The sequence below is a fragment of the Chaetodon trifascialis genome, chromosome 12, assembly GCF_039877785.1.
Source record: "Chaetodon trifascialis isolate fChaTrf1 chromosome 12, fChaTrf1.hap1, whole genome shotgun sequence".
Lineage (NCBI taxonomy): Eukaryota > Metazoa > Chordata > Actinopteri > Chaetodontiformes > Chaetodontidae > Chaetodon > Chaetodon trifascialis.
Window position 1 is genome coordinate 8,386,943 of NC_092067.1, and position 144,179 is coordinate 8,531,121.

General features: G+C 42.2%; 5 protein-coding genes across 5 annotated transcripts; 2 read left to right on the top strand and 3 right to left on the bottom strand.

Annotated features, from left to right (window-relative positions):
- Window positions 1-5,120: 5,120 nt before the first annotated feature.
- Window positions 5,121-18,650, bottom strand: cwc22 (CWC22 spliceosome associated protein homolog). The gene is made up of 20 exons (XM_070976253.1): window positions 18,548-18,650; window positions 17,319-17,375; window positions 16,981-17,207; window positions 15,862-16,241; window positions 14,896-15,150; window positions 14,420-14,548; window positions 14,061-14,229; window positions 13,880-13,933; window positions 13,629-13,764; window positions 13,300-13,506; window positions 13,146-13,208; window positions 12,962-13,057; window positions 12,650-12,731; window positions 12,173-12,233; window positions 8,924-9,001; window positions 8,490-8,642; window positions 8,206-8,333; window positions 7,562-7,663; window positions 6,715-6,911; window positions 5,121-5,878 (listed from the first exon to the last, which is right to left on the bottom strand). The coding sequence occupies exons 2-20, from the start codon at window positions 17,371-17,373 to the stop codon at window positions 5,364-5,366; spliced, it is 3,087 nt and encodes a 1,028-aa protein (XP_070832354.1). The 5' UTR covers window positions 17,374-17,375; window positions 18,548-18,650; the 3' UTR covers window positions 5,121-5,363.
- Window positions 18,651-20,225: 1,575 nt separating this feature from the next.
- Window positions 20,226-61,130, bottom strand: itprid2 (ITPR interacting domain containing 2). Its single transcript, XM_070975790.1, has 22 exons — window positions 61,015-61,130; window positions 54,584-54,712; window positions 53,890-54,054; window positions 52,470-52,512; window positions 50,415-50,467; window positions 50,036-50,089; window positions 43,685-43,724; window positions 43,478-43,573; window positions 41,264-41,411; window positions 40,085-40,145; window positions 33,865-33,972; window positions 32,546-32,906; window positions 31,750-31,969; window positions 31,340-31,391; window positions 29,395-29,477; window positions 25,665-27,527; window positions 25,393-25,452; window positions 24,997-25,121; window positions 24,791-24,905; window positions 24,616-24,681; window positions 24,130-24,510; window positions 20,226-23,754 (listed from the first exon to the last, which is right to left on the bottom strand). The coding sequence occupies exons 2-22, from the start codon at window positions 54,624-54,626 to the stop codon at window positions 23,647-23,649; spliced, it is 4,245 nt and encodes a 1,414-aa protein (XP_070831891.1). The 5' UTR covers window positions 54,627-54,712; window positions 61,015-61,130; the 3' UTR covers window positions 20,226-23,646.
- Window positions 61,131-66,080: 4,950 nt separating this feature from the next.
- neurod1 (neuronal differentiation 1) lies at window positions 66,081-71,360 on the top strand. The gene is made up of 4 exons (XM_070976387.1): window positions 66,081-66,276; window positions 67,966-68,229; window positions 69,549-69,778; window positions 70,205-71,360. The coding sequence occupies exons 2-4, from the start codon at window positions 67,982-67,984 to the stop codon at window positions 70,762-70,764; spliced, it is 1,038 nt and encodes a 345-aa protein (XP_070832488.1). The 5' UTR covers window positions 66,081-66,276; window positions 67,966-67,981; the 3' UTR covers window positions 70,765-71,360.
- Window positions 71,361-76,686: 5,326 nt separating this feature from the next.
- On the top strand, window positions 76,687-109,011 carry cerkl (CERK like autophagy regulator). The gene is made up of 14 exons (XM_070975793.1): window positions 76,687-77,078; window positions 78,598-78,707; window positions 86,517-86,747; window positions 94,048-94,179; window positions 95,160-95,223; window positions 98,821-98,951; window positions 99,092-99,166; window positions 102,660-102,837; window positions 103,059-103,124; window positions 103,875-103,906; window positions 103,995-104,103; window positions 104,245-104,341; window positions 106,303-106,499; window positions 108,005-109,011. The coding sequence occupies exons 1-14, from the start codon at window positions 76,927-76,929 to the stop codon at window positions 108,081-108,083; spliced, it is 1,653 nt and encodes a 550-aa protein (XP_070831894.1). The 5' UTR covers window positions 76,687-76,926; the 3' UTR covers window positions 108,084-109,011.
- Window positions 109,012-110,552: 1,541 nt separating this feature from the next.
- Window positions 110,553-131,382, bottom strand: itga4 (integrin alpha 4). The gene is made up of 29 exons (XM_070975955.1): window positions 131,064-131,382; window positions 129,895-130,089; window positions 128,794-128,912; window positions 127,733-127,833; window positions 127,098-127,230; window positions 125,947-126,014; window positions 125,427-125,559; window positions 122,757-122,842; window positions 122,546-122,608; window positions 122,314-122,454; window positions 121,978-122,086; window positions 120,267-120,361; window positions 120,028-120,118; window positions 119,879-119,924; window positions 119,433-119,587; window positions 118,615-118,769; window positions 118,297-118,449; window positions 117,591-117,667; window positions 116,648-116,789; window positions 115,876-115,977; window positions 114,895-114,971; window positions 114,674-114,763; window positions 114,305-114,392; window positions 113,133-113,240; window positions 112,601-112,726; window positions 112,278-112,403; window positions 111,512-111,610; window positions 111,217-111,336; window positions 110,553-110,827 (listed from the first exon to the last, which is right to left on the bottom strand). The coding sequence occupies exons 2-29, from the start codon at window positions 130,074-130,076 to the stop codon at window positions 110,717-110,719; spliced, it is 3,096 nt and encodes a 1,031-aa protein (XP_070832056.1). The 5' UTR covers window positions 130,077-130,089; window positions 131,064-131,382; the 3' UTR covers window positions 110,553-110,716.
- Window positions 131,383-144,179: the final 12,797 nt, after the last annotated feature.

Here is a 144,179-nt window from a genome sequence, read left to right on the forward strand (position 1 = left end):
CTGGACCCCAGTGCTCATAGCAAAAGCCTCATTGAAAAAAATATAGTTTCAGGTTCAATTCTGATTGTTGTTCAAAGTCACAAAGTTAAAATCTGGAAAAAACTGTTGGAAATTCTTCAACACCCCTAGACTGCAAATAAATAAGTAAAACTGTTTTAATTCTTAAACAAGTGGAGCTCCAGAAACAGAAATCATTGAAATAGTTCACTCTCTGATCTAGTCACAGGGTTAGTCGGTAAACTACCATTATTGGCACTCAGTCACAACAGCTTCTTTGTATTTTCTCTGGGCGTTTACTTCCCCCTGGCATTTTGTTTTCAAGTTTGTACATCATTTACTTCGATAGTTACTGAAGAGGGAAAAGAGCTCTTTAAACCATTCCTCTTTAGTGGAGCAGTGAATAAAAGTGGATTGTGCAACACAGCTAATAAGCCACAACAGCCTCCTCCATTTTGGACTATCTCTTCTCCAGCAAGGTCAGCACTGTCTAGATGGCTTGTTATTGGCCAAAAGTGTGAATTTGCATGTCAGAGTTCATTAGTGTTGAACTTAAAAAAATTACACTGACTTATGAACTCACTGATCGCAGCGATTCCTCTGAATTGAACCAGATTTCACTGTTTAAAATGCTGATGAGGCCAGGCATTAATAATCAGACTGAGTGATGAGCGCACACAGCTGAGCTGCGACTTCAAACAGAATCTGAACAGAGACTCAATAAACCATCTGAACTTTGACCTTTTGAACAGTGGAGAAGAAAGTTTTCAGCTCAGTCGATCTAAATCACCAATTGCTGACGATTCAATGAATGCTGTCCACCATCTGAGACAAGAATGTTTCCTGTTCCTCTTGACAAAGGATGTGCAGTTCAATCCAGAGATTATTCAACAGCCACAGTAAATCCAGCTCTCTGATTGGCTGGCAGGTGTTTGTTAAAATCAGTGACACCTCAAACAGAAGTAATTGTAGTTCGGGTCAATAATATAATGACCTTTCTATAATATATAAGCTCCATAATTAATACAGCACTCACATGCCTGTGCAGACAGTCAGGCGTCTGCAGGTATCACCTCCACCAATCAGCAGCTGGAGCAGTAACTTCTACGTAGCCTAAGTGGTGAAACCTGGTGCCAAAAAGTCTGAACGTAATCAACATTTTGATCAACATCTCTGTCTTCTCTGCAGTGACTAAATTAAACTGAAACCTTAAAAGTGAGGGGGACAAAACAGGACTTTAAAGAGTGAGGGGACACGTCCCCCAACCACAGTGTAATCACACCCCTGTGTATGAGAACCCCTCCGAGCGTAATGTCACTTTACTCACACATTCTTCAGTTCCAGAGTTCAGGAAGGCAAGCAGACGGACGGACGGACGGACGGACAGACAGACAGACAGACAGACAGACAGACAGACAGACAGACAGACAGACAGACAGACAGACAGACAGACAGGTAACATGATGCCACAGAGCTGAGACATTCCACACTCCTGCTCTGAAAGAGACTCTTCTGCCTGTCTGTCTCCCCCTGAAGCTCGGAAATGTTGTTGGCTTCCCAACCAACCCAAAGCATGATGGGAGACTCCTGGAGCTGAGCTAACTCTCTCAAAGACCACGTTTAGTTTTATTAACGTCTACCAGGCTGAACATGGTGGTTACTTACACTCAGCAACTCAACCCACAACAAGACCACAGCCAAAAAACTACAGTCCCAAATGTGTGTTAATCCACCACTAAAACAGCCTCCAATAAGTGCTCTGTTTCCTCCTGAGGAGGAATGTGAGGATGTGAGGAATATGAGGTCAACACTGAGTGAAATGTCCAATCCAAAGACTCAAATGAAAGATATCTTGCATCATTTCCCCAAAATCCAGCCTGACATGTTTGACATCTTTGGAAACTTTGGGATGTACAGTTGAATTTAAAAGATGAAGACAGTGGAGTCCATCTCTCCTCTCCTCAGTGATCCTCCACAGCTCTCGCTCTTTACTCTGTGTGTTCCTTTCTCACCTCTACCCCCCCCACCCCACCGCTTCTCTCTCTCCACAGAGGGCCTTGCTGTGGTTACCCAGAGTTCCTTGCAGCTCCCAGGTCCCAGTGGATCTGTTCCTCTATTTGCTGCCGCAGCAAACCACTCCAGTTCTTCTACTCCTCAGGACATCCAGCCAATCACAATCAGCACTGCAACGACCCACTTACACACACACGCATGCGAGCGCTCACACACGCACAGAGGCATCTCCCCCTCTCACCTTGAATATCACATCAAGGTTGCACAAGGATACGGCAGTGTGTGTGTGTGTGTGTGTGTGTGTGTGTGTGTGCACGAGAGAGAGAGAAAGAAAAAGAAAGAGAGAGAGAGTGCTGGGATGTGGGAGACAGTAGACAACAGTAGAAAAACACACACAAATGATAAAAAGCAGACAGATTTCATAAGTGATAGATGAAACTTTAGGAGCCACTTGCTGATTGGTTGATTGGTGTATCGATCCAAAATCCTTCTTCTCAAAGGAACAGTTGGACATTTTGGGGAAAAAATGTGTGTGAAGATTGATACTGCTCTCCTCTCTGTTCATCAAATATGAAGATAAAGCCAAGAGACTTCAGCTTAAGCTTAGCAAAAAGACTGGAAACAAGGGGAAACAGCTCGCCTGGCTCTGTCCAATGGTGAAAACCAGCACGTCTTAAACTCACTAATGAACATGGTTCACTTCATTTGTTTATTCTGTGCTAACCATGAGGTTGCAAAGCAACCAGCAGAGACTCTCTATGCCGAGCCAAGAAATAGTCCTGCACAAATGCTCTTGTATGATAAAATTATTATGTATGGATTAAACAAGCGTGACAAATTTTTATTCATTAGTGAACTATAGAGGTGCTGGTTGGCATTTTTAGTTATTTATTTATATATTTATATATTTGGCGTTTGATCCTCCACTCTGCAACCAAATAAAGCCCAGATTCAGCCCTGACATCTGAAGGTTGTCTGACCTAAAATGACCAAATCAGTGCTTACTGTAAGTCACTGTGCAGCAGCATGTTTCACCTCATTGGCTCATACCCTTGGTAAATGGTTTCCGGTGGGTTTCTGAGAAGGGAGATGAATCTTCTTCTTCTGGACTGAAGCATCCCCGAGGAGACCGAGATGCTCAGTCGAGAGGAAGAAGAAGGTCATTCTTAATCAAACAAAAGGCTCAGTAGCAGCTGCAGGTAGTAGTTGGGGAGCATAATTAGTGACAGCAAGAGGTGATAATGTGTCCCAAAAATAAAGATCATAAGAAGAATAAATCTATTCTTCATGCTTGTTAAAATTTATGCACATCTCCATTACAAAAAAAGATCAGCTTTACAGGGAAAAAAAGCACGTAACACAACAGCTGAGAGAGCCAGAGGTCTGTCAGCCTCCACACAGGTGGATGTTTCCTGCTCGTGGTGGAGAGAGGCAGGTGTGTCTCACAGCTTACCTGCCAGGTGGCTCCTCCTCCTCCTCAGTGTGAAGTGCCCTCAACAGCTGAGTGTGTGTGTGTGTGTGTGTGTGTGTGTGTGTGTGTGTGTGTGTGTGTGTGTGTGTGTGTGTGAGAGAGAGAGAGAGAGAGAGAGAGAGAAAGAGACACAGCTGGCTGTGTGGGGAAAGCTGGCAGGTGTACGATGGGTTAACACTGTGGTTCCTGTTGGAGAAATGAGTCAATGAAGTGCAGACATCAGCAGATTGTGAGCGGACACCACCAGATGAGACTGTTTACTGTCAACATAAATACTGCTTCTAACAAGTTTAAAGGAGTGAAAAGTGAAACTGACATGTTCACATCCTGTTCATACCTGTGTTACCCAGAGGTCCTGCTGGTCTTCACCTGTGGACCGTTGGTGCTATTGGTTTTAGGGCTGTCCTTCCCGTTGTCCCCTGATGAAGTGGGTTTTGAGACGGTTTGTTGGCCTTTGAAGTCACACCTGCTTTAACACAACAGACTGCTCTGCTGTTGGAGCTTGTTGAGAAATAGGTGTGTGTGTTTGTGTAGCAACAACAGAGCTGGTTAGTCATCTGGTACTGTTATCATCTGGGTTTTTTTAACAGCTGTGGATCCAAATGTTTTCCTCTTGCAGAAGCAGATTTTTTTTTGGAAATATGCTTATTTGCTTTTTTAAGTGACAAGATTGACTTTTGTGCATGAACAGTAAATATGAACCTGGAGCCAACAGTTAGCTTAGCAAAGCATACAGACTGGAAACATTTCACCAGCTCTGTCCAAAAAAATAGCATCGATCAAGCAAATGAGATCTGGCGTTCTAACTTGTCAGTGTTAATCTGTGAGTTTTAGAGGTGCTGGGAGGTGGATGGCTGCCGTTGGACAGTTCGACATCATCAGTCTGCTAGAGTGTTAAGGGTATCTACTGTGGTGATTCTGGGTGTTTATGAAGGGGTTGGTGCAGAGGGCAAAGCTGAAGACACAGCCCTCTGAATCAAACCTTTGTCTTCAAGCCAAAAACTGCGTGTGCCACTATAGGTGGAGTCACAGCAGCCAGTACTCCCATTATTCGTGCATTGGAGTGACAGCAGCTGAGATGAAGTGACTGAGACTGGGGGGGGGGGGGTAATTTTCACAGTAGCTGCACCTCACATCAGTAATAATTAAGGTCAAAGTCATTATTACATGTTTTTAAGCAAACTGGCTTCCTGTAACTAAAATCTGACTCCAAACAGACAACAAAGAGTCCAGAAAACCCCCATAAAACCACAAATCGCTCCTTTTGCTCTTTTTGTAAAAACGTAAAATGAATAAATGAGAAGTTAATTCACAATGTTTAAAAAGCTGACAGCCTGAGCCTGCGACAGAGCCAGGCTAACAGTTTCCTGTCTTTATGCTAAGCTAACTGGTTACTGGCTCCAGTTCATACTTGTACAGATGATAGCGGTTAACAATCTAACTAGCTCCCAACAAGGAAGTGAAACAGCTACGCTTTCCAAAAGGACAAACTATTTCTTTAAGTGTTTGAAAATGACACGCTCTTGTTTTTCCGGAGAGGATGGTCGCTGGCTGACGGCAGCTTCCTGTGACTGCTTAGCCTAATAAAACTGTGTGTGATTGGTTTGGAGTTGGAAACAGTTGAAACAGAAACAGATTTAAAAAAAAAACATCTGAAACAACTTTAATGTTTTTGTGGGGTTTTTCATATCATCAACATCAAAAATCAAGAATAGAAAACATGGACAGATGGGGGGGGGGTGCAAATCCAAAACACCAGAGAGTGACAGAGTGACAGGATGAGGAAAGAAGAGAGGGATGACTGAAGGAAAAGATGGAGACTTCACTTGTCTGTCAGTCATCAGTCCATCACTGCTGCTTAGGGATGGAGGGATGAGGAGGTTTATCGTCTCCTCCTGTCCTCTCTCTCTCTGTTCCTGTCTCTGTTCTCTTTATTCCTCTCTCTATCCCTCTGCTTCTCTCGCTCTCTCTCCCTCTCTCTCTTCTCCTCGTTCTCTCTCTCTCTCGCTCTCTCTCTTTCCCTCCCTCTGTCTCGCTCTCTCTCCCTCTCTCCATCTCTTTGTTTGTCCTGAACGTCCACTTTTCGTCTCCTCTCCTCCTCCTGCAGCTCCTTTTCTTCTGATCTTTCGTCTCGTCTGCTCCGGCGGGCGCCCTCACGTGCACGCTCGCGCTCCACGGCCACACGTGCGTGCTCACGCTCCTCCGCCTCACGTGCACGGCCTTTCCTGTCCTTCCTTGCTTGCCTCTCGTCGCCGCTGTCCTCATCCTCGTCGTCCTTCTTGCGTCTGGCTCGCTTCTTGTCTGAGGGTTTGTCCTTCTTCTTCTGGTCTTTCTCCTTCTTCTTCTTCTTACTCTGTTCTTTTCTCTTCTTCTTCTTCTTGTGTTTGGTGTCTGAGTCTGAAGAAGAAGGAAAAATAAACTGAAGTCCAACTAAAATTCACACTTCTAGTCCAGCCTGTGGCTCTTGTGTAGCAGACTGCTGTCTCTCTATGACAGAACGGTGACATTATTCATGTCAATACGGTTTCAAATTAAGTGTTTTTATTGACGGTATGGAAACAAGTTCTTCCGCTGTGTAGACTGAGAACTGTATTCCAGCAAATGAGTGTAATGTTGGGGTGCAGCCAATTGTCGTGGGCCTCTGTCTTTAAAGCTCTGAACACATGCCAGAAATCTGGGTGCCATTTTTGACTGCATTCAAATTTCACCAACAAATCACTTCTGTCATTAGCAGTAGCTTTTTCCCCATTCAGTTTATACTGTACCAAGAATAAAGCCTTTCCTTTATTTTGGAGATCTTTACATGCTTTGACATCTTGACCACTGCAGTTCTCCTCGTGGGATTCAGTCAGACAGTCTTTTCTAGTTTGCCTGAACTCGCCGGTTCATAATGCATCATGACCAGAAGATGGACCTCTAACACTGTCCTCCATTCACAAATATAGAATTGATCTGAACAGTTTACCCCCCCACTGTCAGAATGAAAGACCACTTAATTGTTCATATAACAATGAACTGTTTAAATTCCGCCTGTTACAGTTATTCATCTATTCATTTTTGGCTTTGAAAACATATAAAATGGAATTTTCTCCCCTTTGGTTCCCGATTATTCCTCAAAGTAGAACACAGGACATGGTTTACAGATCAGATATGTAAGATGTAAAAGAAATTGAAACAAAACAATGTTATTTACTGTCAGCTGGGACTTTAAATAAAGAAAAATATGGATGTACCTGAGCTGCTGCTGCTGCTAGAGGAGGAGTCAGAGTCTGAGGAGTCTGAATCTGACTCGCTGGAGGAGTCCGAGGAGGAGGAGTCAGATGAGGAAGAAGAAGATGAAGAGGATGAGGAGGAATCAGAAGATTCCACTTCCTGGTTCTGTGTCATGATCATCTTGGGAGCGTTCTTCAAATGTTCCCTCAGCTCGTCCCTGAGAGAGAGAATTATGAGAGACGGTGAAATTAAGGAAATTCGGATGAAAGTTTTACATCAACATCATGATCATGTGCATGAATTCACAAACCGCTTTAGGCTCACCTTTATGTTCCTTTTGCAAAATCTCATTTATTTTATTTTTGTACTTATTGAATTAACACTGGGACTCGAGTTGATTCAAATCACAATGAGTTAGAATGTGTTGGTCCCTGTTACAGAGGGTACGGTCTTCTGTTCAAAGACGACAATCAAGTTACCAAGAAACACAGCAATGTTATCAAAACACCCAACACAACATTCACATAACGAGACTCTTCGGCTTATTCCAAAGCTAAACCTCGTGATACGTTGAACTTCAGACATTCTTTCTGTAAATTTCATTTAGGGCTGTATTTCATGATCACATTGGCCAAAGTATGACAGATTAATAGGAGATATTGAGTGTCCAAACTACTGTAGCTAGCAGTAACAACAGTGTTCACAAGAGCTGCAACAGGAAATCCACTGTCGCAAAAATCCTCTCTAAGGCCTTTTATTAGAGGATTTTTGGAGGAAACTAAATTCAATTCTTTTCCAGACCTGCAGATACTCTGTTCTAACACTGTACATGCAGTATGTGTATATATGCTTCCATGTGTCCCTTACGTCAATCCTCCCAGTCCGATAGAGGTGAAGAAGTTGATGGCGAAGCGAGTGTTTCTGGGATTATCACGAGGAAACAGACCTTCAAAGAAAGGCTGCAGAGTCCTGAAAAACAGACAGACAGACAGACAGACAGACAGACAGACAGACAGACAGACAGACAGACACACAGACACACAGACAGACACACACACACACACACACACACACACACACACACACACACACACACACACACACACACACACACACACACACACACACACACACACAGTTAGCTGCTTGTGTGTTTCTTCTGTGTCTGTGTCTTCATGTTGTGGCTCTTTAAATGTTAACGATGATGTGGCTGTTTGTCAACGTTGTCATTAAAGTAAGTTTACACCTCCAACCAGTGTGAGGACGGACAGCTGAAAACAGGAGCCAATCACACATTTTCTTAATGAATTCTTAAACTTCTTTCATCGATGTTCATGTTAAATCCATGTTGTTCATTTTTACTACTTGTGGCCAACAAAATATGCAACTCTTTGTTAAAACTCTTGATATTCTTTAGTACATTACAGTGCGAAAGACTCATTTATCTTTGAAGATAGACACTAAACTTCAGCAACAAGTGTGTTTGTGAGTGGGTGTGTGTGTGTTCGTACTGGTCTTTGAGCCTCTGGTTGAGTCTGGGGAGGCCCATGTATGCACAGAGCTCCTGGAAAAGGATCTTCACAAAGATCCTGCTGGACGACGTTGTCGTCTCTTCACTCATTCTGATCGACTCCAACACCTGACATTCAAAGACACAGCACACGGGGAGGAAGGCACTATGAGGAAACTCATCTAGAATGAACAAATAGCTTCATGTGTGTTAAATCTGAACTCTTTCAGGCTGGAATGGACTTAATGGCTCCATGTGTGTCAGTGTGTGTGCGTCCATCCTTACACTCCAGGGCACAGAGTCTGTGTAGAGCAGGTGCGCGAACAGTCGAGCCACGTTCCTCAGTTTGTTGGTCTCCAGTCGGTGAATTGTTTCGTACTGCTCCGAAAAAATCCCCTCAAAGCTCTCCATGTACTCCTTCTTCAGCAGACAGAACCTCTAAACACACACGCGCACACACACACACACACACACACACACACACACACACACACACACACACACACACACACACACACACACACACACACACACACACACACACACACACACACACACACACACACACACAAAGTAAGCCTCCTTAATTCAATACAATATGCTCACAAGTACGGTAATACCAACAGATGTTTGTTTGTTTGTGTTTATGTTTGTGTGTGTGTGTGTGTGTGTGTGTGTGCGTGTGTGTGTGTGTGTGTGTGTGTGTGTGTGTGTCTCACCCCGGCCAGCAGCCCAAAGAACTTCTCGTAGGTTCTCTGCTGAGCGCAGCAGTCCAGGATCATGTTACACAGCTCCTTCTGCTCACACAAACATACAACATGTGATTAAAAGAAGGAACACCTTTCTACAAACATGTCACACAAAGTTCCCATTCTGTGGATCATCTGACAGGGTGTTCTCCAAAAGCTCAGTGTTAAAGCAGACTGATGAATTAAATACGTGAATTATGTGCATTTGACGGCAGCAGCGAGGTGTAAAATCGCAGTGGTGAGTGACCACGAAGTGGTGCCAAGGTGAGGCTCGGCGTCTGAGGGAACACATATGTTTTGACCGTGTGTGTGACGTGTAGAGAGCAGCTGTGATGACCACCGACGCTGTCTGTTCAGGGACTTTTAATGTAAAATAACTGATGCTTCTGTTGCATTCAGTCTCCTCTTGGACTTCTCGACTAACATGAATCTCTTCTTGTTAAAATGCCTTGTTTTCTTTTCAGTTATCTCCTGTTTTTTATTGCCTAAGCATGTTGTTGTTGTTGTTGTTTTCAAGGTTTACATTAATTTAATAATATTTTTTTTCCATTCTTAACAAATTCAAGTACAAAGCAAGTCTGAGTGTGTCATTTACAACATCTCCACTTGATTTTTAGCCATGCTGACACTGTGGCTCTAGGAATGGGAACGTTGCTCAGTCTGTCTACAGAAAGTAGATGCAAAGAATCTTCTCACACGGTGCTTCTGCTCTCATTCTTCAGCAGGATGATGGGAAATGTGCGGAAACATTCCAGAGCTGATGACATTCCAGGTCAGTCCAGAAGACCCCAGCTGTCTTTCCTTCTGATCACTTAAAATGAGATGCTTTCAGACTTCTTGATTCGCTGAAAATGTTTTGTTTTCTTTAAAAAACATCTCAGTCCTCAGAGCGCGTATGAGGCAGGCCGTGAGAAGAGTCAGCCTAAGGACAAACATCTTTGTGTGTGTGTGTGTGTGTGTGTGTGTGTGTGTGTGTGTGTGTGTGTGTGAGTGTGTGTGTGTGAGTTCCAGCTGTTGTGTTGAGTGATTCAGTCCTGATGCTGATGAAAGTCTGCCTGACAAGGTCATCGGCTCTGACCTCTCACACACAGACGCAGATGATTTCAGTATACCTATACTTTTACACACCGCCGTCCACTGCAGCTGTTTCCTCTCACTTCCTCTGTGGCTTCAGATTCAGCACCACGAATCGCAAAAAAAACCCCTTTGTCCTCTGCGTGATGATGTCATGGTATGTGATAAGCTACGTCTCCCAAAACACCCCGACACAAACGACAATTTGTTCACCAGTTTGTTTTCAGTCAACTAAAACTAAGACTGTGAAAGTTGGCAATCTCCAGTTCAATCCCAGCTGAGATCAGTTTTGTCCAATCTGCCCAAACCCCGAAGACACACAATAACCAATATGGAAGCTGGAACAGTGAATGTTCTGTTCTGTCAATCATTTCAGTATCACAATAAGAACATACACGCAGAGATCAACTCAGATGAACCTCACATCATCTCACACATCCATTGTGAGGAAGCTGGTCCTGGATGCCAGCAGCGCTCGGGCTAATGTTAGCAGCCCTGTGGTGCTTTTTGCAGGATTTGGATCCTCAGATAGAAATGAGACGCTGCTTTTGTCCATCTCTGTCTTCTGTGAAGAGGTGTCGAGGAGCCACACGTCATCGGTGTGAAGGTCAAACACACACACACTCACAAAGATACATACAAGAACAACACACACCGAGCCGATTGTCCTCTGACACATGCTGTTACTCACAGTGCTTTCCATCTCTCACACACACACACACACACACGCACACACAGCTGACCAGCAACTGTGAACATCTGAAAGCAACTTAACTGTTACACATCCTGGCCTCAGGACTCACACGCATGCACGCACACACACAAAGATATTAACAAGCAACAGACACGCCGGCAGCGGATCTACACTGATGTGGGAATTATGGTTCCACACCATCCACACTGACACAACCAAACATCTCCTTTTCATGAACGTCTTTATCAGCGCCACCTTCTGGCTGGCTGTGTGCAATAAATCCTCACATTCCAGAAGCTGGAACCAGTTTGGCATTTTTGCTTAATAAATGATTCAAGGATTGTCAGAATTGCTGCCGGCTGAGCTGTCCAGCTCCCATTACTCCAACACTTCTAGTTAAAAATGACCGTACATATCGGCATTATGCAAAGCATTAATGGCAAATAAAAATTCAGCAAATTATATAAAAGAAAAATGGAAATCAGACCTCAGCACAGACATTACAGATCAACAATGGCAAGAGATGTGGAAAACACATCAAACATCCACCAGCTCACAGACATGGGGGGAGTTGTTTTGGAAAAATCTGATACGATTCTTTATCACGCCTAAAATCAAGAAAAAATATTCAAATACCAAGTACACGTGTTGGAGAGAATATGGTGAATTAGAAGCAGACCATGGTCATATTTTTTGGAAATGTAATAAAATAGCAAGGTTTTGGGGAATAGTACACGATGTCCTGCAGAAGATACTGGGTTATAATATCCCCATGAACTGTATGACTCTATACATGTGTAACCTTGATGAAGGACGTATACACATTGGAGACAGATATTTGGTAAAAATATTATTGATAGCGAGTAAGAAAGCTATAACTAGAAACTGGTGTAAGGTAGACCCACCCAACCAGGATCAATGGATGGCAATTGTGGAGGAAATCTGTATAATGGAGAAGATGACATTTCGTATGGTGCGGTGCAGGGAGAACAAAAATGGTAAAAATGGACTATATACAAGAACTCAATCAACGATAGACACGAGGATCTGGAAAAAAAGGACTGAAATATTCAAGAATGTGACTCCCCTGTTGTCTATGTTTTGTTCTGTTTTTTTTTTTTAGATAATTGTTTTTTTGTGTCAGTGTTGTTCTTTCACTGTTTGTTAAATGAAAACAACAATAAAAACTAAAGTGAAAAAAAACAACAACAATGACCGTACACGGTGCATCCGTTTGTTCTGTTCGTCCTTACGTCAGAGGCACTGGTTTTTTCAGATTTAGGAAGGAAGGACCACAGTCCACTCAAGTTTTCATATTTATCTTCATTCATGTGTGTTTGTCTATTTTACATTTTGTGTGTGTGTGTGTGTGTGTGTGTGTGTGTGTGTGTGTGTGTGTGTGTGTGTGTGTGTGTGTGTGTGTGTGTGTGTGTGTGTGTGTGTGGACTCACCGTCTGGCTGTCAGGAAAGTCCATCTTGATCAGTTTATGAGCGCACTCCTCAAAGTCCAAACTACAGAAACAATCAATATGTCAATCAATAAGTGTACATCAGTGAGCTTGTGTGAAACTGTGTGTGTGTGTGTGTGTGTGTGTGTGTGTTACTGTTTGTGTCTGTATGTGTGTCATTTTTTCCAATCTGTTTCACTGTTTCATCCATTTCTCCAAAACCTGTGAACTGTGCTTCAATGAAACCATGTAAACTAGGCTGCACATGCATGCATGCACACACACACACGCACGCACGCGCACAGACGCATACAGAGCTTTAAAGACAGCTTTAAATATTAGTCCAAGTCCATCAAATATAGACAGGGCCGTAAATAACTGCCAACACCCTGAGAGACAACTGAATCACCGACTGTGTGAGACTTTTCAAGTGTGTGTGTGTGTTACCACCTGTGTGTGTATGTGTGTGCCTGTGTGTACCTGGATTGTATAGCGAGGTAGATGGTTCTTCTGAAAGCAACCAGGTTGACTTCAGTCTGATCAAAGATAGTGACCTTCTCATCTGAGAGAAAGACAGACAGAGGACATGTTTAAGGTCATCGAGGACTCTGTTTGGCTGTCGTGTATGATGTTAAAATCCAGTTCATACCAGAATATTGAAATAATGATCAATCTGAGATCAGAAAATTGAACAGTATACATAATCAGTGGTGCGTCCTTTCACTCTGCAGCGTGAGTTTTCTTTTTTGGATTTTCTTTAGAAAAATGACCTGAATAAACTTGATGCCTCACCTGTTCCCTCCTCCTCGTTCTCATCTTCATCGTCATCATCTTCCTCACTGCCATCTCCCTCCTCCCCTGAGTCGCTGCTGCCCTCGTCCAGGATATCTGTGAGGAGGTGACAGCAGATTGGTTAAACTGTAGAAAGTACGAGCTGATTGGACAGGCTGTGTGCGATGTTTGTGCACATCCTCACCTCTTTTAATGGTTTTGTATTTCTCCTCATTCTCCAGGAAGTCTGGGTCCAGCTTAAACACATCTGAGCAAACACACAAAAACACACGTTAGGGCTACATGTACATACTTATTTATGAGTTTTGTGAGAAAGTAGAGCCCCCCCTGTGGCTTACTGAGGATGTCCTCAGGGTTGTATTCGTCGTCCAGTGGTAGCATGTGGGTGAACTGGTCTTCCTCATCCACCAGGTCCAGGCCTTCTGGGATCACTGGATGATCTTTGAAACCGTCCTTCCTGATGGCAAACATCACCTCGATCATATACTGAACCCTCTTATCAATGGCCGACTCATGGAGGACGTTCCTGAGGCGCTCAAATATGGCTGAAGAGAGAGATGGGGAGAACTTATAGGCACTTGATGAATTATACTGATATCTTGAAATCTGTTTAGTTTAACAGAACATTCGCAGGTGAACAGAGTTTACAGTCGTAGCAACAGTGTACCGTTGATTCCTCGTGGGGACACCTCGGTCAGTTTGAGTCCACACTCCTTCAGGAAGGAGATGGCCACCTCCACGCTGTCGTCAGTCGGACGCTCCAGCAGCAGAGTGAGCATCTCCAGACACAAAACCTCGTGGGCCTGAGGGCGAGGGACATCGGAGAAGACAGAGAGAGAGACATAAACACACTTCATTAGAGCTGAATGTCACCACTCACATTCTCCATTGCAATTTAAGTCAGACAGCAGGACCTACCACATTCTGGTTGATGAGGTGTGCCACAAACTTTGAGGCTGTCAGGCACTGTTGCTGGAAGACAAAACACACTGGTTTCAGTACATCACTAACACTAATACTATACTGCCAATTTTTATGACAGGAAGTGTCAATTTCTGTTGATCCCCTCATCAACAGCTACAGATGAAGAGACGGGTACCTTGAGGTTACGGCGGTAGCTCCTCCTGAAGGTCAGGATGAGGCGCTTGAGGATCAGCTCTCCAATCTGAGGGAACTTTGAGTTGATGATAGCGACGACAGCGGCGTAAACATGAGTAAAGATGGGAGATGCTCCCTGAGCCTGTAGCACCGAGCGAGCCAGCAGACCCCTGACAGACAGATAAGGAGACAGTCACAGGGCAAGTCAGGGAGACGGCAAGGCAACGGCGCAAAGCCTCCAGACACTATCTAGTGTTTTTGTGATATGATTTTTAGTAGGTTTGCTGTCAAATTTGCTGTTTGAAGATTCTCATACTTGAATATTGAGTAAAGCTGTTTGTTGTGTGTGTAGGTGTTCACCTCCCCCTGACGATGTTCTCCTGCAGCAGCTCCTGGATGATGTTGATGATGTTTGACACGTTGACTTTGTTGATCAGACCATTTATGGACTTCTTCAGAGCCTCCCAGCTCATCCTCTGATAGGCCAGGCTGCACAGGGCAACGGTAAAAACACACGGGTTTAATGGAGTCGTTTAAACAAAGTTTCAATATCGCAGTAACACGTCTCAGGTCTCGAGTTGATTCCAACTGCAAGTTCAATTAAAACTGCTGCTCCAGGTTACATTACTGTTGTGTTTCATACAGCCAGGTACAGGGACTGTTAGTGGTGCATTCAAATGTTGGTAACATTTAATGATCATATTCACTGTTTGATTTTGACATGTTTGCTTCGTGTTAGTTGTTCAGGTTTTAATTTAGTTCATCACAGTCAATGCTCGACTCTAAAAATAAAAGGTTCCTGTCTGATCTTAGCACCAGTAATGAAACAAGCTTACCTGCTCTTGTCACTGATTTGCTGCTGCATCATGCGTAGCTTGGCGGGGGGGATGTAAGCTCCTCCAGTCCTCGTCAGGATCGGGTCGAGCTCCTCCTTCTTCTTCTTGACCGGCGGCTCTTCAGCCACCGCTGGCTCCCTGTCTGTTGGAGGGGAGGCCGAGCGGCCCCGCCTCCTGTGGTCCGACTCGGCATCCCGATTGGTCCATCGATCAAATCGCCCACCTCTGTCGTCACGGTGATCGTCATAGCGATCCCTGGGCAGAGCAGAGGGTGAGGCAAAAAAAAAAACTTTAAAAACTAAAATTATGTTTTTCACGAGGGATAATTTATTTGAACAACAGTACTTTGTTGTTAAAATGTGCCATTGTTTGGCTGAGTCAAGTTAGGCTGGTCTGGTGTGGCTTTAAATTTTTTTTTTGAAATTTTAAAAGGTGGTTTTAACTGTTGGAGTATGTTTATGTCTACTAATTCAGAACAATGACACATTAAAGAGACACTGCTTTTAAACAGGTGTAAAAAGAGATGATGGGTGAACGTACTTAGTTTTTTAGTAAACATGTACTTGGTAACGGGCATAATGAGCAATACTGTATCTACTTAAATTAAATCAATGTTAGTAATGTAGCAGAGGCAGTATTGGTTGATATCTGGGGGGGGGCAGTTATTTTAACTTTCTAAGTGTTTTTGTCCTGTGTCATGCTTAAAAACTTTATTTCTATATTGTTCATCTATGCTGTTTACCTATCTATCTATCTATCTATGTAAATAAATATGAATAGTCTCATATATATATTACATATTTATTTAGCAAATACTTGAAGGAGTATCTTATGTGTTTGGTGGTTTATGACCTGCTTTTAAAAGGTATTTAACATAATGGGTGCCAACTTTAAAAATAATAAAATAAAAAAAATTCTGTTAGCAAAATTATTACAAGCAAATCAAAAGATGTGTGTGTTTGTTACCGAGTATAGCGTCCTCTGTTGTAGCGCTCCCGGTCTCTTTCTCTGGACCTGGATCTGTCTCGTCCTCTGGACCTGGATCTGTCTCGTCCTCTGGACCTGTAACCGTCTCCCTCTCTGGACCCGGACCTGTCTCGCCCTCTGGATCTTGATCTGTCTCTCTCTCTGGACCTGGATCTCTCTCTCTCTCTGGACCTGGATCTGTCTCTCTCTCTGGACCTGGATCTGTCTCTCTCTCTGGACCTGGATCTGTCTCTTTCTCTGGACTTGGATCTATCTCGCTCTCTGGACCTGGATCCGTCTCGCTCCCTGGACCTGGATCCGTCTCGCTCCCTGGACCTGGATCCATCTCGCTCCCTGGAACTGGACTTGGACCTTGATCTCTGGACAAAATATAAATGAAGCGAGTCAGCAGTGTTTCCTTCAGTCTTCACATGTTAAAAGATCTGGACCGTCCCTGGATGCAGGACATGATCCTCAGAAAAAACTGGACCAGCAGAAAAACATGCTGGCATTTTAAAAGTCTGAGTTTAGCTAAATAAGAGCTGCGCTGGTTCAACACAGAGTCAGTCTGATTAGTTTCTACGTTAAGTAAAAGCCTCGAGTTCATATCTAAGACGGCAGTAATGGACACATAGTTCTTTTCTATTTGTGATTCTGTCCCTCAACAAGCTACAATACGTCTTTATTCAGTTGTGTTGTCACTGGTCACCGGTCTGTGTCATGAAGCAGGTCAGCTAACTTTAACCCTTGTCAAAGTTTGCAAGGCCAGCTATTCAGAATAGAAATAACTGAATACTGTAAAACATGTTCTTTTCTGCCTGCACAATTCAACACAACCTCAACATCAGCCAGTCTAAAGGGAACAGTTTGACATTTTGGGAAATAAATTTTACCTGATACAACTTACTTTCTTACAGAAGGTGAGATGTTAAGTGGCAGAAAATGAATGCGTGGATTCTGAGAAGCACTTTATGCAACACTGGTGTTTCTCTGATGTAACTGAATCATCAATTAATCAACATAGGGGGATCAGCAGCAATGTCCAGCCCAACAGTCAGCAGTCATCAATGTATGTAAACATATGGAATGCCAGCAACATCCACATTTGTCCTTGCTTACTTTGATCTGAGCCACGCTGCTCCTAATCTTCCTCAGTGCCCCATGGTGTTCATCCTCATCATCACTGCTGCTGCTGCTACTGTCTGAGCTGCTGGAGGCAGGGCTCCTGGAGGGAGGAGTGCCTGCAGGACCGGCCTGAAGGGACGGCCTCTCTTTGGGGCTCCTCTCAGCCGAGCCAGCCTGTTGGGGCCTCTCTGCTGCTGGGCTAGAGCCGTCTTCAGAAGGTCCTGAAGACAGAGACAAAGAAGTGATGAGTATCAAAACTACAGCTACTACAACTACGACATCTACTCGTACTGACACCACAACAGCATACAGTGACAGCAGGTTTTACTCACCGCTGTGCTCTCTTGGTGCAGGACTGGGACTTTGACTTCTGTCTCGAGAGTCCATACCTGAGAAACAGAAAATCACATTCATGAGTATAACGACAAAGAATTGCTTCAGCCTTCACAGATCAACTCATCCATAACGAAAAGAATAAAGATTCTACTGATGAATAAAAAGGTCTTTTTATCAGCAATATTCCATATTTTTCTTTTTAACATCTAATTCCACAAGGCCGAAACTAAAATTGCGTTTGTCAGTTAACACTTTCTGACTTTCCTATTCTCTTCTGTCTCCCACAAACCCACCGATTCCTACTGAAGATATACATTTTTAAAAAATGGCTCACAAATTCATTTCATTCATTTCGTTGCATTCTAAAAGTGTGTCAATTCCTAAAACAGATAGACACTGCCAAATTATTTTCTGCACAGATTTAATACTCATTTGGCGATCTTGAGAGTATGTTTTCATCTTCATCTTGGAAGAAGTTTTAAGATTTGCTGCTCTGACAACAATCAGAAACGCATCATCAGAACGATCAAATTAAGCCAAATCAGTTCAGCACAGGACACTGACTGTTGAAAGGACGGCTCCAAATAACAATTTTTTTCATTATCATATCAACTACATATTGTTTATTTATTTAATCACCTGGTCTACACTGAGCACTGAAAATGGGAAATGTCCATAACAATTTCCAAAAACCGAATAGAACAAACGATTATCAAAACAAAAGTGTGTTTTCTGCATATTAACTTAACTATGCTGTCTCAATGATTGATATTTCCAAACCAGAGCAGACAGAAAGGAAATCACATACGCCGCTGAAAACGGTTTAAACAAGCTGTTATTTATCACTTTTAAATAATTAAGACATGTACTTATCTAGCATACAGGAATAGTTAACACTATGTGAGGTGGCCACATCTTCGACTGAACATCGCAAAATAAGTAAGTATGAGTAATTAAAGGTTATTTTAGGCAGGTTAATACAAAAACTATCTTATATCAACTGCAACTACAAATGTATCCCCAACGAACGTTTCAGTTTTATCGCCATGCGTGTGTGGATGAGCTAAAGTTAGCTCGTATGCTAATCCTATTTTGGCTCCAGCTAGTTAGCTAAGCTACTACCTATTTGCTATTCTGTCGCCAAGACCTCCAGAGTCTTTCTTTTCAGCCTCTGAATACAAAATCCGTCTTCTTGCTTTGTTTTTGAGTTTTAATATGCTCCTACCGTTCTGGTTTCCGACCTCTCGTCCCTCCGTTCAATCAGTGTCGCTTTTCCAACGGAAAACTTCCTCCAATGAACAAAAACACTTCCAGGTCAAAACAAGAATAGCTTCCTGGTTTCACAATAAAACTTTCCAGGCTTGAACGGGCTGGTTTTCGTATCGCCCCCCTGTGGTGATAAAAATTACATCCCCCGAAGCATGTGCCAAAAAAAAACACAAAATGCTTTAAGAAAATGTATGATTGCTCAATGCATCCATTTTGTAGTTTGAACATTTGAAATAGTTAAATACTGTGGAAGCCACAGTTGAAGTACAGCATGCACTACATATGTATTAAGATTAAGATTTCACTTTATTAGTCACCGCACACACATGCTGCTTAGCTGCATGTCATCCCCTCTCCTTTCCTTCTCTTTCCTGTTAGCATTACATAACAGAGCAGAAATACCACTAAATAAATAAATAAAATAAAAAAGCTAATCCTTTATTGGTGGAAATTTGGGCGTTACAGCTGCACAAGGACAGAATAAGTACAGATAAATAGGGAAACTTAAAGAGAATAAATAATTAAGTGTACATAAAATAAAGATAAAATAAAATAGAAAGTATTCAAGAGCAGTTAAACTAGCAATTACATACTGAAAAATGTTGAAGCTTCAGGTAAAGTACTTGAAACATCAGTTGAAATTAAAATGCAAAAGCTGCACAGCTTATCCACTGCACAGCGTCATCTCCAGGCAGAGGAACAGCATCAGTGACAGGCTGCTGTCACTGTCCTGCTCCATTGACAGACTGAGGAAGTTGTTCCTTCCCCACGCCATGCAGCTCTTTAACTCCACTCAGGGGGGGAAACGTTAAACATTAATGTCAATATTCCTCAATGTTCCGAATGGAATCTGTACAACACTCTGTTCAACATGCACCTTAACTTGCATTCTGTTTGCACTGGACATATAAACTCTGGACATCTCATTAAACCCATTTAAACACCTGACATTAAAACTTGCTTTCTGTTGCATTGGACATTTTTACTTTTAGTTCTGTTTGCACTGGACATCTATACTTTTAAATTCTGTTGGATTGGACATGTGGACATTTTTTACATTTTTTACCTTTAAGATTTAATTCTTTGCTTGCTGTGCTTTTAGATTATTTATTGCATGCCATTTACTTAAAATTTGTGGAATAGGCTTGAACTTGTGAATTTCCCTTGGGGCTATCTATCTATCTATCTATCTATCTATCTATCTATCTATCTATCTATCTATCTATCTATCTATCTATCTATCTATCTATCTATCTATCTATCTATCTATCGCTAACTACAAAGCTATATACGGTAAGTGCACCCTATTCACTATTTAAAAATGTCCATCTGAAAGGTAGAGGAGTACAACTATAATATAGCATTAAGTTTAAGTACTCATGTAAAGTAGAAGCACTTCAAAACTGTGATTAAGTACAACACTTGAGTAAATGTTCTTTATTGCTTTGTACCAGTGGCAACTATTTTTATCCTTGTGTGTATGTCTAAGACTAGAAACAGGTGATCCACAAAATACACACACACACACACACACACACACACACACACACACACACACACACACACACACACACACACACACACACACACACACACACACACACACACAGTATTAGAAGTGAGGAAGCACTTACTTGTACTGAAAATAAATACATCTTTATTATTTTTATCTCTATAGTGATCCCTCCCCTGCATCACAAGACATCAATAAAAAATACACATCATCATTAACACACGTCAACAGAAATTAATAAACACCAACAGTCAGACAGTGATGTGTAATTAGAAGTGTGTAAAGGATTCTGTGTAAAGGATTCTTGATCAATAAAAAAAAGGCACGTAGAGCCTCAGAGCACACAGTGAGTGTTAGTCCAAAACTCAGTCTGGGATCAGTGAGCTTGAAAAAAAAAAACAAGGTTTTGTAAAAACACAGTTAATAAATGGATAAGAGAATCGAAGGCCAAAGGTCCAGTTAATAATGAGCGATGATTTAGAGCATTCACATTATTGAATGTTCACGTTTCATTAATAAGTGGACCTTTGAGCTGAGAATCGCTTCACCATATTGTTCCCAAAGATCACAAAGTCAACACATTTTCTTCCAAAAGTTCACCTTTCAGCAGACAGTTACAGTTCTAACGTGAGTCTGTGTGGACATTTTCAGAATCATTGCTCCATGAAGATGGATTAAAGACTTAAAAGAGGTATTTAGGAGAGTGTTTGTGTTTTGTGTATTGACATGCCTATTTCCCAATTACACTCAGCTATGATGTGCTATGAGTGCTTGTTTCACCTCAGCTTCTCCCACGTTTAGGATTTTTTGTCATCAATAACTGGTGGTAACCTGTGAGGGACCACACAGACACTACACACAGGTGAATGCTAAAGAGAACAGAAGCTCAGCAAGTGGTCATTAGTATTTAAAAGTTCGGTGATCAATCTGTTCGGATCAGATTACGTGTCAAGAGGAAGAAAGTTTCTCTAAATAAAACCATCAGGCTGCAGATGAATTTGCATCAGTCACTTTGTGCTGAAGTGGTGAAAGATGACTGATCACATCTGAAATGTTCGCAGTGATTTACTGATTTATTAACAATAATCTCAGTAATCAGTATGTATGTTCATATTATTGCACACAGACTTGTCATCAGACATTGTGAAGCTAACATGCTAATGCAGGTAACATGCTAATGCAGCTAGGGTTTGTGCTACACTGTCCTCTCTCCCATCATGGCTAACCTCCTCCCTCTGACCACATCGTTATCAACATCATCATCACTGTCACGTGGCAACTTACTGAAACCTGCTGCTGCAGAGTGACCTTTGACCTCTGAGCCTGACCTCCTCATGATATCACATACTAACCTCATCACCTGCTCAGTAACAACCAGCACACACACAAAGCAAAACCTGTGAGGGTTAAAGGCACAATCCCATGTTTTCATTCAGGTCGTTTAACCTATCTGAGAGGCACCAAGGGGAAACTGCTAGCCGAGCTCCATCAAGACAGAAAACATCCCACCTTACAACTCCAGAGCTGTCAGATTTAAATGTCTCACATCTTATTGAGTAGGTTTAGAAATGGGTGTCCTGAAAGAGGACATTTTGGTTTTAACCATTAGCACTGGAACTACTTGTTGACCAACAAGTTCTGGGGGCTTTATCTGCATGCAGCATCTCAGAGGCCCTGTCCTATAGTCATACTTACAGTTCAGTTCACCCAGGGTTTCTGATATATTTGCTGAAGCCTCCAGAGCTCTGATTCATTGAGAACTAAACTGCTCATCAGCTAAGACATTTAAAAGCTCCTGTGTGAATGAACCTCTGGTAGACCAGGGCCTTTAGCTATAAAACTTAATTCAATCTTATTTTAAAAAGATGAAAAAGCTAATTGTGACCGAAATGTGTTTGCATGGGGTCATGCCTGTCATCCATGATGCAGCTGTCTGGTGAACTGACCAGCAGGGGGCAACATCACACAAGAGAAAACAGAAACTGACAGATTCAACAGTGAAGCAGGCCAGAGGAATATTCTACACAATGACAATGATGATGATGATGATGAGGATGAGGATGAAGAAATGCTGAGAGCTGTAGGATTACGATCCCTTATTTGTATCAAAAACCCTCAAAGGCTTCTTCGATCCTTTTCCATTAAGGTGCATGTGAAATGTGCATGGAATGAGTAACTTCAGGCAGTAAAAGCTCAGTTTGACCCTCTGCAGACTCTTATTGAAGACTAAGGAATGTAACCCCTTCATAAAAGGCACGAGAGCATGGATTAAAACATTGTTGAGGCATTTACAGTATTGTTAAGAGAAGCTGGTCCTCCGTGTGTTGCTCTTACAACATGTTAAAGGCTAAATACAGCCATGTTACACTTCTCTCTAGTGCTCTCTCTATGCAGAGTTTTGGTTATATCCGTCAATGTTTTGAGATATCGATCTATGAGATTTCTGCCTCCATCCCAATGCCATGAAAGATGAAAGAACTTCAGCTGTGGTGTATTTACATTATGTCATTTACTGTTCACTCTCTTACAAGCGTATCAGAGCTTGACTAAGTAACTGCTAATGCTAACACAACATTTCCTACTGCTGCTGATTCACACTGAAAGCTTTCACCTGGTCAAACACCAGGCGTTTACTGAGAAGCAGTCACAGGAAACACAATGAATTTGTTAATTATGTCCGCGCCGACTGCCGTAGCTCATCAAAAATGTGTCTACAAATGAAGGCATGGTTATTTTTGACATCTGTCATTGCTGTGAGCAGCACAAATCCAATTCACCTCAGCTGTATTGGCATGTGGGCAGAAATCTCACAGACAAAACTTGCAACTAAAAACCAGCAAGAAGAGAGGAAATATGAAAAAAAAAAAATTTTCCTCATTTGGTTTTAATTTGTTAAGAGTTTCTACTGATTGTTTCCATTTTACATTTAACCCCCATGAGTTAATGAATTCTTCACAACAGTGTCCTAAATACATTTATCCACAGTTTGTTTTAAGTTAGAAGTTACTGAATATTTATTATTACTGTTATCATCATAACACGACTTCTGCTACTGTCCTGACCGGATCACGAGTATTAGTGGTACTGGTAAAGTACTGTTAGGCGTACTAGATGTAGTACTAGTAGTATTAGTGGTAGTGGTAGTAGTTTTAGGGCTGGCTTTGTTAGGAAAAGGAAACAGCAGATGTGAGGCAGAGACAACACATCATCACTGATAGTTCACAGAGACAGGCTGTTCCACACTGGTGTTCCCAGCATGCATCACACCAGCGAAATAGAACCAACCAGACAACGTCCTCATCACGCACTGCATCCTGTCTGAGGCTCCGCCCTCCACCTGAGCGTGCTCGTTAACAGCAGTGCGGCCCTCAGGTGTGGAGGGCGAGGGTCATCACGTGTGGGTGACGTGTACATTTCATCATCAGTGTTACAGACATACAGTGTTACTCAGCTATACAGTGTTGCAGACAGACAGTGTTGCTGCTCAGGCCGTGGTTACAAAGGATGAAGGTGAAAGGGGCGGTGCTCTGTTGTTGCCCCGGCTACAGGTGTTGTTGCCTTCTGGGCAGCGGCGATTGCCGTGGCGACATGGTAGCCAGTAGCTCGTTGAAGATCTCGCGTCGGATCTCCTGCGCCACACTCTCCCGAATCTGGAAAATAACAGAGATGGAACTGGTTTAGTGGTTCCTGATAGACAGCTGAACAGCTGCTAACTTTTTCTTCACTGTCTGTATGACCAGCAATGTAAAATGAGTTGATTTTGTCTAAAAGCTACAGCTAAACATATTTGTGGATGATCATATTTTTTCACGAGATAAAAAAACTTCGAAGAGCAAAAACTAGGACAAAATATTGTGAAAAATAGGCAGTGTTTTCTCATTCGCTGTATTGTGTTTCGTCTGTGCACATAGTTTATATTAAACATTTACATGATGACAGTAAGTAAGCAGTGTAACAATCGACTTTAATAAGTAACATACCAGTAAATTTATTGCTGCTTAAATTTAGTGCTGACAGCCTGTTACCTCTCTGATGAGCTGCTGCAGGTTCTCCACTCTGATTCCTCCTGCTCCTCCCTCCACCTCTGGTATTTCTCCTCCTCCTCCTCCACCCCTCGCTCCTTCTCCTCCTCCACCCCTTGCTCCTTCTCTGTCCCTCTCTCCCTCCTCCTCCTGCTCCCCCTCTTCCTCAGTGTATGTATTGGGTCGAGGAGGGGGGGCAGGGGTTATGTTAATTGATGCCCGGTACACGCCTTGTCTCTGCTCACGATCCCCATGATCTCCATGATCTCCACCTTCTCCTCGGACTGGACTGGAGGATCGGGAGGAGGGGTTGGTGGCGGTCGCGTGACCGCTATAGCTGATCTCTGATTGGAGGATGAGCTGCTCTCTGAGGAGGTCTGACACCTGGACAGACACAGGGATAGAAAAGGCTGTACATTAAGACAACGTTGAGTATTATTAGCTTTGTATAACAAATGTGGGTGAGTGTTTATGTGTGCGTGTGCTGACCGGCTCCATGGCCCTCAGTGCAGAGGCAGTGGACAGACTGTCAATACTGCTGTCCCTATGGAGACCCTGAGCAAGAGAGGACAGGACTGAAAGCATTACTAGACATTCACATCATGTCTGTTTAACATGAAATAACATATCACATGTTTTCTCACAAGAAGTTGTGTGTATATACCCTGTACTGTGTGTGATGTGTCAGCCCCATTAGTCTGTCTTCTAGCTGTTGTTCCAGCTGCTGCAGCTCCTCTCTGACTGCTGACCTTAGAACCTGAAGATGCTCCATCTCCATCCTGCACACACACACACACAAGGTTTGTTTTGTATCATAGTATCACATATCATAACTGTGAAACATGATATCTGTTTGCTGTTATGAGTCACCTGTCAGCAGGGCTCAGGTGTTTGTAGACCAGAGCCTGCTGTCGGATGATTGACAGCTCCAGGTCCATCATCTGACTGCGGAACAAGTTTAAACTTCGCCTCTTCTGCTGAAGTTCTGCCAAAGACTGAAAATAAACAGAGAGCAAGAGAAATGGATGGATGGAAACAGGTACAATACATCACACTGCAAACTAACAGTTTGTAAATATTAGGTTATGCGAAGATGGTATGACAATTTTTATATGACTCTGTATACACAACACAGGCTTCACTGTCTCTCCTCAGCAATGACCCTGTCAGTCAACATATCTTTCTTCATTGTGTCATTGAAGTCCAGTAAAAGCTATACATGGAAGCTGAAGTAGGAAACTGAAGGAGTGATAGGGATGACAGTACCTGGTGGCTGGGCAGAGCTGCTCTGTGCTCAATGAACATGTCCGGAGTGTTGGCTTGGTTCTAGATGGAGAGGAAAGAGATGTCAGGAGAGGAACTGGAAGACAACAAGCTGCCAAAATATATATTTCTTCAACACTAGAACTAAAGTGACACAGCTTAAGATATATATGGAAATTTGACTGAAGACAACTCATGAGACTAGATATCAAGAGAATGAGAGAAAAGTGCTTAAGTAACAAGAACTTAAGAGACTGGGACTGAAGAGGGCTAACCTGGCTCAAACTCTGAACCGTTCCTCTGATGTCATGCAGAACTTTCCTCAGTTGCATCTCAGTAGTAGACGGAACAGGAGGAGTGTGCCCCCGGTGGAGGCCCTGACCTGGGCTGAAGGTTGAGGACAGGCCTGGGAGGAAGCCTGGAGCAGGAGGAGTGAGCCCCGGGTGGAGGTTGTGCTCTGGAGCCAACGGCTGACACTGGGTGACGGGGTGGGGGAATGCAGGTGAATGAAGGTGTGGGTTCATGTTGTACCCATGGAAACCGAGGTAGGGTGAGGCAAACTGTGGGCCGTGAGGAGTGGCATGGAAAGGTGACTGATGACTATCTAGATGATTGTAGCTCTGGTAGTGCATTAATGGAGCTCCCGGATGCAGGTTTCCCAGACTGGCAGCGGAAGCTGAAGGCTGATGTAAATTGAAGGGGCTGCCGTGCTGGGGGACTGTGGCAGTTGTAGGTTGGTGGAGACTGGTTAGACTAGAATGGTGAATCAAGGAGGGATTGTGTTGAAGAAGGTTAGGAAGACTGTTGTAAGGATGGAGAGGGGAGGGACACTGCAGAGGAGGATTGATAGTGTAAGGGTATGGGCTAGGGTTACGACTGGGACTAGGACTGGGGCTTGGGTTTAAGTACTGAGCTGTGTGGTTAGGATTAGGGTTTGGATAAGGGAACATCATCTGCCCTGGATGCCAACTTTGCTGGTTTTGGTTGGCACTCATGTTTTGTTGGAACTGACCAAGTCGCTGCTGACTGGAGGAGAGATCAGGAACACTCTGGGTGCTCCAAGAGTGGGCATGACCTCCTGGTGACCAATCAGGAGGAGGGCTAGAGCTCTGCAGGGAATATGACGACCGCATCAGGTATCGTGGGATGGGTTTAGGTTGGATGGGAGTTTCTGTGGGAAGCATTGGTTTGTTGTGAGAGTCAGACAAGGAGGCAGGGTTTATGATCAGAGTAGACAGACAGTTGGTTTGTCCTTCCTCCTCATCCTTCTCCTCCTCCTCCTCCTCCTCCTCCTCCTCCTCCTCTTCCTTGTCCCCTCCAGCCTCCTGGGTGTATTTGAAGGAGAACCTGGGCTGGGTGCAGGAAGACTGGCCTCGTCCAAACTGGATTCTGACAGAGGACACGACCTTGGAGGGCAAGAGGAGCGAGGTGGGCAGTGAGGAGGACCTTTGCAGAGGGACACCTCGTCGTCCCCGTCCTCGTCCTCTCCCTGGGATTTGGGGAGTATTGCCAGACTGGGGATCAGCCAATTTGCATTCCCTGGTCAGTTGATTATGTTTGGCTCGTTTCAGAGCACTGAGAACTGGAGAAGATGGAGCAGAGGGGCAAAGTGAACCAGAATCACCCAACAATTCATGCTGTTCTTGGGCCCCATCCTCAGCATCCACTCCCCCGGTTGGTGGTTTTGTGACTGCGGGGGTTTTGGTCTGGTTCTGAGTGTGCTGTGGTTCTTGATTCGAAGCAGACTGATTCTGGGTGTGTTCTAACTCTGGTTGTGGTTCTTGTTCTGCAGCAGACACACTCTGGGTAATCTCTGGTTCTGGTTCTGGATCAGTCCGGTCCCCACTCTCAACTCGCCCCTCATCCTGGGTCATATCCTGCATTCCCGCTGGTCTGTTCAAGGGGAGTTGGTGGGCTGTGTACTGAGGAATGTGCTCTGAGCTCCCATCATGCTCGACATCTCCCCTGGAACTATTCCTCCCATCAGCCCCTGCAGCACCATCAGGTCCCGTCTCTTTCTCTGTGCCATCTGGCAGAGTGAAAGCTGGTTGATCCAATGCGAGGGGCGTGGCCACATCTTGTGAAGGGTGCGATGTCACAGTGGTCTCACTGTCGCAGCTGTCACTACTATCCTGCACCTAATTACAATGAATCAACAATTAATTACCAATGCTAGAGCACATACTCGGATCCTTATATCAAGTAAAAGTACCAATAAAACAACAGATATCCTGCATTCAAACTCCCACTTAAAGCATATAATATATTATCTGCAAAATGCATTTAAAGTATCAAAGTAAATGCCCTAATTTTGTACAAAAAGGGTCCACGTGATTGATTTAAGTAGACAGTTACTTATGTATCAATATGTGAGTGGCATTTTAGTGCTGTAGGTAGTCGAGGTGGAGCTGGTTTTAACTACTTTATATTCAGTTTGGAGATTAATCCAGTGGTTCCCCACCTGAGGGTCCAAGACCAACCAACAGGTCAGTGGATTTTTGTAAATATCTGCTGATTCTGAATTTGATGCAGCAGTACGTTCCAAACAAGTTGGGACAGGAGCAACTAAAGACTGGGAAAGTTGTGGAATGCTCCAAAAACACCTGTTTGGAACATTCCACAGGTAAACAGGTTGATTGGTAACAGGTGAGAGTAACATGATTGGGTAAGAAAAAGGGCATTCTGGAAAGTCAGGGAGGAGGAAAGTCAGGAAAGTCAGTCAGCGTTCACAAGCAAGGATGGAAAGAGGTTCACCAATTTGTGAACACATGACTGTATAAAGGATGTTACTACATGGACTTGGGAATATTTCATAAAACTGTTGTGTGTAAACATGTTGTATGGTGCTATTTATGCTTTACACAGCAACTTGGAATCAAGGTTGTATGTCAAACCATTATTTCAATTAGTGCTGTCAGGCGATTGAAAAAATTAATCTAATTAATTACAGGATTTGTAATTAATGAATCTAATTAATCACATTTTAATCTCATATCTGCTAAAGGTCCCCAAATAAAGAACTTGAATTCTAGGACATTACAATTCACTGACATAAATGATAATTCAGGCTGGAGCTGCTACGGTGATAGGAAAATTCTTTTTTACACAAGGTACAAATCACTGCGTTCTTGTTAATAGTCCCGTCTTTGTTCTTTTTAGAAATAAACTTGCCGTTCAAAGGTCCAAGTAGGCTTGCCTCACTCTCCGGTGTCGCATCCACGTCTGCTGTCACCCTGCGTTTGACTAGTGGCGCAGGTAGGATGCGACCTGCCACTGCAGCCTATGGGTCACTCAGAGGGCCAAATTTAAAATGCTTGCGCATTGACTTGCCACTCATGATTAATTGCGTTAATTTTTATAGCGCGTTAATTTGCAGCGTAATTAATTAATCTAATTAACGCGTTAAACTGACAGCCCTAATTTCGATGTAAACATCTGAGAAGTTTACTGCTCACAAGATATACCACGGGCCCCAATCCTTTTTTGCAGGAAGTGAAAACCAAAAAGGTTAGGAACCAGTGCCCTAATCTTGAACAATGCATTGTATTTCATAAACTTCTAAAATGGATTTATTCAAAACGGAGGTGATTTAAACTCAGGTCCTTTTCACATAAGAGTAAAAATAGACCCCACCAGATGTTACATACATCACTGTTTGTGTTTTGATTCTTAATCGCTGAATCTGATGTGTATCTGAAAGCCTTCATTAGTCAAACCATTCTTTTTGTAGAGATATGGGAGTCTGCAGCAGCTAACGTGGATCTCAATGTTTTGGTTTTTTTTCAAAGAGATAAATGTTTTACATTGCCTTACAAGGTTTCACTACACACCATGCAGTCTTTTTCCAGTTCACATGTGATTAATCTGCCAGGATGTTTTCCCTCCTGGTGAAATAAGGCTCTGACTGGAATCATATGAGTCAGTTCAAACAACTTAAAGGTCAAAGTTGGTGATCTTAAATGAGATACAGGAGGAAATGACATCAAAGAAAACACACAAACAGACCTTGAGGTAGCTGCTGGAGTCGGCGGAGGGCTCCTCAGCAAAACCACTGCTGTCTGACTGCTGACTGACTGTCCTCAACAGGTCTGATAGGAACACAGATATTATGATTATTGCAGTACCCCGTCTGTCCAGCTAGTGGCAGAGTACAACCATTTATACAGAGCATTATGCAGAAGCATGTAGAAACAGGACGGTCTGTCCTCACTGAGTGAACAGAGACACAAGCAGAGACAGGCTTGCATATATGCAGAAATGCTGCTGTAGTTGCAATTCCCATGTTAGAGAAGTCTTGAAAAAAATCTATTCCAGAATTACATTTAATTCAGAATGTTGCAGCCAGGACTTAATACTTAATGAGTGAAATAGAAAAAAAAAAAACCCAAAAAAAACACACACTCACTGCACCAGGCCCCCGCATCTTTTCCTGTGTGTTCAGACTGAATGCAAAGTGATGTGGTGTGTATGCAGACAAAGTCAATGGCATGATCACATGCATATATGTATTTTCCTCCCATGAATTACATGACATGGTGCCAAACAGCACTTTGTCTTTGTATCTGTAATCCTGGAAGTAAAGGATGTAGAAAAGAAAGTACAAGAAAGATCTTCTCCTCCACAGATATTCATCCACTGCAGTAAACGGAAAAAAATGTAGCCTCTCATGTGCATAAAGTTTTCAACTTTTCCACTGTTTCAACTTCATGCAAATCAAGTTTTTCACATCGCTGGTCAGCTCGCATCCCACAGAAAATGAAGGGAGGCGACGTTCATCCCACACCGCACTCAGTGGGTCTTTGCCTTCACAGTTTCTTTTAAGGTCCCTTTATTGTTTATAAAGCCTTACATAACCTAGCACAGTCACATATAAGCAACGGCCTTTCACTTTATGCTCCGACAAGAACTCTCAGACGCTCCAGTGCCTTTCTTTTAGAAGTTCCTGATGTCTCCTACAAGAAATTTGGTGAGGCGACTGTGGAATATCCTCCCTCTGGACCATGGAAAAGTAAACTCCCTTGGTATTGTTGAAAAAAAATTCATTTTTTAATGTGTCTTTTAAATTGGGATTATCATATCTTTTGGTTCTTGTTGTTGTTTAGTTCAGCTATTTACTTGTTGGTTTTATTGCTGTTGTTTTCATGATTCACTGAACAACAATATAAGTTTAACACATAACATGAATGTTTACTTGTCATGGAAAAATTATATTTTCTGAGATTTTATACATGAAACAATGAATGGATTACCAAAGAAGAGAACTGTCTATTGATAATTAAGATAATCACTGGTCTGGGCCACCACTGAGATGTAACTCAGAATTTTTTTTTATCCATCACAGTGAATGAATGAAATCAATACCGCTTTATCATTATTATTAACTAAATTCATGAAGTCATGGTGAAGGTTATAGCTGGTTCCCAGGGCATTACAAAGGATAGGCTGACAATCACTGAAGGTAGCTAGCAAACATTATCTTAATAACCTTAGTTAGCCACAGTGTGAGGTTATGAAAACATTAACATTAAAACTCAAATTAGCTTCCGTCTCATCAGGCATAACAAGCAGCGTGAAAAAGCAGGGTTAACCCAACCCTCCCTCTACAAGGCTATGGGTGTAATGCTGTCACCAACTGTCGTTTGGACTCATGGAGTATACATTTAAAAGTCTGGGTCTGTAACCGCAGCGTCTCGAGCAGCAGGGGCTCTCTGGTTCTACAGAGCGATGTCTCTCAGTCAACACAGACGTAAACGATGCTCATTTCAAAATGTAAATAAAAATAAGGAAGGAAATGCATTCATCACATCTGATAAATCTCAAGGACTCACACAATGTATTTTAGTGTAGAATGTAAACATAACTTTTCTTTGTTTACAAGACAACTCCACAGGCCCTTTGAATAGAAGTCATTACGGTCAGAAGTTGAAGTCAGAGGTTAAGTTGGACTCACCGATGGCTCTAGAAGTTCTGTTTGGCAGAGCCTCATCTTCATTACTCTGAATCTGAATGACAAACAACAGATCGAATTTTAAGACAAAGAAGGCACAAAAAAACAATTCTCCTGCTGTATATATGTTGTGAGTTAATAAATGATAACCATAAAGATTAATCAAGGCCACAATTTTCAACTTTCTGGTTTCAATAAAGGCATATTGAACTAGCCTCTGCCAAGATGATCCACCCTGCAGAACATCACAAGCTCCTGATCCAGTCAGAAATGACTAGAAAGGCCACTGTGACCCAGGAGAACATTAAGCTTCCTCTGTGTGGGAGGAGGGTGGAGAACCCGGTGTTGGAAGAGTCCTGACATCAGCAAATACAAGAAGAAAAAACCCAAGAGAATCCAGGAGAAAGCCATACCTCCTCCATGTCAAAAGAGTCTGCGTTTTCGGTGCGAAGCTGGGCCAGCTGGAGCGGGGCCAGGGTGGGAGGGGCTTTCTCTGGGGTTGAGGTCAGGTTCTCCTTCTCCTCATCTTTGACCACCTGAGTTTCCGCACTTGTCCTCTGATTGGCTGACTGAATGTCAGCCGTCAGCTGGAGCTCTCCATTGGAGGTTGGTCTGGTGCTGCTCTGTTCAGGGCTGGTAGGAGATGAGATGTCATGATGCAGTCATTTCCCATTCACTTCTATTTGGATGTTTTACGCCACTGAATTTCTCTAACAGCTTGCAAGTAACTAGTTACTTCACAAGTTAAGATTTTATTAGGTTCACACATAAAATACAATGTACTGTTGAAAATGTAACCAGTGGTTTCAACCCTTAAACAGAGTCTATTTCTGAGGCCCAAAGGGAACAACTTCACCAGCTTGTCATGAAAAAGACTCACTGAAAAGTTCCATCCAAAAAAGAACACAAATGTGTACATCGGAGTACCTAACTGTATATTAAATGGTTAAAACTAGCTTGGTGTTAGCCAACTACACACTGATGCATCAGTGCTAAGGATGTAATGATTAATAATAATACAGTACATTCTATCAGAGGTGCCAGTTTTCTACAGAATAACAACCTTTACTTGATATCTAAAGAACATTTTGCTGATGATACTTTTGACTTTTAAGTTGGATTTTCAATGAAGGACTTGTACTTGTATTACTTTCACACTGCATGCTGGCTTAATTATTAGCCAGCTTGCATTAGCTACTGTAACTGTACCTGTCATCTGTTTCTCCATCCCCATTGGTTTCCTCAGTCACCGTTGCCAGGGAACAGCTGTCTTTTTTGCGGTTGTGTTTCTGGTTGACTGCCTCCGCCTGGTGGTCAGGGTCAAGAGTGCAGCCATCCTGTTCTGCACCGGTGTGTGCGTGACCGTTGGTGTTTGTGTGATCAGAGGGGGTGTGTCCATTCAGTTGCGTGTGTTGGTTGGGCGTGTGTGCTTCAGGTGACTCAGAGGCGGCCGCATGCAGGTTGTGTCTGCTGATGGTTTTCTTAAGGAGCTTGGCGACGTTCAGAGCTGAGTTGCTCTTCTTCAGCACAGGAGAAGGCTCACCTCCCCCTCCTTCTCCCGCTTCTCCCCCTGAGAGAGACGTAGGACAGGAACAGATCAGAATGAAACACACTCAGGCAATCAGTGAAATGTAGGGCCGATCTACTGTGAACATTAACTGAGAAACTAATTTTCTGTCCATGGCGAACACAAAATGCTGTTCCATCATCAATTAAAGCTGAGATGTGATGTGGAAACCTGAGGCCCCCAGTGCACAAACACAGAAAAGTGACTTTTCAGTGAAAAATAACTACATATTCACAAATGAGGGAGAAGGAGGTGATGTGATTTGAAGGATTTTGACAAGATAATTGAACAATTCTGTGGAAAAACTATTGACACAAATTATTGTTCAAGTAAAGTATTTTTATATACATCTTAAAACATGCCTGGAGGTATCTATAAAGTCTCTGTCGGACAAAGCTTAAATGTGCAAAGTTTTCTTCAAAACTGAGGCAAAGTAAATGCCTTTACAAACCAGGGACACAATGAAAAAACCACATGTATTTGGCAAATGCTCACACGCCATCCATCATATCTAAACTATTCAGCACTATTTGGCAACGATGCAAATTTGTGACAGTTGTTCAATAAAATGTTCATGCCAGCTCATTCTTCAGAAAAAACAACAGATTCAACACCACTCAAAAAAAAAGAATTACGTTATTTTTGGGGATTGTAATGACAACTTTCTTGTCATGAGTAAAAAAAAATATAATAATAATACACACACACACACACACACACACACACACACACATATATATTTTATATATTTCAATTATATAAAATAATTACTGATCATCTATTTCTTCAACTATTCAACTCTTGGAAGGTCATCATTTGCCTGTATATATGCCAAGGTTTTATTTTGCTATGTATCAGTCAGCATACAAACCAGTGAAAGGCCCATCACTCTCTGGTTCTCTTAAAATCTAAATTACAGAAAAGCTGTCCTTCAGTGGATTTGGTGTGGTTGCATGGTTACCTTGGTCCCTGGAGCTGATGCGTTGGACAGGCTGTCCAGAAACCTGACTGTAGAGCTGGAAGAACTCATTAGCAACTGTTGTCAAGACCTCGATCTGTCGGAAACGACCTGAGAGAGACGGAAACAAGACAAAGTCAGTGGTCAGCAACAGAAAGGTCCAACAGATAAAAATAATGTCAATACAAAGAAGCAGCCAGAAATCAGAAGGCGCTCTGTCACACCCACAGCTGTAACAGACCAATCAGCATCATCGTTTGAGTCAACTCTCGTGAGGCAAAACCTCCGTCCGGATGGAAGCAAATGAAATTTCCTGTGAATGTATAACATTGAGAGCACTGTTCCTTTAAGTAAATAGTTTTTAACATGAACACATCAACATGTAGCAGCGAGGCAGCGCTCCTCCTGCCTGAGCCAGTTCAAATATCCTTTTCCTGGTCTCTGAGTTTGTTTTTCAAGCACTCCCCCCAAAAAACATCCCTCTTACGAGGTCATCCAGCCTCATCTTCAGCCTTTTGAAAATGAAATCTTATTTTTCTTCAAAACAGAACAAACTCCACCCGTGAAGCTCCAGTGCAGTTTGTCTTATTTAAAGAAGCTTCAAGAAGCGGCATGAGCGACTTCAAAAAGGACCCTCTGCATAATGTATAATGCACTATAAGGATTGTGATAGTATATTTTTTGACTCACTCAGTTCATTGTGTCCTCAAAACCGTCCACAAAAGAATGAAGAAAAAGTCATACAATGTTTTACCTGTCAAAATGAGCACTATAATCATATTATCCATCCCACTGGCAGATTTCAGGCTCAATCCCGTTGCTCCCCCAAATGCCTTAAACCCTGAACCCTCACGGACTTACAGTCCAAAAGAGCTGTGACACTGTAAAACATAAACAAATCCAATGTAATGATTTCCAAACACACTGTGTTTAGTGCCAGCAGTTTTACAAAGTGATCCTGAGTCCATGTATTAATCTTCTTTATCAAATCATGTGTTCACAAAGTGGTGAACTTTGCTCCATCCTTGCTTGTGAAAGACCGAGCCTTTCCAGGATGCACCTTTCAAACTCGTCATGATACTATCACCTGTTACCAATCAACCTGTTTACCTGTGGAATGTTCCAAACAGGTGTTTTTGGAGCATTCCACAACTTTCCCAGTCTTTAGTTGCTCCTGTCCCAACTTGTTTATAATGTGTTGCTGCATCAAATTCAGAAAAAGAAGATATTTACAGAAATCCACTGACCTGTTGGTTGGTCTTGGACCCTCAGGTGGGGAACCACTGGACAAAATCTCCAAACTGAATATAAAGTAGTTAAAACCAGCTCCACCTCGACTACCTACAGCACTAAAATGCCACTCACATATTGATACATAAGTAACTGTGTACTTATATCAATCACGTGGACCCTTTTTGTACAAAATTAGGGCATTTACTTTGATACTTTAAATGCATTTTGCAGATAATATATTATATGCTTTGCCGGAAGTGGGAGTTTGAATGCAATGAAATGTTGTGAGGGAGCTGATTTGACAATGGGACGGCCCTGAGCCCATGCACACTGAGTGGGAGGGCACCTCAGAGTCTCTGAGTCTGTGATTGTTGGACCTTAACTTTTTTTTTACTAAAATAAGAGTTAGGCATTCTAAAACAATGAGCAGAAAAGACTGATTAGCAAAAAGCTTTGTGTTGGGAGTGAACACAGATGTAAGAGCCACTCCTCCATCTTCCTTCTCCTTCTTCTTTCTTCATCTTCTGTGGCTTATCGACTTATGTAAGTCGAGCTGTCAGTCTCATCTCTAACAGGATGATGACTTGCATACATGCCTTCCTTCCGTACTCGTCCCTCCACCCCTCCATCTCTCCATCCCTTGCTCTCTAAATACTTGTCAGTCTGTTATGAAACACTGACTTCTGTCTTTTGTCCGTTGTTCTGTGAAAACCACACAACTCATTCTGATGTCATTACCTGAAATACAGCCTGCTCTCTCACCCCTGACCCCATCCTGACCTCTAACTCCTAAAGAACAGACTGGTGGTTGTCAAATTTCATTGGTTCCATTCGGTTACATCACTGTTACCATGTAAAAATCTCCTAGCTTCAATTTGGGTGATTTTCAACCTTATTAAATCTTAGATGAAAGACCAAAGTGTCTTCTCTGGATGGAAGAAAAGTACTGTGATTACTGTTGCAGTGAATTTATCCTTGCTGTTGCACTCCAGTGAATTTTTGTAAACACTGACAGATGCCATTAAGCATGAACATTAGGCTACAGAGAAGGCCAATTTGCAGTCGGAGCAGCAGCAACTGTGACGCACAGCCCACTGAGGCAATTGAGGTACTTGAAAACACCTCATTGCTACAAGTTGTGTCAAAAATCAGTCGTTCTCCCGTGTAGCTCATATCATTATCTTTGTTGTCTGTCATAAAAAAATGCCTAGAAAGTCACCTTGAAATCTGATATTAAAAAAAAAAGACCCTCCCTACAGCTGCAGAACTTGCCTGAGAGTCATCACGTTTTCTTCAGTATGAACATTTAGATTTGATTAGATTAGATTCAACTTTATTGTCATTGTCAGAGTGCAGCACATAGACAACGAAATGCAGTTTAACATCTAACCAGAAGTGCAAATAGTCAAAATATTCAAAAAATAAATACATACAGGTAGTGCAACTGGCATGAGGTATAAGCAGTATGAGGTAAGTGCAAGCAGTGCAGGTGATTAGTATGAGACTATAAAACATGTGCAACAAGTAAGGCATTTAGTAAAAGTTGTCTGTGAATCCATGGGAAAATTTCAGACAGGAGCTGAATAACAGCATACTTTCCATTGTGCCAATTCAAGATGTTGCCCACAGCGTAACTAATCTATGCCAACTATGTAGCTTCTGAGCTTCTTTTAGCTTTTTAGCTGTATGGCTCATTAACCTTGTTTCCAGCAGCAGGCAGCTCTGATGAACCTGCTGTACACTACATGCTCAGTATCAAACAGCAGACAGACAAAGCTGGAGCCTAGCTGGTGCAGAAAGTAGACCATTTAGCAGCTAAGGAGCCAGATATTTGTCTCAGGAGGTGGTGGAGACCAAACTGGAGGTAGTGAATGTTAAGATTCTCCAGACAGACATAAAGACAACTCCAAAGGGATGATTATGTTTCTCTATGTCTATTGGATGTGCAAGTAAGCAGCTATTTGCTAAAATGATCTGCTGTGAAAAAGTGGCCAAAAAAAAAAAAACTACACAAAAAAGTCATGAATATATCTTTAAAAGAAGCTGCAAATGTTCTGAAAGAAGCTACAAATGAATAAGAAAACCTTCAAATTAAAAGCATATGATAACCAAATGAATGTGTCCAAGCTACAGACCAGTCAGTCATACAGCTCAGTTATTTCAGTCACATCTGGACATGAATACAGAACATGAACCTCGTATTTCAGCAGCCGCCTATGATGATAGTAATATTGTGTGGGTCTGTTTCCTGCTGACTGCTGACTCTGCACTAATGCTCATTCTGAGGATCCTAAAACAGGAAGTGAGGAATAAGAGAAAATGACACGTCCTCCCTCTTTTTTCTCTCTTCTTCCCAAGAGATTCTTTCTGATGGTGAGAACAGAGCTTACATAACAAACAACAACACACACACACACGTGTCTGGGATCCAGGGAACCGATGGAACAGTATGAGAATGTTCTGGAAAAGAAGAAAGCTTCCAGGAACCACAGACAGACCAGAGACTGTTAAAGGAGCAGTTCACTTAAATAAACGGATTCCGTTATCGTCCGTGCCACCGCAGCTTCTCATAAAGTTAGTTAACATCTAGTTTTACACCAAATATTTACTCCACCAGGTTCTACAGCTCAAGTGCTGAGCCTCAGACACTGTATTATTGTCAGTATGCTTCAAAAGAAGTACTTGACAGTTTGCCAAACAGCATCTCAAAGCCCATCCCCAACACTTCCATCCATCCATTTTCTATACCGCCTATTCCTTTCGGGGTTGTGGGGGGAGGCTGGAGCCTATCCCAGCTGTCAGTGGGCGAGAGGCGGGGTACACCCTGGACCGGTCGCCAGTCGATCGCAGGGCAACACACAAGACAAACAACCATTCACACTCACACTTAAGGGCAATTTTATGTTTTTGGTCTGTGGGAGGAAGCCGGAGTGCCCGGAGAGAACCCACGCATGCACGGGAAGAACATGCAAACTTCACACACTCACTTCCCCGCCCAGGGATCGAACCGGCAACCTTCTTGCTGTGAGGCACGAGCACTACCTGCTGCGCCAACGTGCCGCTCCCCAACACTTTTTAGAGGTAACTCCTACACCTCCTGCAATTCCTAACTTTCCGAAACAGACAATCCAACATTAATACTGTTCGTCAATAATGTTTATTGTTTACATGTATTTATCATCTGCAACCTGCAAATATTTCTTCTGGTATATAATTTATAGCACTGGTTCGCTATTATTCAACCAAGTGCAACACTGTGAATTATCTCTGGGAGAGACTTGAGTAAGGACTTCTCATCCCTCTCTATGACCAACCCTGCCGTCAAGGCTGGCCGTTCTGAGCATCTATTAACACTGCTGCCGTCAAGTGTGGTTGAATGCGACCCAATTCCTTTTGAGCATACTGGCACCTTTAGTAATATACACTGTAAATTAGTAACAAAGCTGCACCCAATTAGAGAGTTCTGTGAGGTCAGAAGCTAACCTAACAAGCCACTGTCAAAGAAAACCAAACAATGCAGGTGAAACCCAGTGCAGTTTAAAGGTGCTTCAAACCCGACCCGTTTAGTTCAACTGTCAATCACACTGCATGCAAAAACTAAACTAAACTACTTTTAAATCCATCAGCTGACCGTCAGCTCAGGAGGCAATCTTATAATAAGCTATCTGTAAAACTGATAAAAGTGACACATGATCAATCAGACATCGATCAGTCAAAAGCAGCTAAAACTGTGGCGTGTCCTTAACTCATGTGTACTCGTTCACTGTCATCATGAGGGTTTTTTTCTGCCAGTCAAGACGCACAAATCAGTTTCTTCCCCAACAATGTAAAAATCATCTGGTTTGCGAAGAATGCAAACAGTCGTACTAATTTAATAACCTGCGTCACTGTACGTGACTATTTACTAACAATGGACGGACTGCTTAAGGTCTGGATGACTTGGAAAGCATACTGGCAGAAAAATAAATCTGCTGCACTGAACAACATAAAAAAACAGAGCAAAAGAGCAGAGATACAAATTCTAATGAAACTCTATTCATTCCACGTTGAAGTGCAAATGTTTATACCGCTCGGCTAAACAAAACAGTTTCCTTTACCTCAAACAAACTGGGGCCACAGATGAGATTGAGGTGTAAAATTAAACACTGCAAGTTCCATAGCTGAAGAACATCCAGCTATGGAGGGATTCATCTCGTCACACGCAGAGGATCTTTGGCTAAGCTTTTTTACAGCACCAAGACCATCAAGCTGTCAAGAAGAAGAGTATCAGCTGTATGTGTGTGTGTGTGTGTGTGTGTGTGTGTGTGTGTGTGTGTGTGTGTGTGTGTGTGTGTGTGTGTGTGTGGTGTGTGTGTGTGTGTGTGTTTCATTAGGGGGCCTGTACCTTCATGCAAGCACGAGTTTGAAAACAAAAAGAGGCCACGATGTTAGCAGAACAGGTCTGTGTGTGTGTGTGTGTGTGTGTGCGTGTGTGCGTGTGTGTGTGTGTGCGCATGTGTGTGTGTGTGTGTGTGTGTGTGTATGTGTGTGTGCGTGCGTGCGTGTGTGTCTGTGTGTGTGTGTGTGTGTGTGTGTGTGTGTGTGTGCGCATGTGTGTGTGTGCGTGTGTGTGTGTGTGTGTGTGTGTGTGTGTGTGTGTGTGTGTGCGCGCGTGTGTGTGTGTGTGTGTGTCTGGGACAAACAGATCTTTGTCCTTGCTGGCGGCGTTGTCCAGGCAGTTGGCAGAGCAGCTAAAAGATCTGACGGACCCCACAAAACACCACAATAATACTGGGAACTGGGAGTCTTTCAGCTTCACTTCCTCTGTCTACAGTTTCAGGACGTGAACCTCTGAGCTTCTCATTGCTAACTATGGTTAACCCTCCATCTGCAGTACTGAGGTGTTCGGGTAGTGTTGCGGTTCTTTAACTGACTACTCTACACACTGGTGAGGATGTAGAGAGAAGTAGAACAGATGCAAAAGCGCTGTAGACAGTATGGAGCAACGTACTAGTCAGGGCGTAGTTGGGGTTCTCTAGTTCCAAGCGCTGCAGCTGAGCTCCCAGGTAGACCTGCAGGTGAACCACAGGAAGTGATGTCATTACAAAATGGCATAATGCTATAAGACAGTTATCAGGCTCCAAGAAAGCTATCTGGTGTATTACAATATGAGTCACAATTTTAGTGGGAACAGTGATTTTTGCATTTCATTGTCACTGAAAAAAATCTACAAATGATGATGTGATCTCTGCTGATTTTTTAAGCATGTTCCCTTACACCTGGAGAAAATGACTAGCAGGCTGAAGCATTTCGGTAGCGCGACAAGGCCTCATTTACGTAGCAGCACATTTTACCTTTATCAAAGAATTGCAGGCCCTGCAATTGGGATGTTGCATTTGCACATAATGTTAATAATATTCTGATTAATTGATCAGCCTCAGGTTAAAATCGCAGGCAGACTTTTAAAGGGAGTTTGGTGTTTAGCCATTCTAACGGTAGTCCACAACTCTGGTCCAAAATGAAAACAACTCAACCCCTACAAAATGGATTGCCATGAAACTTTGTTGAGACATTCATGATCCTGAGAAGATTCATCCTAATGAATTTCATGATCCCCTGACTTTTCCTGTGCCATGTGAAGGGTCAAAGCTTTTACTTATCAAGTGATGGATTGGCACAAAACATTCATGGTTCATGGAGGATTAATCCTCATGACTTTGCTGGTCCCCTGAATTTTCCTCTACCACCACCACAAGGTTCACATTTGGTGAAATTTGGTTAAAACATCAAAGTCCTCCTCCAGCTGAATTGTAATGTCTCCCCTGACTTTTCATCCACTGGTTCATCAGCCTGAACTGCACTTTGTGTTTAATGCTAATAAGCAAATGTTAGCATGCTAACATCATGCTAAACTATGACATGGTAAATACCTGCTAAATATGCAGACCGTCATGTGGAATGGTGCACCACACTTCTTTAGTGATCAGCTAGCACACACTGGTTTTTGTCACTGGTATATGATGCATTGCTTACACTGTAGGTTGCTACTGTTTGCAGTTTCATGTGTAAAGTCGGTTCACTTGTTTTCAGTTATCTGTATTTGACTTGTATTGTGCTTTTCTGTTGACAGAGGCCACACTAGTTTTCATTAAGAATATGTTTGCCGTGTCCACACTGCCATCATCAGTACCTTGATGTCGATGCCTCGGGCTGAAGAGGAGTTGTTGATGAACCTGGAGGGTACCCTCGAGGCTAAGTCCGGTTCCTCACGACCAAAACCGAGATTTAAGAGGATTTCCTCCGGGTCTTCCTCGTATAGGTCCAGCAGCTCTGACACACTGTGGACATACACACAGGCAGTCAGCCACTCAGTTAGTGAGTCAGTCAGCCGGTCAGTCAGTTAGTTGGTGAGTTAGTCTGCTGGTTAGTTTAGTCAGTCTAACCACAGGGTATGCAGGATCTCCTCTGGGTGCTTCTCTGACTGCTCCAACACCTCTGAAACACTATGAAGACACAGAGAGCCAGTTAGTACTCCTCACATTCAGCTTGAATTTAGTGGGTTAATGAGGTAGTTAGTTACTTATCAACTTAGTCAGGCAATTAGTTAGTGTGATGGTTCTGTCCATCCCCAGCTCCTCAACAGCTCCACCTAGAGGAGGTAGGGACCAGAAGAAAACTGACCAGCAGCAGGGGATCAGCCCACCAAGGATGTTGCCCAAAAGACCAAATTAGAGTTCAATTGGAAGCAGTTTTTCAAAAAACCTGCAGCCATTGTTGGTTAGTTTGCCTAACTCACTGGCCATTAAAAGATGCCATCCCAGATGCCATCCCAGTGTGAATCCACCGTCCTCCCTCCATGCAAAAATCTATTCAAAACTTCTGAAGATTATAGGAAGCATGAGGGATCTTTTAATTGGCATTAAGATGAGGAAGAATGATGACAGCAATCAGTGTTTCAATACATCACTGCTCTGTCAGCTTTTCACCATGAATTGACTTTTTTTTGTTGACACTCCCAGAAACCTGATCAATCCTTCAATCTGCTGCACAATTTGTCATACTGAACGAATCCCAAAAGTCTCTTAAACCCTGCATCAACAGCAGGATAGACTATCCCTGATGCACCACCCACAGCCCATTAGGAACTATTCAACACACCATCCACCTCCAGCTGGAGCATTGCACAAACCCTGGCACCATTAACTCCACTCCCTGCTCCGACCTCATAACCTTGCCCCACTCACCCACCATCACCACCAATAAATCAGCCTTTCAAACAACCAATATCCACCACAGACAATTAGTTCAACAGTAAATCCTCCAAACACACATCTCCTCATGCACTGAAGACAATAAGCCATTTATTTACTTTGGTTACTTTAGTTTGTTGACTACACCTGCTTCAATGATGGTGCTCTGTAAAAGTTTCAACCCAAAATTGACAGAGCGGTGACACTGTGGGCTGTTATTATTCAAACCAGTCAAATTTCACTGAGAGGAGCTCTGAGAAAAACCTGGTTCACGTCTACAAAAAAAAAACTTCACTTAGCTACAGAGAGAAAACAAAATCCTTTGGCTAGGCACTAACCACGATGGCTCAAACCAACTGTCTTCTTCTATCTTTAAATACTATTTATAGATTATTAATAATTGAATCTACAAATCTGACTTTGTCTTATATTGGTGGTTCCCAATGTTACTTTTGACTTTTTACATGAGGCAATGTCTGCCCATGACGATATTCTTACTATTGCAGTCACTGTTACCTTGGTGACAAATTATTGTGATGCCTTAACAATAAGAAATGTTGTGTTTGCATTAAAAGTAAATTAATGCAGCTCTGATATGTCGCAGAGTGAACAGTTAACAGTTAGGCTGACATCAATGAGATTAAATTACAAACAGTAACTCTTGATTACATGTGTTGTTTCCTGTCAATCACTAGTGCATATCAAGACAATTTAAAAAGCATGCCAATGGTGGACTCCGCCACAAAAAATAAAAACCTCTATATAGAGAATGTAAAAACCAAAATAATATCAAAAACGTGTTTTGACTACATTTTAGGGATTATAGCTAAAGTAACGATCATTTTTTATTTGACTGGGTTATTAAGAAATTCAGAAAAAACAATTGCAAGTTCATGTAGCTGAATTGTTAGTTTTACTTTCTTTCTTTCTTTGATCATCAGATTTAAATTTGGGACTCCTTGGTTAGGAACCATGGCTTTACACGCGCCTCAAACCCTTCTGTCTGTTTGACTTCTCTTAGCGTCATTTAATTGCTTTGAAATGAAGTTTAATAACAGCCCTCTGTGCCTCCTCTCCTCTCTACCTGAGACCACTGCGGTACTTCCTGCAGAAACCTCCATGAGTCTGACTGAAGACTGGCGAGGTGAACTGACCTGGACACTGTGCTGCTCTTCCCTGATCCTGTGGAGTTCATACTTCTTCCTCCTTCTTTATACCGACTCCTCTTCTGATCTGCCGCAAGACCAAAACTATACCCATACAATGACACAAATACGCAGACACATTAACACAGGGCAGAGACAAAAGCAACTGAGCTATCAACCAGCTGAATGTTGACAATAAAATAAAAGTGAACTCACCGGGATTCAGGTTTATTGTTACTGGACTGAAGGTGGTTGGCTGGAGAGAAAAAACAAGGAACCTCAGATTATTTATATATCAATTTAAAAAAAAAAACAAAAAAAAAAAACATTTTATTGACCAGACTGAGGGAAAGCAGCATATTAGCCTGCAACAGTGAAAAATGCAGATCACAATTTCCCCCAGAGCTCAAGCGACCTTTATCAAAGAACGTCCCGATAATCACCTTGAACTGACTGCTCATTAATAAAGTGATTGTCCAGTCATATGTTAGCAACTTAGGCTAACATGCAGTAAGTGGCTCTGTCCTGCTCTTTATGATTCTGGGAAGTTGAAACTCGTGCTACCAGATATAGATCTGCGTTTGCCAAAAACACGCTGTTTCTTTATTTACACGTCTTTGAGATATATTGTCGACTGGCTTTAACATGTCATGAGTCAGCTGGAAACACTAAAAAGTCAGAAAACAGTGTTTTCAACCAACTCACAGGGTTAATGTTAGCTTCATCAGCCATGTTGCTTTGGCAGATAAAAACTCAGAGCGACAAATGTCATTTCAGTGAGTATAATGGACATTCATCAGTTAAAAAGGCTGCTTCTGTTTCCCTCTGTCTGAAATCAAAGAGAAACTGCTTCAAACATTTCTAAGAAGTTTGAGTGTTAAATCTGCAGGTTAACTTCCATTGTGTCAGAGAACTGACAGTCATCAGCAGCAGGAGGTGTGACTGTTCTTCCGCTCAGAATAACCTGTTAGGACCTGCCGTCCTGCCGCTGTCAGTCCAAGTGCCTCTCTCTCTCTGTTCCACTTCATTTCAGATCAATTTCTTCTTCTTTCTTTGAGTCTACAGTGTTTTCTTGTCTGATGGAAACCAGGATTAAGGAGCCAAACAAGCCAACTCGCCTCCTTCGACTAATTCACTAACTCACTTCCATCCTATTCACCCTGAATCCTTTAATCAACTAATTCACTTGCACCTAATTCACACATTAACACTTTAATCCCCTCCCATCCTGTCCAGATAGCATTTGACATCATTACAGCCCATTAGGATCTGTTCATACATGACATCTCCCAAGTCCTCTGCATCACTAAGGGCATAAGCTACTTCTGACAAATGTCTTTCTCAGCATGATTAAAGCGCTCACTGTCAGGACATAATGTGAGGTGAGATTTAGGCTGATGAAAAGAAGCAGACAGCCACTTTACTAAAGAGGCTGTTTAGGTTTTCAACCAATTCGAATGGAGAGAGGCTGCAAGTACTGAAAGGATGTGGTATGTCCTGATAAAATGTGACACAAAAAGGCAATAGGAATGTATAGAAGCTCAAATACAGGCCATCACAGGCAGGCTGAATCCTGATGACACAAACAGAGGAGAAGCTGTCATGTTTTAAGTGACACTCCAAATCCCTGATGAAAGAAGCAGCTCTGTATATACAATAGTGGATACTTGTGCATCGCTGGCCAGAGGGCAACAGGGTGAACAGGCTGTTGCTGTGGTGGGTACTGACTTTTAGGCCCCGTTTGCACGACAACGCTCGTGGGTGAAAACGTCAAAATATTATATCGGATGTGCCTTTCGTTTATACGGCGACAGCGTTTTTTGGGCTTAAAAACGCAAAAAAGTGAAACCCCCCTCCAGAGTGGAAATCTTAAAAACGCTCCACCGTTGCGTTCCCGTCTAAAGGGTAAAAATGCAAAAGCGTGCTCTGATCTGCCAGAGAACGTCCCTTACATTTTCTGGATCTGCTCACGTACATGTGTCCATCACTCGTCTAAACGCCACTTTTGCGTTTTCTGTTCAGATCATTTCTGTGTAAACGTAGCCTTAGTATCCTTTGGGCTCTGTGCAGGTACCTCACCTCACCAGGATAACTGATGCCCAATAGATGAGTACTGATGTTCTGTGGGGTCTTAATTACCCGAGCTGCAGCGCTCTCCTGTGCTGGACTGTGCCATCCCATGTCAGTTTGTAATGTTTCCAGGCAGGATGCTTTTTATTGCTCCTCTGTAAAAGTTAAAAAGAACTTGGCACAGGAATTTGGCCTTCTCAAGTTTCCTTAAGAAATAGTCGTTTCATGACTTCATGCTTATTTCAAATGCTTTGTTTTGTACCTATTGCTACTGTGATTTTTACTGTTTCTCTTGCTATTCTTTAGACTGCGGATATGATGATGCTTGAGGTTTTTCTTGGCTATAAATAGCTTCTCTAGGGAATGGTTCACTTTAATTTTGGATCCAGTTCCCATTTGACAAAATACTCGAATAAGTTGTAAAGAATTTTCCTATCAAACCATTTATTGCAGATTCTCTCGAGTCAATTTAAGAATTTGCCAGTTCAATTTTAGTTCATATCAACATTTAAATCTGATCAACTTCATATTTGTGAATGGGAAGTTTCAATATTTGGCACAAGTAGTTGAAGTACAGTAGGCTACAATGGTTAAGTAAATGGGTCAGATACATTTAATGAGCATTTCATATATCAATGAAATGCTGTTGTCGTATTTTCTTTGATGTCTGCCAACAAACCAGCACCTCACAAGAATAGGTGTGTGTTTGTCCTTCAGCTTTTTAGTTAAGAATTTGTTTCTCCACCAGCTTTTGCATACTGATGTCTAAATGCCGAATAGTTTCCAGAGGTTTGGTGTGAAGCACGACAAAGCTTTAACAGTGATTGTACTTGCCGGTACATGAGAGAAAAATGCTGAAATCGTGAGGACTGAACAAACTTTTCCAGAGAAGAACTTGAGTCAGGCGTTAGTACGACATGAAGTGGCTGAACAGCTCAACCAGGTTTGGGTAATAAAGCTAAAGGACACATTTTTACTGAGAGATAACATTAACTTGTGAATTGCTGATGCTAAAATGATAATTAATTCATCTTTTCAGCACTGGGTTGGAGCTACCTATTGGAACTAAACTCTATTAGAGACCTGAACCCGTGAACCCGATGTCTGATCAAATCTACACAACCTCCGACCTCTCAGGATCAACTCATTAGCATCTATTCAGTCATAGATTCCACAGCTGACTCTCAGCCCACACATGCACACACAAACACGCACATCACTCACACACACACATACACACACACCGAGCATTCCTAGATGTCAGTGTTCAGTGCTTAAACATAAAGTCATTATGGTCTATTGTTCACTCAGTAACACATATGTACACCCTCACTGTCACAGCCATTACTGATGTATTCACAGCAGATCAGAGGTACGATGAATGTACACACACAGGCACGCGCACACACACACATACACGCACACACACTCAACGGACAGTCAGTCATGCATGCGGTGTTTCCACACCTCTGTGACTGTTGGCTTTTTCCCCATGAAAAAACAGGACTGAGGAATGAAGATGGAGCGATGTATTACTATTACACACTGCACATAAGCTCTGTTGATTCTACACTGTTAAGCTTGTTAGACATGTCTCCTTCAATTACAAACGTGATCGAGCTGCATTCTCATTATATTAAAGGGACTTTTGTACAAAACACATAGCGCTGAACAACTAATTACAGTTTATAAATTACTTATGCTGCAATTTTTGCATGAAGTAAAATCTGCAAGCCAGTCCAGGTAGGCACATTCACCCCCAACCCTACAGCTGAGACCAAGCACACACATGAAACACACACTTAAACGTTGTTATGTGTATAAGGTGACGCTGGTTGTTAAATAGCAACATTTGTTTGATTTTCAAAAATATTCAACATCATTACTGATTCTTAATCATCAATACACCTTACCTGGAATCATAAGAAGTACAAAATTACTCACGGGCTCTAGCCAGTCACACTAGAGTCCATCGCACACGCAGAGCTGCCGTTCAAGATTCAACTCCTTCGACAGCCTACATCCAAAGTCTCACGTTTTACCTTCAAGACTCGAGTTTTAGTGTCTTTTATGATCTTCTGTGATGTAAAAACTTCAACATTGCACACAATCCAAGAAAGTAGGTGTTCAGGATTCACTCCTGGTCACAGTTCAGTCATAAAATCCTAACCAGAGCTGTCATAAGGAGGTTGGAACTATGGCAAACAAGCTGCATGACTGTGACGAGGTTAAAGACTGTGGAACGACAACATCTTAACTACATGAGCTGTCACTGTGTCCCTTGCGAGCAGTGTGCATGTTAGGTAACAAATGTGGTTCTGACTGCTGTGATAACAGGATGCAGAATTACTGTGAGACAATGAAAAACAGTCACACCTTCATCTTTTGAGCACTCGATTGTCCTGTTTAGGATGCTGAGACCTGGGACTCTACTTTAGATAATCAGTGACTGAACAGCTGTGTGCAACAGATGAATTTAGATGTCTATCTGAAGTCTTAGTGATATCTAAGCCGTAGTCAAAGTCTATCTTTGTCAAACTGGTCCCTCTTCTTGAAAACATGAGGCAAATTTTTAGACCACATTAACGGGTTGTGACTATGAACTTTATGTCACTCAACATGTGTACTCAGTGCTCCTGTCTGATAAGACTCCCTCTGTCAATGTAGGCAGTGATAAAATATATTTACCCACTGGATACTGTTAGCACTGGGTTATGCGTTTAACAGGCTTTTGCTCATCTGTGCCTTAACACTATGTATTAATATATCATTTACTTATTGAGATATATGGGTCATTTGCCTAGTATTATGTAATAATCCTAGAGCACTGCAGAGCTCCTCTCCTGAGTAAGTGCAGACAGTGCAGGTGACAATGACGCTGAAATAAAACAGAGAAACTGTAGCTGATTTCACAAGTAATCAGCACTGGAGCTGAAAGCTTTGAGGACGTGAGCAGACATGAGGCTGCAGACACAGAGCATGCATTGCGCCAGTCTGCCCTCCGTTTCAGTCACACTGTTCTGTTTCCCTCTCAGTTAGGTTAGCAGTTGATGATTCAGCTGACAACATAAGACTCAGGGATTTCTCGACTCCAGTTTCAAGTTCACAATCACTGTTAATAACATGTCTAAACCATGAGGCACACCACCTGATGCCTATCTGCAGTCTGCCCACACATTAGTGCTCTCATCAACAACAACCTGTTAACCTTCTGAACTGAAAACTGCTGTCATCACTCCCACCCCCCAAAATATGGGAGTGGATTCTGAATACCTCAACAACTTCAACCTGCCCCCGCTGGAACAAATTCTTGAAACGCACAATCTCCAAGCAGCTCAGTAACCACCTCTCCACTCACCACCTGTTACAGCCCTTTCAGTCAGGCTTCAAAACTTGACACAGTACAGAAACAGCACTTTTCTGGTTACCCAACGACCTGCTGATGCAAGATGATCATGGAGCCATCAGCATTTTGATCCTCCTGGACTTAAGTACAGTCTTCAACACGGTCAGCCATTAAATTCTACTCAACTGCATGGGAAAATTCTTGGGTATATCAGGAAGTGCACTGATGTGGTTTAGATCCTACCTGACGTATCATTCTCAATCTGTCATCATAGGACAGTCAATCCTACCGAGTGCCTGTTCACAAGGTCCTGTTTAAGGTAGGACTTTTATTCTCACTTTACATGCTGCGTCTAGGACACATCGTTAGAAAATATGGGCAAGGATTTTACTGCTATACAGAGGACACACAAATTTAAATATCAACCAAACCCGATATGACTGACCCTCCCTGACTCAGGCTGCACAACTTCTTAAAACTCAGCTTTTCAAAAATTACTCTGATTACCTCAGATATAAATAAAGCAAGCAACTTAAATCTTTCCGCTGACAACACTCTAGCATCTCATTCCTCTCTCGTCATGTTTGACAGCAAGGTCCCATTTGTATCACATATCAATCACATCACTAAAACCTGAGCGAAAGTTAGAACTTCAATATGTTCAAACTGTGCTGCCCTTATCCTCACATGCACCTCCCCATATCAACATATAACTCATATTTTCTGCCATTTATGCTGAATTCAGGTTCACTCCTGCATTGAGTAGAAAACTGTCACATTAACCTGGCTGTTCATGGCTCTACGCCCCATTATCTCTGTGAACTCATTCAAACACACACATCCTTCTGCCACTTCGCTCTAATAGCCTCTTCTTCTCCACCAGCCTCACTTTGACCTTAAAGTCATGGGCTGCAGAGCCATGTCTTCAAAAGTGCTTTACAAATACAATAATCATCCGTGCCCTAATAATATCCCCCTTCTCATCTGACTGAGCAAGATGGAGAACAAGAGCATTTACCAAAATGTCAAAGTGTTCCTTTAGTTGGTGGCATCAGTTAAAATACAGAATTAGCAGACCACGAGGGGAAACTGTTAACAATGAGCAGAAACCTGCAATCGTGTTTGTATTGTGAGTTTTTCTCTGTACTGACCTTCTGCTCCAAGTGAAAGGTCATCTTCAAAGCTGCAGCCGTTCCTCAGCGCTCCTGTTCTCACACACACACACACACACACACACACACACACACACACACACACACACACACACACACACACACACACACACACACACACACACACACAGTTGCAGTCAGTAATATATCCATAGTTGTAGAGGGTAAGAGAAATTTCTCTACTAATTCTGACATATAACTGCTCACATTAACCAAAACCAGATTAAAAAACAAGTTGTGTTGACTGGTTTGAAGTATTTAGTCAAAAACAACCAAACAGTGGTGGTGTCAGCGTCCAAACAGGTTGGGATCCTTCCAATGTAATATATAATCGACACACACCGAAAATGTCCATTACCTCTGTTGTTGGGAGAAACACTCTGATCATCCAGAGAAGCTCCAAGAGGAGTCCTATAAAGACATATAGACAGAGAGAGTTATATATCAGCCGTGCCATATGACACCCGTAGCACACACCAGATGCACCACACAGAAGAAGTCAAGGATACACAGTCGGCAGGATGTGTCTTCTGTGTCTTCCGGTAGCCATGTCTGGTCTTAGATCAAAAAAATTCAATGCTGGTGAGTTTAGCTTTTAATGCTTATCTACTGTTACCGCTACATCTGGCTATCTTAAAGGTACAGCCCTTACCAGAACAGACTTGTTAACGGCAAACCAGGCAACACCATCTACTGTAGGCCATCTACTGTCTCATGCGAACACCTGGATAATATAAGCCATTACATATATGGATATAACTATCCAAAGACAACACCGAGTCAGGCTAAATCCTGGATGTGCAATGCTCATTAGCCCACGCTAAGTACTGACCAGGCCACACGGACTATCAAAACCTGTTAGGCTGAGGCTAACTATACTAGACCAACTGCCTATCTGACAAAGGCAAAGTATCCCAGGTTATCTACTGAACAGGATATGGCCAAAGATACCTGGCTGAGTCCTCATCAGGCTTAAGCTAACTATCCCATACTAATTATCTGTCAGACTCAACTGTCTCCATCTAACTGCCAGTCAGGCTGAGGCTAACTATCCCAATTTTAGGTGCTGGTCAGGTGAAGGATAACTGTGCCAGACTGACTGCCTGTCAGACTATGGCTAACTATCTCAACATTAAAAGTATCTGCCTGTCATCTGAGGGCCAACCATCCCAGCGCTTACTGTAACTGCATGTCAAGTGAAGGCGAAGTAACGCAGGCTAACTATCCCGAAACGAACTGTCCACCACGCAAAGTGCCTGTCAGGTGAAGGCTAACTATCCCAAGCTAACTTCTGGTTAGTCCTGGCTACTTATTGATATCCTAGTTGTTCTACTGACCAGACTAGTTGTCACCAAGCTAACTAGCTGACAGATCAGACTAGTTGACGGCAGCAGTAAGGCAGCGGGTCTGAGCTGCTGTCTGCAGCCGGACGCTTGAAACACTGAGCTGTTACACAACCTGTGGCTCTTATCAATGGGACAAACTTCATGCCACCATTCAACAAACACACACACACACACACACACACAAGTGCACACACACCGTTGTATAACAGTGTGCAGCAGCAGTGTTTGCTGTTCCTCCCACTTTCCACCAGCAGCCATGTTGGCCTCAGGCCCCTGCCTTGTAGCTGTTGTTATAGTAACCAGTGAGCCTGATTCTGTTGGTCATGTTACTACAGTGATGTTACGTTACAGAAGACACGTGATAGTGCCACAGTCAGAGGGTTGTGAGTGACGGCAGCCAATACTGTGTATGTGTGATAACAGTGTTGACTCAGCAGAAGGAACCCCTCCTCTGTTTACTCTCCTTTATTTTTTCTGCCTTTCTTTCCGTCTTCTGTCAGCTTCTTCCTGCATCTTTCTTTTTGTCCCTCGCCTGATCAGGTCAGCATACCCTATCTCTGGGCGTTGTTCCGCTCCCTTTGTGTGTGCAAGTTCTGTGTGCTGTGCGTCTAGGTGTTGGCTGTGTGTCCGTTCTACATTGTCAGCTGATAACACAGCTGCTAAATACACAGACCTCCAGACACATCAATAAACAAGAAAAACAGTTAGCCAGTCCGTCACTAAACCAGTCAGAGGGGATTTAAAAGACTACTAAGTCTGTTTACTGTACTTTGCTGCTGATCATCTTCTACTCATCCATCAAGTTTGTGATTGATGTTTCTCCTTCTCAGCAGTCAGTGGTTTCAGTTCATTGCTCAGAAAATCAACTTGCAGCAACTTGTAACTGGCTGCTGAGAAATAATTAATCACAGCCAGCATTCGGTTCGCTTCATCTTAAAGTATTATCAAGTGCAGATTGATCTTGAAAGCCAGCGCTGCACATATGACATGTAGCAAACACAGAAGAACAGGACATTAAAAAACATTGGTGAGGTGTCAGGTGGTCAGGCGGTGAATGGATACTGTACCTGCATTCAATCAGCCAGCTGGTTATCTTGTTAGGAACTTGCCCTGACAGAGAGACAGATGAGCACATTAAAGCAATAAGCCAGCAGATGTCGTGTGGAACAGTGGTTACGACACGCTATAAAAGCATTAATACGGTGCTGGACATCAGGATATAACATCTCAGCTGATCATAGCTATGGTGACAGCAGGTTGCAGTTCCACCACCGTTTACATCTCAAGGAGCGACATTTTCATCATATGCGGATGTTTTCGTTATCATTCAATCTGTTAATTATTTTGTAATTTAGCTATTTCAGTGGAGAATGCCCATCAAAATTTCCCAGAGCCCGAGGTGACGTCTGCAAATTTCTTGTTTTGTCTTAAAACAGGAAGGCAGCAAATCCTCTCATTTGAGAAGCTGGAACAGCAAAGTCCAAGAATCCAAACATTGTTTCTAATTAAAGGAAGCCAATATGGCGTGAGAGGACCATGCACATTTAAACAATACTAAGATTCAACAGCCATGCTCGTAATTCTGTGAGGACGGACTGAAGCACAGTTGTACTTTGAACTAAATGCTAACGTCAGCATGCTAACATGCCAACAATGACAATTTTTAGTTAGCACTCGACATAAAGTACAACTGAGGCTGTTGAAAATGTTATTTGTTTCACAGATATTTGGTCAGAAATCAAAGTCTTGGACAAATTCTAATTTTGATGATACTGCTGGATGGAAAGTTACTGCAATTCATCTGGTGGGGGACATGAATATCTGAACCACATGTCAACCTGAAAGTGGCGCTACAGGAAAAGAAAAGAGCATTCATACTCTAAGCGCTAAGTTAATGAGCAAATCTACAACTGTGTGATCAGAACAACGTGATGGATTAATACAGTATTGTAGATGTCTGTCTGCTGTAACTTCTTATGCCCCATAGGCTGCGAACTGTAAAAAGGGTGGTGATCAACCGTAGCTTCACCATACAACTTTTCACCCTGTAGAAAATCTTGTGTTGTTCCGTATTCTACTATTCTATTTTATTGTCGAGTAATTGTTAAGTATTACCACAGTATATGAATCAATGTTGAGATATTAAGTTACGTACATATGCCGTGATATAGCACTTTATCCGAACTGCCCACCTAGACCTGGCCTGCACATGTCCCCTCTTCAGCCATAATATCTTGTTACAGATCAAAAGAACTGCTGGAGAGAAGTTGTGGTTTTTCCCATTCACTTCAATACAGTCAGAGTTTACTGAGAGCAAGTTCTAGTGGACATTATAGGAACTGAAGCTCGACACTTGTCAGCATTAGAGCTGGGTTTTTGAGGCCATACAATACCAATATTTGAGATTTGTAAATGCAGTACAATACAGTTAACATATCAGATCCCCAGTCACACTGCTGCTTTGGTGAGAGATGAGCTCAGTCCAACCTGATTCTTCTGAGGGTTTCTGTCCTTCCTTGTCCCTCTGGTTCTGTTGGGGCCCCTGGGGGTCACAGTGGACCGGTTCTGGTTCTTGCCAGATAGAGTCCCTGCTCTGGGCCCAAGCCCGACGCCGCAGACAGGCTACGTTGCAGTCTGACTGCACTCTGTGACCTGTGGATCAATCAAGCAAAAAATCTGACGGCCTGACGTCTATGAAGTCATCGATCAGGTTTGACAGGTATTGAGTCTGACAAACAGAAACTACAACTGACCAAATATAAAACACACACAGCGGGTGAGTCAAGTAGAGCGATCACACACATCAGTCTTCACCTTGTATATCTAGGCCACCTCGCTGTTCTTTACAACTACCAGCTTGATAAGAGTAAATAAAGACAGGACTGACAGCCCAGCATCTATAACAGCAAGCCAAAAGCAGTGGTTCACAGCATGTTTTGATATGCGCCCACACCCTGATCAGATGACCTCAAGCACCCTTTCACCTACACCACCCGCCAACTTCCACATGTATTCATTTCAACTGATTTTAAAGTAGATGTCAAGCAACACCACAAACATATGCAACTGTTTCTTCAAACAAGTGAATTGTTCATTTTTGATCAGTTTCGTCAAGTCTGAGTTTGCAGTTTATTCATCACTTTAAGCAAACCATTCCAACTGTTTAAGTAAGACGACTCACCTGGAGCAGTGCGGGTGTCCATTCCCAGAGCTCCACTCTCCATATCTGCCTGTCTGTGTGTCCGTTTGGGGTCAGTCAGTCAGACGGAGACCAACAACTCTACAGCAACATCAGCAACAGGTAACACACCTACAGAGAGGCAGTGAGGGGGGGGTCAGCGTACATCAATAAACATTTATTTTAGCTTTTTATTAATTTTGTATCTTCTTACTTCATTCGGCTTTACATTTAATTGTATTTATTTCTTCTACTTCAACACTTACTTTAGTAGTTTAAACTTTCAGCTGTCATTCATTGTTGTTTTTATCATTAGCTGTTTTGTTTGCAAGCACTGTTTTACATGTTAACACCGCTGCAAATGACAACACCTCCTCGGTGGTACCTCGGGGTAAAAGAATGGCTGTTACAACAGACATGCAAAGCAATACAATGCGAGTAGTATGCACAGCGTGCTACATTATTAGGCCATCTTGAATCATGCAAAGCAGAAGCATACAATACACAATCATAAAAACCTGCACAGAAGCTACATAAATTACTCTTGGACAATAAAATATCAACAGAACAAGTGCAGGTGCAAGAGGACAGACCGGCGAGGACAAGAGCTTCTTATTAACCGCTTCTTTAAGTGAGCTCCAAATGAATAGTGTGGTCCCATCCTGGAGGGACGAAACCGACCAAAGATGTGTTGTGGTGAGGTGAGATGTTAAGAGGTGGCCTTTGTTGACCAAGCTACCCACACTGAGACCAGCTGAGAACACACACACACACACACACACACACACACACACACACACACACACACACACACACACACACACACACACACACACACACACACACACACACGCACGCACAGCAGCCAAACACAAAATTCAAGTGCTGAGCTCTGTTCAAGGACAAACAGTAAGGAGACATGGACGCTGTGAAAACACTTGTGTAAAGTGACTATGTGCATTTCCTGCAGTCCTTTACTCGACTGTTTTGACTCTATGTGACTTCATAGAGCCATCTGGGCTCAATTTAATAGGTCTGTACTGGCTAAATTGAACCTTTTCTGCACTCTGCTATGTTTTGTTCACCTCATCCTGCCGGTGTTGCAGCACGGCTCCTCTTTACCACAGCACACAGCTCTACAGTGCTGCAGTTCACTGTACCTGCCCTCACACACCTGGATTGGCTACATGAACAGATTCAACAAGGTCCTAAAAAATGTCTGATCAAACCTCTCTCTCTCTCATTAGCAAAGCCGTACAAGATTCTCATTTTAAGATGGTGCCGACTGCTTCCACCAGTAAGTGACTTCCTAAAAAGTAAACCTGGCTGTTGTTGGATTTGTGTGTCAACAGAGTGATACGCCTTCTCTCTTTAAACAATAAGCTGATCCTGTCACGCCAATCTAATTGTTCAGAACCACCAGCTTCAGTGTTTGGATTAAGTAGCTCCTGATAAATGAGGTGTGCCAGGTTTAGTTATGTCAGTGTGTCAGACACAAGTCTAATCAACATGTCATATCCTCTACTGCTGATGCATTTGTTTATTTTTACTATTTATTGTGAGCATACTTGGCACAAACACTTATTTTGGGATGAATCAAGTTCTATCTCATCTCATTTTCAGGTTGTAGCTTATCAGAGTATCACAACAGTCTCAGTATGAGCAGATATCAATATTAAAGGTGTTGGATCGAAGACAAAAAAACCTTGTTCACAATATCCAACAACTGCTTTTAACTCCATCAATTCACTCCACATCTGGAGTTACAAAAGAATCACAGATTACAACTTTGATAATGATTTTTTTCTGACAAAACATGTAAAATAATGAGACAATGCCATCGGTTAAACTGCCTAACAGTAATATGAGTGATTTAAATTTGCTCAATCTTGACCAACTGGAACATTTAACTGCTTCTTACACATTTAAGCAACAGCAACAATAATCAATGTGTTTACTACATAGAATAATATAAGACTCATAATACTGATAATACACCCAGCATGAGGGTGGACGCCATCCCCCTTGTTAACCTGCCATCCTCCCTCTCCACCTCCTCATAGCAGAGAGGGTGGGGAGGTTGTTTAGATGAAAATGGTACTCGAGTCTGCCCGACTCATGGATCCTTGTTGTCCAAGGGTTGTGCAAGTTAGAATAAAAGACCCCGACCACGGCTCTGAAACACCAGTAGCCTAGCTGTGCCGTGTATTGATAAACCCATGGTGCTGTCCGTGGTGCTGAAGAGGCAGACGGATTTAGAATTGTGCGTCCGTCCCTTCTGTCAGTCTTGTCTGGGATATGCAATATTTTCTCAACTATATCCAATAAATGCTCCTTTCTAAAGTTTACTGTCGCCTATATACTCTGTAACATCACTGTCAGGATCAAAGTGTCAACGTGCAGTCGCAGAAGAGTGGGAGGAACATGGAGACACACTGCTGTATTGTTGTATTCCTATGATATTACTATGATATCACCATGATCCCTCTGTACAGCTGAAGATAGACCCCCAGACCCAGCCTGGGAGGTGTGTGTGTGTTGGTATGGAGGCCACCGCTCCCTCTTAAAAATGTGCAAACCACCAACTGAATACATCTGAACTTTTATTAAAGAAGGAGACTGAGTGCAGGAAATGTGCTCGCTAGAGGAGAACTTCAGATGCAACTAATGATCATTTTCATTATCAACTGTGTCAATTAATCATTTACTTTTACTTATGTTGCACGAGAGAAGTTGGGACTTTGTTGCTGGGCCTCTTGGTTAACCTGGTTTGATGGACAGCCACAACACAAATGTAATAATAGGTCATTTGGTTACAGCAGGCATGTCCAAACTATTCCACAAAGGGCCGTGTGGCTGCAGGTTTTTCCTCCAACCAATCAAGAGTATGCAGCCTGACCAATCGGCTGTCTGCAGACTGAGATCAGCTGATGAAATGAGTCAAGTCTGGTGTGCTGCTGCTTGGTTGGAAAGAAAACCTTCAGCCACTCAGCCCTTTGTGCAATAGTTTGGACATGCCTGGGTTACAGGGTTGCAAACAACAGCTCAGTGAACTAAAACCCAAGATTGCAATATGAAAATGAGATCAGCAAAGCTATAAGTGACAATGACTTGACAAAAGCAGAAAAACCAAAGCATGGAGGTAAATATAGAACAATCCATGACTGGAGCCACTGACCGGAGAGAAGGATGGAGGGAAAAAAAGAGGAGCACAGAGGCAAATCCAAATGAGAACGTGTGAAACAGGAAACAAGTGTTTAGAATGAATAACAGAACGGCTTCCTGTCCGAGAGAAGGACGGAGAGAGAGACAGGGGTTGAGGGAGGGATCGGTGTATTTTTAGATGTCTCTTGTAAATGCAAAACAAACAGGAATGTCAGAGAACAACAACACGCACAATATGCAGAGCGCACCCTCACAGTCATCAGCGCCACTGACGAGCCGTGGCTTCACCCTCATCACAGTCCTCTGGAGGCGGCCCTCACCACCACCTTTCTCTCTTCCTGTCTTTAAGTATCAAACGCTCAGCTCCTGTGGCCTTGAAGCAGTCTAGAATAAGAGCAGCGCTGCTCTTTGCAAAGCAGCTCTGTTTAGTTTGGATTGAACAGTGACATGTTCTCACAGCGGTCTCGAACCTTGTGTTCTTTAGTACTCAGTGAAATGTGTCTGCGGCACAGTCTCCCCCTGCCAAGCACTGAAAGTTGATGTGTAATGTCTAGCCAGACACAGAAGTTCATATAAGGCTTTTCTGATGACACCTTACTATTGTTCTCAGCATATGACCATCTGAGCTTCCTCTAGAGACACACAGAGATATTTATCTTTGCAGTTGCGACACAGATGACAACTAAAACTGAAGTCAAAAGTAAAGAAGTTTGTCCTCGATAGTCAGAAATGGAGAACTGGGATCTTCAAGACAGTGGAGTAAATGGATTTAAATATGAGGCCTACGACTAAATAACGCAGACTGATCAGAAGAATCAATCCGATGTTAAACTGATGGCTGAAGTGATGATTTAATACGGACAGTCACGTGAGTTTCTGGCAGTTCTTCTCCTTCCTAAAGTCATCATAACGAGCAGGTGGGTTGCAAATTCCACCAACTACTCTTCTGCACTAAGAATGTCAAATATGGCTACTTTTTCCTCAAATTCCTCAAAATCCTATTTTCGACAGCTCCTGATATCAAGGAAAATCAGGATATCAAGAAAATTTTGACCAGCACCAAGGTGTGAGCATCTTCCTGTTTCTGCCCATCAGAACTCTGGAGGTCTGAAAGTCTAAATTTAAGGATAATAATAATACACAGTCTAATATGACACATATAGAATTATTATTATCTCGTTCATGGTGACTTCTCTCTTGCAAAAGTGTTTGTATTTGTGCAGCAAAAACCAAGAGATTATTGATCGTTTTCCTTCCTGTGTTTCTATGAATACTACTATATTTAAGCAGGCATAAATCTACGTTACACAACCTAGCAACTAAGTATAAAAACCGTGCTTTTCTCTGCTCTTCATCATCGTAAACTGAACGTCTTTGAGTGAAGGTGACCCACTGACTGGCCGTACAAATATACAGCCTGTCTCTGGGATAACCCGTCGACTCTGACAGAAACCAGACCCTGAGGTCATGACTGTGTGAGTGAAAATCACATTTACAGTCTGTTTCCTGCACACGGCAAACACCTGAACCTTCATGTCAGTGACAGCGGTCGCTGCAAACAGTTAACCAGCAGTGTGACGGGGCCTGTTTACATCCCTGTGGCAGCAAACTGGAACATGGCACACTGAAACTAATTTGGAGGTATTTGCACTTATGTAGTCAAGAGTTTCCATTTGACGTTTGCTTGTATCAGATTCACGATCTATGTCTCTGAATTGCCATAAGGCTGCCTGTCCTGTTCGGTCTGGGGGTTAAATTTCATTCATAAAAACATTATCAAAGAGAGCAAGGAAGAAGTTGAGGTCCTGCTGCTAAAAAAAGAGAACAACCCTGGCGGCGTCAGTCCGAGAGCTGACACGTTTAAATGACTAATCGATGGGTCAATTGACAGGAAACTCTATTTTCAGAATCTGTTAATTGTTTCTGTCACTTCTCAAGCAAAAGCTTCCAGCTTCCTCAAATGTGAAGGTTTGGATGTCACATATGACAGTGAAGGGAATATATATATATACACACGAGCAGGGTGTGTGTGTGTGTGTGTGTGTGTGTGTGTGTGTGTGTGTGTGTGTGTGTGTGTATTCATTTGGAGAACTACTTTCTACATTTCACGGACTAAACAATTCATTTCTTCGTCAAGAAAATCATGGAAATAACCATTAGCTGCAGCCCCAGTTGCATTAGAGGATCAAAAGCTGTTCTAAAATATTCATAAAATGCCACATTTAGCACATTCATTACTAATTACAGCAAGAAAAGCCTGTGGTTGTCTGCATTAAGCTAGAAGCTGCAGTTAGTGGTCACTTTGTGGATTCAGTTTTTACATTAAAAACATAAAAAATATGATGCCTGAAAGCTCCCAACATGACGTGAAGTAGTTAGAATTCATTTTAAGCTTCTACGACATTAAACGATCATTGTATCGTGACAATCATCTGGAAATGATCTACAGATTAATGGATATCAGCTGCAGCCACCAGCAGGACACAGTATTACGAGCAGGGTGAAGTGAGCCTGAACTGCACAATCTAGAAAGCATCCAGATAATACCCAGACTCTAAAACCACATTACACTCCATCGCAAGTAGAAGTGCTGCGTTCAAAAGAACAAAATGTACTTGAAGCAGTCATTATGCAGAATAACCACTGTGGCTGCTGTGAGCCTGTTCACTGATGCATTAACATGGAAGCAGTTCTCGTTTTAACCACTTCATCCGCTGCTGGCCGGTCTCATCTGTGAGCTGCAGTGGAGCTGAAGTGAAACGCAGCAGACCAGTACTACAGTACTACAAAAGTGTACTTCAGTGCAGTAACTGAGTCACCAGCTTCACTGTTTCTACCACAGCTGCTGTTTCCTCCCAAATATTTCTGTCAAGAACCAAAGCGTGTTTGTCAACACACACACACACACACACACACACACACACACACACACACACACACACACACACACACACACACACACTGAATCTGTCACTTTAAATATCTGCTGGATGAACATCATTCAGCCACTCTTCCTGATTCCTGTTAAAAATCGTCCACCATTATTTTTTGGGAGGGTTGTCACTAAACTTTCCTTTTCTTTTCTACACGAGACTAACTTGTTTGTCCTGTTCCTGCTGTCTCACACGGAGGACAGCGCTGACAGCAGCCGTAGTAAAAACTCTGCGTGTCCTCAGAACTTCTAACAGCAGCAGTACTGCAGTACCATCGCCTTCGGCGGGGTACTGAGCAGTACTCTCAGCAGTACAAACGAGCGCTCTCAAACTCACCGTCATGTCGCTCCGCTGCTCGTGTCTCTGCTACCAAACTGTCAAACTTGGCCAAACTTTTCTGAAAACACTCCAACATTCCTGCTTCCGCTTCCTGAAACCAGCAGCATGGAGGCGGAGGAGGACGAGGAGGAGGAGGAGGAAGAGGAGGAGGCGGGGGGAGGCGTGTCCGCAGCAGGCTGCAGCGGAGAAACAGCGACCCCTGCTGGGCTGCTTCAGTACATGCAGCTCATTCAGGAATGAAGCCAGTGGTGGAAATACGCAGACCCTTCATTTAGTAAAAGTAGAAATATCAGAGTTAAAAGTATTACATGTATAACAAGGATAAGTCCTGCGTTCAAAATGTTATCTAATGTTTTTAAAGTAGTTCAAATCAAAGCACTCATCATGCTTCCTTCAGAGTGTTAATAATACACTGTTAGTGGATATTATTACTCATTATCGTCATTTGTCAAAGTGTAACCATTTTTAGGTACTTTAAAGAGTACTGTTTGGTTAAAAAATAAAGCACTGATCTTAGCCTGTCAGATAGATGCGGTGGACTAAAAAGTTTAATATTTCCGATGAAATGCAGTTGAGTAGAAGCATAAATCAAGATTAACTGTATCCGGCCTTCAATATGATTCAATATATCATTTAATGCAATAGGACAGCTTACATTAGACTTTCCCACTACAGGTATGTTGACAATTTTAGTGGTGAAAAGTAACACAAAAGTAAAGTACATTCACTCAAGTACTGTCCTAAAGTCAATACAAAAATTATTAGTCAGCAGCGGAATTTTGCGAAAGAAAGAAAGAAAGAAAGAAAGAAAGAAAGAAAGAAAGAAAGAAAGAAAGAAAGAAAGAAAGAAAGAAAGAAAGTGGTGTGACCGCTGCTTTTACCTGCAGTACCTACCTATAACCACTAGATAGAAACCAAACACTGTTAAACTGATGATCGTCTTTAAGGCGATTCACTGCTGCTGTTGGATCTACTGATAATCTGTTGAATTGCAGGTGATACAAGATTTGCCAGAGGCATTGTTCAAACTGTAGGAAGGTCTAAGTTTTTAAAATTTGGATGATTCATTTTTTGACGGTTTTTAAAAGTTTGCTCTAATTAGTCATGCTAGTTAACAGGAAAACAGAATCACCTGTATAGAAAACATTTTCTTTCTTTATCTCTATTTCAAGTAACTCCAGAGAGTTGATCAAATTAGACAATATGGATTGACTCTGCTTTTAAGCCACACATTGATCACATTATAAAGTAAAGATCATTTCAGTATTGGTGTTCAGAATCATTCCACAAATCACTTCATATTTAATGTCAGACCTGGACTCGCTTCTCAAACTATTTTACCAAAACACTGACAATGTTTATCAAAATACCTCTGAAACCTGTCGTCTTCCCCTCAGTGTCGCTTATAATAGGCTCTGCAGATTTGTATTAGGCTGTCCTATTTTCACTGGTATCACATATCTTAATCTTGATTAAAACAATTTGTCTGTTATATTAATTAATTATTATTTTTCTTTTGACAGTGACAGCATGTAGAAGCAGTATATAAACATGGTAGAAAATACACTATAATGTAGATGCAAGCACACCAAAGTGGATGCTGGCGTATAAATAGATAATGAATGACTCGCTTACAACTACATTATATTTATATCACATTTATCAAATGTTGATATATTGCTTATAAATGATGAATAGGGGATTAAAGTGTTACCAATAAATTTCTAAAACTTTAATAACTGAATGATTTAACTTTAAATGATGAGACATTTATCGCAATTACAAGACAATGGTTTTCCAAAGTGTTCCTGAGTCCATGTTCACGAAGTGATGAACCTCTCTCCATCCTTGCTTGTGAACGACTGAACTTTTCCAGGATGCCCCTTTCATACCCAATCATGTTACTCTCACCTGTTACCAACCAACCTGTTTACCTGTGGAATGTTCCAAACAGGTGTTTTTAAAGCATTCCACAACTTTCCCAGTCTTTAGTTGCTCCATCAAATTCAGAATAAACAGATATTTCTAAAAATAAATGAAGTTAATAGGTCAAACTTTAAATATATTGTTTTTGGACAGTTTTCAATTGAGTATATGTCAAAAAGGATTAGAAAGTTATCACGTTCTTTTATTTCAGTTATACACAGCGTCCCAACTATTTTGGTTCTACTAATGTGTGTGTGTGTGTGTGTGTGTGTGTGTGTGTGTGTGTGTGTGTGTGTGTGTGTGTGTGTGTGTGTGCGTGCACGCGTTTGTGTGTGTGAGTGAGTGGAGAAGATCAGATCACCCTATTCATACAAAGAAAGAGGTTACCAATGAAAACTCAACGCGCGCGCGCACACACAGACATACACACAGACACAGACACACACACACACACACACACACACACACACACACACACACACACACACACACACCTGCAGTATAGAATGACAGTTCTTATTCAACAGTGATTTGCTGCACTGTTTGTTCACTTTGCTTTAAATAACAAAAGAGCATTTTATTTCTCCCCTGATTTCTTGTCACTTCACTGCTCAAATTCTGCATTTTCAAGTTCTTCCTCATCCTTATCTTTCTCTGGTAAATGTCTATAAAATTATATAATTTCTGGATGGTTTAATCCATTGAAATTGTAAACATGTGGTTCATTCTGAGCCACTTACAGCGTTGGTTGAAACTTGACTAAGGCATGACCCATCATATGAAACCAAGAAATCTGTGGCCTGTTTTAGCATCTCTTATTATCTTTTATTCTTGAAATTGTAAAGTACTTGAACCTCAGAGATAAATCTGACTTGAAACTGGTTATATATTCATAAATCCTTAACTGGACTGTGGAGAGTCAGAAAAGCCTGTGTTAAACATTAGCTGTCAGCGGGTCCACGCTGATGGACAGATGCACAGGTCCTCTGAAGTTGCCCGGTAACCTCCTAGCAACTGGTCCAACATCTCCATGGCAACCTCTTCCCTGGAGAAAAACCTGGTCCAAAGTCCACTCCTTATTTCCTATTGGTCAGAGCTGATGCAGCCAGTCTGAGACGGATGATGTGGACCGCTGAGATAAACCACCAAACCAGAGTCTACTGACTTGTTAAACTTGTGGCTAACAGGCTACATGCTAACAACTAAATATACTGAGGTTATGTCTGTCTGGCCACACTTGAAGACTTGAAATCAAGACCAAAATGGCCGCACGACCCCCTCCACCCCGCCACCTGAAAGGTGTGGGTGGATGTGGCTTCCAAAGCTGCTCACCAACCCATCATTAAGCACTCCTCGTGGAGTATACTGGTGCTTGTTTTGCTGTGGTATCTCGCGTGGGCATAAACAAACCTTTGAGAGTCTGCAACCATTCTAGTTGCTCTTTGAGGCCAAACACAGTGGTGGTTGAGCTATATGCTAATATCAGCATGCTGAAATGATCACAGTGAAAATGCTCACATAATGATGTTTAGCAGGCTAATGTACACCATGTTCAGCATCTTTAGTGTGTTAGCATGCTAACATTTTCTCATTAGCACTGAACACAAAGCACAACTGTGGCAGATTTGATTTAGTTTTTCCAGTATTTGGTCGCTAACCAATGTCATGGACATGTTAGAATTTTCACCTGATGATGATGCTAAATTAAAAGTCAGACGATCATCGAAGTTATCTAAATTGATGGTAACGAGCGTGAGCGTGTGAACCAAATGTCATGGCAATCTGTAGAGTAGTTGTTATTTTTCCCTAAGAACCAAAGATGTTGCTGGTGCCTCTACAGTAAAAGTCAGGGGGCCACCAAAGTGGGAAGAATTCTTCCTTTGAGAAACCTGAACATTTGCAAAAGATTTCATGACAGTCCATCCAATAATTATTAAAATGTTTCAGTCTGTCAGTCAATCAACATACATTTCATAGACATAAGTTACAAAGTGCTTTACGAGGACTTTATATATTCTGAAAAATAATCATAAAAGACGAGCTGACCACATGACCCTCATACATGATGAAGAAATAATATACCAATAAAGGACACACACACACACACACACACACACACACACACACACACACACACACACACACACACACACACACACACACACACACACACACACACACACACACACATATATATACACATACACACTCATTAAAACACAGTTAACACATAAAATGCAGACTTGGTGCATACAGGTTACCCAGATGCTTGTTTAACAGATGTGTCTTTAGCTGCCTTTTAAAAGACCTCAAATGCTCAATGACCAGGTGTGTGGGAGTGAAAGCAAGTTTAGTTTATTTGCACTAAGAGAGCGAGCTGATGAGCGTGGGAGAAAAAAACGACAAAGATCACAAAGATCTGGTCGTGATCATGATCAACATGGGTGTCAAACAACAAGGACTGATCAGATTTTATCCCTAAATCACACAGGTTTGAGCGTGGTTGGCCCAGTGCTACCTTTCCTGGAGCAGGGATCAGAACCACCATCTTATCAGGATTGTGCTCTTAGAAATTTCCTGCTGTCCAGTCCCTAACAGCGTGATATATCACAGAGAGAATGGCTTCCTCACCACACTGGCTTCACAGGCCTCAACTGGCACCAACCACTCTGCACAGATGACCGCTTGAACTCCATCTCCTCCTGATAGTATCTCATGTGTATCCTGATATCTTATCTGGATCACATCAATGCACACAGAATGCTTCAAGATCGCCCAGACCACATCTGGAGGTGGTCTTCTTCTTCTTCTTCTTCTTCTTCTTCTTCTTCTTCTTCTTCTTCAACAACAACAGTAATGACAAACTTTTTCAAATATCAGATAAATATCACATAGCTGCAACACACACCTTCCATGATGAGTATGATGATTGTGTATGCGCATGCGTGCGTGTATGTGGCGACAGATGGTCAACTTTCCTCACAAAGAGAGAGAGAGAGAGAGAGAGAGAGAGAGAGAGAGAGAGAGAGAGAGAGAGAGAGAGAGAGAGAGAGAGAGAGACTCTTCCGCTGATACAAATGGACGATTTGTCACGTGATCCCCGGGGCCGTTTTAATGACGTGCGCACCATATGGCGCGTGCCGGGAAGGCGTGGCCTCATATGCTAATTGCACAGAACCCCTTGTGTGTGTGTGTGCTGTATATAAAAGCAGCATCATCTCACACACACACACCTCAGACAGCTCTGAGCAGTTCACGCACAGCCGCGCACGGAAACGCACATAGGGCGCGCGGGATGCGTGCGATCTGACGGACATCGGCTTTTTACAATAGGTAGGTTTTTTACAGATTCAAATCTGGCTGGTTCCTCGGATGTCTGTGATAACCTTCACAATAGTAAACGTGATTACTAATCTGATTGTTAATTTATAGCAAATTAATAATCTATTAATGCTGAAATAACAGAGAATCATTAACAGCTTATCTTAAAAACCTCACTGAAAAATTACAAAAATAGGATAAATCAGCATGCGTCAATAATAAGATCCTTTATTTTGTTAAATTTTGATTAGTTTTTGAGTTGTTTAATTCACGAAAGTCTAATTGTTCCGTTTTAATATAATGTGCAATCTTTTAGTTCTATAATTCTATTGGTTGCTACCTGTCTGCCGTTTCACAGCAAATATTTTTCCTGCCAATCATTCTTCTTCTCTGGATTTTAAATATCGCATTCATGTAGTTCGTCCCGTAACTCATGAACTCGCTCATCTGTCTGTCTGTGGCCTGAACGGGGCCAGTCAGCGGGACTTTAAACTATTTGATTGGGTTAATTATTATTAGGCTGTTGTTATTATAAGGCTATCGTTATTATTCAAAAGCCTCTATTTCCAGCCCACCACTTTTGATCAATGCTGAATTTATCGTTTGGACACGTTTTTAAATCTTCAGCATCAGTTTTCAATATTTTCTCTGCGGGTAAATCATTCTCTCTCTCTCTCTCTCTCTCTCTCTCTCTCTCTCTCTCTCTCTCTCTCTCTCTCTCTCTCTCTCTCTCTCTCTTTTTTTTTTTTTTAATAAAAACACGGGATTTTGCTACAGGATGTATTCTAAACACATATACATATTTATACATTTTTTCAATACATTCAGTGGATATTTGAGCCATTCATCAATCACACTGAATGAAGCGCTGATGCCGTTTCTCTGCGGACAACCTGAAAAGTTTGTATTTTCTAACAGTTAAATCTAAAACTAAAGCTAAAATGACCTTGACTTTGCTCTTCGGAGTGTGTCTTATTGTAATTGCAGCTTCATACAGACAAAACTTTATCCGTCTCATTTTCTCTCCGTCCGCATCAGCTGATGAAGCGACGAGACTTTTTTCACACAAAAAGAATCAAACTGGAACTGATTTAATTAATTTTCTTAATTACATATGAATCAGAAAGCCGCACAAATGAAGAGTTAAACAAGGCTACATTCTTCTTTTTAGATTTGAATTTGAATCAGGACGAGCGCTTACTGTTGGTTAATTCTGCATTTAAAAAAAAAAAAAAAAAGTTTTTAAACTTTTTTTTAAGACCTACTGATAGAAATTAACCAAATATTCTGCCTAATCATTTTCATCATTACATAGACATGTAATCATGAGGTCTGTCTGATAATTCGTGTAATTGTACAAATCAGGACCAACAAAAAGCAAAACGAATGTGATGTAAAATGTGAGACATTTGTATTGTTTGGCAAAAATTTCAATGCTGCACAAAACCCTGCAGAACAGTCAAAATAGATGCCATCTGTTCAGTGTATTAAAAATTGCAAATGAGGTGGCTATTTATAACTCTTGAAACATTTGATAAAAACCTTAATGTAAGCTGTGAGGATGTTCTCCACTAGAGAACTAAAATCTATGAATAAATATTTTCCCCCATGTCTCGACGGAGAGTAAGCGTGAGATTGAGCTCTCTGCAGGAGTGTTAGTGTTTTCTAATGAACACATTTTCTGTTTTTTCTCTTTGTCAGACAGAGAATCGGCATCATGACCAGGTCAGTAAGAGAGGAGCAAGTGTCAGTGGACTCAGAGGGGCAGCAGGAGCCTCACAGCCCCGCAGAAGGAGAGACAGAGAGAGGAGGAGGAGGAGAGGAGGAGGACGATCACCTCCACCATCTGGACGAGGATGAGGACGAGGAGGACGACGAGGAAGAGGAGGAGGAAGAGGACGGCGAGAACAAACCCAAGAGGCGAGGGCCTAAGAAGAAGAAGATGACGAAGGCTCGGATGCAGAGGTGAGGGGCATTGAGCTCTTTCCTCTGTTTGTTCTGAGTTTTGAAGACTAATATTTTCAGCATGTGAGCTCAGCTTAAATGGGAAAAACATAAAGTGTGTGCTGAGAGTGGCACTAGAGTCATTAACATCCACAGGGTTCATCCTCTGAGGATATGATCAGTACATTTTATGGAAACTTGTTCAGACTGTGGACCAAAGTGTTGAATGGACTAACATAAACATCCCTCCAATGGACATAACATCTGGACTAAAATTTAACTAACAAATGACATGAAAATATAAAAAACAGAACCATCAATTTGAAGGATATGATTAAAAAATGTTGCTTTTTTTTGGATCTCAAAATATATTAAAGTGGGACTTTATCCATCTGCTGAACAATAACATCAAGCCTTCACTTCCACAAACCTGCAGAGTTAGTCCAGTCAGAAAAGATCAGAAACAGCTGGTGATGTTCTGTGTTAAATGAAATTTGAACTAATACACACAAAGTAATTCAACCACTGATTTGCGTAACTGATCTGCCAGTGTCTGCCGTCCCTTTCCTCTTAACTAAAAAGAAAGTCAGTGTGAGGAAGGTGGAGTGCATGAGCTCTCAATCTTAAGTGCTGCTTTGGGAGGCGTGTGCAGAAATTCAAGATCACCCATAGAAACAGTGTCCAGCTGCCTAAATCCAGATAGGTGTAAAGAAATCGACATTAATGTAGTTATGCTCATTTGTTGTCTTCAGCTGTTACCATGCACTCACAGCATTAAGCTTTACCATCAGCAGGTAGTGCTTCCAGATGCTTTCTTTGTCCTGGATTCTGTCTGTCAGGCTACATACAAGTTGTCCTTTTTATTGGTGGAGCTCTTTGTGGCCAAGTCCAGCCTTCTCAGGCACAAAAAACTAACCACAACCTCCTCTGCATATTTTTCAGAAAAATATATCTTAATCTATACTTTATTTTCTGTCATAGAAGACGATTATCATAATATGATATAATAATCAGAATCTTATCTTTGTTAATATTGGGTTGTGTTTGACAGAATAGTGTCTTTTTATGCTTCAAGTCTTTTCTCTTCAATGTGCATGACTACAGTAATTATATCATACACTGAGTCGTGATCACTATGTGTATACAGCAGCACCGTTGCTAATGGTGCAGCCAGTATTGAAAAGGTGTGAGCTAACATTGCAGACATATGGTTATCTGCAAATGACTGCATGTACACTTTCCCACAAGTAATTCTTGGAAGCTGATTATCACTATTATAATATTACAGATATGATCACTGCTAACAGGGCTAACAATGACTGCGTTTCTTGTTTCTGCAGGTTTAAGGTTCGTCGAATGAAAGCCAATGCACGGGAGAGGAACCGTATGCACGGCCTAAATGACGCTTTGGAGAGTCTCCGCAAAGTCGTCCCTTGTTACTCCAAGACCCAGAAACTGTCAAAGATTGAGACGCTCCGCCTCGCAAAGAACTACATCTGGGCCTTGAGTGAGATCCTGCGCTCCGGCAAGGCACCCGACCTCATGAGCTTTGTCCAGGCGCTCTGCAAAGGTCAGAATCACCTTACAGCTACAGACCCGACTGAGTTTACCAAGACCCGGAGTCAGTCCGGAGCCTGATCTCTGCTCATATACAGTTAATATGTAATGCCAAATTTGGGAGTGATAAATGAGTATTTTAACAAAATTTGTATATTTGTATATCCTGTATATTTTGAACCTAAATCTGAACTGTTGTTTTTGAATTCAAAGAAAAGGTGTTCATAGATTTTACTGGCATTTATTACCATTAATTCTATTATCATTAATTAGCAGTCAACCATATTGTACAAGGTACTTTGTCAGTTGGTGGTAAAATATTTGAACAAAGTTGTTAACATGTTAACATCAATTGACAGGTATCTATATTATGAATACTATTAAACAAGGTATGGACACTTGATTTAGCATTGACTGATTATTGTCTCTCTGTTCCCAGGTCTGTCTCAGCCTACCACTAACCTGGTGGCGGGCTGTCTGCAGCTGAATCCTCGGACCTTCCTGCCAGAGCAGACACCCGACCTGCCCACTCACCTTCCCTCCTCCGGCACCGTTGCCTATCCGGGACACTTCTCCTACCAGAGTCCTGGGCTGACGGCCGGCCTGCCCAGCCCGCCCTACGGCACCATGGAGCCCTCCCACATCTTCCACCAGGTCAAAGGTCAGCCCTACGGCCCACTGGAGCCCTTTTTTGATGGCGTCCTGGTGTCGGACGGCCCGGCGTTTGACCCGCCCCTCAGCCCTCCGCTCAGCATCAACGGGAACTTCTCGTCCTTCAAGCACGAGGCCGTCGCAGCTGCTGACTACGACAAGAGTTTCTCCTTCAGTGTGCACTACGGGGGAGGAGGGCCTGGGGGACATGCTGCCATCTACGGTGGCGGGGGGTCCAACCCACGGTGTGGTGAGCTGCAGGTGGACGGGCTGATGGGCTTTGATGGACAATCGCACCACGAGCGGCTGATGAATGCCCAGCTGAACGCCATCTTCCATGACTCCTGAGGAAGTGGAGGATGAAGGACTGAGAGGCTGCTGAAGACAGAGAGATGAACAGAGAGACCGTTGAATGAAGAGAGAGACAGTGTGTGTCAGTGAGTCATTTTATAGCTGTCTTTCTTTCTGCCTTTCCTTCTTTCTTTTCGTCTTTCTGTCTGCATCGGGCTCTACGACTCCTCTTCAGTGCGGTCATGAAGACGATGCTGTCCATGATGACTTCACGTTGATGATGTAACCTTCTTTGTAGCGCTTCATCCTGCAGGAGACGCTCTCTGAATGTCTCGTTATTATCCATGTTATCACTTAAAAATAATCAATAAGCAATAATCTGGAGGAAACTATGCAATTTTGTTAAAACCTGAGCTAAGCTCAGCTGATAATTCCAAATGTTGAAAGAATAAAGATTTCTCTATTTTTGGGTCAGTGTGTAAGGCGTTGGTGAGCCGGCATTGGGCCGAAGTGTTCATGTTGTTCATGTGGTTTTTACTTTTTGCTTTTTATAACGTTCCTGTAGCGTTCTGTTAACATTTCATGTGACTCTTGTTCATATTTTATAAGATAGATGTTTATAAAGGCCTTTCATTAAAAGGAATTCAATGTGATTCATCTGAGAGACTGTTCATTCACCACACAAACACTGTGTCCGGGCCACTTTTCTGTGGTTGTAGCCACCTTCTTCCATGTTAATTTAGTTTCCTTCAGTCCAGTTTGGTCAAGTTCACCTCAGTCAAATTCAGCAGCTCTATTCACAGTGTTTAAAAAACACAATTATATGTTAAACGCACACAGACAAAAAACTGAGAACCAGGACAAACTTCTGCCAAATCAGCTGTCATTTGATGCTCAGTCTAAGAAGGTTCACGACACATGATTAACTGCCCAGATAATAAACAATCTCTGCTCTGGTGAATTTCTGGTATAGAGATGAAAAAATTAATTGATTAGTCCACTGACAGAAAATATATCTTCAGAAAGTAACTGTGGTATTTTGAGGAATAAGGTTTGCGGTGGCCAGCGTCTTTAGCTATTTAGCTAACAAATAACTCTTAGCTCTGTGCCGCTAAACGTTAAAGATTGATTGATGGGTGGATGTCGTGATATTATTTGCTGAAACTGGTTTGTTCAAGCCAACGTAAGCACACATCATATTGTGTTTTACAGGAAGAAAACACAAGTAGATTTTGAATTATGATTATCATTTTATGCATATGTTGTTAAATATGTGCACAATATGACCAGGGGTGCAACCTAGAAGGGTTAAAAAGGCTTTTTTCATTTCATCTCAACTTTAAACACTGAAAATGTCCTTAAATGCCTAAAACTACATGAAAGTGTGTTTTCAACCGTTTAGATCATTTTTAAATGTTTATATTACATACTGCTTATAAATGCTCAATAGAGGAGTTGAAGCATCCCTAGCTGTCAAAAGGTCCATCATAAATTGTAATGATGATATACCAAAAATTGTGGATACTAACACATGAGGAGAAAACACAAATCTCCTTCCAGAGGAAACCCTGTTAACATGTTAACAACATTATCACACCGTCTGAAGGACAAAACCAGGATTACTCTGTGTGTGCGTGTGTGTGTGTGTGTGTGTGTGTGTGTGTGTGTGTGTGTATGAAGGGCACAGATGTTCGTTCTGCAGGCAAGATTTTAATTTATGAAAATGATCTCGTTTATGCATGAGAGCCCCCCTCAATACACACTGCTGTCCTGCTGTGTGCGTGTGTATGTATGTGTGTGTGTGTGTGTGTTGTGTTTGTGTGTGTGTAGGTGTGTAAGTCAACAGGGACAATATGGTGGCCATATCCCACCATTTAGCCTCCCTGCTCAAGTGGAATCATAATGAGAGAAAGACAGGCTGCGAATCATCCTGTTCAGTTGGAACAGAAACTATTTTCACAATATATTTTGGGTCTAACACTGATTAGATATCTGGAGCTAAACTATCAAATTATTTGGCCACAATGTAAGAAATGCTGCTTCAAATTTGATGACAAAACACTGTACAGGTACATATAAAGAAGTGAAGAAATTGAAAATGAAAAGTACTTGAAAAAGCTGATGAATTAACTTTTATATTCTTCACTGGAGAAAATGATTAAGATAAATGTCAAGTGGCCACTTCTCATGATAATAGAGCTCCTGCAGCAGCAATATTAGCAGTATTAATAGTAGTATTAGCAGTGGTCTTTGTGATCGAGGTTTTGTGTTTCAGTCTGCTGGCTGATCATAACACTGATTAATGCAGCTTAAACTCAGCCATCTGTCATGAACACACACACACACACACACACACACACACACACACACACACACACACACACACACACACACACACACACACACACACACACACACACACACACACACACAGTGTGTTTCAGTTGTAGCTCATAATATGATGTTTATAGGCTGACACAGCCAGGGAGGATCCTGCTTTCTGATTGGTTGGCAGGTGTTTGTAAAAAATCATATTGGAGGACACCTTCAACTATCAGTGCTCAAGGTACATTAAACTGCAGGTAACCATAGCAACCGTAATGGTGCTTCAAAGTCCATTAGCGTTAACAGAGTGGTGAAACTAATGTAACCACAGGTGAAGTAATTAAAAGATAATGATTTAAACACAGACTCTCTCTGTTGCTTTGGTCAGTGGACAGGACAGAGGAGACAATGATGGACTCACCTCCACTGATCATACCACATTATAACATAGTAACAGTAAATGCTAGAACTATTTCTTAATGGAGGAAAGTCCATCCAGCTGACACATGCTTTTGTGCAGCGCCAGGTTGCCAGATACTGTCAGTGGTCTCTGTGCAATGGTATTGGAACTGGTAACCTCATTGTGATGACAAGACTTTACAAACAGCACTGATAGTGTCTTTAGTTGTCTTTATAGTATATATAGTATTGGAGTATTGGTTGGTGGATTAAATAGGGGTATTGTTCGGTGCGTGTCTGAACTTCTCACAGAGGCTAGCTCCCCCCTGCTTCCAGTAATTGTGCAAAGCTAAGCTAAACTAAGCTAAGATAATCACCTTCTGCCTCTATATTTAGCCCCATTTGAGACTGTATGGAGACAGATCTGGACGCTTCCCACTGAAAAATGTTGGTAAGCTTCTATGCACTGCACTGTACTGTAAGAACTGGATCCTGGACTTAATGATGGCACAGAGTCACTTGCATGAAAATTGTTTGCCAAGCGCATAAGCCCCAAAAGCCTTCTGGCTTATTTCTGTGCTGCACATGCAAATCAATGATTCTCCTACTTGCCCCACTCATATATTCCTGCTGGGGCCATAGGTTTTACATTAGGGTGATATGACACACTTTAAAATCGCTTTTTAATGGCGTCAACAAAGTTTTACAAACATAACACATCGATGCAATTCAAAATTCATATTATCAGTAATAACTAACCTTGTTTGGAGTTGGAGGCATCCTGTCAAGAGTTTTACCGATGCCTCTTTTATGACGGTGACTTGTGGGGAATTCTTTTTGGGCAGCAGACAAATGTTTTTCACTGCAATACCACAAGAAGTCTGTATGAGAAACTAGTAGCAAGACTGCAGGTTGGTGCTGTGCTCAGCTACATTAATAAATCTGTAGAGATGAGCTGGTTGACAGCATGCACACTTGAGGCTTCCTTTGGCTGAGTCTGTTGACTTCCTGTTGACCACCCACACATACTTTACACTGATCAAACTGGCAACTCTTAGTCCAACCCGCCAACCTGCTGATTCAAACCTCTGCCAAATACCAACGGTTGAATAAGTGTTCAGATCCCTTACATAAAAGTATTAATTCTATTATTTATTTATTTATTTGGCAAATAACAAACCTTTTTCACACATAATAACAAAAAAATATATATTTTGTATGGCCTTCTTTGGCCTTGATAACAGCTTAGATTCTTGTTATTGAGTTCCAAAATAGTTTCCAGCTGTTCCCACAGACTTGATGAAACTTTTGTGCGATCAACCTTTGAATATACTAAATCCCAAATTTGTTCAATAGGATTCAAATCCGGACTTTGACTTGGCCGATCCATCAGTTCCAGTACTCCAGATTCCTTTTTCTTGGTCAAATAGTCTCTGCACAGCTTTGAAGTATGCTTGGGGTCATTGTCTTGTTGGTATATGAACCCATGCCCAATCAGATTCAGTCCAGAAAGGATTCCATGATGCACTAAGATGTTGTGGTCGACGGTCTTGTTCATGATACCATCGATTTTCACTAATTTGCCCATGTCGTTTCCACAAATGGAACCCCATACCATAATGGAATCTCCACCGTGTTTCACTGTGGGTGCAATGCATCTGGCATCAAAACGTTCTCCAGCTTTTCTGCAGACATAAATACAACAATGCTGACCGAAGACTTCAAACTTGGACTCGTCCATCCAGTGTACCTTCTTCCAGTCATCAGCAGTCCAGTGTTTGTGCTCCCTGGCAAATCTGAGGCGTTTCTGGATGTTTGCAGGCCTCAATAATGGCCTCTTAGCAGCTATTCTTCCCTTTAAGCCTTGTTCTGTCAGTCGCCTGCTTATGGTCATTCTGTAGACTTTCTCAGACTCTGATCTAAAAGCATTCATCTCTACCTGAAGATCAGCAGTGGTCTTCCTCCTTTTGTAAGTACCAGTCTTGGCAATTGACTCCAAAGCATACTTCACCACATTGTGAGAACACTTTATGTCTTTCCCTATTTGTCTCAGAGACCATCCAGCATCATGAAGTGCTTTAATGCGGACTCCTTCATTTTCAGTGAGCTCTCGACGTTTTACCATTTTGAGCAGTAATGAGGAATTTCAAACTGAATTCACCTTTTTATACCCAAATTTGAGCTCACTGGGCTTCTCTGAGAAGTCAGAAATTAATCAAGCATAACGTTCAACTGCTAAAACTAATTTTTATGTTCGGGAATGCAAGTAAGTAAATATAATTTGACATATTAATCAAGAAATAATAATGTGCTCTAATATTTTTTCAGGTTTTTTTGAAAACCAGTAAATTTTATGGATAACAGTAATAATTATATTTTAGCATTTAAAATATCATTTTGGTTAAAGAGCTTCTACATATTGGTGTATTAACCATTACAGAAACATAAAAAATATTTTGGTAATTACCAGTGCTGTTAATTTGGGGCAGCTGTGGCATAAACCTTACTTTGGGTGGTAGGTGTGTGGTATCTATCTATCTATCTATCTATCTATCTATCTATCTATCTATCTATCTATCTATCTATCTATCTATCTATCTATCTATCTATCTATCTATCTATCTATCTATCTATCTATCTATCTATCATTTGCCCTGCAATCGGCTGGCGACCGGCTCAGGGTGTACCCCGCCTCTCGCTCGTTGAAGTTGGGATAGGCTCCAGCACCCCCCGCCACCCCGAAAGGGATAGGTGGTATAGAAAATGGATGGATGGATGGATGGATGGATGGATGGATGGATGGATGGATGGATGGATTTTAGAAAATATTTCAGGTTGATTTGCAATGAAAATTTAAATTTTATATAATTTTATATAATTTTCTAATTTTATTTTATATGTAAATTTTTTCACTTTTTATAAGAAAGTATTGACAAATGTATTATGCATGTTTTGCAAGAAAACATGCAAAATAAGCTGTCAGATAAATGTAGTCGAGCACAAAGTACTTTAACAGTAAAGTAGCATAACATGCTCTAATGGGACACTAATGTGAAGTACACCCTTAGAATTGTACTTGTAGTTCTTGACCAAATGTACTGAGTTGCTCCTAACTGCAAACAGCGTGACATCATCAATCAGAACTACCATAATCGATCATAAACTGATCGACCGTAGCAGCAGTAAACTGCTTTAAGTTTACTCATAGAGTGCGCACTCCCGCTTGGAAGAAAGCTGTACACGGGAGCGCGCTCACCCGTCCATTAGACACCGACGGACCTACCGCGTGCCCGAGCTGTGAGTCCGGTAAAGCTGCGCCCTGTCTCCATAGCGACGAGACCCCGGAAATACACCGTAACCTGCCGGTGGTGATCAGCTTAATGCATGTTTATCTGCCGCTTTGTTTATCAAAGAGGACCAAACTCATAATCGCCGAGTTTGTTTGTTTGTTTGTTTGTTTGTTCGTTCGTGTGTTCGTGGGTTGAGCTAGTAAACATGTCGGAGCCCGTGGAGGAGCTGCAGGGAGAGCAGAGAGATAGCACGAATAAGAAGAAGAAGAAGGACAAACGAAGCGGAAAGAAGAAGAAGAAAGGGAAGCGGGAACAAGAGGAAGAGGAGCAGCAGGTGGAGGAGGAAGAGGAGCAGAGGTGAGTTTACACCGTGAAACAAGATGCGTGTGACCTTCATTTCAGTAAGAGCATCAAGAAATCCCAAAAGTCTTTCAAAGTAAAAGCCCTGCAGTAAAAACGTGAAGTAAAAGAATGAATGTTTTTAATAAATGAATGGTGCATCAACACATAGCTGCTACTATGAAAATACCCAGCATGCATTTCACTACTTGCACGTTAACTAAAGAACCACGTGCTCCCCAAGGTCAGGTCGACTCTATACAACTCTCACATTTTTACATTTTAAAGTTTTCATCTAAATGTAGTGTAAAGCAAATGCTAATTGTGTTTTTCCATCCGCTGCTGTTGAATACTGCTGTATGGAAATATTAGGAGTTGGGTGCATCAAGATAAACAGCTGGTGCAACACATTGTCCAGTTGGGTATCATCTAACAGCTGCTGAAAAAGAGGACACAGTGACACCCGGGAAGCATGGAAAACAGGATGGAGGCATAATACTTATGATTGTCTCCTCACAGCACCACACATATCTGACGTCCTCCTCTGCCATCTCTTCAAGCTTGAATGACATTTAAGTCACGTGCTTCATGCATGTCACTATTCATCCGCAGAGTTTGTTTCCATTGTACCTTGAGCATTTAAGAAGAAGAAGAAGAAGAAATGTACTTTATTTATCACACATTTTGATTCGATCGATACACCAACTTTTCAACCATGGTGGGGTGAAAAGGTTTTTTTATTCTGAATTTAGGCTGAAATTGAAACACACACTCACAAAAACAAGTGGACAGAAATGTACTTGACGTCTTGAAAACAGCTGTCTTTCATATTAGATGTAAAATGTGAATCTGCACAGTTACTGATAACTCCAGCTGTCAGACACAGTTCAAACTGATTTGGTTATTTGCAGTTTGATGGATGTTAGGGTTAAAAATGGGCTACATTACCTCCATTAATGCCAGAAGAGTTAGGGAAGGTGAGCAGAAGTACATCTAAGTCACACAGCAGTTAACCTTGATTTTTGACCAAATACCTGCTAAACACATCACATCCCCATTAGCCTCAGCTGTACTTTGTGTTTAGTGCTAAATAGCACAACTATACATGAGTATGCGTGTTGACATGACAGCAGATGTAGCTGTGCGCTCCTCACAGAGCTGCTTGCATGGCTGTACCCTCTTAATCGTGCTCCAACATTAATGAGTTAAACAGACATCTAACAGCTACGGATTGATGGATGGATGGACATGATATTACAGTGAGCAGAGCGCCTTCTCTCCAGAATCTTAATTTCCCCTGTTGGGTGTTTCATTTGTTTGCTCCAGACTCACTAATGACAAACATAATCAGCAGGAAGTGTGACAGTTTGATCTCTGAACACAATTATTTTCAGACATCAGCAGTAGCACCGGGATGAGCCGATGATTGATTTATCAGTCACTTCATTGATGAGTATTTGTGATGATGAAATAGTTCATCCATATCGATTTTAGACATCTGACTGCTTCAAATAAACTCTGTGTTTGTGTGTGTTAGTGAGTGTGTTGTGCTGCGTGGGATCTTCAAACTGGGAAAGAAGAGTCACGATGTCCTGCTCACCCGAACCAGACTGACCTGGACCCCCATCACTCCAGAGAACCCCACAGGTCAGTAACCACATTGACGGCTTGTCATGGTGGTCAGTTGTCTTGCTGCAGACAGAGAGAGAGAGAGAGAGAGAGCGAGAGAGAGAGACAGACAGACAGACAGACAGACAGACAGACAGACAGACAGACAGACAGACAGATTGTGTGTGTGTGTGTGTGTGTGTGTGTGTGTGTGTGTGTGTGTGTGTGTGTGTGTGTGTGTGTGTGTGTGTGTGTGTGCTGCGGCAGCTGGTGTGGTAATGGAGAAGTTGTGTCATGTTGAGACCACCTGAAATATGACATCTGGACACACACACACTCAGACACACACTCAGACACACAGTATTACTGCGTTTATGAGGTTGTTTGTGCTCGACCCCTCAGGTCTTCTGGTTGTTTAAAACTAAGCTGCATAATGTCAAATCATCACTGTATTTCTGTATCGTTTGTCAGTCAGGCGGCTGTAGCTCAGGTGGTAGGACGTCTGCCAATCAGGAGGTCGGGGTTCAATCCCCGGCCTCGGCAGTCAACATGCTGAAGTATCCTTGGGCAAGATACTGAACCCCAAATTTGCCCCCGATGCTGTACCATCGATGTGCGAATATGTACGTCGCTTTGGATAAAAGCGTCTGCCAAATGACTAATTGTAATCGTAATCTCAACAACTGTTGGATGGATTGTCATGATGTTACAGCACAGAAATTCAAGTTTCCCTCAGGATGTATTGTGTTTTCCCTCTAGCACCATCACCAGGTGAAAAATGAAAAAGTTTATTCCGAGAAGCACGTCACAATGTCAGGATTCATTTGAATACATTTTTCCAAGACTTTACTTACCTTCAAAACTAGTGACATCAACCTCAGCTCTACTCAGTGTTTATGTTGTCATGTTAGTTAAGATGGTGTTAAGTAAGTGGGTAAACATAGTAAATATTACACTCGCTGAAAATCAGCATGTTACAGTAGCATACTGGGTAAATGTCTTTTGAAGGTGCTGGGCTTTATGTTCTGCAGTACATACAAAACACATCAACTAATGTTACCAATCTTAAGTCTCTAGCAGTGGAGAACAGCCTCCCTGCTTTGAGACTGGTACCACAGGAACCCATGGTTAGAACCCACGTGTTGGCTGAAGTTTTATAAGGTGGTGCAGTGGACATTGGTTCAGTTAAATCCAAAAAGTGTTTGTTGTCTTTTAAGATGAAGGGCTCCATATAGTACAGCTATAGCTGTAATTATAACACAGGCAGTAGCAGAAGCTCGACAGCTACCTTCATCTCTAGCTTGCTAAAACAAAATACAACTATAACACACAAATTTAAAGACATGGGTTTAGGTTTTATTCTGGGGGAGGAGAAGTGAAGGAAATGAAAAGGTGCGTCCTCCAGTGTGTGACAGATCATTTAAAGGTTAACACAGCCTCTGATTCGCTCATGCTGTGGTCATATTGTGGCAATATTTTGGTATCAGTGTGGTACTATTATGATATTATTGTTATTATTTTGGTAATGTGTTAATTTTTGGGTGAAATACATTCAGGCAGAATTGGTTTGTGGAGCAGGATGAAGGTGTAAATGTGTGTGTGTGTGTGTGTGTGTGTGTGTGTGTGTGTGTGTGTGTGTGTGTGTGTGTGTGTGTGTGTGTGTGTGTGTGTGTGTGTGTGGGGTTGAAGCCAATCTGTTATGCTGTATTTCATCCAAGCTAATGTTATTAAGCCAACACTCTGTGTGTGTGTGTGTGTGTGTGTGTGTGTGTGTGTTGGCAGTAGTATAGAGCAGTTGGTTCGGCCCATGGGGGGTTATTAGAGTCTCTCAGTGTGAGGAGATTAACACACACACACACACACACACACACACACACACACACACACAGTCAGCCTGGCAGCGTGTTGTGTATGTGTTGATGAGATATTTCTATATAAATGGATCAGCTGTTGTTGTTTATTTCTACACATGAATTCATCCTGTCTCACCCAGCAGCCTGTCTTGCTGTCAGTCATGGAGGTGAGACCTGAGCTGTCAGACAGACAGACAGACAGACAGACAGACAGACAGACAGACAGACAGACAGACAGACAGACAGACAGACAGACAGACAGACCGTGTTTTGTGTTGGGACAGAAACTCAGGTATTGCACCCGCAGTAATATGAAATAATTTCAAATGACGGCCGGCTCAATTATTAGGAAATCACAGTACTTTAGTGTTTGTACCAGCATGAACTCAAACAGATTTCAATAGAGTTTCAAAGTGACAGGATGAATTTCGGAGGCCCCTTGTTTCGAACGAAAATGGTCCCATTCATTTGCTCCATAGACAATAGTTGACTCACAGTTTGAGCACTGCGAGGGCTGAAACCATCAGTACAATAGAGGAACAACTGTGTTATTTTAAGAAGCTCAGAGGAGACGTTCACCTCAACTCCAAAGGTTAATTTCGGTAAGAGACAGCCGATCACCAAGTTCTGTGATGGTGCTAATGCTGAGTGGAGGCTCAGGATTATGGTGTTGAGAAAACTGATAATAAAGTCAGCAGCTTAAGTGAATTCACTTCCTAGGTCAATTTTGGATGAATTCAGCAACTATGTTTTGTTCCCAAGTGCAACAACAAAGTGCTCTGAATTTGCCAGTGCACCCATTTAGCCTCTGACTGGCATCTTCTCCATGGCAACAGTGGCCAAGGCTCATGGGTGTTGTAGTATTGAGGGCCTGTCTGGCAAAATGATGGATGAAACATGATTTCTCAGAAACAAAGTTGAAATAATTCAAACTGGTGGCCTGAACAACGTCACATTATCCAGGACTGTCCTGTGTGTCTCTGGAACGCTGAGGGTATTGTTTAAAGAGGTTGTGTAACAGCTGCCTTTCCTGCTCAAAATATGTCCACTGGCTTGAAAGTTTAGTTCTCTCGAACTCTCTCACACCTCCTAACCATGACTAGAAGACTAAAACTGTGAGGTCTGTGTCATACATTGACCCCCAAACTGTGGAAGCAAGGGCCAAGTAAAAATAGCAGAATAGCCTCAGTTTGTGCCTCTTGTGTGTTGCTCCTTGTGTCGTTAGCATTAGTGAGACTGATAAGCGCCGGCAGATACGTGAACTGCAGATTTATTCCTCTTCTGCTGCAATAAACTGCACCACATAGGGCGATAACGGTGCTATATACATGGATTAATAAGATATGTTTGGCTGATGAACAGCAACATTAACTACGACAAACAGCAGGGCTACTGGCACTTCCCTACAGACACACACACACACAGTGGAGAGCCTCATGCATAAGAGTGGCTGTCCAAGCTGCAGATGCATTGTACTTGTAGTTTACTAAACTTTGCCACTCCACAGTTTCACTGCACTCAAAGAAGCCAGATTTAGCATGAGAATGGATCTGGGACACTCTGCTCTCACCTTTCCTGGTTTGAGAATTCCTATAGGCGGTAAAGTATCGATGGAGGTTTTAGGATCGTAAGAAGAGTGACAGAATGATAGCTGATCAATTTACAATCAATTTACAGTATCAGAGCGGTACTTACTATCAGAGCAGATCGATGGTCGTCAGTGACACTGAAGGAGCGATGCGGTGCTTCAGCCTCAGCGTGGTGTGTGTGTAAATTATGATCCATAGCTTCCCACAGTGAGCCACATGGCCTGGTCACCATGGGATTGGACTGCCACTGTTTGTGTGTGTGTGTGTGTGTGTGTGTGTGTGTGTGTGTGTGTTTGGGTGTGTGTGTGCGTGTGTGTGTGTGTGCGTACACGTTTAGCCAATTATTTTTTGGAATTATGCATGTTTTTATTGTTAAATTTAGACTGAGGACAAGGTGAAGCCTCCAGGAAGTGAGTGGAAGTTGGTACAAGGTCCTCACAGTTAGAATGATAACAACATAACATATATATTTAATAGTGTGTATGGGTGTGTGTTTGTGTGTGTGTGTGTGTATTGGCACAGTGGGTCGGTGAGGGCATGATGGGAAACTCATCTCCATCTGGAACCAACCAACACACTACCTGTGACACGCTGTGTGTGTGTGTCTGCACAGCAACTCTGTAGGTTCTGTCAACTCACATCAGAGTCATCTTTATTGGGTTGGATGGAAAATCTCTCTCTCTCTCCTCTCTCTCTCTCTCTCTCTCTCTCTCTCTCTCTCTCTCTCTCTCTCTTTCTATTAGACTTTTTCTGTTTCCGCTTTATTGAGGTGACATGTGATGTCCATTTGTGTAGCAAAAGCACACGGAGAAATAGAACAATGGATAAAAATGACAGATGTCCCGAGCTGATCTGCGTCTCTCAGTTTTAGCTGGCACTGACCGTCCTTTCTCTGGTTGAATTGAAAGTCGTCCCGGCCGACACAGAAGGTCACATGATCATAGTATTAAAGTTAATTCTGTGAGTAGCATAATGGCAGGCCAGAATGAAGCTTGTCTGTTTTCTGGTTGACGTGCTCTCTGCAGCCAGTGTCTGTACTGAAGATCAGGCGTGAGAGAAGAAGCTCCATTCTGCAGCTCCACCGTACAGTCAACACATGCTTTTGTAGTTCCAACATCTCCAATGGAGTGATACGTCTTCTCTGTAGCAGATCACATCATGTCAATTTTCAGGAGATCACACTTCGCTGAATTTTGTGGTGCCATATGAAATTACATAATGTCTAAATGTGCATCAGTGAATTTGACAGGCAGCTCCACTGCACATAGAGTCCGCAGAGTAGAATAGAGAAAAACTCCTTTTCAATCCTCCAAAACCTTTAGGCCTCCACTTCATAAATGTTAGGAGACACATCCTGGGAAAATAACAAAAAGAAGTGGAGTTCGTGAGTTGTCAGAGAGTCTGAGCTTAACACAACACACACACACACACACACACACACACACACACACACACACACACACACACACACACACACACACACACACACACACACACACACACACACTCCAGTAGCGAACTGACAAAGCAGCCTTATGGACATTAGCATTCAGAGCTAGCTCAAACACTTCTGTGCACATTGTGTTTCTGCAGTTGCTTCACGTGTCCTGCAAGCGTGTTTAAAGCTGAAAACACACTTCTTTAATATTCACAATGTGAAATTAATACAGTAAGCAGGAAATAAAGCAACGAGAGCAGACAGACCATTACCCCACACACTGTGACCCTGACATATGGACGCTGGCCTCTTCGGGTGGAAAGAAGGGCGGGTGGTTTTGGGTACTTGGTATTTGATAACAGCAGGAGGGTAATTCACAGATGGGGAGATAAATCAGCCCTCATCATATATAACTATTTCCTGATAGATCTGTCCCCTCTGAGCAGCTCAAACCTCTTTAGTGTATATTTTATATGGTTGTTTTTTTCACCACTGATATTTTTTATCATTATTATTATTGTCTCAGTTTATCATACTGTATGTTGGCACAGCAGCTGAACATCTCTTTTGGTCATATTTGCTCTGAGTCGAAGGCGTTTTCGCCCCGCAACAACACAGTTGTGCTGTTGTGCATATGTGACATGTTGGCGATTGAACAATGGATTAAATAAACATTTTATATGATAGCAAAATAATGCCCTCGCTTAAAGTTATGGTGGTCCGTCGCTGTTCATGAAATGCTCAGAGAAAATCAGAATATTTAAGATACATTAGTAATGGCCAAGCTTCTTCCGTGGACATGAGTTAGACTGGATAAAACATAGTGGATGAAGCAGCACTTGAAATATTAACTATCAAATATCAAAGGTTTGTAGCTATAAATTACCATGTAAACGGAAAATGGCACTTTTTCAGAAAGTCACGTAGTCAGACAGTCACAATTTAAACTACCTTACTGTAACTTCCATTTGAATGAATTTGAACCAAAGTTGGATTAAAAAGTGACAGCCCTTCTGTACACTGTCTACAGCCGGGCTGTGAAACATTAAAGGTTTAAATCTGGAAGGACTGATAATAAAAACAAATCTGGATGGATTTGCACATTTCTGCTGATTAAAGTGCATGGATTGATAATCTCATTAAGGAGTTTGTTTTTTCATGGACAGATGTTTGTCCACCTGCTGTGACATGTGTCAGCCCCTTCACTTCTTTCCCTTTTGAAGCTAGTTTGATCTTCAAACTAATGTCTAATACACACAAAAAAGGCAGAATCTGTCTAAAACTGTTAAAATGACAAAGGTGTCAGTTTCTAGTAGCAAGGTCTGTAGTGGAACATGCTTCATTTTTCCAGATGAAAGAAATACTAAACAAGCGATTGCATAGAATTACAGGAGCTAGTAGAACAGAGGCTAGCCGGATGTCGCTCTCTATTAAAGTTATTGCTGATTAGTTTTCTGTTGATGTGCTAATCGGTTAATTGTTTCAGCACTACGTGCAACAAAATAATTCTGTGCTCTGGCAATGTTTTACAAACATTATATTGTCATGGTTTACACCAAAAGTCAAATAAAAAGAGCAATAATTGATCTTGTTTGCAGTAGCAGGTGTCTCTCTTATAAGGGCGGTCTTTGGGGATTTGCTTTTCTGGTTTCAGGGAATTTTTTAGTTGCAGAACAGGCAACGGGCAGACTGCTGCACTGAATCAGCTTGGTTGATGACACACATGGTATGGATAAAGTCTGTGTGTGTGTGTGTGTGTGTGTGTGTGTGTGTGTGTGTGTGTGTGTGTGTGTGTGTGTGTGTGTGTGTGTGTGTGTGTGTGTTATGTAACTGACTGTATTGTCAGAGTTCTGCTGACATTATCCTTGGATGAGTCATTTGACATTGACCAATCAGATTTCAGAATCTCTGATTACACTCGTTGATTGACACGTGTGACTGTGTGTTCTGCTGATCAGTGGATTAGCGATTAATACACTTAATGATAATATGAAGCATTAGCAGTGTGCTAAAATAATGTGAACAACTCGTCCTTGCAGCCAGAGTCTTGGTAAACTAATAATATTATTTGCAAAGCTCTAAACTAATTCCTGATTTTTTTATTTGTAACACTATGATTGTTCACAGACAGTGCTATTCCTATTAATATTTTTCACTGTATACTGTCATTGAGCCTTTTATGTTTTGACATTTTGAAAAATACTTTTTTGCCAACTTCTCCAGAATGATGATGTACATCAGTTTCATCTCTTTGCATCCAGAGAGGTCCTGGACCAAGGTTTCGTCTAGGGGGACAGCTGCTAGCTGAGCTAGAGAGACAGAGAAAAACACCTTCTGAGTCCAAAGCTGTCTGATGTACATGTTGTATCTTGTGTATTAAACAACTGTACAAGTAAAACATGTATAAATACAGCTAACTGGCTACGGAGTTAGAAACACATCCTACCAGAGAGCTTCAGACTCTGCTGCTGTGTGGCTAATGAGCTGAAGTTTGTAGACTTGTCAGCTAAAGTCAGCAGTTTGAATCAATTTGCTTTTAGATTTTGGATCAGTTTTGGATCTTAATCTTTTTTTAGCCACTTCAGCAGCATTGCTTGAGGGATGGCAATGTTGCCTGATCCACCACTCTGGTACTGACATAAGTATCATAACAATTATACGGTGGATTGTCCTGATGACTGACTGTCAAGGTCCCCAGAGGATTGATCTGAATGAGACTGGTGAACTCCTGACTTATCCTGTAGCACCACCATGAAGTTGACATTTGTGGTTCAGAGTGAAATTTTCTCCTCAATTACTGGATGGATTCCCATGAAATTTTCAAATGTTTTTTGATACTCAAGGTCCCCTGGGGATGAATCCTGATGAGTCATGTTTCTGCCACTGCAGCTGCGCTCATTAGAATGCAGATCTTCTTTCGGGTGCTCTGTTCGGGTGTTTTGTGTTAACTCTTCCTCTCTCCGTGCAGGTGAGGCTTGCACGCTGCAGCCAGGTGTGGTGCTGCTGCAGGACGTGTTTGCAGTGAAGGTGAAGCGGCGGCGAGCGGCCGGCCAGGAGTCTGGGGGAGCCGTGCTCGGTGTGGCTCTGTTCTGCTGCAAGAGGAGAGGGAGGAGGCTGGAGGAGGACACGCTGCACCTCCACAACGCCTCTGCAGAACACACACACACCTGGTACAACACCTTGAAGGAGCTGCTCACAGGTAACACACACATTCAGAAGGGCATGCAGTATGGGGGTTAGTAAGTTGATTCCAGTCTATCAAAAAAATCACTTTAGGACTGAGAATAACAATTTCTTTGGTGACATAATGGTGATTTTGTTTGTGTGGTTTGGATTGACTGATCTTTAAACCATAGATATCCCACTTGGGGCCCAGTTTGGAGATCTCTTGGCCTCACATGGAGCATCTAGGCAGATAGTAAGATTAACCGTTCCTCTGTTACATAAGAACTGAGATACACAGGAAATATGACTCAGTACTTCTACTGAATGAGCGTCATACTGTAAGATGATTACCCACACACACACACACACACACACACACACACACACACACACACACACACACACACACACACACACACACACACACACACACACACACACACCGTGGAGTAATACTGTTATTAATAGCACTAACTGTCATTGTGTGCATTCACCTGTTAATCCTACAGAGAGCATGGATAGATACCGTAGATAGATTTAAGTATTCAGATAGATACATGGTCCAATGATCTGATATTAAAGAACAATACAGATTAATTTGTTAGGATCAATAAAATGTGATGAAAAGATGAATGTAATTAAGATAAAACTTAATTAAGATTTGCATCAATTTGTTTAGAATTGTGCATGAATTAATTTGGATACATTTTTAATGGCAATCAGCTGTACAAATTGCCATTGTCAGCCGGATGCAGTGCTAGCTGCTCAGATTATAATTTCATTGTTCTCTGTCAACCTGTTTGTCACTCAGTTTAATGAGGTGAGTCACAGTTGCATCAACTATTAGCAGCTGCTAATCTCTAATCCACCGGAACAAAGTGACAGATTACACATACACACACGCGCACACACATACAGCAGTACCCAGTAAGATGCTGTCAGCAGTTGAATCACGTTGTCTGCGAGAGAGATTAGCTAAAATACTGTTTACTCATACACGTGTGTCCAGTTCACTTTGGTTGACAATGAAATCTACCCTGCAGAAACATGAGGCTCTCTGTACATCTGAAACGTCTATATACTACTAGCTAACATACAGTACAGCACACAGCCAAATGTATGTCAAACAGAGCAAGATTTTGATCCTGGCTGCAGGGATTTGCTCCCATTCAGTCACAAGAGAATCAGTGAGGTCCTACACTCGTTGTGGGTGATAAGGTCTGGCTCACAGTCGGTGTTCCAGTTCATCCCAAAGGTGCTGGATGCGGCTGAGGTCAGAACCCCGAATTCAGTTCTTTCTCACCAAACTGGGAAAACTACTCACATGAGTTTAAATCGAACTTCACATCTCAGACAGAGCAGAATAAAAAATGTATTGCATAAAAAATTGAGTTATTCCTTTGAAGTGCAACAAATCAATATTTTGTATTGAGGGTGGATTAAATATCTGCATGTAATGGGAAAGGGGTCATTCGCAGTAACAAACCTACAGAGAATCATCACCCAACTCTGCAGTTCCCCTCTGTTCTTCTTCCAGCTCGCTGGTTTGGTCTTTTGGCCTGCAACTTTGCTGTTTTGTTTCACTCTCTACATCTCTCATCGATGGTTTCCAGCAGCAGCAGCAGCAAAAAAAAAAAAGCTTTGGCAAACCCACTGAACACAACTCAGCAGCAAAAGTTAGCCATTCAGTCGATAAAGAGCCAGACATTTGTTTTGGCCTTAAATTCATCAGGTGAATACAAATACGTCTCCAAATCAGTGCTAATGTTGCTCCATGTCTGCTTGATAAATAATTATAGAAATAGGTGTAAGTGATAACACCATCAGCAGCTTTATAAGGTGGCAGTATGTCAGTGATGTGTTCACAGCTTGTGCTGCTAAACATGTGATTTTCTCTTTAACTTAATAAAAAGCTCCCTCAGTGTTGTTTGACCATCAAGCATTTGCCCCTTTGTGTAGATTTTATCATGTTTAGCATGTTTCCTCTTGAAAAAACGACTTGTACCTCAGCAACACAACCACTTCCTGACAGGAGGTGTTTAATGAAGTTCTGGATGTCGCTGCAGACTGCAGTTCCCAGGCGCTGCTTTCCCAGGTGCATTGTAGTGGGCGGTGCCTGCCTGACACTTAACACACAATGGAAATGTTGCTGTGCTGTGTGTGTGGATTTAACTCACACAAACACACTTTGCATTTCAGGTTTTTTATGTTTGTCCAACAATACCTACTCCAACAGAGATGTTACAAGCTGTCCATAAATGAGCAGGTCAAAGGTCTCACACGCACGCCACCATCGTCCTATCACCATGGCATCGGGCTGACATGTTATCGCTGGTCACCTGTCTGTCTCTCCGTCTGTCTGTCCGTCAAACAAGATTACCCATGAGGCCCTGCAGCAAAGTCACAACTTCTTTAAGCGTTTGTCTTTGGCCTCACAGTCACGCACACACACATACATGAATGGCTCACAGGTCGTGCGTCAGCTCGCGTGGTCACACTGCACATCAAGCTGTGATGGCTTTTGTGACTTTACACGGCGCAACAGAGGAGTGTGTGTGTGTGTGTGTGTGTGTGTGTGTGTGTGTGTGTGTGTGTGTGTGTGTGTGTGTGTGGAAGGTAAACACAGTCGGTTGCTCTGCTGCTGTGCGGACATTAAGCCTATTTTCCAGCCAGAGGTCAGTGTGAAAAGCGCATTGTTGTGTGAATTGTGGCGTTGTGGAGCAGCCAGTCCCACTGCTGCAGACACCACCACCACTTCTTAACCTTCAGGTCCGAACATTCAGCTGCACAATGGTGAGCAGAGAGCAGTCACTTTCCGTTTCCAGAGCGTTATTCTGTGCTGTTTGCTGCGTGAAGCAGCTGCAGAACGCTGTGCAGAGAATGAATGGCAGTCAGAGTGACAAAGGGCAAGCAGTGATGCTGTATAGAGTCTGTTTCCATACATGCAGTCAGAAGGCGGATGGATTGACTGCAGTTTTTTAACAGCACAACAGACTGACAGGCTGGTGGCGGCGGCGGAGCTGATGGGATGGCCGGGCCGAGCTCAAGCCTGTCGTGACTCCTCCCAAATCAATTGTCTTGTCAATCCAACGGCAGTTTTCTGCTCGCTTACAGGGCTGTTAGTTTGGGTTCACGGTGACAAAGTGAAATGAGTGGGAGGTGGCAGCAGTCAGTCAGGTGGTACTGTAAGGTGTCATAAGGTCAAAATGACACCATCAAAACACTGTGTGGCCAGCAGAGATGGGCTTCAATAGCATTTTGTTGACTTCAAATCCAATATCAAATGGAATCTAAATCCTTTCGAACCTCTTAATGAATCTTGTGAGGTTTACCTGTCAACATTTTCAAGAAACTAAAGGTTAAAATCATTCCAACTCAAAGGTCTCTCATCACTTTTTTCTTGTCTGAGAATTTAGAAACACTGCAGCTGTCAGTGGCAGCCTATTTCATGCTGAAACTAAGATAACACTAAATACACCAAATTCATAATTAAATTCCTTTTAAGTAGGAGTAATTAAAAAAAATCCCAATCACAATTTCCCTAAAGCCCAAGGTTACGTCTTCAAATGTGTTGTTGTGTCGGACTAACAGTCCAAAACCTAAAGGTATAAAACAGAGAAAAGCTGCAAATCCTAACAATGGAGCAGTTGGATCCAGAGAATGGATGTTATTCTTCTTGAAAAAACTCACTTAGATTATTTGATCATCAAAATAGCTGAAGATTAATTTTCTGTTGCTCGACTAATCAATTGATAAACAAACCACTTGAGCTCCATTAAGACTTTTCTCCCGTAAAAGAAACAAAATATTTAAATATTACTTTTTTCTCAAAGTCTCAAATGTGGCAAACTATCAAAATGACTGAGGAAGAACAAAGATTACAGTAATAAACTCAACAATATTGGTTTTACTGAGAGTTTCAGCACCAGGGACACTGACATGTGTCCAACACAACTTGGTGACCATTCAGGACGCTGTGTCTCTTTGAGCAGAAAAGACGGGTCAGTCAGAGGAGGACGCCTGTAAACTGCTTTATGGCCCCTTGAGTGAGTGTGTATGCGTGTGTATCTATTGCGTTACATATTAACTGGTGTGTCCGAGAAGTCGGTGAGTGTATCCATAGTGACATGATGACAGAAACCTGTCTGCCTCTCTGTCTCTGCCTTTCATATTTAGTTTGAAGTCTTTATTAGTTTGTCAGGAAACAAACTTTATTATAGAGGGGCACACAGTCATACCTCACACACAGGTAATATGCGGGAGGTCAAACGCTCTGACAGCCCTTATATATCGCACACTTATTCAAAACTTAAAAAAAAAAAAAGACTCGTCAGTCAGTCAGTGTCAGGTCATCTGTATGTCAGAGGAGACTGACTGTGCTCCACATGAGAAAGGCAGGTTTATAGAAAAAATAGTAAACTGATTTATTTGCTACCACTTTGCTAGCAAGCCACATGGAGAGTGAGCCACCGCCTTACACTAATGTCAACAAACCAGCATGTATGCATATAGTCAAGGGAATCAGGCGGAAAGTTGATCTGACAGTGGATCTGCTATATTATACAGTACGCTACAACAGCTCCAGGGATTACCTCAAGAATACTTCCTGTGTTTACTTTTGCTTTAGCTTGAGGTGATTTCACTTAAGATGTCTGGAAAGCTGTTGCCCCCTGTCGTTCTTGCTGGAGTCCACGTTACCTATGTCTATACAGCGAGGGTGAATAAAGTGTGATCATAACTAATAGACCCTGGTTGACAAATACTTACCACTGAGTCTATAAAATGTGGGAAAAGTAGTGAAAGTGCCCATCACAGTGTCCTAGAGCCCAAGGTGACATCTTCAAATGTCTCGTTTGATCAAGAGAATCTGGACGGTTAAAGAATTGAATTGATTACTACTGTCCATTAACCTCAGGCTGAGTCTGCACCAACATGTCATCGACTACATTCACCGTCTCACTCTTTCAGGAACTCAGCACTTCTCCATGACAACACGGGGATTGTTTACCATGGTAATGTTTTAGCTGCGCCATAGCAACCAGCCGCTGGCTGAGGCTGGGAGATGATCTGATGGATACTCGATCTCTCTGCAGCTACCTGTCTGTCCACCTTTCCTCTTCGAAAAATATCCACAAATTAAATGACACCAGCTTCTATGAGATGACTAACTGTGTGTGTGTGTGTGTGTGTGTGTGTGTGTGTGTGTGTGTGTGTGTGTGTGTGTGTGTGTGTGTGTGTGTGTGTGTGTGTGTGTGTGTGTGTGTGTGTGTGTGTGTGAGAGAGAGTGAGTGAGAGTGAGGGTTATGCAACAGTAAAGACTAAGAACAACACATGACTCTGTGTTTTGGTTTCCTCGTGTGTGAAAATTGCATTTCAGTCACTGCTGCCATCGATCTTATTTACAGAATCGTTGTGGTTCTTCAAATGAAAACAGGAAGGTGAAAAAAGGGCTTTGACTTCCTGAGTTTAGGGACTCTAGTTCCATGATTCCTGGAACTTTTTTGTCAAAATGCTAATTGTTCCGGTGCCACCCTGATTTCTACTGTAGAGCTAACAAGCCCCAGGCCACAGTGGATTCAAGTGTCATCCTTAAATGAAGGTAGAAATTCAAGTTCTTGTCAGGTTTGGGGTATTTGTTTGGCCTCACAGAGGAATCGCAGTTGTGATTGGAGCTTCTGGTAATGGTGGGGGTCCAGTATAGAGTAGAGTGCAGGGGATGTTGGGTAACTCCTCACAGGAACTCCTGAGAAGCTGGTCAGAGTAGGGAGGTGGAGTGATAACAGGATGTGTACTGCGTGTATGTGTGTGAGGTCATTAACAGGGCGAGGTCATGGCCTTTTGGGAGCAGATTATAGTAATGAGCTGGATAATGGAGCTGGTGTGTGTGTGTATATTGATCTGTGCTGGTCTATGGGGATTTATAATGCAGCCTCTAAATCTGCCTAATGATGAGCTGTACAGGGGGTCAGAGTGTGTGTGTGTGTGTGTGTGTGTGTGTGTGTGTGTGTGTGTGTGTGTGTGTGTGAGAGTTGTATGAGTCGATACTAAATCACATGCACACACACAGTCGTCCACCATTGTTGGTGATGTAACTGATATTCTGAATATTTAGCATCAAACAGGCCTCCTCCAGATGGTAGAACAGTATGCAGGTGTCTGCTCTTCTAAATACAATCTGTAATTCATCCATCAGACTTGTACTTGGTTTTATGTGGTAAATACAAGCTCTGGTAAATGAAGGACTTTAAACTGTCAGTACAGTTCAGCTGTTTGATGTCAGTGATGATCACAGTGTATAATGATCAGTATTCATTCCAGGCAGGATCAGCTGGGACCACTGACGACTGATGACTCTGAAAGGTCATTGTCAGCTTTAGTGCTTCAATAGGAATAGCATGTTCATTATCAGTTTGTCAGCGGATTATTATTTCAGTTATTAGCTTGGAGAATATTAGAAATCTGAAAATCATCAAAAATGCTCATCACAGTTACACGGAGCTCAAAGGGACCATACAACAGTCCAAAACCCAAAGATTTAAGGTTACAATAATATAAGAAAAGCAGCAGATCCTCATATTTGCCAGACTGGAACCAAAGAAATGGACGTTTTTATCTACTTTTTACCATTTCAATGACTAAACAACTAAATGATTAATGGATAAAAATAGTTGTTTGCGGCATCCCTAATGACATTAAAGTGTGCTAATTGACAAAAGAAACAACTACATAAAAATAGACACGTCAGGCAAATCAGATCACCAATCAGAGGCAGAACCGCAGAGGAAAGTGAACCAGCCAATAGCAGCAGAGGTATAAAAAAAACAAAAAAACAGGCTCTGTCATTCCCACATTAATGGACATTCAATACTCAGAAGAGAGCAAGCACAGCAGTGCTTGGACTTAAGTGCAAACATTAGCATGCTAACATGCCGACCATGCCAATGCTAACATGTTGATTTTTAGTAGGTACTGTATAATGTTTACCACGTTCACTACTAAATACCAAGTTCAGCTGGGGCTGATGAAATGTGAACCAAGGTGACCTGATGATGTGACCCTAAAGTTGCCAGGATACATTTGGAGTCATTTTGTCTGGGAATCATGAATTTCTGAAAAATCAATCTGGTTGATTTTTTTGGTGTTGGGAAGTAATGGATTCATCCTCCGGGGAAAAAGTGGTGAACTGAATGTGTTTTCTCTTTTCAGCAAAAACTCTGTTGACAATGAGCCTTGATATTTGTAGCTTTTCACTGTGTGTGTGTGTGTGTGTGTGTGTGTGTGTGTGTGTGTGTGTGTGTGTGTGTGTGTGTGTGTGTGTGTGTGTGTGAGTGCAGGGTTCAGCAGTCGTCCCAGGTATCTAAAGGTGTTCATCAACCCCAGCAGCCACAGGAAGGAGGCCGTTCACATCTACAGAGAACACGTGGCTCCACTCTTCAAGATGGCTGACGTCCGCACTGACATCACCGGTCAGTCTGTCGCTTCTTTATTCGTTTACTGATCATCAATAGTAGTTTTATTATTGTTTCATACCTCAGACTGACAGGGGGCGGGGCCACAGTAGATTTTGGATGATGTCACACCTTATGTGTATTATAATGAAATTATGAGTAACGGCAGTAAAACTGTTACAGAGAAGACAATATGAAATCTGTGTGTGTGTGTGTGTGTGTGTGTGTGTGTGTGTGTGTGTGTGTGTGTGTGTGTGTGTGTGTGTGTGTGTGTGTGTGTGTGTGTTGAGGCAGTCCAAAGGTCAGAGTTAATGGCAGTCCCTGGTCGCTAGGTAACCTGATACAGGGGGCGTCGCTTAGCCCATCTGTTGTGATGGAGGGAGACAACTTACTCTCCTCTCCTCTCCTCTCCTCTCCTCTCCTCTCCTCTCCTCTCCTCTCCTCTCCTCTCCTCTCCTCTTGGGTTTCTTCTTTTTTCCTCTCCTCTCTTTGTCTCATCTCGTTATCTGCTGTTTTCTGTTTGTCTCCTCATTTCCTGTTTCCTCTTCTCTTCACTCTTATTTCCTCTTCTTTCCTTTCCACTCCCATCTCCTCTCCTTGTTACCTCTCCTTGTCTCCTCTTTATCTCCACTTTTCTTCATTTCCTCTCCTTTTCTCTCTTCTTTCCTGTGATTCCCCTTCTCTCCTCTCTTAATTCCTCTCCTTTCCTTTCCTCTTCTCTACTTGTCTCTCCTCCCTTGTTTCCTCTCCTCTCCTTTCCTCTGACTCATATCTTCTCCTTTCCTATACTCTCCTCTCCTCCTCTCAGCAGATGGTGTGATATCCGTTGTCCCACTTTTTTTTGGCATCCATCGAACACACTCTTGTGTACATGTGACCACACACACACACGAACGCTCTATCTCTGTCCATCTCAATGTCTTTCCATCTGTTTCCCTCTCTTTTTCCCTCTCTCTCCTCGTCTTTCTCTGTCTGTCTGTCTCTCTGTCTCTCTCCAGTGACAGAGAGGAAGGGTCATGCTCTCTCAGTGATGAAGGAATGCAAGCTGGATGAATATGATGGGTTAGTCGTTTCTTACCTTTTATCCATCCACTCTCTCTTTCTCTCCCCTGTTATTTTTAATTGATTACTTGCCTGGAATAAATATTCCCTCTCCAGGGAAAATTGTGATTTCCTGCAATAAAATAAAGAGTTTGTTGCAGAAAATGACACTTAAAATATTGTTGATATTCTGATGTTATTCTTTCATGTAAGTCAGATAATGTGGTGATGTTTGTTGGTTGTTGGTCTAGTCTAGTTATATTAATGGATTAACCAGGGGTGCACATAATGTTTTTTAGTCAAATACTTAGCAGAGTACTAGGAGATGGTGGAGGTGGATTTGGTACTCACCCCATCCACAACGCCGTCTAAATAAGTGCGATCCTGCTCTTGGTCCTCATCCTCTCCCTCACTGTCATCTGCCTCAGCTTCCTGCATGGTAAGATGATGAAGATGCACCTCTCAGTCCCTGCTTGAGCCTCAGATTGGCTGTCTCCAGTCACAGCTCAGCAGCTGGCTTTGGGTCAGATGTCTCTGTGGTCTTGTTTGACACGTGATGATATCTGTACTTAGTTTTTACTCTTTTGAAACAACCAACATTACTCATTTCTTATTTCTGTCTCATGTTTACCTGTACACCAGCTATGTGCACCCCTGCTAAAAACAGCATTTCAGGGTCGAACTTTAGTATTTTCAGTAGCATGGTAGTGTTAATGAAAGTATTGAAGGTATTTTTCCTCGGTAAGGGGCCAGTTTTTGGTTAACATCATCCCATTGACCATTCGCTTGGCCCCAGCCCTTGTTAGTGTTGCTATGCATGTCAACGTTTGCGCTCTTCCTGTTCTCATTCATTTTTGAAGCATTTCATCTTTGATTTCAGAAGCTCTCTATAGCCAGTGACTTTCAGTTTTGTTGAAATGACATCTGTCACTTGCAGATTTGCAGCTGTAGCTACCTAACTAATTAAGCTTACCCTAGCTTTGTTAGTTGATTGAAAACTCAGGGTGAGTTTTCAATGTTTTCTGCTGCCTTATGTTAAAACAAGACCCAAAATGAGTCTTGAAATTGTGCTTGATGGCTCCAAACATGATGGTATGCTAAAAGACTGCTAACAGGGCCCAGGCTACACTTCATGATCCATGGAGAAGATGTACAAAAAAGAACTGCTGTTCTTGTATTTCAGAGCAGAGCTAATTAGTCCTTGTATTTAAGATCACATATGCCACATTTCCACTAGCGCAGCACGACTTGACTCTACTCTGCCCGGTTGTTTTGTGTTTCCATTAGGGATAGTACCTGGTACCCGATAATATTTTTAGTACCTGCTCTGGCGAGGTTCCAAGCGAGTAGAAGCGATACTATATGTGTGACGTCAACAGCCTGTCGGCCACTGATTGGCCAGAGAGTGTCGTCACTGGTCTGCGACGTCCAACACCGGAAAAACAATCCCGCCCCCTCCATTGTAACGCCGGGCAACAGCAACCGCTGACTTTATTCTTTATTCTCACTTGAGGGAAATGGCTGCTCGTAAAATATCACTGTGGTCGGTCGACGAGGTCCAGACTTTTCTGGGTTTGGTGGCAGATGAAAGAATATAACATCGCCTCGATGTCCTCCGTTGTTTGTCGGCTCTGTTTGCGTCGCATACAAATTGACGTCATGGCAGTTTCACGCAGCCGTGGTATGACAACCCCGCCTACGCAACCAAACCAAGTAGAGTAGAGTAGAACCGAGTCGAGTAGAGCTGGAACTGTGTAATGGAAATGCGCCAATAGTTATTTCATTCAAACATAACCCTGTTTGGTTGACACACTTGGACAAGCAAGACAGTGGTTACATATTAATGCTTTATTGGTAGCATTATCAAACACTGTGTCACACTTTAATGATAGAAAATACTTTTGGAGGACTAACCAATGTGTTTAGTTAATGTAACACTGTTGCTGATAAAGGACTTTTTCTGGGGTTGCTGCGACCTTCCACAAATCCAATCCCACTGCTGTAATTTGACTGTGGAAAATAAACATGCCATAGCTAAATAAAGTTTAAATTCATTAAATTCAAAGGTAGTATTTATGTAAGTCAACATGTCTTGATTAAACATTGACATCGTCCTTCCATAACAGTCTCAGCTGAACCAGATAATTAAATAGCAGTTTACGGTCAAAGGCTGACACTCAAACACACTGACCCAGACTGATTACACACATGCACAAACACACACACACACACACACACACACACACACACACACGCACACACGCACGCACGCACGCATACACACACTGACAGGTGGGGTTGAATGCCAACATCGATCTTTGGGAATCTCACAAATAATTGTGAAAATAATGTTTTGTGAACAAATAGTGCAACATCAGTAACAGCTAAAACTACAAGTGTGAAAACACTGATCACACCTACATCACTGTCTGTGATGGTCTGTGTGTGTGTGTGTGTGTGTGTGTGTGTGTGTGTGTGTGTGTGTGTGTGTGTGTGTGTGTGTGTGTGTGCGTGTGTGCGTGTGTGCGTGTGTGTGTGTGTGTGTGTGTGTGTGCGTGCGTGTGTGCGTGTGTGCGTGTGTGTGTGTGTGTGTGTGTAAGCAGCTTTTGTGCTCAGCCCTCATAAAGCTTAATGTGCTTAGAGAAGATTAGCTTTGTTGCTAAGCTAGCTGCTCAGTGTGTGTCTGTGTGTGTGCTCATGTGCGTGTGTGTGACTGCTCTGGTGAGGATTTGGTTGAAACCTACATTTGCCAATTAGACTGGCTGTCACCGTGGTGACCGGAGCTTCAGGTAATCCCTTCCACGGGGGAGGGGGGGGTCGGGGGGTCTGTTTACCTCTCATTTACTGCAGACACAAACTCTGCAGATGAGCCCTCTTCTCTTCAGTGAAACCCACCAGACGCATTTTTGACTAGCCATCAAGTGAAGTGTACATTTTACCTGAAACTGAACCATTGGGCCTTCTGTTTATTATTTGAGTTAAATGAGTCCATTTCTGTCAGTCTCAAAATACAGTTATTGGACTTTTATTGTGAAGTTCAAGTGATTAAGTTCTAGGCCTGAGTATCGGTTTAAAATTAAAAATTAAAGACAAGGTTTTCACGTCAGTTGTTGTCTTCGTCTGAATAAATGAGCCTGAACTTTGATTTAAATCAGGATCTGTCAATAAACAAGACAACAAATGTGAGCAGACATTTAGAGCCAGGGTTATGTACTTGACAGTTCTTTTTAATACTTGATGCGACAGACACATTTTGGCTGGTATCAAAAGAAGTGTTGAGGTTTGATACTCAGCCCTACTCAGCCTCTTTCTTAGTAAAGAAATGAACAGCAATGGTCGTGTGGAGAAGCCATGCCCCCTGCTGGATGACTGTGTATGTGAGGATACCTGTTAAAGGTGCGAAACTGTGAGCTCTTTTATGGGTGTTCACTGTCACTGGATTTCCTGGCTGCCATCAGAAGTTAAGATCAGACCTTCAGGAGTTCAGAGGATAGTTTCATTAGGACCCCGTTGACTGAGACAGCTTTACAAAGAGAGAAATCATTTTCTGCTTGGCTCTACTTGTCCACCAGGCTGTCCATCTGTCCTTACACAGTTTTGTCTCCACCTGCCTGTCAGAGTGGTGTGTGTTGGTGGGGATGGTTCGGTGGCAGAGCTGTGCCATGCTATGGTCCTCAGAGCCCAGCTGGATGCTGATTCTCCAGAGAAACCAGTGAAACCAGTGCTGCCACTTGGAATCATCCCTGCTGGTAAGAGAGAGGACACCCCCTCATATAGATCCATATTGTGTCAACCCACAGACTGTGGACACCATTGTACAGAGACACATGTATGCACATTATGTAGACACTGCCAGACAAGATGTTTTGCTATTTGTCCATCTTTACAGGTTCTACAGATGTGGTTTCCTGTTCTGTTCATGGAGTCAGAGATCCAGTCACTGCAGCGCTGCACATCGTCCTGGGTAGGTTCGACCTGTCCTGGCATTGTTCTAAGTGGCTTCTTTTACCTTTTCTAAATATATCATCACATCAACCTTTGTGGGTTCTACCTCTTCTAGATCTACAGCCACATTGTCCTGAATGGGTTATTATAGATATGAGTACAGTCCTATGTGGGTTCTATCAGGCCTGAATCTATTGTCACAATGTACTGGGTGGATCTACCTGTTCTAGATCTATAAGCGTGTTGTCCTGGGTGGCTGCTACCACTTCTAGATCTATTGTCAAGTTGTCCCCTGTGGGTTTCTACCTATTTTAGATGTATGGTCATCTCCCCATTGTTGTAATTTAATTTACTCAGGCAGCTCAAAGGGAACCAATCAGGAGCTTATGTTTTTTTAAGCTTTAATGTGATTGGCTGATTGATTGGCAGCAGCGTGGACAAAGTTTGAGAACAAACAAACCTAAAAATGGAGTGAAGCAGACGCTGTGACTGGACTCACGAGGGAGGGAGCAGACAGATGTCTAACAACAGTATCAGTTTCACTCTAAATCACAGGTTTACTCTCCTCACTGTAGCACCGCCCCCTGCACCTTTCCCCAGCTCCTCCCAGCTAAACCTGCCAACCAATCATCTGGCAGCATGGCAGGCCGCTGTGTTTGAATGATGGGTTTTGGCTAAATGGTGGTTCATTAACACTAAATAATGCTGGAGCTGTGTGTGTGTGTGTGTGTGTGTGTGTGTGTGTGTGTGTGTGTGTGTGTGTGTGTGTGACAGATGGGAGTATTCCTTGGCAAAAATAACACTAATTCCTGAACAATGGAAAACAGTTAAAGTCCCTAGGCAGGAAGCTGTTCCCACAGACACTAGGTAACTATAGGTGAGTACAGATGGGTTCATGTTCATGACACAACCAAGGTGAACTCACCTGAACTGTGACAATACCATGTCCTGATGGGACAGATTTACTCAGCGAAGATGAGGAGTCTGCTGCTGTCCATGTCAGCGCACCTCAGTGTGTGTTGTAGCTGTATTTAAATTCTTGTCCATGTTTTGCTGTGTGTTTGGGGTCAAGTTAACCCATGGTTAGTTAGTTAACCGTTATCAGAGCCTGGAGCATCACCACTGTTGCTATGGTTACCTGCTGTTTAACTGAACTTCCACACCAACTCAAAATGGCAGCTGAACAATTGACCTTCTTCTTTGTGGGAACTTGAGAGCTTTGGCAGCCTGGTGTACACACAGTATTTAATTGGGTGATTTTTTGTTTTCAATATATTTAAACTACTAGTTCAACATTTTTGGGAAATGTGCTTATTTGTTTTCTTGCTCAGAGTTAGATATCACTGTTTTTTATGTATGGTACATGTGAAGCTACAGCCAGCAACCAGTTAGCATAGCATAAAGACTGGAAACAGAGAAACAGCTTGCCAGGCTCTGTCCCAAGGAAAGAAAGTCCACCTAACAAAACCTCTAAAGCTCACTAATTAAGTTGTTGTACGGACTATTTTTGGCTGTAACAGACTGTCAAGATATCAGGCTATCATTTCTGGTGGCTGCGGTGGGAAAGGAGCAGAACTTACTGGTCAAGTCTCCTGTGTTGGGCTGACCAAGCATCCCATCCCAGTCCTGTTATTGCCAGGGTTTAGAGTGAGGATTTGGAGCCTGAATCTTTTGTTGTGACTGCAGCAGGAACAGTAAAGTTGCTACTCGTTCATCTGACAAACATGTATTTATTGTGCATGAATCCAGAGCACAAGATTGGTTGGCTCGGCTGGAGAGCGCTCTCAGTGTGGTGGCAGTGAGACCAAACACGGTGGATGTATCAGCAGATAAAATATGGCTGCATGACTCCTGACTTCCCCTGAATCAGAAACTCAGGGGGTCTTGTGCACCTCCATAGGAGGAACCTCACTGCAGTGGTGGCTCGTTTCCTCATTTTCTCCTCCAGCACCACAGTCACAGTGGAGCTGGAGAGGTATGTAAGGTGCCCCACAATGGAGGAAGTTGGCAGCAGAATAGGAGATTGTACCCCCTCCTTAGCAAAGGGGTCTCCCTTTGAGAGACATACACCGGGGGCTCTGCAGCAGGTAATCATAGGCTGCAAGAAGGCTAAAAATAGGTAACCACGTACCAGGTACTCAAAATGACTGAGTGAAAAAGGGAGGCCAGCAGGCATTCCTGCGGCCACCTGATTGGGCAGTGAGTGCAAAGATCTGTCTTTACCCAATCGAAGCCTTGATAGGGAAACACACAGCGAACCAGTAAAAGGTAAAGCATGTACAGTGAAGCTGAAGAGGCCACTATTTTCAATAAGGATCAGTCCTTTATAAATCAAACTGTTATCCTAGCTGCTGTTTACGTGGTCAAAATCAAACGGGTTGCACCTTTTTTAAGAAGCACTTCAGGTTTGATCTCACTGACACACTGACTGTGAGACCGACCACCTCAGGATTAAAGCTGAGACGTCAGTCTCACACACGCACACACACTGACAACATGCCATATGGTGAGGAAATCAGATTCTATCCAGAGAGACAGACATGCAGTCAGTGAGACATGCAGGTGGGGAGACAGCAGTTCAGTAGGTTACAGCAGGTATGTGGCCAGATGGCATGCTGTGTGTGTGTGTGTGTGTGTGTGTGTGTGTGTGTGTGTGTGTGTGTGTGTGTGTGTGGGTGTGTGCGCATGTCTTGCTGAGTGCTCTTGATGATGAAACAGGGTTGATAATATTTCTTTACCCCTGATCCTTGCATACCCTCACCTTGTACCACCAGTGAAATACACAGCTCTCATGTTTGTGATTGCAAACAGAACAACAACCAATTAGAAATCTCCAGAAACAGACATCCACAGCCACATTTTGTGGATGGAGTTTCACAGTTTTGATGAAATTCAACACGTCTCATGTTGTTTCTGTTGGCTTGTATGTTTCAGTCAAATCGTAACATTAGTCATTCAAAGGCAAATTTCACCCGAAAGGGAGAATCAACATTAGAACACACAGAGAAAGACACATTTGTCCTAAATCTAGAAATGTCTTATGTAGTCTTCTGCTTCAGAGGCTGGTCAGACTGGACTGTTACAGGCAGGGACTGGGAAAACTGGACTGACAGACCACCAGAGACTGGCCAAACTGGAGCAATAACAATCAAAGACTGGTCACTGATTCATCTGAAGTTTAGAGATATTAACACACACACACACACACACACACACACACACACACACACACACACACTTCTGACCTCTTTCTGTCGCCCATATTTGGAATGCTGCTTTCATGAATATTAATGAGCTCCTCACCATACGACCACTTGGCTTTCTTACAAGCTGTGGCCGTGTGTGTGTGTGTGTGTGTGTGTGTGTGTGTGTGTGTGTGTGTGTGTGTGTGTGTGTGTGTAGGGTCTCAAGTTTTTCTAGCAAATTTTCCCAATTAAAAAGAATCTTTGATTAGTGTTTCATTCCCCCCTCTGTCTCTGTCTCTGTCTCTGTGTCTGTCTCTGGGCCTGCAGGTCACCTGCAGCAGGTGGACATGTGCAGCTTCTCATCTCTTGGTCAGTTGGTGCGTTTCGGTTTCTCCGCCATGTTCGGCTTTGGCGGGCAGAGCTTAGCACGGGCGGAGAAAAAGAGGTGGATGCCCTCGTCCCGACGACGAGAATATGCTCTGATGAAGACACTGGCTAGGCTGAGGTAACACACACACACACACACACACACACGCACACACACGCACACACACACACACATATAGACACATGTGTACTGTCCAAACATCCCCTTTGCTAATTAGCAAATGATAGCATGCTAACAATCTAAACTAACATGGTGAACATGATGAGCATCATACCTCAAAGCTCTGCTGCATGCCTGCAGATTGCCTCTCATGTCTTTCTGTCTTCTGTCTCCTTCAGACCAGAAGACTGCCAGCTGTCTTTCCTACCAGCGAAGAAGTCAAACAAGAATTTGTTTCAACAGCGGTGAGAAATAAACACGCACGCGCACACACATAGACTGTGTTATGTATAGACAGAAAATTTCAGACCAACATTCACACTGTGAGAAACAATGCAGTACACTGTCATTTCAAGGCCCACGGCTCTGCATCAGAGGCAGCTGGTCATTTTTTGGGGTGACAGGCAATGGGGGCTTCTGGATAGGTATGTCCTACAAGGCTGCCATACTAAAACGTATGACTAGATGTACACAGGAAGAAGTTCAATAAAGTTGAAGGTAAAATTACTACAATCTGTCCTGTCTGAGTGTTGATAACACAAACATCAGACCTAATGTAATATAAACTGGCTAAAAGTCTCTTTTCTAATTATAAACGACAGTAATTGACAGCTTGAAGTGACATCAAAATGATCGAAAATTGAACTGAAGCTTGCTGACTAGCTAAACTTGGTGGCTGGTGGAGCTCTGAACATGCGCCCTCTATTGACTGGCCACCGCTGCTCTCTACATTCATTTTCGGACTTGTTAAGATAAGACTTAATTGATCTTATGTCAGGGAAATTCACAGCAAGAATAAAAAGGAGTTAGAAGAAGAACATGAAGAACAAATCGATGTAAGAAAGATATAAAATCAACTATAGAGGTTATGTACATTATACTGTATATAAAAGAGTATAGAAAATATTGTGTACGTGTCTCTAATGTCTTTAATGTCAGTGTGTCATCTTGGCAATCTTCACATTTAAAACAAAATTTGATCTCCTCTCTCTCAGAGACCAGGACCAGGACCAGGATCCAGAAGCAGGTGAGACCTGTACTTGTTTGTCTTTAGACAGTGAATCTGGTTCAGATTTAACCATTTACTGTTTTCATTCTGTGATTGGTTGGTGCAGAGGGGGAGGGAACCTGGACAACCAACCAGGGCCTGTTTCTGAGCATCAGTATCATGTCCATCCCCTGTTTGAGTCCAGACACACCTCAGGGACTGGCTCCCAACACCAGGTACATGAGTGTATGACGAGCCATTAATCCTTCTGAGAATGTTAAAGTCAGCTGTGTTGTGACCTTGAACGCACCACACTGCGGGTCATTTCATCATGTGTCTGCTGTTCTACATACTCTTCCAATTCCTGTTTGTGACAGGCTGGCAAATGGCAGCGCAGCATTGATTGCAGTTGGAAACACTTCCAGGTCAGAGTTCATTAAACATCTGAAGAGATACAGCAGCTCCAGTGGACAGGTGAGAGCAGAGTCCGTCAGCATCCTTGGGATGTTTGCTTTCAGGAACATGAAAAAGCACTGAAAACCCACAATATGCTACCTGCTCAGTACACAGCAGACAGACACTGTTAGCAACTAGCTAGTGAACATTGTGAAGCATTTAGCAACGTAGAGGGTGATGATATGTCAGTGTTGTGTTCACTGCTTGTTTCCGCTGCCCCCAAGTGGCCAAAAAAATTAGTTATGGCAGGTTTAAAATGACATGACATGATGGAGAAGAGTAAAGCATCTTTTCAGTCACTAGCATTCTTTGGCTCTTTACAGATCGGCTGCAGAGAGCACATTAACCAGAGAACAGACAAATTTTTAATTTTAACCATTATTTAGTTCATGTTCATTATCCACAGCTCATGTAATCAGATGCAGGTGATATTTGTCATTTGAAACAGTGACAGTCAGCTGTATCTGTGTTAATCTTGTCATTCTAAGGCTTCAACCTCACACTGAGCAAAAATAACCAAACAAACTAGTTAATGGGCAGATTAACCTGGTTCAGCATGGCCTGGCCTGGTCTGGCCTGTGAGACTGCACGCTAACCCACTTACTAAATATACTGACCGCGTGGCGTTCACTGTCCTGCAGAGTAAACATGCTATTTACTCACTGACCTACATCCTGTTAGTGTCGTGACGGAGGGATGGACAGATCAACGTCAAACAAGATGGGGCGTCCTGGTAGAGCAGCAAGTTTGAGTTCATCTGAGGATGCTGAACCTCACCTGGTGGAGTCCTGTCAGGTTAAAGTGTGTGCGAAAAACTGACAGAAATCCAGAACTCTCTGCAGCGTGATCTAAAAACCAGAGTCAGAAACATTCACTCTGCTTCTCTGTACTTGAACATCAAGTGTGTGTCTCCACATGTTAGTCTGCAAAGTACAAGATGTCCTGTTTGTGTTTCCCTGCACAGTGTTTCCGTGCTGAGCTGCAGTGGAGGCATAGTTACACAAAGAGGAACTTTTGTACTAAAAACACTGACTTTGAAAGATGCCTGTTTGATAAAGCCTCGGGGTGACTTCAGTTAAACTTGAGACAGAAGGATATATATATATAGATTTTGTCCCCCATCACTTACACTGAAGCACATAATGAAGGGATCTGCCTGCCGGGACAAATTATTACAGCAAGCAAGAGCTGTTTCATTGTTCATATGGACTATTTATCCTTTATTCATCCTTTACTTTCTCAATATCACACTATTCAAATGTTACAAATGTTTTTAAAGTACATGAAGTATTATTAGGAAAATGTATTGACTGTCGCTGTTTCAAATGACAAACATAGAAAGTACTCAGAGAAAGTGCAGAGAATTTACTCTGTGAGACTATACACATTATTGTATTTTCTATATATTAAGTTTTATTACTCATGCATTCATGCGTAAGCAGTATTCTACTGTTGTAGTTGGTAGAGATAGAGGTTATTTTTAAATATTTCATATAGTGCTGCAACTCTTGATTCTCTTATTGTTTATTTAGTTATTATAGATTAATCTGCTTATTTCCTCAGCAATTCATTTATTTCTTGGTATGTAAAATGTAAGAAAACAGAGAACAATGCCGTCACTCTTAGTCAGAGCTGACAGGTGACGCCTTCACTCTGCTGACGCAAAAGAACAAACCTGAAGGAAAAGGAAGCAGACAGGACAGACAGTCTGTCTGTCTGTCTGTTGGTCTTTGCTGCCCCCTGTTGGAGGTCCATGATGTTACAGTGGAGACAGCAGAGGACAGTAAACAGGAAGAAACTGAGTCACTCCTCCAGATTAACAAGCTGCTTAACAAGGATCCTAACAAGCCTTTCTATCCTCTTCAACTGACCTTTCACCTGTGAGGATGCACACACACACACACACACACACACACACACACACACACACACAAACTCTCTTGTCTGTCTCTCCTGACTGCCTGATTGTCTGTCTGCAGTTCAGCTTCTCCTTTGTGGAGACACACGCTGTGTCAGCAGTGAGGGTCCGCCCCCGGTTGCTGACTGGCTGGTCGGAGGAGGAGAGCGAGGAAGAGGGTGAGTCCAAAACCTCGCCCATCATCCAATCAGAGGGAGCTGCCTTCCCCTGGAACATCGACGGAGAGCTGGTGGAAATTGCCAACGAAGTGCTCATCAGGTATGACGCTCAGTGTTACAGTAATCATCAATATTGTTATTAACGGTGTGACGAGAACAAATTAATTATTGATTGATTGATTGATCTGCCAACAACTTTCTCGAAAAGTTGATTATTCATTTAGTCGATACAGTGTCTGATCATACAAACATTACTGTATATGATCAGTGCATTCAAGCTTTCACTTATTAAACAGGTTCACCACAACCAAATAACAACAGAAAACTGCATTTTCTCTCCCCTGTCATTCGGTCTGTCTTTGCAGTTTGGATGTTTTTGCTCAGAACAGATTTCATGTGTATTCATCTGATAGAACACTGCTGATCTGTACCAATAAATAAGTAATGGGGTCGTTTTTATGCTCTGCATAAATATGTCATCACTCCACCACAGACTGAGAATATCAGTTTTTATGCAGATGACACAGTCTTGTATGAATGTGACTCCTCTACGAACTCAAGCTATGCCAAGAGTACAATCTGCCTTCAATGTTCTTCATATATCTCTGCAAAATCTGAAGCTTGTGCTGAATGCTGACCAAACAAAGGGTGTCCTATTCACAAGAGCCCATAATTCCAGTTCATATTTCCCTGTCGTCCAATGGCACTGAAACTGAAGCTGGACAGTCATATAAGTAGCAGTAAAAACGGGTTTCTTATATTGGAATGAAGCATGTAGCAAGCAAGCAGGTCTGTGTTTGACTGCAGAGCTTGACTTTATTCTTTCGCTGATTGCTTTGTCCTAAAACAGCTTATTGCCGTTTATCATCGGGCTTTGTTTTTCATTACGTGAGATAAATATTTTCCTCATGACTGCGTGCTATGTGAAAAAGTAGGCTGGCCCCCTCTGGCACCAAGAAAATAACTATATTCTATCATTTTTGTTTATGAAAATGTCCAGCTAAAGCTTCCTCAGCGTGTCTGTTCTCATATTTAAAACACTGCTCATCACAGCAGATCTCAGGACTGTTTAACCCACAAACTGTCTCTCTCTCCTCTATGCATGTTTGTTCTTTCTCTGCTGCAGCCTTTTCTTTAATCCACCTGCATTCAGCTCAGACTTGTGCCTTGTTAAAAATACTACAGAAATGTTTCTCGGTCCAATCTAGACAGACTGCTGCTGTGACTTTTATGTAAAAGTGAGCAGGGCGCTTATTCAGACACGGGAATAGCATGTGAAATTGCTGTCAGATTAACATAAAGGGGTGCATGACATGGCACATCAAATGAAGGGTGCGGTTGAGCTGAGAAATGTGGAAAACTGAATCACTGGAGTTCAGAGTAACAGGACTGTTCTTACTGCCAAAGAATGAAGAGGAGGAGGCAGAAATGTCACAGACACTTAAAATGTGAAATAATAACAGCGTTGTTTTGTGCTTTGAGCCCTTTACCTGTTACATGATTTTACATCTTATCTCATTGGGCCAAAATCAGGCCCATGGCAACTCGTCTCAGGGTCCTAAATGTACCTCTAACTCTATGTGTGTGTTTATGTGGTGTGTTCAGGGTCCACCCGCAGCTCATCACTCTGTATGGGGAGGAGGTGGATGAGGCAGAGTCAAACGTCTCCTGCAGCTGCATCTGAGTCCAGCAGGGGACGCTGCTGTGTGCGTTTGGATTAAGACGCATCACCATAGTAACCAAAATGACTCAACGGTGCCCTCTCTTGGTCATTAGTGTTTCCGTGAAGATGTTAACTAATGTAGAAGTTTCATTCAAGTAGCGAGAGCGTGTAAAAGTCGCAGCAGAGCTCTGCATCTTCCTGTTTACAATGTGTATGTCAAAGCTACATGAGGCAATCGACTGATTAGTGCAGCTTTGATAACCTTTAACTTCAGTCTATCTGCGCTTTATGGACTGAGCTGATCAATGAGGATAAAGATGAAGGTTCTATATTGAAATGAATGTTTACATTTGACTCTACTTCAATCACCAGCTCTTCTCAGATGACTTGACTTTAATCTAATTTGTGTTGCCTATTTTTTTATTACAAGTTTCATTTTGTCTCATCTTGTCCAGTCGGTGGTTCTGTGGCTAAGAGCAAAGCTTCATCTGTAGTTTGTGAGTCCAAACTATAGCCGTGAGCTAAAAATAGTTAATTGAATCCAACACTGTGGGGAAAAGAAGAATAAACTAGGTGTGTTGATTACTGTATAGGCGAACAGCTTTCTGTACAGATGCTGCAACATAAGCAGAACCACTCTCGATGAGCACAACATGTCCAAAGACTAACAGTTTTATATCTGAATATAACAAAGCTGTTTTTACTTAATGTGGGTTTTTTTATTCACAAGCTCGTAGAAGCTTTTTTATGGAAATCATGGAGATTTTTAGAGTGACAGCTGTGGTCTTGATGAGAAAAAAGCAAGTCCAAGTTCATGTTTAAATAGAAAATCCTTCATTTTAATGCAAACGTGTTCACAAAAGCAGGGAGACTCTTCAGTGCAGAACAACTTCACATATACAAAAACAATCAAACAGCGACAAACCCATTTATTAAAATATTAAAAACATTTGTGTGTGTGATGTGCATTTGTACTACATACATAAACAGAAGGGAGGGTAGCAGCTGTTTTAAATGTCTGCATTCACAAAATACAGACACCTAAAACAATGCGTTTGAATCTTTTAAATACCTTAATAAACATTAAAAAGAAAAAAAGCTGATTTTCAAGTAGTCTTCCATCACTCAAGCCTGTGGCTCATTGTGTCACCGGCTCTGTTTCTCGTCTGTTACCAAACATCTTTGACTTCACTTTCACCCTGACAGTTTAGGGAGCTTTTTTATGTAATTTGTCAGGACAGCATCTTTGAGTATCTTGAAAAGTGCTCTATAAATTAAATGGATTGTTATTATAGAACCCCCACAAGACCCTTCATGTCAACATGTCATAATTAATACCAAGAAAAGCAGATCTGCATTTCACTGATGTCAAAACAACTAAAAATATCTCTTTTTTGTTATTGCAACACTTTCAGGCGGCTGTGCCAGAAGGTTCATTATTCTCAATTTTTCCTGCACAAATCAAAACGGTTTCCCATTCTCCACCACATTTTCGTGAAGTGCTTCCTCATAGCGGTGGTACACAGCTGCACAGTGGACTACACAGGCACACAGCAGATAAGAAAAACAGCCAATAAGTGTGAAATCAGACTGACAGGGTTAAGGCAAAGTTGAGCTCAAAGCAAAAGACTTGCACAGATTTACTCCGCCAATGTGAGTAAATCCACCCATTGACCACGCTGGTTCACTGAAATGAAGTGGTTCTGCCTGCCGTGAAATCTCACCATTTGTGTGACTGAGCCTTTGGAGGGACCAAGACTCAGAATAACAGGCAGGCTAAAGGGCAAAGCACAGTGAAGGCATCCATTAAAACACAGACCCTGATTGTTGATAGCATCGGTCTGCGTCAACCCACAGAAGGCGGCATTCTTATCGCTTCACGCTGACTGTACGCACACATCCCAGCAGCCATCACTGGATCAGTGTCTGTCTGGACAGCACTGGGTGTGTGCCACACAGGCAGTGAGTCCGCTCTGTGTGTGTCACCAGTGCATAAAGTGTTGCTCAGCAGGTAAACAAAAATGTGGAAATGTAACGTGCATAGACAGAGTTATGAGCCAATCAGAGGCCAGGTTACCATCCCCTGAGATCAAAGGTCACCAGAAAGTCACTTCCTTTGGTTTGTTTCCTCTTAAGAGTCAAAACGGAGGTCATCAAAAACAGTGTCACAGGTCATGCCACAATCCCAGGAAGGCCTGTGGCCTTCTAATTGGTCCAGATTTGATTGTTTCAGGCTCACTTCCCTTGTTATCCATCCATCCATCCATCCATCCATCCATTGCTGCAGTCTTTTTCAAGTCTTTGAACTTGTCTGTATTTGTGAAGGCACATCAGGCAAAATAATTTACAAGGCACAGTCAGATTCAGGTGTGTTCAGGAGGCGTTCACTTGAGACATTTTATCACTCATCGCACTCAGCACAAACCTGTCTTAAAACCATCTGGGCTGACTTGTTATGAGTGCGGCTTCAATGTGACAGAGTCCGGACAGTACTTTCTGCTGCTTTGGACAAATTCTGTTGCCATGTTGTCACATGCAGAAATCCATCCATCCATGGCATCCATCAGCACTTATGTCTCCGTAAAACTGTTGCACGGTCGCAATGTGAACTCTATCCTGAGGTCAGAGGTCACTGCCAGAGGTGACAGTTGGCATTAGGAAGTGCTCCGTCTTTTCTCAGTTTTAGGAACGTAGTCCCAGCTGTCTCTTCTGAACTCCTCCTCCTCCTCCTTCTTCTTCTGGAAGTCCCTCTTAAAGAACCCAGCCTGAGAGACACACAGGTAGACAGAGAAGTTGACAAAAAGTCAAAATTTAAACGGGTTCCTTTTCAGTAGGTTACACTGCAATATACTGTGCTTGCTATGGTTTATCTGTGGTTTACCATATCATGATACACTGGCTATTATGATGAGATATACAGCATATACAGTTCATCATACCATTAGATCGTGATACACTGTAGTTCTGAGTAGTGCACAGCAGAAGTGAGATAGGGTTAACTGCACTAAGTGTGACACATGATGTCTTACAAGCACAGTGGTCACATTGGAGCCCAACTGCTATGTCTCAGCTGATAGTGTCTGCAGATATTATCATCTGTGTGATAAAATCTGCAGATGGTCTGTCACATCAGAGTGAAAAAGCGAATATTTACCTTCCACAGACACCAGATGAGAGCAGCCAGGATCATCAGACCCAAAACTAAACTGATGACGATGATGAAGACCTTCACTGCTGTTGAGGGTTTCTGTGCGAAAAGAGCTTCCACCACCACCTGCGAATGCACCACATGCAATATATGATTATCTGTAACAGCTAGAATATACAGTAGATTACTATGTAAACATTCAACAACTACATCTCCCATGAGGCTTTGATGGTGCTGTTGCTCATTCCAGCTGTGGTCTAGTTTGACTGCCAGTGTTGTGACTGGTGTCGAGGGGTTTTACCTGTGCCACAGGCTGTCCATGGATGAGGTTGGTGTGAGGGTCTTCTCTGGGATTTAACATCAGTGCAGTGCTCTCCATCCTCATGATGCCATGACGACCCTAAAGCACACATACAGACAGAGATCAGGTGTTTTTACCTGTTGCTCTAGACGTAAGTCTGGTTAGGTTTCAGTGGAAAGACCTCTGTGGAAGACCAGGAGAGAGCAAGCACAACCTGTCCAACGTCGTCCAATTATTAATATAATGTTTTAATGCATGTCCTCTATAACTACTTTATGCTAATGTCACATATTATGTGACAAGTGTCTTGCCTCAAATTGCCCCTTAAGGGACTGATAGTATTTTTAATTTAACTAAAACTCACCACTTCCTACAACTGCTTAATAATCCAGTTAAAAGCAATGATTGTGGCTTTTATTGTGAAGTGGCTGCAGGAAGTGTTGAGTCTCAATCACTGAGTTCAGATCAGTTTAGGTTAGTTTTAACTAAGTTATTCTCGGCGGATCAGTTTGATATTGTTTCTAAACAGGCTGCATGGCGAAAGCAGCACGTTAGCGGTGCAGCAACTTCAATGCTCCCTGTTTACATGGGATGCATTCAGGCACAGTACAGAGTGTGGGACACCAGGGATTTGTCTACTCTAATACACAATCACTGCAGTTACATGCAAAAATGGAGGAAGAGAGATGAAGTGAAATATACATTTTCTGCAGAGCAGATTCAGTCTGAGTGAAATCAGTGATGTCTGTCTGTGTGTGTGTTTTACCGGAGCTTGCAGTAGTACAGCAGGGTTCAGTCTGATCTCCAGCTGGATAATGGCTTCTCTCCCTGCCTCTAGGTTACCGAGTTGACAAACCAACCGCTCACACAGCTGATCACCACGGCCACAAAACTGCATGCGCACACACACACACACACACACACACACAAAAAAAGACTGAAGTTTATACACTGTGGGTCGATGTGTAGTCAAGATGATGGAGTGACAAATGATTCCAACTCAAGCATCTCAGTTTGTTAGTCACACAATTTTATATTGTTAGTGGTATATTTTTTATCGCGTGCATGCGTGTGTGCATGTGTGTGTACCATTCTGCGGGTGGAGGTGGAGGAGAAGAAGAAGACGAGCTGTTTGATGAAGGAAGCTTGAGGGACATCACAGTCCTCAATGACTGACACAGTTGTGTCACTGATTGAACACACACCGTGAGATGACTGCACAGAAACAGAATATATTATATAATATATATAATTATATATTAATAATAATATAATATAATATATAATTATATATATATATATATTAATAAGAAATACACACTCTCACAACCATTCATGTTTTTTCCATAACTGTGACTATTTCTACAAACATGACTACTACTATTACCAAATCTACTGCTGTTCCTCTACTGCTGCTTCAACCACCATTGCTACCACTATCCAACCAGCAACCAGCATGGCTGAGTACTGAGTGCTTTAGCTAAATTAGTTTTCTCTGGCTCCAGTAACTGACAAAGATGGCATGTATCTTCAGAAACCACCAGACTACAAACAGTTTTAAAACTGACTGTGCTACTTCCACTCCACCACCACTGTTGCTAATTGCTAGTCCTGGACGTACCTGCCAGTCGACCACCTGCAGCAGTCTGTGTTTATAAGGTGTGAGGATCTTTGGGAGTGCAATGTCAACCACAGTATCTACAGACCTGCTGGGACCAGAGTTTAACACCTGCAGACAGACAGAACAACAAATGTAGCCGGAGGGAGATTAGATTAGATTAGATTAGAATCGATGGAACCAAAGTCTTTGATAGAAGCTGGGTTTCTGTTCAGGCTGTTACCAGAAGTAACGCCTTTAGGGAGACTGCAGAAGTGCTTTCAGTTGGCCTCAGGAATCAACTTAGTGACTGCTTGTAGGGTTATTTGGTGAACTGCTGTAGCTGACAAGCTAACCACTACAGTGTCTCCCACAGAATGACAGATACTTGAGAGAATATATCACCCAATTTGCAGAAGGTCATTTCTTACTTCACCATTTTAATTCTACTTAATTCTCCATCATATTTTAGTGTTCACTCACAAACTACTTGATCTGCTCACCTTCCTTCCACCATCTATGTGTGGGGAAAATAGAAAATCAATATGCGGCGGTCAGTGTTGATACTGTGGCGGGCTCCCACTACCATATTAATGTATGGCAAACACTGCACTAACTCAATATCCCGCCAGGAACAGGCTAAAGACAGTCAATCACAATAGCTCTCTGATCACCTTTATACCTCTGGTATTTAGTTGTCAGGATTGTACATCATTTTATTCAATAAAGATTTCTATTTCCACAGCTAATGAGCTATGGTTCCACCATTATGGACTGTTTCTAATGTCCCTCAAAGGTCAGCGCCATCAAGACAGATGCTGCATATTGACATTCTGACATGCCAAAGCAGAATAAGGCACCAGTGTAAATAACGAAATGAATAATGGCTGGATTCCATTTAGCTGTTTCAGTTTCAGGGTCCTGGTATTGTCCATGCAGACTCACTGTCACACTGTCCTGGCTTACGGCTTGATTAGTACAGAGCCATTGTTAATATTATTAGTAACATCTGTGATTTTGCTACTATGACAAGTCAAACATTAAACCAAAGTTAAAATTGCTGCGATACATTAGCGCAGGTTCACTTAGTCATTGTGATTGATGCTTTGAAATGCTGCTGTGACCAGGCCTTCACTCCTTTTAACTCTTTGTCTATATGTTTATGGGGTAAATTATGGGATTAAACGGATATTTACCTTGTATGTGTAGTTGAATCTTTCAGGGTAGCAGTCAACTGGAGTCAGATCTTCATCTCCAAACACAAATGAGGTGGGAGTCACAAAACTGCAAGACAGACAGACAGACATCAGTGGACGGGGACATCAGTGGCTAATATTGTCATAATGGATGGTGTCCTATGAGGCTACGTACTAAGACTGGGCATACAGAATGGCTAAAAGTCTTTGCTTTGTCACACATAGCAAACATCTTTCATCATGAAAGTGAGTTCATTTTATTTATGTTTTAACTGATTCTTTACACTGTGTTACTTGGGTTTTGAAAAGTGCACTACACATAAAGAATTATTATTATAAACATTATTAGAGTGATGTGTGCCAACTCACCCGTGGATGTTGACGTTGACTCCATATTTGAGATGAAGACGGAGGCTGACGGAGTTGTCGTGGAGGTACTCCTCCCTCTCATAGTTATCACTGAAGACAAAACAGATTTAGTTAACCTGCATGTCTCATCTTTAAATCACAGATGAACTGATGCTAAGGAAGCTAATGTTTTTCTTAAAAGTTTAGTTCAATAATAAGTCAGTTTCATTTATTGAAATTACCTGCTGGTGTTGACGTGAATGATGACGTCACCAGGTGTGCTGTTCTGGTTAACGTCCAATAGGAAGATGATTTCCAACTACAAGAAACAGGAAATGCGTCTGTGAGCTCAAATGGTTTTCAGGTTTCTTATACATCTATTTAATGATTGACAGCTGCAGAATGATGAGTCAGATTTTGCTCCTTTTTCTCAATTTCTAGTATCTTTATTACTTCACTTTTTTCCTTTCTTCTTTTCATTTTTCTTTATCTTTGTTAAATTGTGTTCATGTTTAATTTTAACTTTATACACGTTGAAGGAAATGTCGCCTTAAAACTGCCGCTCAGTCTTTTTCTGAGGGGGAACTGGGATATTTCAACATTTTCTTTCACAATTTTTACTCAGAAAAACGACTGAGATGATGGAAATACAACAAATATCTGCTGACGAGGCAAAAGCTGGGGAACAAAAAGTCCAGACATGCTGGATCCGGGGTCTTGTACAAGCACTCCACCATCTCCACACCATCAGTCCTAATGATTTCAGTGATCCTCTGATTTTTCCTCTAGCACCACCACGAGTGCCTCCACAACTACTGAATGAACCAAATTTCTGACCAGACATTCGTGTTCTCCTCAGGATGAATTCTAATCCTTCAGCTCAACGTCTGGTCTCTTATCTAGTGTCATCATGAGGTTATTGGACATTTTAATTAGTCCAATATTTTGTTCCATGACTCGATACCTGAAAACATAATGGCATTCCCATCTGTATTAACTGGACTGTTTTGTGCTAATTAGCTAATTTCAGCATGCTAGCGCACTAAATTAAGATGAGGATGTTGATAAGCATTATTGGTAAACATTTGCATGTTTGCATGGTGACAATGGCATTTAGCTAAAAGCATTGCTGTTGAGCATCACAGAACTGCTAGCGTGATCCTGGACCCTTAGTCTTTTTATTAAATAATTTCACTAACAGTATGTGATTGGCTAAGGCTTACCTGGGCTTGTGCTGCAAAGACGAGGCTGGTGACACTGCAGTCAACATCCACTGTTGTGCTGTTGACTTCCTCTGTGACATCACAACTGACCACGTTGTCTTGCTGCACATACAGACACACAGTTTGGTGTGTTTAATGAGTTATATGTGTTGTTAAAGGTCCTTAAAGGTCCAGTGTTTAAGATTTGGGGGGGATATATTGGCAGAAATTATAGAAAATATTCAGAATTATATTTTCGTTCGTCTATAATCACTCGACAATAAGAACTGTTGTGTTTTCTTTACCTTAGAATGAGCTCTTTATATGCCACCATATATGCCTACACAAACCAAACACTGGCTCTACAGAGCACCTTTTGTGCTTTTAGCAGCCACCTTAGGTACTCCCACATGCTTGGAAGGGGCCAGGGAGGCGAGGGGTATTCAGTCAGACAGAATGCACAACTCCACCTCCTCACGAAGCTAAGCAACTCTTTTCCTGTCTCCCGCTGCTGTGTCAAATCAGATTGAGTCTCAAGGCATGATGGGAAAAGGTAAATTATTCGCTGATGTCTTTAATTAAACAACATGACTTTGTTTGGCTGCACTGTAAACAGACAGACCAGCTGTTCTTCTGTTGTATTTCTGACAAAGCAGCTGCTCGATGACCGTTTGCTGAATATTAAACCAACCAGTAACCAAGGCTGTCAAATCAACCAGGAGTGAAATCTTAAGGATTGATTTACAATCAATCAATTTCCTTAAGATGGTCCATCAACACGATGATAACTCACATTCTGCAGTACTTTAATATAGTGGATGTTGTTGGGGAAATGGAGAGTCAGTCGCGGCAAGAAGGCGTCGTCTCCAGAGTTCAGAAGCAAAGTTTTCAGCATGATGGTCTCTCCAGAGCCAAGAGCAAAGAACTTCTGCTGCCTGATGACAAAAAAAAACAAGATAAACAGCAACAACATTGATGTTTCAGTCAGAACCAAGTTCAACAAAAATATTGACATTACGGATTAGGTTAACATTTTGAAATACGCTTTCTTGACAAGAGTAGGATGAGAAAATCAGAACCACTGACAGATCTGTACATTAGATATGAAGCTGCTGCCACGAGATGTAAGCTTATCTTAGCAGTCTAAAAGTCAAAAAACAGGGGATACTGCTAGTGTGTCTCTGTCCAGCACCTCTGATAGTCACTAATTAACACATTATATCACATTTGTTTAATCCGTACATGAACAGATGCAAAAAGAACAGTTTCAACATTATCAGTCCTCTCATCTTGCTCTCGACAAGAAAACTGAATAAGCATAGAAGCATATTTCATGCTGTACCCCCCAGCCCAAGAGATCACAACAACAGCATGGTCCAGCCAGAACCAAAATCAAAGCACTGCTGCTGACTGATGCTCTAAATAAATCCTCCTCAGTTTGCTGGCTAATTACCATCATGTGTTCGCTTCTGAGAGGTGAACAGTTTCAACATTGTATATTGTTTTTAGAGAACTGGATAGCTGGTCTCTGGTTATCTGGCACATAAAGCACAACATAAGGTAAGTCGGCATAATGACGTGTGTGACTTAAATGTTGGGACAAATGAAATAGTAATAGTAATAGTAAGTACTATTCCTGCTGAACTGAAAACTGCTGTTATTTCAACCTATTTCTGTGTGTGTGTGTGTGTGTGTGTGTGTGTGCGTGTGTGTGTGTGTGTGTGTGTGTGTCTTACTGTGGCAGCACTACTCCAGCCGACAGCTGCATGTTGGTCGAGCAGTTCACCAGAGAACAGGATCGAGCAAACCAAGTCTGACAGAGTAAAAGAGGCAAAAAGCTTATGAACAGCATCAATAATAATAATGGTGTCTACTGGACAATGGAGCAATGGAAATGACAGATGACTAATGTAACCTCTGACCCCTGGCCCCAGTATTAGAGGCAATGAATAAGGTCCTGATGACTAACACCAGCTGTAAATTCCTGCATGTTAACTCTTCCTGGTCTGCTTTTTGGAGTCAGTGGGACATAGTGTGGACACAGGATGAGATGACTGATGTTGGTTAATGTGCTGCAGATGGTCTGTTGCAGCTGTAAACACATCTGGATTAGCAGGAAGTCATTATCAGAGTGTGTGGTGAAGCTAACATCAGATGAGCTGTTTCCTTCCCTTTAAAACAGACCAGTTTGGTGATCTTCAGACAGATCTGATACTTAAGTTGCTTCAAACGGAAACTGACGATTAACTTTTTTTTACATTATTCTTAATCTAGTCTGTTTCTCTGAAAAAAGAACCACAGCAAAGTGTATGTGGAGGTGGAAAGCATATCAGTAAACATGAGTCAAATACTCAGTACACAGTGTTCAAATGAGATGTTAGCTGATACCTGGTGGGTGTTAGCACCAGCTGGTAACTAGCTGATGTTACTACTGGTCAGTACCTGGTTGGTGATAGTGTTCTGGTGTCCTGCGCTCTGCTGCAGAATGGGTTTTAGTGGAGGGAAGGCTTTGGAAGAGGCTCTTTGGGTGTTTGTGTCTTTGCGACTGTAGGAAACCTCAAACTGGACCGGAGTAAAAATGTCCCTCACATCTTTCTGTGAGAAGCAGAAACAGGTACAACTACATTAGGAAGAATAAGCATTACAGAATAAGACAACAAGCAAGTTAACGTCACAACGGCTAACGCAATCAGTTAGTAACATGTTATTACACCCATATTAATCTAATTCAGTGTATTTGTGGGTGTGTGTGTGTGTTACCCTTTGATAAGCCACATGTGTTGTACAGGTGAGCTGGCCATGACGTACTCTCACACGGCCCCTTGTGCTATTGGATGACCCATTACCATGGAAATAGAAACGGTGAGGGAAGGATGGTTTATGGAGGAGGTCAGAGGTCAAATTATATTGAAGCTCTGTAGAAGAGAGGAACAGTCTTAAATATCAGTGGGTAGGTCGTACATGATAATGATACAACATAATCAACTGTTTGTTCAACCCCTCCCCCAAATTCTGATTGTCCAATCACAGCATAGCAATGCTGTTTCTGTATTTGCATGTCTTTCGACATATATTATCAGCTGATGCAGCTGCTCACTTTTTGCCTTGTCTTTTAGCAGGAAATCATGTATGTATCCATCATGGGCACATGTAAAAACATTTCACATAGCTCTCGTTTAAAATGTGTGCTGAAAACATTACAAAGTCAGCCAGAAACAGTGCTTTCATCCCACTCACTGGGTTATTGTTAGCTTAATTAGGTAACTAGCTACAGCTGGTACAATATGACAGTGACAACTGTCATTTCAGCCACTTAAAAATCAAAAGCTGCTTTTGTCTCCCTCTTTCTGAAATGAAGGACGCATTGTTTCAATCAATACTAAAACTACATCTGTTATTGTTGTAAGCTGCATATGTGCTTTAGATTTAAACCTTGAGAGCATAACCAAGGGGCATGTGATTTAGAGAGTTTTCAGTTGGGTTAGACCTAGAATCTTAAACATTAGCAGGCTGGGTCTAAAATTGGATTTAATACACATATTAGAGTTCTATATAATCAATAGTTGGGTTTACAGTACCTACAGGTCCTCTGAACTGTCTGGACCTGACACTGAAGCAGACGGTTACATTGAAGCACACAGTTGGAGTCTTGTGTTCTTGACACAGCATCGCCTGTGAGTCAATCTGCTCAGGCAGATCCAGAGACGCCGTGACCTGAATCACCGGACGGGTCCTATAGCACACAGGACACATTCAGAGGAATTATGACAGCATGCTGGCTGAACTGAAATACCGTCATATGATTCCCTCTGGGCAATTTTCAGTCGATGTATTTTATTGTTTCCGATCCTGAATCTGCTTCTAGAAAATCTCACTCTTCAAAGCAAAGATTTCCACCCACAATACTTTCAGCAGATGTTTGGAAATCTTTGATTATCCTACTGTGAAGCTGAAGCAGTGGACCTCTATGAAAGACCGAACTACAACCGGACATTTCTAGGTGAGAGCTTCAGTGTTGTTTTACCTGAGAACAATGGCTGAGTCTGAGAGGAAGGCACCAACAGCCACATCTACAGAGACAGAGAGAGTTAATATGGTTTAAAGCAGATCTAATGAGAACAGAAATGGAATAGAATAGAAATAGAATATGGATGTTGTGACAGTTTAGGTTACCCTGGTATCCATTATTATCGATATCAATGCCAGAGCTCAGCGACTGGCCAAACATCCTGAGGTCACGACCCAGGCTGGATCCACTAATCCTCTGAAAACACACACATCCATGTTGGATATCAGAGATCTTGGGACTCAACAAAGTCAATTCTGATGAAATCTAATATGAATGTTCTTATAATAAAAATTAAGTTAGAGGAATAGACAAGTCTTATCTTTATTGGTTTTGGTGTTTGTACCTGAGATGGAGTTGGTGAGATGCCTTCTCTCCTTCCATTGTAAATGTAAACAGCTCCTTTTAGGTCATCTTCCTGTGGAGCACCTACCGCCACATCTATACACACACACACACACACACACACACACACACACACACACACACACACACACACACAGAAAGTTATAGCATTATACTTATGAGGACTGTTGCTGTCTTCACTCACCAATCCATGAGCCTCACTTCAACCTGCTTCAAGACGTTCAGCGATTTGAACCTTTCTGCAGATTGTTAATTGACTGACTGTTAGTGGGCCTCTGTTTTCTGAGGGGGGTAAAGGGGGTGTTGGAGAGGGGCCTGGATGTATGACCTCAGTTTTCCTAAAACCGCGGTTGATGCCTTGCTGGAATGTTGAGCAGGATGAAAGCATTCAGGATCAGTACATAAACATGAGAAAACAGCAGCATGGTCCTTTAATATTTAACCTGAGTCCTTTGAAGATGTGAGGGGTCTGAAAGTCAAACTGTTAGTTGAGACAGACAGACACACACACACACACATACACACGCACACACATGCACACACACAGCCTTTTAGCTGTGGCAGATTAGAAGGCAGGTTCAGTTGCAGAGCAGCAACAGTTTGTCATTACAGTTTTAATGGCCTTAATAACACACTCCACCCCTCCCTCCCTCCCTCTCTCTCTCTCTCTCTCTCTCTCTTTCTCCCTCACACACACACACGTACACACATTTGAAAGGTCTGCATGTGTGAGGGTGTTATGTTAAAGGGATGGGCAGAGGGTGTTAAAGTCAGTGATGTTTCTCTGTTATCAGGAAGTGGCAGTTACTGTTGGTGGTTGGTGGGTGGGTTGTGCCCCTTGGTAAGAAACCTAAAACACAAGCGGTGTGTGTTTTGGATTTAGTGCAGTAGTAGTCATCAAAGTGTTGCAGTAGTATTAGTAGTATTGTAGGCTAATTTGTGAGGCAGCACACCTGGGCAGAAAGTGAAAGAGCAGCACTTAAATGTAATTTAATTAGAGCGGTTAAGCAATGAAGTGAACCCCAGCTGCTCCAATGGAAATGCTCAGTGGACAGCTAAAGATAGTACTGTTGCTACTACTGAAGCAGCAGCGGAATGATAGTATCATAAGGGGTAGTGGTACTTGTAGTTTTATCTGTTATAAGTTGTATTAGAAGAAATAACAGAAGATGGCAGTACTATTAGCAATAATAGTACAGCATTGAGAGTAATATTTACACGCATTAGAGCATATAAGCAGTTGTTTTAGTAGTATTTGCAGTAGAAGAAGTTGTTATTAGTAGTGTCAAGAGAAACAATAATATTTTGCAGTAGTAGTAGCAGCAGTATTTACTAGTATCAACTGTGGCAGAAGCAGTGTTGTTGTACTGCTAGTAGTTGTACTGGTTCTGATGTTGGCAGTGGTATTAGCAGCAGCAATAATAGCAATAATATTTGTGGTGTCAGAAGCAGTATTAGTATTTGCTGTAGCACAGTAGTAAGTAGTAGCAGCAGTAGAAGAAGTTACAATGCAATTCAATATCAGAAGGAGTAGTAGTATGTTGCTGTAATAGTAAGAGCAGTAGTTACTAATAGTATCAGACAGAGTAGAAGTACATTCAATGGTATGTATCAGCAGCGGTATAATTAGTATTGCTTGGTATACTTGAAATGGGTTCAGATAGGTCAGCCTGTGAAGGTGTGGTCATTACCAGGGTAACCATCATCATCCAGGTCTCCCAGGTCAGCGATGGTCTCTCCAAACCGGGCGGCGTAGGCGTCCCTGCCAGTCAGCCGAAAATCTGCCTCCTTCAGCTTCGCCTGAAACAAAGTCAGTTTGTGAAGAAATAGTAGACACCAAAGACTGTCCCACTAAGTCTTTTTCACAGAGGACATGATATGTCACAGTATATAATACTGACTGTAACCAGTCACAGACAGAAGAACCAGTTCCCGCTGTCAGCCATGTTGGCTCCACAGACCCAGACTGCAGGTTAATATTCACTGTTACGCGCTAAAATAGTGTGTGTCCAGGTGTGTGTGCTCACCTGGCCCTGGTTGATATACACATGGACTCTTCCCTCCTCCCTGGCGATGCCTGTTGCCATGGGAGCGCCAACCAACAGATCTGACAAACCGTCAGCATTCAGATCCACCACACACACACTCGAGCCGAAGTACGATCCCAGCTGCATAGACACACACACAAAGACGTCCACGGTAAGTGCTAAGTGTTCCATTGTTTTGAATGGAGGATGCTAATGCGAAGTGGCTTCTCACCTCTTTTCCGGACACTTCAGACACAACCCGCAGCATTGTGTTTTCTACTGTGAAGATGAAGACCTGCACATCACAAAGACACACACGCACACTAACTTCAATCATCAAGTCTGACTGCCCTTGCGTTGTAAAAATCTGGTCCAAAGTTGAGCCAAACACACAGACACAAACGTCCATACTGTTACTGTAGAGGAACACAGGTAGGTCCTACCTTGCCCTTCTGGTTGTACTGTGGAGCTCCCCCCACCACCTCCACAGACCCAGGACTGAGAAAGTGACCCGCTCCAACAGAGTACCCTGAACAGCAGGAAGACACAGTGTCACATGCAGATTTTTCAAATGTGAAAAATAAGTAATTTTCCTTTTTATGCTTCTACTCCACAAAGGAAATACTGCACTTTTTACTTAACATTTATTTACATGCATTTGTATTTTACATACAAGATACATTTATCTGACAGCTGCAGTTATTAGTTACTTTTCATTTTACCATTTCAGATACAAAACACACAGTCTGATAAGCTTTATACAGCCTGTTCTTAAAGATTAAACCAGTCATTCCCTGACAGCAGTGTGTAGTTGGGGCCCCATCTAAACTTCTAAAGTAGTTTCCTTCAAATAATTGTGTGAATATCATATCTCACTCTACTATATACTGTACTATATAAGAGCACTTCTGCCACTGATTGCTTTTAACATAATGTCTCCTGCACAGAAGAACAGACCTTTTGGTTGACATTGAATCTGATGAATCTGTAACTGATACAGTGCTACCAGAAATCCAGACCTATGTGAAATTTGTCTTCACAAGTCCACACTTGATACAATCGGCCTCATGCAAGAAAACGTTCTTATGCTTCAGTTTTTTTAATTGCTGTGATATGTTAATTTGTTACTTTTACAGAGGCTAGTAGGTGGATTGTTGCTGTTACTTTTGGACAGAGACAGGTTAGCTGTTTCCCCCTGTTTCCAGTCTTTGTGCTAAGCTAAGCTAAGCTAAGCTAAGCTAACCTGCTGCTTAGCTTCATATTTACTGTACAGAAATAAGAGTGGTGTCGATCTGCTCATCTAACTCGCACCAAGTAAGCAAATCCCAAAATGTACAAGCATTTCTTTAAAATTACTGCGCACACAGTAATAACTGAAGATGACACAAATGAATGAATTGGCATCATTATCTTCTCTCATCTGCATTTTGTTTAGAGAGTTTTTCATCATCATTATCATCAATCTGGAAATGTAAGATTTGAAAAAGTAGAAATTACAGCCCATGGTTGAATGTTACAGTGTGACCACACAGGGTTTGGACTCGTTTTTTATTTTTTGGGTTATGGTTAGGGTTTGACATGTAGTGGTCAGGGCTGAAATGAAAGTCTATGCCAAAAAGTGTTTGTGTGTGTGTGAGAGCGAGGAAGAGGGTGTGTTGGTGTGAGAGAAAGTCACCCAAACACAACCACAGCTCAAATGTGTTCAAACCAAACCTCAGTCTCTGAAGTCAGCTGTTGCTTCCTGCTGATTTGTGTTAATCGGTTGCAATCACACACACACACACACACACACACACACACACACACACACACTCCTAACCAAAGACAAAGCTTCTGCATTCATCATTACTGAGCAGATTACATTTGGTAGTCTGTGCTGCAGTTACTGTCTGATCCTCAGATCGTCAGTCTTACTGCTATGATCAGACTTCGTGTGTCTTTTCTGACATGGTGAGAACAATGAACGTGTTTTCTTCTGGTAGAGTCAGATCAAACAAACACCTTCCTCTGAAGAACATCACACCTTTCTGTTCAGCGTCCTGTTTGTCCTGTTCAGCAAAAATACATAGTGATGAAATGCACTTGTTTTTGTGTCTCTGCAGTAAGCAAATTTCTTAAATGTCCTGTAACCCTGCATTAAAGGATTAAAAGAAACCTGAGTCTTGGTCATACAAAGACTTGACTTTGTTGGTACATGCAGGGTTTCTGCAGTTAAATTTAAGAATTTTCGAGACCTTTTCACAGCCACTCTGGCCAAAGAATGAAACTACAATGAAAAACCATCAGGTACCATTTGGCCTAGAATTGTTATTTCTGACTAATATTAACAACCACTCGTTATGAGATGGTGAGCTTCCAAGCTACTGTAGCTAGCAGTAGCAGTTGTGACAGTGTTTGTCGCAGGTCTGATGGTGCCGACTGAAATGGGACTTAATAGTCTACTACAGCACAATCCACCGTCGAAGTCATTCAACTTTAAGTATATAACGTCTCCCAACAACCTGCAATCAGACACTAAAACATTTCATAACAAACATTACTGTCTGTGGGTGGCAAGAGAAAATGTGTAAAGCAAAGACTTTTTAAAATACCATTTAAGGCCAGTTCTGAGGAAACTAAATGCAATGCTTTTTAAAAATTGCCAAGACCTGCAGACACCCTGCACATGCAAACACGTTCGGGACAAGGAGTGAGAGTACGGTGGGATGAAAGGAAACAGAGTGGCTTCAGCTGTATCTACAATCCTTCCTCACAACATCAGAGCTGAAACTGATAAGCAACAAACGAACAGAGAGTTCATTCCACCTTCTCACTTCATCAGCCACGGCAATGAAGCATGTCTCCTGTCATTCTCAAAACTGAGACGAACAACTCTGAACAGCATCCTGTGTACGAGAGGTGTCAATCTGGGTATCAAACGCTGCAATGTGCTGTTCATTTTCTCAACCATTTTTTTGTTGTTGTTTTGATGCATTGCATTTCCCTCACTCACAGCTTGAGGTGGCACAACGAAAGCAGACTGACCAGGCATCATGGAAAAACCTGTTATACATGGGTAGTAGTTGCAGTTACTACATCAGTAATACTGGTACAATAACAGGTGTGTTAGTTACCCAAGTAGCTTCCAAAGCTGACAGCTCCATTTTCGTCGTCCAGGTACACTGACATTCCCCGACTGGATGTGTTAAAGACCAGAACTGAACCTGTCCAGTAAGATGTCCCCGGAGCCCCCATGATGATCAGATCCTGAGAGGGACGGGCAGATTTCAGAGTCTCTATGATATATTATGACGTACATCTCTACATGTCTCTATCATACGTATAACAAATATCTACTTATCTATAACACAATCTGAATTCATGGGACATTTGTTGCTTTAAATGCAAGTTGTGAGTTTTCATTTTCAACACAGGAAGCTGACAATGTTTGTTCTCTTTTCCAAAATGGTGAAAATGAATTTCTACATTACGACACCATGAGGAGGAACAAGAAAAGAGCAGATGACTTAAACTGGCTCCACATTGTAAAAGCATGACAAACTTCTGGCGTTATACATCAGACATCAGTGACGGATCACATTCAGTGAAGACAAACAGGATTTTAAAGAAACTTGTTGCCTGTGTGTTACTGACCTCTGTCAGGAAGTTGGAAATGCCAGCCTGACATGACCCATAATCCTCACCGAACTTCCTCTGATGGTCTGCAGGGGACAGACAACGACAAACAGAGACAGACAGACATCTTGAGGGGTGAAGGTGAGCAAACAAATAAGAAGATAAAAGCCAAAAGTTTTCCTCCTGCAGCCAAACAGCTGCTGCTTTCACACACTCACACACACAGGAGTGAAAGAGGTGAGGCTAGACATATTCCCAAATTCAGAAAAGGCTAAACGTCCTCTCCAGCACCAAACAGCACATACAGTAGAAACCGTTAGAGACCAGCTGGTAAACACGTGGAGTACTGAGTGAGTCCACAAACACAACCCTAAATGAATGATGATACTGCTCCATGACTTCTGGATGTGTAAATAAGCAACTGTTTGATAATAAGTTGCCATATAAACTTCAACGGTGACGCTATGTCGATGTTTCAACTTGTCTCCACTGTCCCAAGCTCGCCAAAAAATCTATCATTGCAGCTTTAAAAGAAACAAACACAGCATACATAGAGGCCTATATTTCCACTGCACCTCTAAAATGTTGGCCACTCAGTGAACACTGCTGAAAAAAACTGATCCCTGCCCAACACCATCACAACAGTTCATGTGAATACATGAAGAAGAGGTTACATCGTAACTTTGCATTGTAACCACAGTGTCAATTGGAGAGCAGCCTGTGACACCGATTTAACTTCTTTGGGAGTACTAATGGGCCTCAGCACTTTTCAGATTGTTCATCACTTCAAGGTCAAAAGCTGTGCTGGCCCAGAAAGCAACTGTGCGCTATCCAAGGCTGCTTGTTCAGGTTGTCCTCCTGTCCCTCAGCAGTAGCAGACAGAGGCATGATCACATCATCTGGTTTCTGGTGTGAAATGCTTATTCATCAGTTATTTCCTCAAAATCTCCAAGACTTGTGGCGTGCTACATAACCAGAAGTCACATCCATATCTCACTCAAGGCACCATGGGGTTAGGAATAAAGTAGATACTGTTCAGTTTTGGGTATGTGGAAATGACACCATCCACATTTAAAGAGTGAGAACATTTTACACATGTGGAGTACTGAGACAACGGAAACTTGACACAAAACTTGCAGAACATTATGTGTGTTTGTGTGTGTGTATACCTCTGTAGCAGGGGATGATGGGTCGGGAGTGTCTCAAGTCATTGTCGTAGCGATAACAGACACCATTAGGAAGCTTGTGGTTCTGACTGTCTTTCTTTGAGTAGAAGACGTTCTTCCAGCGGTGAGCACATGCCTAACACACACACACACACACACACACACACACACACACACACACACACACACACACACACACACACACACACACAAACATGTGACATGGATTCATTACTGACAATAGTTAGCAGCACAGTATTGTTATTCCCATGTGACCCATGTCATTGTGACAGGGCAGCATTTAGCCTCTGAGTGGACATTTCCCTTTGCAGTGTTTGACTGACATTTTAGGGTTGGTGCTGCTAGGGGACACAGTGTCAACTTTCATGGTATGATACTGACTGGTACAGATCCTTACCCTGTCCAGCCTATGGAAAATGATATAAGGTGTTGTTTTGCCTTTATTCAACAAGCCACATACTATTGATATTTGAGAGGAGCCCTCACATTGTCAAGCTGACCAATCACAGCTCATCTGTGGTCCCTCTGCCACCCTGATGTGTTGTGTTATATTTCATTGGAGCTGCATGTGTGTGTGAGAGAAGGAAAGTGTGTGTGTGTGTGTGTGTGTGTGTTACCAGGATGTGTCCTCCATTGTCTCCAGGTTGTCTGGACAGACTGACTCCTAGCCACTGGTGATCACTTTCTGCTTCACATGTCTTCCCACAGCTCTGCACATCTGCGCGGGCACACACACACACACACACACACACACACACACACACACAATTAATTCATGGTTTCACACATGCAGCCTTCACAGGTGATTCAGTGTGTTTTACTGTTGAAGGCCACAGCTGACCTGGTGATGGTCTTAAGAGGGTATACAGCTGAGTGCCCCTCAAAGCAAGACAAGCCTTCTGTGCCCAGCACACAAAAATATCAACATATCGGCACAAAAACTGTGTTGAGTCATGTTCAGATCAACATCACTGTTCCCAAAAAGAAAGGAGTTTGTGTGATACTGTGTGATCCAAGCAGTCCACTCTGTGTTTGAAGGCTTATCAGACATCAAAAGATAACTCTGACGACTGTAAGGTAGAATTACAAACTATACGATTTTCCACCTGGTATGTGCACATGCACATCCAGTTTGTTGCCCTGTGCTGGGTCAAAAGTTGAGTACGGAGCAGGTTTTCTGTCAGACATTAACTTTTTTCTACAGCAGCAATCCAGTGGAGATGAAAGAGGCTGTGTTCTACAGTACAACATGCTGGTCAGTCACAGCTTCACTGGCACTGTATAAAGAAAGGCCATTACTTTTAATGGAGATTATAGCTGCATGAACCATTTTGGTACACAGTATCCCGATCTTCAGTCAGGTTTTTGGAACTTTAACTCCCAGTATGCCAACTGCTGTGAAAGTCGCCATATTTGAGGCCACAGAGGATGGAGATAGACGTTTTACTTTAAAGAATAACTGAAGAAAAGTAAAGTTTTAGTGAAAAAGAACATGGTAACTGTTACCATTCTGATGGAGTTTGTTGTTAGCTGCTTTGTCAGGTAATGCCTTTTGCTCTTCATCTTTTGCTCTATCTTGCACAAACCATGCACATACATTTGGTGTGAGGAACAGGTTAGCGTGTCAAATACTGGAGACAAGACTTAACAATAAACAGGCAGACAGACAGAAGCACACCAGAATGTATGGGGTGGCAGTGGCGAGGCTCAGCGGTGATGTCACAGCGGTAAACAGCTCCTGGAGATTGAACCGACGGACTAGAGGATGAGTTCGCTACAGGGGCTCCAACCACCAACCTGAGAGAGAGAGAGAGAGAGAGAGAGAGAGAGAGAGAGAGAGAGAGAGAGAGAGAGAGAGAGAGAGAGAGAGAGGATCAGTCTGTGTCTCCTCAGTGTCTGAATAGCATCTGTGTGTGAAGCATCAAAGAGTTTCTCTCACTGACAAGAACTAGCTAATTAGCATGCATGCACACACACACACACACACACACACACACACACACACACACACATAGAGTATCACTATAATCATCAACTTAACCTAAACTTACTGATCTCTGCAGCTCTATAAGGACAGGAGTCATTTATTTTCACCATTTAAAGGTTCATGACTGAGGAGATTCATAATTAACACCCATAATGCTTTGAAATGTAGTCCAAATCTCCAGAGGTTAAATATAACTCCATATAACACTGTATGCCATACATTAGTTTGACATTAACACAAGTTGATAACTACAGCATGACTGTGTAATGGACAGCTTCCCCCACCATCCTAGAAAACAGTGTACACATCAGTAGAAGAGCAATAGAGGATAAATAGCTGATTAATAGAGGATCAATGGATCCACAAAAAAGGGTCAACAAGCATATAATCAGAGGATCAATAGAAGACCAATTAACAAGAGATAAATAAAACACTGAAAGTAGATCAAAATAAGAAGAATAGTAGATCAACAGAGGATCAACAGCAGATCAATAAAATATTAGTAGTTGATCAGCAGTGGGTAAGGATGAGTTGATGTTTAGTAAAGACCAATAAAGGATCAATAGCAGAAGAACAGAGGATCAGTATTACCTCAATAGACAGTGAATGGTAGATCAATAGATGATCAAAGGCAGATTAACAAAAAATTAATAGTGGATCAAATAAACTGAGGATCATTGGAAGGTCAATACGGGCTCAACAGTGGATCTATAGAAGTAGAAAACTTTATCGATAGAGGATCAATAAGGATCAATCAGAGGTCAATATCAGATGAACAGAATAGATCCCGACCAGCTGTGAGCTCCATGACGATGCAGCAGGACTGAGTATCCAAACATGGAGGACGGGGGGCCGCTGAACTCCAGACTGTGGTCCTGATCCAGACTGTATCCTGCCACACGATGGACCAGGACCAAGACCTGAACCAGGGCCAGGCTGCAGCACACACACACGCTGCCCACTGAAGGACGCATGACGGCAGATAAACTGCAGGACACCAGAGAGACACAAACCAACAACCAGCACACGTCAGGTCAGAACGAGCTTTGAATCCAGAGAAGCCACAAGAATCACCAACGGTTGATTTTCCCACCCCCATCTTTACAGACTCATGCTCTCTGTCCACAGTCTGTTCAAACTCACATAACTTTATTTAAAATTCTAGTAGAGATCCTAAGATTTCCAAAGATAATATGTCAGACAGTAACCTCCATGAGTCTCCATGGTTGACTGGCAACTGCTCCTGGACATGTAATAGTCAAGACAATTTGTGGTAGGTGGAGTTTGCTCAGACAGATTCAGGCTAGCTGCTCAACTCTTTATGCTAAGCTAAGGGAAGCAGCTGCTGGCTGTAGCTGCGTATTTAAGGACAGATATTAGAGTAACATCAATTTTCTTATCAAGCTGCTGTTTCAATCTGATTTGCCAGAGTGTGACAGAAAGGAGGAACAAAGTGACAGAGCACACTTTTTGTCTGGGGCCCTCCAACTTCTAGGTCTGGCCCTGTCAATTGAACTCTTCTTAACAATCTTTTTAATTAGTAAAAGTTCAATATCAGGACGTTTCCTGGAATTTGAGCATTTTTAAATCGTGGTTCTTTTACTGAAGTAAAGGATTTGGGGACATTTCACTCATGGACAAAAGCAACAATTACTATAATTATTGCTAGTTTATTTAGAGAATAATATTAATTAATCAATAAACGACTGTCTTTACAAAATAAAAGCAACAAATCTCTACAAACTAATGTTTCAATCTTACCCACAGGCAATAAAAGCAGACACATTCAGTTTATGACAGAGAACTGTCCCACTGAAGAAGCGGGAAGTGTTTGTTCAGTGTTTTTATGACTGATTTGTTTCATCAACTGTCATTCATTTTCTGTCTTTCCACTAACTTATCAACAAACGGTTATCGATTCGGCTCCCACTACCGCTAAATGGGAGTTTGCTGAAGCCTACCGTTCACACTGCAGATATTCCGGGTCGGAGAGCGGGTCCAGTCGGTACCGGGGAGCCGCAGTGAGTTCCGAAAGTCTTCGTTAAATCCGACTTGTTCCCGGTGTGACTCGCTCGTGAAACCTCCTGTTGCTCCTCGGTCCGTTAACCGTCTCGTGCTGCCCGTTGCTCGAGGCAGCGCACGAGGGTCTGGGTTTTCTGTGGCAGCCAGAAAAGTGAGCCGAGATGAAACTGAGTGAAAGAAACTGAAGAGAAAAATCAGCAAAAACTAAAGTTCATCTGAGTGTGAGATGAAGTTAATGAAACTGAGAACTGAGCGCACGGGGACCATCCCTCCCTTTGCGCGAGAGCGCGCGTGTGTGCGCTTATGAGTGTATGTCTAACGGTGTTTCCTCTCCACCCCCGCAATGCTGTCCGCCTAAACCAGGCGCGCGATGGTGTGCACGCGGGTGCGTCTGCGTGGGTGCCTGGGTGTGTGTGCGCGTGTGTTCGGGGTGTTTCCTCTTCAGTTATCACCACAGTGTGAATGGAGCCAGTGTGGCTGTAATCTGATTTTGTGTCTGAACACTGAAACATACATATTCTCTTCATATACAGCTGTAGGAACAACAAACACACAGCTTGTACGTCACAGATGTGACTCTGGACCACAGAGGTACAAAGTAACAGAAACACTTCACTTGGGTACAACTTTCAGATATTTGTACATTACCTTACTGATTCCCACTTTTTTCTAGCTTATAGGCCTTCTATACTACTGTACTTCACAAGGAAATATTCTACTTTTCACTCTACGATTTATTTTGCAGTTTCAGATTAGTTTTATAGAATATAATTTGTGGTTATTGGTTAAAATACAGCAAGACTCCATTCCTGCCTGGAGGAATCAGCCCCACACTCCCCGGCTGCAACACTTAAGTAAAGTACACATTAATGCACCAATAATGTACTCTAATAATATAATATATAGGATACATATAGATACATACTGTATATATTACTCTGAAATGCTGCATAATAAACAGGCTTCTTCTACTTTTTGTATTTTAGGTTATTTTGATCCTAACACTTTTGTACAATTACTGCAGTAACATTTTGAATGCAGGATTTTTACTTGTAAAAGACTACGTCTACACTGTGGCATTACTACTCTGAGTACGTCTTTCACCACTGCTCGACCATAAATGAAGAGAGGACATGAGATGATACTTCTTAAAAGCTTCTTATAGTTTACTGACAATCAAAGAAGTTTAGGGCGTAATTGAATTATCAGAATGTAACCACAGCGTGATCTCACAGCTGTCATGTGGTTTGTAATCCTGCTCAACTAAAGTGACACTTCTAACACTATGAAGAATAATTAAGGCAGTGTTCTGACCTGCATTATCATTGAGTGAAACAGTGGGGGTCCTGATGAAGAGGTCTGTTGCAAAGAACCAAAACTGGGTGATCCAGCAAAAGTTGAATTTGTAAAATAGATTGCAGAATCTCCCGCTCATTCACTCATTCTACTACTCTATAGTAGTTTACAAGCTGGATTTCGAACACTAGTGAATTATCATAGTTTTGTGTCATTGCTGAAATATGTAGTGTTTTTAGTGTTCTTTTCATTCCATTCCCACACCCAGACACTCAAATAAAACACAGTGCATATATGGTAAATAGAGAGAGATTACAGCCATGCTGGTGGCTCTGTGAGGCTTTACTTAGATACAGCAGTGCCTCAGCTAAATGATAACACCATCATGCTAAAATGCAATGCAATGCAAACACAATGGTAATATTCACCATCTTAGTTGAGCATATTAGCATGCTAACATTTGCTAATTAGCAATAAACATAAAGTACAGCTGAGGATGCTGGTAATGTGCTGTTGCAGTTACTCAGATAGTTAACTGATCCATCCAGCTGTTCTGTGTAAATATTCACTAAAAATAAATTCAGTGGATGAACTACATTGTGTGATTCAAATTGTTTTAATCCAGTGTCACTGGACTCAATAAACAGTAAAAGTAGTTTGGAGGCTGGAGTGATGAATAGCTGGTGTTAACTGAGTTCAGCTGATGTCTGGGGGAAGAATATTCATCCTGAAAGAGTCACTAAGAACTCAAACCGCTGTGTGATTCATTTATTCCAGACCAGTAAATAAACCAGAGGGTCTCCAGAAAAGAGGGCACATTTTTCAACGCTGTTTATTTAGACTTTTATTTAGAGTCTTTGTGTCTTTTCACACAGAAATACAAACAACATTAAAGGGAATAAAGGAACGTACCAAACTTTCTTCATCTCAAAAAAGGTCTAAAGAGCAGCTTGTCCTCTTCAGCACTTCATACTTTATATTTAACACCTCTTCATCATGAACTGTCATTCTGATTTTAAGCACTCTGATAAAAATAGTTCTAGACAGAGAGACAGTTGTGCAGTAGACAGACTGTTTGGGTGAATGTCAGACAGGAACTCTATGCTACGCACACACATATACATTCACTCAGTGTGTTTGTTGGTATTTCCTGTTAACGACCCTGCAGTTATTATGCTGGAATCTGACCGGCTACTGTTCCCACCCTCCCACACCCTCTGAGAGTCCTTATGTCGTTAAAAAAAAGCGACTCCAAGCAGAGTCATGTTTCCTCCACTGAGTCCATTACTGTGTTATATCAGGACACCTGGGAGTCCGTTCTGTCACTTAAACCACGTCCACTGACCCAAGGAACAAAGAGCGACGTGTTTAATCCTCCTCCATGTTTAAAGTGTTTGCAGTCAGTTCCACCCATGCTTAGGTTGGTTCAACCGCTCAGTTAAGTGCTAACAGAGTCTGAAGTATGTTGCTATGGTTAACCAAAAGTGTGCTTGAACTGTTGACCTGTTTTTACCTGTCAATCAGAGAGCTGGACTTTCCTCAGGTGATGATCCATGCTGAAGACAAAAAAAAACACATTGTATTGCTCTATAAGGAAATGTGTATAGTCGTCATAGACTGTATAAAACATGGACGTAGTTCCCATGATGTCACCCATAGCTTTATGAAGAGCCATTGTGAAGCTCGGTGACAGTGGCCCCTCGGGGTAACCCAAAAATGAGCAAAGAGGTGCAGAGTCGGACCAAATAAAACCAATGTGCTGAAAACTAGTAGCTATCTGTCACTCCAAATGGTGCCCATGCCCAGGATTATGTATAAATTTAACTCTTAATATAATTTAAACAAGTGAGTTACTTGTTCTTTGTACCAGGCTGTATGTTTATTTCCGCTGTAAAGTTTACCATTTTAATATGGGGGTTTATGGGGATTGGCTCGCTTTCAGAGCCTGCCTCATGTGACCATTGGAGGAACTGAAGTTTTTGGCACCTCCACACTGGCTTCATTTTTCAGCCCTGTTGCCACTTGACAGTCTCTCATTTTATTTCTGAATTAGAAAATGTGTTATTTCATTCTGAATTAACCCTGATTGGATGAGCTTAGCTGATATAACGTGATCAAGAGTAATGCTAAAAGGAGTTACCGGACTGTATATTTCCTAAAATCCAACAAAGAGCAGGATGGAGCTGCTAACATTAGCCTAAACTCTGATAGCATCTCAGACAGTGGGGAAATACTGAACATGAACATGTGACCACACAAACTAATATAGAAGTAGTTAATGACACGTTCTTTGGCCTTGGAAGCTAGTAATGCTTGGCATTACTATACTGATACATACAATACTACTGAAGGTAACAAGATAGTTAGCCAGACATGCTAATGCTTAAAGCTTACACTACAACCTGTAAATAGTTTTCAGGTTTAAGTGCTTTTGTTTGGGTGTGATCTCACATATCAGGTTACTGAAGGACTCGCGCTGCCATCCTGCTCGTTCAGACTTCTGTGTCCCTGCTTGCACCAATAGCATCCCATTAGTTGTGTGATGGGTCCACTGAGGTCACTGTGAACTTCCACTCAGCCAGCGGTTAGGAGGTTAGAGGTCACTGCAGATACTGGATGGACGAGAGGACAGAAGACATGAAGCAGATAAGCTGCAGGAAAACGAGAGAGAGAGCATGCTGCAGTCAGGACAGAGGCCAGGAAGACCAGTTTAAACAAGACAACCAGTGTAGCAGCAGTCCTTCTCAATCGCACGCACACAACGCAGCAGTCAGGTTGTCAGTCAAGCAGCCATCATGCGCTGACCGAGCGTGTTGTTTCGTACTTCCTCTTTTCTTTCACTTCCCTCTGATTTTTTCTCACTGTCCAAGGATGCTTCTACACTTCTGTACTACGGCGGCAATTTTATGTCTGTTTCTGCCCTCCAGCCACACTAAAACAGCAGTTTGTCCACCAAATAGAGCTTTTAAAAACAGTTTCCAGAGCATAGAAATCACTGACAAAGTGTTTCAGTGTGTACAAGTTCCCCCAGAATGATGACGTCACCTCAAACTTTCTCTGTATGATGATTTTAAACGGAAATAGAGACAAGAATCGATCACACCTCGCTGCCGCATTCTTCCTGTTGTACAGCTTCTACAGTTGTCATAGTATTTACAGATGTGGAGGAGCGAGTCTGTGTAACAGCGACATCAAGAAAACAACTTTTTTCAATGCAGCAGCCCCAGATTTATCCCTCGGCAAGCAGCTAGCGTTTATGAGCCTCCGTCAAATCCTTTTGTTGTGGTGATGCGGTCGTCGTGACAATGGAGACACAAACACACAGTATGTCACCAACAATATCTGTGGGATGTGATACTAACACACAAACTCAGGAACAGGAAACAGAGCAGTAGTAAATTCAGAATAAATAGTCCCTTTTTATCTGACAGAAAAGAAATCTATGCTAAGAACTTGTTGACTGTTGTAGATTTTAGATGTTCAGTTACTTTAGTTTTTCGTTTACTTTAGTTTTTCCAGTTCATGTTTGATGTTTAGTTGCACTTTGCTTTGTTTGTTAGTCTGGTTATGAACCCAACTCTGTTTAAAGTGACTGTTTATTAATCCACATCACAACCATGTATAACTACAAAATCTGAACTAAAATAAATGGAATGAAAACTAATATAAAAATGCATCAGCTTATAATAAATAAACAGCAGATCACCGGTCTGTAACTGTTTGTTTGTCTTCTCTGCTGATAGAGCTCCACATGATGGCAAACAATTCACAGACTGAAGCGCTGAACTCACTGTATAACACAGACTGTGTGTGTGTGTGTGTGTGTGTGTGTGTGTGTGTGTGTGTGTGTGTGTGTGTACGCGCGCGCGCATGTGTGTTGTTATCTGTGGTATGCTAATAGACAGCTGATCCCTGCTGTGTTCACATCTACTGATTACAGATCAGTCTGATCAGATACAGGGCTTTGATCTCAGATTGGTGTGTGTGTGTGTGTGTGTGTGTGTGTGTGTGTGTGTGTGTGTGTGTGTGTGTGTGTGTGTGTGTGCGTGTGTGTGAGGAAGAAGCCGTAGGGGGTCAGGAGGAGACAGGGAGGGAGAGGATGGAGGAGGAGGTGGGTGGGGCTGACATTAGTGAAAATGGGAGGAAATTACTATTTATTCCTCTGAGCACACACACACACACATCTGATAGAAAAGCCGTTTCTTTTGACTGAATCTTTCCACACTGTCCCACCATAACAGAAACTACTTGTTTCTGATTGGCTGTTATCTATTTGAGGCGTCGTTAAAGACCCGCTCACAGCAGCACAGTGAAATTGATCCGTGCATCATGGTCCATGGATCTGGGCACTAGATAACATTTACTTCTCGTAGGACTAATTGGTCAACTACTACAGCTGGTGAGCTAACTGCCAACACACAAACCACCTGAATCATCCCACGGCGGTTTTGAACTTCCTCTCCTAACCAAGGTTCTCTTCATCAGGCTTTGTGCATGGCACATTTGGTGGTCATTTGACACCTCTTCTGCACAAAATGGACTGATCGCATGCCGTCTGCTTCAGTCAAAAGGAACAAGCTGTAATGATGGAGAGCGATGAGGAGCATAAAAGAATTAGAACAGCAAAAAGCAACAGTGCCGCTGCAAATAAGGTGAAAGAGGGATGCTGCAGGGAACTGCTAAGACTGTAATTTCTTAAGATGATATATTTATTACACCACTCAGTGAGCTCTCAGTGTCTCTATTTCTAACATGACAACTGCACAATCTGAGAACTTTAAACTTGATACACCGTATTTAAATGCAGTACTAAGTAAATGCATTTAGGTCTGACATTATACCCTAATATGGATATGTGGATTTCACTTGAGTTATTGTTGAATATTATCTATGATAATAGATGCATGTAGGTTCAAGGTTTAATTATGTGACATTATTAACATAACCTATTCCCTCGCCTGATAATCTTATCTCTCACAGAGAATATTATCAGGAACTGGATTGGTGAAAGGGTGGTGCTTTTTAAAAGTTGATTTTAAATCCTGAAACTCTGATGTTAACCCCCTCCAGGGCAGGTTAGCTATGCAGCAAGTCACCAGGCTCAACATACCCATTAATCCCTAAACCATTAGTCTGCCTTCGTAGTACAGCCCTCAGGACAGTTAGTTCACAATTTTTATTTAAATGACGTATTTGTACCATCAACTCTTTGCAACTCTATTTGCAAACCTTTCCTCTTTATGGGAGCACTTCTGCAGTATGAGAGTTAAATAGAGGTGGATGGTGTAACACTAGCTAATAAGATATGATAGCTTCCTCCATTTTGAACTTTTAGACTCTCAGTTCCCCCAAAGATCAGATCTGTCAAGACAGCTTGCTGTTGGTCAATGATGCACATTTGTGTGTCAAAGCTCACCAAAGTCGAATCCTTGACCCCTGTAAGCAAAGCCACTGATTATAGTAATTTCATTGAAGTGATCTGATCTTGTTTTGAATGCTATGACCAGAACTTTACTCATGAGCACATTATCCAGACCAGGTAATTGTACCCAAGTCTACCCAAACCACAGTCTGAGTTCTGGGTGAACTCTGGTTTGAAAAAGTGACAATGCCTGAAATATCAGTACTAATCCCTCAATGTTCAGTAAAATGTGTGCACAGCTACAGTAAATACAGTACATCAAAGCTAAAGCAGGAAGTGGGACTGTAAGCTGTGAAGGATCTTCACAGTATGGGTCAGAATTTCATTGTTCACCTTCATTTACAACAAAAATTATGAGATCACACTTCTTCTCAATGATGCTGCTGTGTTCACAGGCCTCTGCTATTCATGTGGTCAGTACAACATTATTTTTAGTGATAGAAAAGCAGGACAAGGTTTTCAAAATAAGACACACAATGTAAGAAACCAGAATTATCCATTCAATCCAATATGATGTCAGTTATTTTTCCAATCACTATTTCAGATGCTAATCGCTAATTTCGTCACACTCGCTTCAGTTGTGCTCAAGTGTCAAGCTCATATATTGTTCTCAATTTTGCCTGTGTCCATGAAATTGATGCTGACATTTCCTAGCAACAGTGGCAACCAGACACACATGCACGGATCAGAACTCGGAGAGAAAACGGTCCGATTTTAAACATGAGGAGACACAGCCCTGTGAAGCGCTCTGTGTTTACAGCCTTTTATGGACATGTTCCTGTAGCTGAGGTCACTAACAGTTAGCCATGACATCACACGCACGCACACACACACACTCATACACAGATGAATGTAGGTCAATAATATAAACTGTAAAACATAGAGGACTGCAAATATTTTAGCAGTGATGTATGTGCAATGACACACACACACACACACACACACACACACACACACACACACACACACATGCACACACAAAGACCCCCCGGGGGGAGGAGGAGAGGCAGGGGCTGTCTGAACAGCTTGTGACATCTCCAGGCCATGATAACGTCTGCTAATTGGTTCCATCAGGCCTCAGTGTTAGTGTGTGCGTGCGCGTGTGTGTTTTGTCTTTGCAATGACTCGTCAAACTCTCACAGTTAGCACACAGCCTACAAGTATGTTTCTTGCAAGTTTCTTCCACCTCCTTCCAAAACACGGTGACAAAAAGGGAACCCACCATTTCCTGTTGACGAGAAGAACGAGGAAGCAAGCGTAAGAAAACAACAACATGCAACTGCAGAGTCACAGAGCAACAATTGCAGGCAGTTTGCTCATGGCCGCAGTGAAGATGAGAGAGACCCTCACCTTGTAGTCAGAAGGAGGAGAGCCTGACGCCATGTCCTGACATCCTTCACAGGTGGCATCACGTCCAACACAGAGGTCCAGACTCAACTCCAGGCCGTGGTATAGCAGCCTACAGTTCATCAGTGGTTGAAGAAGTATTCAGAGGGTTTACTTAAGCAAGAGTAGGAATGTGAATGTGTATGTGTATGAAAAGAAAGCAAAAATCATTCATTCAAAATTTTGTATATATATATGCATATTTTGTGGCATCGGTGTGTAAAGGTCATTAATGTTGCAGATAGTAAAGGTGGTGCAAACTACTTAATAAACTGGGTAGCTTAATCTGCACAATAATAATGATAATGATTTTAGTCCAATAGACTAGGTTAAAAAAGAAAGTTAAAAATCTCTCCACCAGGCCGGAGAACTGAGGAAGTGTCTCAGATGAGAGGAGAAACATCTTCATCACACAGCGGCTGTTCAGAACTTTTAGATGTTCTGTGGCCTGAATAAGTTTAAATCCCTGTTGATGAAAGGAAACACCTTCGACTGCTTCCCAATGACAGAAAACAGAGAGCTGAACTCCAATCACAGACTGACGCACGAGTCCCAACTGTGAAACTCAACATAAATAAACTCGGTCCAGTGAACTGGGTCAAAGTTCGTATCATCAGTCTGTCTTATTTCAAATCCAACAGTAATTAATGATCAGAAGAATTAGACTGCTTACTGTGTGTGTGTGTGTGTGTGTGTGTAGCCATATGTTGAATCAGTAATGAGCTACAGGCCTGCAGCAGTTATACTGTGCGTGTGCGTCTGTGTGTGTGTGTGTGTTGTCCCACAGGCAACACAAGCTGTTACTGAAGAAGATGCCTTCGGACACACACACACATTCATACACACACAGGCTGCTGGGTGAGGAAATGACTCCACACACAGCCTGAGACCGTTCAGCAGCACTCAAGTCTCTCCTCAGCTAAAATGAGATTTAAAAAAAAAAAAAAAACAATCACAGCATATACAGTACGTGTTTATTCAAGTCCATTAAAGAGCTCAGATGTTTTTTTTCTTGTGGAAGAGAGAGATCTGAGCTCATTGCAGACTTGAATTGACATGGAAACATTGCTGGCTACGCCTATTGATTCAAGTGATTTTTGTTTGTCATTCAGGCGTTCATGATATAAATGTTCGTTACTTTATTCAGACAGAAGATTTGCAGAAAAAAAAACACACGCTCATGTGTTTATTTGTGGTCAAGTGGTGCACGAGAGGGACCAGAGACGGCTTTCAACAAATCCTCCAGGTTAAATGGCAAAACACCGTATTTGTGTTTAACGAGTGCTGATCTCTATCAGCAGGACGACATCATTTGTCTGTGCTTTCCAAATCACTGTTATTATCAACAGTTGATTAAGGTTTGCTTGGATTTAGGCACAAAAACAACTCGGTTCACTTCAGGAAAGATCATGGTTTAGTTTAATATAAGTACTTTGTTAAGGTTAGGGGGCCTTCATCATCACAGTTACTATAATAAACACCTGGGGCCTCATTTACAAAATAGACTCATGATCATTTCTGATCTAAAGTATGACTTCAGAAGAAAACTATGTCAGAGTAGTTATTTCTTAAACCTTTGACGTTGAAATGATTTTATATCTAAGCACAGTCTGATTTTCCTGCTAGTTATGTTGGGTGTTACAGTTTGGGATGCATATGTGTCCAAGCCTGTGGTGATCTTTGCGTGAGCTCCATGAATAAAATGCACTTTCTCCAGCGACTGCCACAATGTGCTGGTCCATTTGGAAGGGCTCAGGTGTGTCAGGCCCCCACTTCCCTGAGTGCTGCAGTTATGTGTGCCTGTTCTATCTTTCAGATCATTTTTTTTTAAATCAGCCACCGCTCTGTCTTTCTGCCCCACCTCATTCACTGCAGCGATGACTCTCTCCAAGCTGCATGTTTGACTTTATCAACCCCCTATTTAGGGGGGGGTGTTACCTGGCTTCAACCTCCTCCACCATCACCATCGTCTCATCTTCCAAAAAGCTTGCTTTTCTCTGTTGGTCCATATCTATTCCGGACTAAACTCCTCATGTGTGCTGCTGAGAAGTCACAAGGCAGGTGCATCAGTTTAAGCTGATTTGAGATGGGATTCTGACAATGTGCCTTGGTGGATGTTGTGATATTATTGCCTGAAATTGGTTGGTTCAAACTTATGTAAGCACATGCCATAGTTTTTGTTACCAGAAGAAAATATGATTGCATTTTGATATAAAAACACAAAGAAATTGATTTTTTATATTTTGTTTGGTATATATTGTTCAATTGGTGCACAAAAGGACCAAGCATGACTCTCCTTATATTTTTACTTTTCATTCACGTTGATTTTTATGGATCTATTTATCCAGTAAAATACTTTGCATACAGCATGTGAGCAAGTATGGATAAGCCCTAACTTAACATCCTTTAAATCAATGCTTGTGTACTGTGGGATATTATAAAACAACTAGCATAACTTGCTCTCTAATATGTTAAAATAATGGCTTCAACAGTACAATAACTTTAAAGGGAAGTCTGACAGGGACTGTCCAGACTCTGAGCTGCTGAAAGCAAACAGTGACTTTGCTCAAATTGCCCGCCGATGCCAGCAGTCGATCATTCTGCTGCGCTGAATTTCACTGTGGATAGCTTTGGTTGGATTCTGTCATCGACACCAAGCCTGTCTGCCTGTGTGTGCATTACTATGCATGACAGTTTTACTGGGTTCGACAGAGATGTGCTGGAGACCTTCTTCAGTGGAAAAGATACTCAAGAGGGCAGAGAGGACAGATGACGGTCGAGTTTCTCTTGTCACTTAACACTATGCTTTGGCTAAGATAGTAACAGCTACAGGCTAGGGTGGTGCTGCCACAGGCTGGGGCGGTGTAATTTTGAGGGACACTATGTGAATATTAAGAATCATTTGAAGCCAATTGATTAATGAGAGTTAGGGTGGATGCTGTTTTTCTTTTTTTTGTAGAACAAGGACTTAGTAACACAGAAACAGGCAAGGCAAATAAACTCAAGCATGACCAAAGCACAAGGAGATCTGATTGGCCGAGAAGTGTTCCCAGGATAGTTAATACAACAATCTGGCAGGGATGGGTGAAGAGATCGGGGTTTTTATCCTGTGGCTGGTGATTATGGATTGACTGCAGCTGTAATGGCTGATTGGCAGAAGATCAGGTGTAGGTGAGCCATGACTGCAGAGGCCCGCCCAGTCCAGACACACATACGTACAGACACAAGGAGAGACTAACATGATACAAAGGGACAGAAAAAAAAAAAAAAAAGAAAAAACACAGGGAAACACAAGGAAAGGTAGGAGGACGCAGAGTACTGGTGCTCCGCGAGCAGGAGGATTCAGCTTCCTCGGTCGATATAACGAGCACTGAGGAAGTTATTGCTTCATCATTGCTTTAATTGACTACATTTAGCATCACTGCTGTTTGGACATCCAAATAAAATGTGGCAAAATGTCCCTTTAAAAATCCATCACTGATGCAGCAAACATAAAATACTTGTGTTGTCATGTCCGAATGAGAAAAAGCTGCCACTTCAATGGATATGTGAAGTCAGTAATGTTATGTACTCCAAAATGGGCATAAAGAGATGCATCTCTGAAAGGAGCTAAGGCCTTTTCTCATCATACATACTCACAGTTTGAACAAACCTTTGTCAGTCTAAGGCAGGCATGTCAAACTCATTCCACAAAGGGCCGTGTGGCTGCAGGTTTTTCCTCCAACCAATCAAGAGCACACAGTCTGACCAATCAGCTGTCTGAAGACTGAGATCAGCTGATGAAATGAGTCACGTCTGGTGTGCTGCTGCTTGGTTGGAAAGAAAACCTTCAGCCACCCGGCCCTTTGTGGAATGAGTTTGACATGCCTGGTCTAAGGTACTGTGTGATGAGCCTGGAGTCTGGTGAGTTTCTATCTTCATGTTTGTATTCACTCAGGGTTATTTCCAGTCCTCTGTGGTCAGGATGAGCAGACTATGCCCAAGCATTCAAACTTTAACTAAACACAGCTGGATTTATGTTCTCATGTCAGGCTGCTGGGGAGACTCTGCAGCTCAAACCTGTAACAACACATGAGAGCTGCAGAGATACCCCATGGAGAGCGGGAGAGCTGGGATTGGTCAGCTGGGATACAATGTTATATACAATGTTCATACAGTTTCATGTTTGAGTCCTTTTAAGTTCTCACCAACAATAAGTGTCAATCAACTTTTACCGACAGGTGCATCAGGTGGCTCTTTCCCAACATAAAATCCTGGAAGTCTGTTGCCCAAAGACAAAGCTATACATTCGCAAAACCTTACAGAGATTACAAACAAGTGGGCAATCTCAAACAACAATCTGGACAACAAAAAACACGAATTATCGTGAAATCTTTTTCTGCATTTTCATAGTAGCATAGTCTCAAAAAGGAGCTGATTTTATTTCTATTAGCCTATAGCCCTTAATATGTCATTATAGTGTTTTAATTTTAGAAAGGCATTAGCAGCAATGACTGCTAATGCTTTCACCAATATTCTTTACTTCACAGCGTCCTTTTTCATTTAATATTGTCCATTTTGGTTCAATTCAGTCCCACTCAAAACTGTAAAATCCCATAGCATTCCTCTCATCGTGATTGTTCCTCTTATCCGCACAGCGAATGAAAGAATGTCGGCAGGAATGCTTTAAATATACAACTCAACCTGATAATGTGCATCTACGTTCACATCTACGTTCTCTGGCCTCAGTTGTAACAGTCATGCGGATGTGGATCAGAAGCTGGATGGACAGATATAAAGCTCTGTCCTCCACTTTACAGGAGGAGACAGTTTCACCCACAGCAGTTCCTTCCCGTCCTAAGGTCCTTCAGAATGATGTCACATCCTGTCTGGAACAACAGCCATTGTGCTCCCCAGGAAGTGAACTTCCCGCGGACAGTCCGTTCTTGTCTCTGAGGGTCAGTCAGTGCAG

Bases quoted from the DNA above. Each gene is read 5' to 3' on its own strand.
- cwc22 (XM_070976253.1), bottom strand. From the start codon at position 17,373: ATGGACTCTCGAGACAGAAGTCAAAGTCCCAGTCCTGCACCAAGAGAG. The intron at 13,507-13,628 runs GTACACTGTTGC...CTCTCTCTTCAG, and splicing joins GTCCCCACGAGGAATCAACG to CCATATTTGAGCGCCTCAGG. The intron at 9,002-12,172 runs GTGAGTCCACAC...TTGTGTGAGCAG, and splicing joins ACTTTCCTGACAGCCAGACG to AAGGAGCTGTGTAACATGAT.
- itprid2 (XM_070975790.1), bottom strand. From the start codon at position 54,626: ATGGAGAGTGGAGCTCTGGGAATGGACACCCGCACTGCTCCAG. The intron at 29,478-31,339 runs GTGAGTCCAACT...TGTTCCTATCAG, and splicing joins CAGAACTTCTAGAGCCATCG to ACCTGTTGAGGACAGTCAGT. The intron at 25,122-25,392 runs GTACTGTCATCC...GTTTATTTTCAG, and splicing joins CAGCTCTGCCCAGCCACCAG to TCTTTGGCAGAACTTCAGCA.
- neurod1 (XM_070976387.1), top strand. From the start codon at position 67,982: ATGACCAGGTCAGTAAGAGAGGAGCAAGTGTCAGTGGACTCAGAGGGG. The intron at 68,230-69,548 runs GTGAGGGGCATT...TTGTTTCTGCAG, and splicing joins ACGAAGGCTCGGATGCAGAG to GTTTAAGGTTCGTCGAATGA. The intron at 69,779-70,204 runs GTCAGAATCACC...CTCTGTTCCCAG, and splicing joins TGTCCAGGCGCTCTGCAAAG to GTCTGTCTCAGCCTACCACT.
- cerkl (XM_070975793.1), top strand. From the start codon at position 76,927: ATGTCGGAGCCCGTGGAGGAGCTGCAGGGAGAGCAGAGAGATAGCACG. The intron at 95,224-98,820 runs GTTAGTCGTTTC...CCTGCCTGTCAG, and splicing joins AAGCTGGATGAATATGATGG to AGTGGTGTGTGTTGGTGGGG. The intron at 103,907-103,994 runs GTGAGACCTGTA...TGGTTGGTGCAG, and splicing joins GGACCAGGATCCAGAAGCAG to AGGGGGAGGGAACCTGGACA.
- itga4 (XM_070975955.1), bottom strand. From the start codon at position 130,076: ATGCGTCCTTCAGTGGGCAGCGTGTGTGTGTGCTGCAGCCTGGCCCTG. The intron at 127,231-127,732 runs GTAACACACACA...TGTGTGTGTTAG, and splicing joins ACAATGGAGGACACATCCTG to GCATGTGCTCACCGCTGGAA. The intron at 118,770-119,432 runs GTACTGTAAACC...TCTCTTCTACAG, and splicing joins ACAGTTCAGAGGACCTGTAG to AGCTTCAATATAATTTGACC.